General features: G+C 37.8%; 2 protein-coding genes and 1 long non-coding RNA gene across 6 annotated transcripts; all 3 read right to left on the reverse strand.

Annotated features, from left to right (window-relative positions):
- Window positions 1-27,533: 27,533 nt before the first annotated feature.
- LOC122190731 lies at window positions 27,534-36,487 on the reverse strand. Of its 2 annotated transcripts, XR_006182206.1 has the most exons (5): window positions 36,251-36,487; window positions 35,972-36,157; window positions 34,831-34,939; window positions 33,125-33,455; window positions 27,534-29,456 (listed from the first exon to the last, which is right to left on the reverse strand). It is a non-coding gene; the product is annotated as an uncharacterized LOC122190731 (long non-coding RNA). The 2 variants fall into 2 exon arrangements; XR_006182208.1 differs by lacking the exon at window positions 34,831-34,939.
- A 7,933-nt stretch (window positions 36,488-44,420) lies between these two features.
- ALDH8A1 (aldehyde dehydrogenase 8 family member A1) lies at window positions 44,421-54,442 on the reverse strand. Its single transcript, XM_042888841.1, has 7 exons — window positions 54,236-54,442; window positions 49,853-50,000; window positions 49,535-49,690; window positions 47,966-48,115; window positions 47,129-47,385; window positions 46,185-46,346; window positions 44,421-44,908 (listed from the first exon to the last, which is right to left on the reverse strand). Exons 1-7 carry the CDS (start codon window positions 54,371-54,373, stop codon window positions 44,456-44,458), a joined length of 1,464 nt encoding a protein of 487 aa, XP_042744775.1. The 5' UTR covers window positions 54,374-54,442; the 3' UTR covers window positions 44,421-44,455.
- Window positions 54,443-55,779: 1,337 nt separating this feature from the next.
- On the reverse strand, window positions 55,780-120,230 carry HBS1L (HBS1 like translational GTPase). Of its 3 annotated transcripts, XM_042888826.1 has the most exons (19): window positions 120,086-120,230; window positions 117,443-117,508; window positions 116,128-116,265; window positions 112,544-112,738; window positions 111,743-111,916; window positions 83,681-83,789; window positions 74,137-74,393; window positions 73,534-73,699; window positions 70,860-70,977; window positions 68,313-68,459; window positions 67,564-67,638; window positions 66,700-66,817; window positions 66,442-66,510; window positions 63,194-63,298; window positions 60,892-60,982; window positions 59,223-59,331; window positions 58,516-58,616; window positions 57,453-57,597; window positions 55,780-56,441 (listed from the first exon to the last, which is right to left on the reverse strand). In XM_042888826.1, the coding sequence occupies exons 1-19, from the start codon at window positions 120,126-120,128 to the stop codon at window positions 56,430-56,432; spliced, it is 2,238 nt and encodes a 745-aa protein (XP_042744760.1). In that variant the 5' UTR covers window positions 120,129-120,230; the 3' UTR covers window positions 55,780-56,429. The 3 variants fall into 3 exon arrangements, with proteins under 3 accessions (XP_042744760.1, XP_042744743.1, XP_042744750.1); XM_042888809.1 differs by lacking the exon at window positions 111,743-111,916 and having other exon boundaries at window positions 120,086-120,229; XM_042888816.1 differs by lacking the exons at window positions 111,743-111,916; window positions 112,544-112,738; window positions 116,128-116,265; window positions 117,443-117,508; window positions 120,086-120,230 and adding an exon at window positions 87,828-87,857.
- Between the last annotated feature and the right edge of the window lie 12,732 nt (window positions 120,231-132,962).

A 132,962-nucleotide genomic window follows, 5' to 3' on the forward strand; every position in this document is an offset into this window, starting at 1 on the left:
GTTGGTGGGCTATAGGATAGTTAATGTCTAGATAATGTCTGAGCAACAATGAAGGAAAAGGCATGTGATAAGGACAGTCCCTGTTTCTTTAATGATTATATGTCAGTTGGGGAGTCCAAATACTCTATTTCCCTTTTTCGTCTCCAGCAAAATAAAAAGGAACTTCAGGCCGCAGAGAATAATGTCTAAAGAATTTCATTCCTGAATTTCTAATGCCTGGGAAATGTTTTGAAACCCCACTGCCTAAGGAGAATGCTATTTTCTACCAAATGTACACTGCTGCTGATGATGGCAAAGCACTGAGTATTCAACCTTCGCTTTTATCCAATTCCCTTCTGTAATCTCCTGGATAAGAGCAAGCAAAGCTTTTAGTTTTAGACCCTTCATATTCTTCCAGGAAATTAAAAGATACAAAAATCCACCAGGGGATGCTCTGGGGTTTAAAGGAGAAATAATGAACACTTGTTAGTGAGAAAGGAAGAAAAGCCTGAAGAACCTGAGGACAGAACTGTAAGGAAAGACAGCAATGAATTTTGAGACCAAGATATTGGCTAACATCAGTTAATAGATCATTATACCTATGGCCTTGAGGGATTCCACACTAAGAAGACAGTGGAGGAAGTTTCTGCAAAACAGGAGGGAGACATGAAGATTTTGATCTATTTCTTCCTCTCATGAGGAAAGAAAAGCAACACACAGTAAGGACATCTTCACAGCAAAGGACAGCACTAGCCCATCTGGCCTGCACAAAATCTGGAGAGGATGATCAGAGTTTTCAACTGAACTTAATTTCAAGGCAAGAATTTTTTTTGAAGAGCCACACAAATTTGGCATTTCTTCATTTTTATTGTTGCAAGCTATTTGCAACGGAAATAAAGAACAATGAAAGAGAGGACATAGACGGTTGTTGAAGGAATTCAATATTGGTTATAGCTATGAACACCAATGATTACCAACATGTTTTAAATTTCCTACTCGTGGAAGGCATTTGATGTCTTGTCCTAAATGCTCATGTTGCCTACTGCAGTCCACCTTTGGCCCTGGACTGCTGGGAAGCACAGTGTGACATTTGCCAGTGGCAGACCTGAGCAGCAGGAGCTGTCTGCAGAGGTGAACACCATCAGTGCACCTTGAACTTTTCAGCATTGACATCCTAGTGGGACTGGAGAAGGAGTGAAAAAAAGAGAGGTGTTGGTAAGAGAGGCTGAAGCAGTGTCCAGGGAGAAGCTCAGGTACAGCATATAGGGGAATTGTTCATTTCCTCTCCCTACCACTTGTGATGTCTTCATAAAAAGGTGTTGTGTACAAATTATAGGAACTCAGAAAAAGTGACAATCAATAGCATTTCTAATTTGTGTCCAAAGAGCTAACTTCCGAACATTGAAGAAAATCAGGAGCAAGCTGACTGGTAATGATGAAATCTTTCCAATCAATTTATAACAAAGAAGTAGGAAAGCAAGAAAGCCAGAAATCAAGAAAGTAGAGAAATATTCTCGCATAAGGTGATTCATACCAAAAAAAAAAAAAAAAAAGAAGAAGAAAAAAGAAAAGAAAAGAAAAGAAAAAAAAGGCCAAGAAGAGCTAAATGAGATGCTAGTTGTGAATTAAATTTCACAAAATTTCAGAAAGTACATTAGCTTTGTATGAGTAGTAAAAAAAACAAATTAAGGAGGTAACACACTTAACAACAATTGGAACATTTCAGTCAAAGTTATAGCAGAAATGGAGCAGAAGTTTATTATTAACAATGTAAATAGAGTGCAAAAGGAAGATAAGTTTTACCAAACAAACCTAGTACTGCATTTCAATGAGATTTCACTTTCCTTTGATAACATCACCAACATTGGCATACAGCATTTTGACAATATCAAGAGAAGTATTGATAGCAACTTTTGCTGAAGAAAACATGCCAGTAGCTAGCCAAGCCCATAGGCAATAGCAGGCCTGTCAGGCAGGGAACAGCACGTGTGTTTTTAAACGTGTTGTAGAATTGGGTTACAAATTCAGGCAGGGGCTGAGGATGAGACTTCTGTCACCCTTCATGTTGTGAGAATTACACACTTTCACTTAGGTGTAGAATTAAGGGAATCATGGAGTATGGAAATGGAGCTTTCTGCAAAATCTCATGAGGACACAAGAAGCTTAGCTGAAGCAACTGTAACAATGGCAGGAAAATGAAAAAAGAAAGAAGGAGTGAACGGTGAAATAAGTTGAAACAGCAAATTAACAATTATTTCAAGGAATAGATCAGTCAAAAAGAAGTGAACTGTGTGAAAATTTTATAAATTAACAAATTTATATCAGCTTCATTAGTCTTCTCCATTTCACTAAAAATCTCAGCTAGAGATCTGTAAAAAATCCTAAAGGTCTGTGCCCAGCTGGGAAATGAGAGTTTCATTGCACACACAATCAAAACTCTGCAGGGAATGGTGCCTGAGGGACTTAAACAGGGAAGCAGGGGGACATGTGGGAACTTACAGTGCTCCCTAAGGATGGAAGTCCAAATAACCCAAGCCAAAGCAGATCTGCAGCTGTCAGCTGAACGTGAAAGAGACTTGCTGCAGATAAAATCTGAAGCACTCTCACTTTACCAGGGGAGAGATGGCTGACCTGACTGCAGACCCAGAGGGAGCTGACAACACTTGTGAAGCTGAGTTTATGACTAGGTTCAGATGCAATTGTTAGGCAGCAGCAGTGGGGACTTTCTACACGTCTCCATGGAGAATTTACCTAGATTTTGAGATGTATATTTTTAAGAATGACTAATGCTATTCTGCCTTTACAGCTAACTGTGCCAGGATGTGATTTCTTCCAGCGCTGATTTGTGAAATTTTTATTATACACAGATACACATATAGCCACCAATTACTGGACAAAAAAGTAACCTTACATTTCCACCTACAGTACAAATCTGCCTCTGTAATCAATAAAAGCCTGTTAAATATTAGTGAAGAGAGAACAAATGGGGGAAATAGCACACCGGAAAAATCCTGCTTAGATTTCAATTAGCTGCCAAAAAACTTCTCTTTTTAACCCATGGTTTCCAGGAACACAGCATGCTGCTTGGCACTGCCATTTTTCTCCATTATTTCAACACTGACTTTTTGAATGCTGGCAGCAGGCTTATGGAAAACATTAGTGACAAAAGAGATTTCTGAAAAGACCTTGCCTTGTATGGAAGATACCAATTCAATAAAGCTATGCAGAAAATGTGATTCAAGAGGGCCACATACATGCTTACATTTTTATTTGTAATCACAAGCCCAGCAGGAGAAGAAAAAAAGGTTGTTTTCCAAACAGAATTTTAGTGGAGAAGTGGGGAAAACTGACTGAAACTGGTAAAAACAGTGCTTCTCACCAGTATTGTCTTCTCGTCACCTCGGGTTCCCTCTTCTGCCTCTATTCTTCCATCTGTTATTCCTATATTTAACTCATTCAGACTTCAGAACACTGCCCAGCAGTGAGCATCTCCAGACTGGCTTTAACCAGCACAGGGAGCAGAGCTTAGCCAGGCCCATGCCCCAGCTGTCAGCCCCTGCAGCAGCACAGTCCCTGTGCACAAGACTCCCTAATGGGAGACTGAAACAGTCCACAGTGAGGCCACATTACTGGCAGCCTGCAGGACACAAGTCCTGTACCTTTGTCTCTTCAGCAAAGCAGACTGTGTCACAGCCCTCCCAAAATTTCAAAGAGCTGAACCAGTTGCTCTGTTATGCCTCCTTTCTCACCCAATTCCTCTAGTGAACTGTTCACAGAGGTGCAGCCTGTTTACAGAGGTGTAAGAAGGGTTTTTGAAAGGAAATATTCTCCATCCAGTGGATCTCTATGGTGTAACTATTAATGTGAGATAGAGATTAAACCCCAGAGGGTGGTGCAGCCACATACCATTGCTCATTAACTACCCACAGCAACACAGGAAGCAAACCAAGATTTTTTTAATCTGGATAATTTGGCATTTAATGGCTAGGAAATGCCCTCTCAAGAAAAGGAATTTTGCTAGTCACTGTGTTCATATTTTAGAAATCGATGCAGTACTCCTGAATTTAGCAGAGCTCTACCAGTCTGCATATACTTAGGCTCTGTCTGCCAGGGCTAGATGTGCCCAACTCCCACATCAAACAAGTGAGCCACATTGCCCGCTCCCTAAGTCCTCATGTTGTCTTGCAGGTGTTCAACCTATATATTCCTGCACAGCTTTCTGTGGCATGAATGTTGAAACGAAACTGCACTCACTGCTGATAAAGGAGCGTAACCTCATTTTTGTACAGAACTGGTGCCATGGTGCTGCTTGGTAAGTGGGGAAGTGAGGTGTGCTTCAAAGAAAGGAAAACACAAGCAGCAAATTACAGACACTAAAAGCCTCCTTAAAGAGTCACCTGAGCTGATTTTGTGAGCCACTGTGTTTGCCTGACACCCGGTACACACTGAAAAGCTCAGCTGATTAGAAAAAGGACCGGATCTGATAATTCCACGTGATGAAGAAACACATGTTCTGTGGAGGCCGTCCCTGCTTCAGCACAAGAAAGCTCATTGTGAAATGCCAAGGGGTGAGTGGGAGAACAAAATTCCAGAACCGTTCACAGAATGCAGCTGCATATCGATCTCTCCCCGACAGGACTGCACAAGTACTGAGTGTGCAGGTTTCTCAAAGGAGACAGCAAGCAGAAAATTAAGTTCTGCAACACAAAAATTGCTCTTCTGAATGGTCAGTTTTCTACTGCATGAGGTTGCCCACTGCAGCTACAGTTGCTTAATTTCTTCAAAAATTATTCAAATTCCTGGGCTTTAAAACTATGGAAACAGTGAAAATTTCCAAATCAACTGTTAAACTGTACTACATTTACTTTAGCTCATGTGCTTATAATAATGGAGATTCTTTTGTTTTTCTAAAGCACTGTGCAGGCTTTTAGTTACATAACACCAATCTCGGAAAGATTTGACCTTGTTCTGTGCAACAAAAACATACGGTAGGGAGCCATCTCTTAGACCCGTGGCCCATAGTTTAAGCCTTGCATGAGATTCAGCTGTAAAAACAATGTTCATGCTCCTCTGAAGAGTTACTGAGTGAGTTTAGCAGTAGGCTTTCTCAAGAGGATTTGCTTTCATGGCCCACAGCGTCCACAGCCATATACTGGCTAACACAGGGGAGAAACCTGCAGTGTACTCTGTTAAAAGGCTATCACATACTTGGTTAGAGCAGATAGGAGCAGATCCAAATGCAGATATAAAGTTTCTGCTCCTTGGACTTAAACTTGGGCTACTCACTGCTGCAGCAAAGCAGAACAACTGGTGAAGGATCATTCAGAGCACAAAATAATGCATCAGCAGACAATGCAGACCAAAATGCAGCCTCTGCTAACCTCACACCCAACCTACACAAAGAACAGTCAGAAATACTATTCTTCAGCTACTATCTGGATCAAGCAGACAAACATGAAGCAAAGTACAGCCATTTCACCTTGAAAAGAGAATTCTAAAAAACAACTATTCTAAAACAAAGGAGATGATGTTTCATATCAGTGTAACAGTAAGTACACTGACACATTTTGTAAGGATGGCAAATTAAGATTTGTGATAGCCCATTTGTACTAAGCAATAGGAAAACAGCAGACATTTTGGCTGACATTAGGCAGTAGAAGCCTATGAAAATTATCAGATGCCTTTTAGCATCAGAATCTGGGTGCCTGTATTAGAGCATATTAGTTTAGCTGTTCAGATTTTGGGCACTAGGCTGTGGTAATGTGATTTCAAATCTAAAGGTAAATGAACTCTCCACACCTCAGAATGTACACCAATCTTACTGTGTTCACTCTGTAAAACTATCACAAAAATATAAGTAATGCTGTTAGGAGAGGCAGTATGTGATTTAAATCAGGCAATATACCTAGGAGACAAAAGAGCAGATGACCTTTCAGGCACACAAAATTTTGAGTGGAAAGGAAATTCACAAATTTTTCCTGATGTTGAGCACTTGCATCCTGAGCCACATCACAGGGCTGAGTACTGGTCTACAGCATGGCTATGTGGCAGCTTCTGATGCCCTTTTGATAAACAGAATCATTGTCTATTAACCACCCTTCTTTGCTTTAATCACTGAATTGTGCTTTCTGTTCTGGAACAGCTTGATGAAGAGTGGGAGAGCTGTAACACAAACACCAAATGGTGGGACACCAGCTCTAATAGCTCTTTTCCAACAGATAAAGTGGTGATGAATTGACCCAGAGGAAAAAATGCACAGAAATATAAATGTCCATATCTGCTAGAGCAGTGCGGAGAAAATTGGAGGCAATCAGGGTTATGTGTGCTCAGAATGTAGCCACACCAGACGCAAAGGCACACAGATAGGGCAGGGAAAACTTTTACTGATGCTGTGAGCATTTCAAATGTTAACACATACTGTGATCCCCTCAAGTACTTCTGATGACGAGTACTGAAAATTTCTATGGTCCAAACTTAATTACTAAGTGTTTTTTTAATGGTCAAAAGAAGTCCTCTCCTATTTGATTCTAAAGTCTCCTAAATTGTTCCACTACTAATTTCAGAATGGATCAATGAAATACAGAAGATCCTATCATCCTGTGCAATTGGACCACATACACAGTGCTTATTACATTAAAGGCTTTTCATCCAAGCACTAAAACCAGTTACAGAAGCCATAACGTGTCCTAGAGCTCTACGGGCTTGGCAGGGATAGAAATTGCTAGGCAATTCCAGCCAGTACCCTGGCTGCTCAGGGAAGCAAGAAGTATTGTTCACAGCTAGAAATATGCAGAGGAGGAAGCAGTTCTTTGCTGTCAAAGATCTCCTTATTTTTGGCTTTCACTGGAAAGCAGCAAGCTGTAAAATGTGCAGTCAAGTGATTCTTCCTTCATATATAATAAACATAAATGCTTTCTTGCAGAAATCAGTAACTCAGGGAAAGGTTTATTTGTTCTCCAAGTAATTTGGGAAGCCAGAGAAGAATGCTGTTGGGGAGTTCTTGGCATGAGTTTGCAGTGTGAAGACAACAGCATGCAATGGAAGTTGGGAAATATTTAGAAAATCTGAAAACAGATTGCCCTACATTGTTCCTGCCTAAAATGATCATCTCTCATCAGGAGGGTACACAGCCAAGGAAGGAGGCGCTGGGATTCACAAGCTCCAGCTACACTGGCCTTTGATTTGTTGTGGTACAGGGGTAGGAGAGAGGGCAAGGAAAGGATACTGCTGCCTGCCTCTATAGCCCCAAAAATATAGTAGTTTTAACTACTACAGTAGTTTTAACAGGAATATTTTTTGTTGTATAATACTTTAGTCATTACTGCTGCTCATGGGCAGCAGGGGAGGTATTTTTGTCCTGATGCTAAGCTGTACAGGAAAGAACATATTTAGAGACAGCCAAATTTTTTACTTTATTGAATTTTGCCCTTTTGGCAGAACAGAAGTGGTCACTCACTATTTTGACAGGAAGGAGGGAGGAGGGTGGAGTAGGGAAAAATGTAAAAGAGAGAGGAAGAGAAAGTGCATGAGAACAGACTCATGCAATCCTTCCCAAACAGTTCCAATTTTGATGAAATGTGACACATTCACACAACTCAGTTTGGTGAACATCTTTGAAAAAGCTTGGTTTTCTCTCAGCAAGAAATAAAAGAATGTTTCAGAACCTTACCAGCTGCCGCAAAAGGGGACATCTACTTTCCAAGAAGATCTAAGTAGGTTTCTCTTGGTATGTATCAAGCAGGGCTTGAATGTGAGTAAGCTGTCGACTTACAACCTGGTTTATATCCACATGGAATCCTAAGCCATTATCATTCACATGGAGGACTCATAGACAGTGTATTTGCCTGCACCTTCATGGGCAACTATCTGAACGCAAAGAAATTATTCCAAACCAATTTCTTTAATTTAGTGTCCTAAACCTACTATTTGGAGGCATTGTAGTAAGCCACCATTTTGCTTTCCTGAAAGGCACTTGAGCCGCGGAGGCAACTAAAAAAGCCCACTGGGGTTAGAACTGAAAAAGAGAAGCAAAAGACCACCAAGTTCAGAGCTTCATAAAAACAACTGAAAGAAACTTTCCACCAGTGAATATTGTGTCAGTCTTTTGACTGCCCAGGATACTGGCTCTGGGTGCAGTGGGTCATTTTCCATGTTAGTTCCATGCCTTTAAAGAATTTGATCACCTGTCTGCCTGAGTTTGTGACTGACGATGGTGCAGCAAGAGCAAGGGCCGAGATCATAATCAAGTGTGATATTCACAAGTCCTAACGAAGCAGAAGAACAGCCCAACTTATTCCTGCAGATTTACTTCCCTATTACAAACCATACAAGAAGACAGTAAAAATGATTTCTGACTGAGATCAATTTCTACTTTAATTTTAAAAATAACAATAAATCCCTAACCTTGCAGCATCATACATTTTATTTGACTAGAAATTTGTATTATGTTGAACACTTTTACCTCCATTTCTTAAAATGCAATGGAAATCCTAGAAAATCCAGAACTTCGGTTCAAAAAGCTTTTTTTTCTCTACATACACTGGTAATATCCTTGAAAATACATTGATGATTTTTTCAATTCCATTTCCATGCACTTAAAAGAAAAAATACACATAAGAATAAGAAGGACATCTTTGTTTCTGTTAGGGCTGCTCAGCAGATTAGCCAAAGCAACAAGTTCACAGTGACTACCAGTAAGTCACCACAGGATGATGCAACATCACAAGAGGCCATTTTCCACACAATTGTTTGCCTTCTGTAACAACTATGAGCAAAGTTACCTTAATTCTATCAATTTACCCTGTCAATATCAACCGTAAAGCAGATCAAGGTCTTCAAAAAAGTCAAAGGTCAATTGACTTTTTAAAGCAGAAATTCCGTATTTTGGGATTGTCTCAGTTACGTCATCCATGGCGGCTCAGTTCAGAGCACAATGTGATGACAGTAGTTGTGGAAAGGAGTCTCATTTCCACCCTCCTTACCCTATTTCTCACACTATACATTCAAACCAGGATGCCACTGACCTGCTTGGCTACCTGGGCACACTGCTGGCTATGTTCACTGCTACATAAACCTGCATCCCATAGGCTGGATGGGAGCAGAGCTATGCATAACTTATGCATGTTCAAGTGCTCATTATGTTCTGCACAACAGAGGGGCTCTGTGCTCAAGATGGATCACTGCACCTTCCAGCAGCCTATTTCACTCCAATTGTATGTGGGAGCCATGAGCAGTACATTTGCACAAGCCAATCTGTAAAAGAAAGCCAACCAATGCTTATCTGCTGGGAACTGGGAAGCCCTGTGAGCTTGCGGGCACGAGGACACCTTTGATCTCAAAATGGGTACTGTTAGCAGCAAGGTGGATCAGGCCAATGACCTTAAGCGCCTGTCTGCATCCTGATCAGACTAGAATGGGAAGTTTTGCTAAATCTTTTCTACAGTTATGTTAGGTAGATCTGCTATTATGCCCAAAAAGAGCTGTGCAAATGCTAGGGTAAAAATTTTGAGTGTCCTTTAAAAAATGACAAGGGACATTCTCTTCAGCTATGTTCCCACTTTCTCATTCTTGAAAACTTTCAGTTGCCTGCTTGATTAGGTCAAAAAACCTATAGAAGATGGGGTTTATGCTTACACATTCAAGAACTTCATGTTCTACCTCACTATGTTTTCACAGTAGAGATTTGGCTATAATTATATTCCTCTATGTGAGAGCAAAGGAACAGTATGTCTTATCTGATCCAAACTTTAAACCCTGAGCTACAGAGCTTGCATTTTGCATTCTCAGCCCTGAAAATGTAGGGTCAATCAAAGTTAGGAACAAGTTGGTGAAGTCATTTTGATTGATGATTTTGAGTTCATTTGCAGTTTGTTGCCTCACTGAGCACATGAACTATCAGTGAGAGGTATTTCTACAGGTATGAGTCAGTGCCTGCAGCTGGAACTGGATGCCTACCATCAATTTAATACAAAATTTGGTAGAAAGGGATCGCCAATCATACTTTCAACAGTAAAATCCGTCCACAGATATCTTAGCACTATTCTTGCCACATATTCCACAGAAATACTTACCCTGGCTAGCAGCGTGTTTCAAAGGAACTTTCTGGGAATCAGGGATCCCAGATATTGAATAACACTGTATGTATGGGATTTTATGAGGAACTCAATGGCAATCAGAAATACCAGATATTTATTTGGGGATTGGAATTATAGAGTTCAACTCCAGCATTTTCTGACATTAACAGAACCACACAGAGTGCATCAGCCACCTTGAACTTTTCCCTTGCAAGCTGACCCACTGACACTATTAGTACTCTTTGAGATGCATCCGACAACAAAAAGTGACATAAACTTGCATCATCACAAGAAATTAGATGGCTAGGTGTCCATGATGTTCTGATCTAAGTGGGTTTGTAAGCCCCTATACAACAAATAGTAAGTTTCCGCTCAAAAGCTGTACTTCCTGGAAAGATTGTTAAAGCAAAATGATCCATTGTAATGCCTATGCTTCCTTACAGCTTTTGCTTTCTAATGACCTGTATTTTTGGCACAATTTTCTTGGCAAAATTCAATGTTTTCAAATACTTAGAGAGGCAAGTAGTCACAATTTCCATCATATTTGGATACAGATCCCTTTCATTTTCTCTTGATGGTAGATTGTGGTGATATCTTAATTTATGATTCAAAATTTAAAGGACAGTCATCCACAACATTTGCCTAAAGGGACTCCTCAGCTAAATAAATACAAATCTTTGAATGAAGCATTGGCCATAATCATATGTTTTATTGGTAAATGCCTGCTCAGGACTTCCACACTCAGCATGGAATATCCAGTGGTCCATTTACTCCAATCCAGTTTAGCAAGTAATTTTGCAGGAAGAAACCTATCCCCTTTATGTTAAAGACTAAGTGATTCACATTGGTTAGACAACTCCTGAAGCATCCAGCTTGAGAATATACTTGTCTTTCCAGGTTCTGAGCTGGCATAGTCAGATTAAACAACAGTACATATCACATCAGCTCTACAGCACAGCAGTTCTTTCAGCCGAAATATGATAACAAAAAGACTCATCTGCGGAATCTAGAATTCCATCTGGAATGACGTATCAAAAAAAAAGAAAAAAGAAAAAGCCCATCTGAAATGATATATCACCAGTTCTAGTCTGCCACCACACATCCCTATGAAATGTATGCATCAACCATCCTTTGGATTTACTGAAAGTGGATTTACCACAGTTTATTTATTGTATTTGTTATAAACAAAAGTCCATTCATTAAAGAAGAGCCTTAACTCATTTCACCCTCTTTCATGCCCTGTCACGTTACAGATATTCCTGTTTCACAATCCAAACAAGCAAAACAGAATACTCCACCCTTTGGTCCACCAAAACATTCGCAGAGCTGATGATAAATATCCTTCATGGAAGAAATAAGAGCTTTCACATGGTGCCTTAAAAAGAAATGTTTGAATGGAGTCAAGTTCATAAATAATTTAAGTTATTTTGGACAAGTATTTGTGCTCATCGGGAAAAAAAAACACCCATTTTATTACTCTGCAACACAAAAGAAGAGCTGGTGGGAACTTAAAAACAGCATCAACTCCCTTCTTTCTCCTGATGTTTGTAAATCATCTGGAGCAAGTCCCCCATGTACACTGAGACAAAATGCTAATTGCTGCCAAAACCAAGACAAGCTGCACTTCTGAGAAAAGCTTAGACTGAATAGAAGACTGACACCTTCTGTATCTGCTGAAAGAGGACTGTTTCTGATTCCTTAAGAGGCAGAATGGGGCGTAAGAACGACTTTTTCTGATTCCTGGGGCAAAAGGTTTTCAGCATAGTTTGTATGCATATCACAGAACAAATAGAGTGTGACACACTTGTCACTCCTCACTGCTTGCAGATCCATGCAGCAGATTCGCATCTCCTCACGTCCAGCGACTCATAAATGCAAGATAACAAATTTTTACAGAATACTTTTGGCAGACAAAGATGCTTTTAGAGTCTTTCAAAGAAATCTCTCCTCATACATACTCCTTACCATTTCTAATTTCTAGACTGAATGTTCCCTAATAACAGCTTCGGGGCTTGACTTACTAATCATCACTCAGGGTGTTTTAAGGTGGTCTCAGTTTCTGGCTCAGTTCATACAGGCTCAGAGGGAAATGACTTCTAGAACTTTGTTGTGTCAGAGCAGCACTAATGACCCACTAATGAGGTGGGAAGCATAAGGCCACACAGAGCCTAGGTCTGTTATGGGATGCAAGAGGAAGGAAGGAAGAAAAATTCATGGGAGTTTGAATGAAGGATTTGCAGTAACAGCATCACTCCTCAATTTGCAATTCCCCTGCTCTCCCCTCCTTGCTATCAGATCTCTCAGAGGTGATGACAGAGCAAAGCCTGTACTGAAGCTGCCAGCAATGAAGTAGGAAGAAAAATGCAGTTATGTAACTTTATGAACATTTTGCTTACACAGGAAATTTAATCAGTAAAGACATCATGTACTTTAGCACTTCCTAAATAAGCAATATTATCTTTAAAAGGAATGAATGGTAATACATTAATTCCCCTTCTGAAGGTAGAAGTACGTTTCATGTCCTTTGCTTCCTCAGCACGCTTATAAACACTGCAGTACTTAAGGATAATGAGCTCCTGGGCTACTGGACAGTGAATATTTTGTTTGGGTAGCTCTTAACCTTTTAAGCTCTGCTGAGCACCATATGTTGAAAGACTCAAGAGGTGAGTTTTAAAATCTCCTTGACAAGGGCAGGTTCTTTAGTACCAGTGGCTTTTCAAAAGGTATCAGTTGTGCCGTAGTTGTGGTAACACAGTTGCTGCTTTGTTTTCTGACTCTTGGAAAGTCGTTTGGCATCTGTAATACCCTAGAATCTGCTCAATTCCAGAGCTGTACTACTGAAAAATCACATTGCAGATCTGAAATAACAGTCTTCTGCTTTAAATTGCAGCATCTCCAAACATTGTGCCCACACTCCATTTGCTGCAGAGGAGGGAAGATGCAAAGCTGTGACCATCTGCTCCTTGGAAAGATTAGGTCTAGTCACGGTTTGAGCTCATGCTTCTTTTTCAGTCTCCTATTCACCCAGGGGAGTCATCAGGAAAAGAAAAAAAAAAAAAAAAAAGGAAAAAAAAAAAAAAAAAAAAAAAAAGGAAAAACCCCATCCACCCTAAAGCAAAAGAGCTGTAATAAGCCAGTTTCTTCAGTGTTAGATTCTTCTCTGATGTTTTTACATAGCCAATTTACTGGAAGGTTCCTTAGGCAGCTCCAGGCTTCTGCCAGGCAGGACTCAAGGAGCTTCTTAGCACATCTTAATAGGACTCTGCAAATCCCAGGTGACTTACTATGAAAATTAAGATCATATGGGAAAGAAAGTTTATGTCATCCAATATCTAAGCATCATTTTAATAGGGGAGAATGAACCTGATTATTAAATTAATCTCTAACAGTCTCTGCCAATAATACTTGCGTCTGAAGGTGAACTTTTGCTACGTAAAGACACATCCAGGATTATATGGTTATAAGGATATGTATGGGTACATATGGGTACATATGCCAAATGCCACTTCAGTTAAAAAATAGGCTCTATAGTGGCATTATAGCACTCTTCCACTACTGCCTGTTCTAGAGAGAACAAATAGAAGATGCTCTGATTCCAATAAGTAACAGTTAAAATGAAGGATACAACAGTGTCACAGGAGACTAGGAGTTCAATCAATGACCAAAAAGAAAAGCAGAGGAACTTATGGGTAAAACCCATTGCAGCTTCATTTAAGTCTCTGTAATTTAAAACAGAGAGAAAGCAACAGAAAAGAAAAAGACATTTGAGCAGGTTCATTCAGAGATACATTCATGGGAGTCATCAACTCGAGTAATTTTCACTCTTCAGGATGTACATCAAATGAATGGCAGAGTTCAATATAGCCTTTTCTAGACATTATCTGTACTTTTACCCTTTTCAGGAACTTGTTCATATGTTACCATGCCAATAATTCCACTGGACTTCATTAGGAAATTCACAATAAAACAGATTTTCATTGGTAACTACTAACTAGTCAAAACCAAGATTTTTGAGCTAACCTGTACTGAAAAGCAGCCATTTCTCAGAAACTTCACTGCTGTCCCGCCACTCCTCCTACTGGGTGTCTAAGGACGTCAAGGGTTCCAGCTTCTCAGCTTCTGGGGCATTTTACTACAATAAACACCAACTCACTCACCAGATCTCAAGTTCTCAGTTTCCTTGCCATCACTTTGGAAGCCTAAGCTCCCAGTTGCCTATCAGTTTCTCCTTCTTGGTCTATTTCTCCATACAGTCCTATTTAAAGATAGCCCAGATGACCAGCTCAGCTTATTTTATGTTTCATACCACTTTCCAGGTCTGCTTTTTAATTTTTAAGAGCAAAGTACTGTGCTGAAAATGAGAGACATCACTGTATGCATCAAGTAGAAAGCATTCTACTTGGGAGCAAGTTACCTCCCAACAGAATGCAGCTTAAGCACTGAGCACATTTCTCATTTTGCCTCATACCACTGTAATCCTTGTTACAAAGATCTGCAAAGACAAGTTCCGCTCCTCCAGATGGAAATTAAAATGCAATGGGCAATATGCAAGGTGAAATAAAACCACACAGTCATGTCATACACTATTAAGGCAAACAAGCTCTGTTTGTCTGTAGACATGCTGTTGAAAGAACCAGAAAAATAATTAGTTAGAGGTGTTTGAAGACATCACCTCAGGATTAAAAAGAACAATTTAAATTGAATTTGACTTGTGCCATGAAAAATACGCTACCCAGTGCCCAACCAGCAGAGAGCCACTAAATGCAAGCAATGCTTGGGCACAACAGATGAAGCAAAGCAAGCATAGAGTATATAAATGCTGTCCATGCAATTGATCATTAATTGAAAAGAGAAAAGTAATATTTCTCATCCATCTCCTTCAACATACGACATTAACATAAATCAACACTCTCACAAGCTTGACATCTCTGGAGATGAAAATATTCTGTTTTTAATAGAGTAATCTCACAGATTCCAATCCCACATGTGCTAATGAATGACAGAGAATAAACAAGACTTTGAGGCCTTAAGAATTAGAATAAGTTACAAGGAAGAGCACTAGAACAAGCATTCAGCATTCTATAATGATTTTCAGATTATATCAGGGGAAAAAAGTGAAGTCCATATTTTGATCTTAATCAAAGTTTGTCAATTTTACAAACTACATACTTTGCGTTTTTAATATTACCTTAATTCTCCTTCTTAAGTACTGATGCAAAGCTGAAAAGAAAATCATTGTAACCAGGAACCAAGATGGGATTTGAACTACACTTTACTATATAAACAGATATGACACAAAAATCAGATGCTTAATAACAGCATCACTCTATAAAACAAAACGACCACTGTCTACTCCGTAAGCTTTCTGTGAACAGTAACAGTTCTCCTCACATCACTTGTTAGGATGAGAAACTGAAAGACAGAAACCAAAGCGCTTAAGCCAGCTCCCACCGATTTATCAGATGGCATTAAGTAAACAATGAGCACTGCAGGTGAACATTCCGTGCTGGAAAGGAATATCAGTGTGGACAAAAAAAAAAAAAAAAAAAAAAAAAAAGCACCAAGGAATTTTTTAAAAGCTGGCTAATTCATCCTACTTTTTGTCCCACAAAGAAAGAGGGAAACCTGAATTTTATAAATCCAATATCTAAATATGATTTTGCCATTAAACAACAACAACAAAAAAAAAAAGAATAAAGAATGAAAACAAAAGTTATTTTAGCTAAATATAAATGCTTCTGTTACAAGAACTGCAAAACAAAAATGATTTGGGTCTTTTCAGCTATGAAGAGATAGATGCTGCTTTCAGTACAGCATGAATATTGCATTGCTTAAGCCAGGTTTTGTACTGCCAAGCCTTTATTGATCTGAACTTCTTACAAAGCCCCCATCACACACCTCTGAGCACTGTACAATCTTTTAATCTATTAATAATCCTTGCAGCACCCTGCATGTCAGTCCAGCACTGTTATCACCATCTGCCAGGTGAGCTGATGTAGAGTGGTTGGGCCCTCACTCTCCTGCGCATTCTGCAGAGGTACTCCTTCATCCTAAGGAAAGGCTCAAGATGGCTGCTCAGCAGCCACATAAACCCATATCTGCCTTGATTATCAGTAATGTTCACTCAAGATCTAATTATACCAGGGGGCCGTGGAATTCTGAGGATACTCTCAAGGCACCATTCATGCTCTGGCAGTTCCTGGCAATTACACCAGAGCTAAGCCCTAACCAACCAATAATCCAAGAGGCACCTGCCCCAATAAAGGGGTTGGGAAGAATCATGCATGGCTATGGTTTCTCCCTGGGATGAGAAAACCTTCTAGTCTTTGTTCTCAGTTAAGTGGAGGAAAGCAATGAATCCCTCCCTCCAGCACATTGGACGTTTTCAGTTCAGCTACCCACAAATCTGTTTCAATTCCCCACCTTTGCATTTGAGAAATTAAACCCTTTCAGAGGAAAGCGTCCACAGATAACAATCCTATGAAGTACATCAGACTCACCTCTAGGCTGGTGCTTAAAATTTCTCTGTATATTTCCTCATGGCTGCCTCTCTGGAGATGGCTGCTTCTGCACATACCTTTGGAGACCCACGCTTTCCCTGGAGCAACCATGCAGGAGCCAGATCTTACAGTGCTGAAGAGAAAATCTGGGTACGAGAACTTTTGAGTGCCTTATCCTAAGTAGCTTTCCAACAGTAGTGGAGTAAAGGTGAAAGAATGTGAAGCAGGGACAGAAATTTAGACATTCATGCCTTTATTAGTACATTCCAGCTGCTGGACTACCCTACTGCTGGGCTTTATATATTTCTGAAAGGAAGTAAGAAGTATTCCTGTCCTGACCAACCAAGACTGCTTTTATCGAGCAATACGATCAAAATCTCTTTTCTCAGCCATCTGGCAAGAAGGCAAGCACACACAGGGTGGGAATGTTAATCTATGACATGAGCTTCCTTCATCATGAGATTCCTTCCATCATCCAACTGATCCAACTGATATAACCTCAGTATGCAAAATGAGAGATTGATTTATGCAGAAAGATTAAAATCATTAAATGTATTTAGCTTGGCCAAACTGGATCTAAAGTAGGAGGTGACTGCAAGAGTTATATAATTTGGAAGGCATTAAAATTGAGTAAGGAAATTAAATGGTTAGGTTAATCTGAAGGAGTAGAAATTGTCACAGGCCATGGTTAGGTGCCAAGAATTTTTATCCTGGACCAACAGAGAGATTAAAAATTGCAAAAGGCCTTGTTTTCTATTAAGCAACTCTGAGACACGTATCATTAAAGAAAGATAATATTACTCTCTGTTGCAGTGTCAGACTCACAAAGAGTGTGGCAGAAAGGCAGGGAAAGATTCCACTTCTGAACTCAATCAAAATGTATTTATATCATTTAAGGCCTTTAATCAACAGTGAAGCCTAAAATAAAGTAAATCCAGCATGTATCCTGGGAGGTAAGACAGTCATAACAATAATTTGCAGTACAGATGTTCTTAGAGAGTTCAGTGCTCCACAAAGAGCAACTGACTGTCCAGCTCAAGCAAACTTAAATATTGTGTCATCTAAGTTAGACTTCCTTTATGTTCAGTTTATAAAGATACAATGCGTGATAAGGAGGCCTTCCCCTACCTTTCTGAACATCAACTGAGATCTTATGCAATCTTAATGGATTGGATCCAGACCTCTCTCTTCCAAAGACACATCAGTGTAAATAGATAATATTGACAAAGATGGAAAGGCAAGAGCAGGAAAAAAATGTGTCTCCCACCTTCCCAAAGGACAAAGCTCTGAGGAGAGGTGAGATTCATTTAGCTCACCTTGGTCAACACTTACATGACTCCAACTGCCTGGATCATCCAACTTTATCTTTTAAAATGCTTCTTCCTCTTTCTTTCATGCCCGCTGAATACGCTACCAGTGGGAAAAACAAGTACGTACCTTTAAAATGTGCCTATAAATAAGGTACTGACACATCCTCATTATAAAAAGTTCTGTGAACACATACTGATAGAGCTTTTACAAAGATTGATCCGAAAAATCGTGTTTCCTTGCTATCTGAGCATGCTTTACCAGTATGCCTGAAAGCCTTTCCAGTCAATCTTATCCTACAACAGGCCACAGGTTTCCACGAGTTTTCTGCATGTTTCACGCTGCTTTGTTTATGAAGGATTGACTTATCAGGGAAGCATGCCTCTTGAATATTAGAAGCACATTAGCAGTTTTATCTGTGAGGGTAGGCAATGGCTATAAAGAGCATACTAACATAACAGAATCGACAACGATCAATTTATTACTCAAATTTTCAACAACTGTTTAATTGACCCATTCTAAGCATACTCAAATTAGTTTCAGTAAGTTATATGAACAATTTCCAGCTACTTGGGATCTGTCAGAAATGCCATTCTTCAAATATTTCAGAAAGAAAAGGAAATATTGCTATACTACAAAAACAAGAAAGTAGCTATCATAAAGATAGCTGTTGATGCTGACAGAAAATGATCATTTCAAGCATATCTGTAAATGATTAAATTGTCTTCAGTGAAATTTCTTTTGTACTCGCAGTTAATTTGAAGCAAAAGTGAATGCTTCATGTTCAAAATTGATAAGAAGCATGTAAACAGGAGGGAGAAAGATTGCTTACGAGGGTGAACAGTGATAGCACAAGAGGGAATAGTCTTAAACTGAGATAGGGGATGTTTAGGTTAGATATTAGGAGGAAGTTTTTCACACAGAAGGTGGTTACACACTAGAACTGGTCACCCAAGGAGGTTATAGATGCTCTATCCCTGGAGGCATTTAAGGCCAGGCTGAATGCAGCTCTGGGCAGCCTGGTCTGGTGGTTGGCCACCCTGCAAATAGCAGGAGGGTTGAAACTAGATGATCATTGTGGTCCGTTTCAACCCAGGCCATTCTACGATTCTTTCATAATATAGGGAGCAAAACATTACAGACACAATAATACCATGGATGACCAGTTCACATTCTTGCATCTTATGTACAGACCTTCCTCTCCCAACTCCACGCTCACGACATATACCTGTCACACCTAAAAACTCAGTCCTTCTGTTTTCACGACAGTCCCACAAGTCCTACATCAAGATCAGAGATTCCTGACTTCAAGGCATACAGAAATCTCTTCCAGGTGAATTTGCATGGCGGGTGGCCGTCCCCATTTTGTCAGATAGGAAATGAGGGGGAAGAAACAGGAGTGAGGGAGCGAGTTGTGGCTTAAAATGTATGTGTAGAAGCAAGGTGTATAATCAATGAATATTAAGATGTTACAACTACAAAATACACAAGAGAGTTAGGTAAAGCAGATTATAATAACAGAAAGAGACTAGATAAAAAAAGCTTACCCATACCCTAGTCTCGCTTATGAAACTCCAGCAGACTAGATCTCCAGGGGAGATCCTTCCCTGCTGGTAGTCAGCTCTTAAGTGGGTCTAGGAGAGGTGGAGCCATGCTCCACACCTTCCGGCAGCACAGATGAATTGCCTTCAGCTGTGCTCCTGTGGCTGACTCATTGCTTGCCTCAGGTGATCAATCAGAGGTTCAGGCCATGATTCAGCAGTTCCCAAGCACAAAGAAACTAAGGTTAGAAAGGGAAGGTGGGTGGATTGGAGTGCTGGTTTAGAAAGTAAGGAGGGGGCTGCATCCTGTCCTGAAAGCTAGCAACTGCTGATGTGCCTGAAGTGTTAGAACCCTGGAAACCCCATCTGCATCAAGTTCAGAGTAGAAAATGAATTTCAGAAAAAGTGTATTACAGCTGACAGCTCCCTATCCACTCTTCCTCCTACTACTCTCCTCCCAAATTTTTTTTTTTTTTTTTTAAATCAAGAATCAAGAAAAGGGTTCAGCTTTGGAAATGTGGTTCTGCTCTCAAACTATTTAACGTCACATCTAACACCCTAAAGTGCACCCATGGGACAGTGGGAGCCAGAGCAGCTGAAAGAAGAGAGTATCCCATCCTTCACCTTGGGTATGTTACTTGATGCTTTTACCTCAAAACTGGACTGCCAAGAGAGTACTGTGAGGTAGCTTCAAGCTCTGTAAATGCAAAGCTATCATTTGCAGTAGAAAGGAAAATTAAAACACAACAAAATTGTATACAGGCAACGATACCAAGGAATAGCACTTGTCAAAAATATACATATTTTTTCCGTTGACATCTAATGGGCAGGAAAAAAAAATCCAGTAACATACTACAGATTCTTATCAATCAAACTACATCCTACAGATTTGATTCAACAGTAGCCTACTAGAGTTTTTCCCTCGTAACAAGAAGCACTTTTTTTTTTTTTTTTCCCCTAACACATACATACCAAGGCATTTCACCAAGGTGAAGGTACATGTCCCATCAGAAACTTGTAAAAGATGGAAAGACAAAACCAAATCTGGATAAAGTGCAACTTTCATTTGGCAAGTGCAAACCAGACTAGACATTTTTTTTTTCTCTAAATGTGAGATAACACAGCATTGAAGAGAGATTTGAACTAGAAAATCTTCAGAGGTTCCTTCCCACTGCAGCAACTGATTCTGTGTAAATACATTGGATCTACTTTAGCAAAGTGTGTGATACAGTGCTGTCCAGAAAATCAGTGGTTTGACTGGGGAAGAGGAGAATTGCTACATTGATAAGGAGAATTACTGCATTAATGAGGAGCTTGCATGCGCCTACAGCCAACACAGGGCAGACAAGTTGAGTCAGAGAAGAGTTAATAATTTGGTCACTGGTCTTTGATTAATATTTCCTCAATGTTTTTATCAGTGATTTTGATATCAAAAAATAATAATGAAATTTACTGCTGACAAAGCTGGGAGATGTCATTAATGAAGAGGAAGACCAGAACATCATCATAGAGAAACTGAGTGCCCTTGAATTCCAGAGAAAGAAGTTGGGTAAACAACTTGACAAATATAAATTAGTTAATAAAATAATGATAGCCTTCCACCAAATTGGAGAAACAATATTTGGAAACTACCAATAGAACAGAAGTCTTGGATGTCTCAGTTAATCACATAAAACCTATGTGTTAGAAAAGAACTCTGAATAAATTTAAACTGGAAAACAAGTTTGTCTAACCAGCAGAACAGAGAAGTCCTGGAAAATTCAAATAACTCTGGAGAAACTAAGGAGAAGAAATTCAGATAAGTTTAAGACAAAGCCTGAGCAATCTGTGAAAAAGTCTATGACATGGTGGTCTGGAAGAGAAAAGGAAGAGAACTTTGCAGCCTAATCTGAAAATACTGATATTGATCTCTTCACTTGCTGCTTGTTCTTTCACATTTTCCATCACCTGCAAGGATACAATTTGATTTATCTCAAACTTACACAGACTGTGTGACTGTGACACCTGCTGAAGAAAATCAAAATCCATTTCTTCATTTGCACACCTACATTCTTAAAAAACAGACGTGCTGAGTTTGGAATAGTCAAGAGGGCTAAAGCAATACAACCCTTGTGTTTTGGATTGACTTAGTGCCTCTCCAAAATCAGCTAATGTGCATCTCATTTTTGGTACCCAAAGAGAAAATATGCATAGGAAATCATGGTTGTTAGCCATCCTTAAATTAAAGAGTAACTATTATCAGTGCATAGTGCTGAAGAACACGCAAGCATGTATGACTCAAATTTAAGATCACCAGTGAGTTTAGAGGCTCAAGAGAGAAGGGTTTGGTTTTTTCGTGGCTTTTTTTTTTTTTTTTTCTCTTTTCTCTAACAGGTTAAAAAAACAGCATGAAGAACATCCTGAGGGCACATAACCTAACAACTGTGTCATGACATGTATTTTAGAAAGAAAAAAAAAAAGATTAACTGCCATGGTGAGCTAAATGATTCATTAGACAATGTTGCAGACAAAGGAACAAGTTCCTTGCTGTGTTTGTAATGACTTGAGAACAAAACAGTCTAGCTAAGATACCAGAAGTGTTTGACCCCAAAACATGAGGTCACTAGGTTGTGCTCACATTACTGGTCTGGTTCAGAGCAGCAGCACAGTGTTGTCCTGCGTGTTTCATTTTACCACCCAGCAGTACGGTTTGGAGAGTAGCCTTAGCACATTCAAACCAGACTCTTTATGCAAAGTTCCTTCCTCTACACAGCTCACCCCAGTCCATAGTGGAGAGAGAAAAGGACTGAACTGGTGAGTGGTCCTTCAAGACAATGTATGAGATGTCAGGGAAACAGATTAAGTCTAATCCAAAATAAAATACCAAAACCATCAATAACGTTGATACATCAGGTGGTGATTCATCTGCTTCAGCCCACTGATCTGCTGATGTCACATGGAGTTGTGCACCTACATAATCAAGTACACAGAGACAGAAACATTGTATCTCCAAGTGAAGATTGTGTGTTAATAGCTACAGCAGGTCTGTGATTACCATTGGTTAGCAATTTTTTGTTTTGTTTTTCAAGGATGAATAGAATTCAGCTGTACCTCAACAAAGTGATGATTAACGTCTCCTTTTTGTAGCAGATGTATATGTCACCAAGATTCCATATACGTGCTCTCCAGTTGGTACAAGTTACCCTTGAAGAGACAAACACTGACTGAGAACACAACAAGACTTCATCCAGCAATTGAAATGGTTGTTCTGGAGAATTTTTTTTGCATTTTATGATCCTATTGCATGATAAATGTTATTCAGAAAACATAATACCTTGTGTCACAGATCAGCAGAGAAGGAAGATTACTCCATTCCAACTGCTCAATGATCCATACAGCTGTAGGAATGAGAAGATCCTGTAATAAGACTTACAGGCACCAGATATTAGGTTTACAGTCCCCCACCTCAATTCCCACAGGCAGATATTCAGAAACATAAGTTGCACTTTGACCTTTAATATTGTCCTTAGCGTCCTTGAGTTACAAAACCCTAATGCACACTTCAATTTCATCTGTCTAGCATTATTATAATTTATGGCTAAACATCTCTGGGTTTTCTCCCTCAATACCAGTCTAGAATTACTCTCACAACATTGCTAAGTTTGGTCAGTTCCAATTCTTGTTTCGTTTTGTCCATTACATCATTGGATCACGTTAACTTCGAACCACATAGCTGCTTATACACAAGGAAGATAAGTGTCTTCACAAGCTATATAACATGGAATCCAATTGAGATCATCTAATATGACTGCACCAAGATATCTTAACCCCTCCTTCACATACTGCTACCCTGAGTTTCTACTCACCATGTGTTCTATAACCAAACTCACTGAAAATGAGCTTATTTTCCAACTGAGCAGAACCAGTATTCATTCTGCCTGCATCTAGCCCAGCTCAGAATATGACATCTACTCTTTCCTTCTAGTGTTTTCCTCAGGCCACCTTAGTCCAGACTGTCTTGTTTGTGAGTCTGGAGCATAGTTCTATACAAGTTCTGCATTGACAAGGAAAATGAACTGCATTAATTACATGGACTTGAAATATGGGTCTGTGCAAGACTAGATAGACTTCACTAAAAGTCATTGCAGATGCAAGAGATGCTCAAGGTTTAGAGACTACCAAGTCACTTTCTTCACAGCACATTTTCTGCAGCATTCTGCAGCCTAGGAGGCATTATGTATAGGGGTTTCAGGTGAGAATAACATTAGGCATTGTACAGGGCCTACTTCCATGTCTGCTTTCACATAGCTACTGTATGCACAGCTGCACCAGTGCTTGACTCATTTACAATTGCTATGGAGAGAATGAAGCCTGAAGAATTACTACATCCTCCAGTTGCAGCAAGATCTCACAGAACTGAATATCCTTTTGTGAACTTAAGAGGGAAATACAGCAACTATAGAAATCCGTGCCTAGTGACTGGTAGAAAACATGAAATATCTGTTAGAGTTCAGGTATCAACCTTCATTGTCTTAGGCTGATAAGTATAACCCCCTTCATAATGAACCTCCTTAACTGAAGAGAGGAAATTGCATCCCTCTCCTTTCAAGCCGTTCAATTTTAAAACTCACATACTTTTTTTTTTAAATGGTGTTTGCAATCCAAAAATGGACTTAAATAGCATTAAGCCACAAATCACATTTTTTGAGCAACATTGTTTTGCACAAATTTATATAAATTGGTCTGCCCCCCAACAGTGGAACTTTTGCCTTTGGTAATTGTTCTGCATTTAAGTCAGCTACTAATCAAAACAACACAGTAGTGAGGAATTCTCTGACACTGTGAAGAAGAGCTCAAACACCCACTTCTTCCACGTACTTCTGCTTGGCAACACTTCTTGCAGAAAGAAGCAGTAGTATATGAAGATTTGTGAAGCCAATAGGAAATGACCAAAAGCTTTTCATTCAGGCTTCAGCCCAAGGTAAACAATTAATTTTTAGTCCTTAACATTTTTAGTCCTTTTTTCTCATCACTTTATTCTCTTTTTCTGCCAAATTATGGATCTGTGGATCCTAATATGGTATAGAAACTTTTAACTGCCCCAAGCAACTCTCTCATCATGAGACTTTCATCCCAGAGCTGTAGGATTGGTGGCTGAAGTTGATTTTGGTCAAGCACTTTTTAAAGATATTTCTATTAAAATATTTACAGCAAGGATTTCTTGAAACTACAACTTGGTGAACAACGTTATGTGCTCATGTCATTGGATAGCTGTGTTTTAGCCATTTATGTGCATGTAGTCAAACATACACACTTACTATTTTGATTTGTTTTCCAAACTTGCAAGGCAACATCCACCTCTGAGAAAGTTTAGTCTTGCGCTAAACTTGCAGTCCCACTTTTCTCTATGCCTTCCAAGCCTGCTGCATGGGCAGTAACAGGAAGAGAGAAGCACACTGCAAGAACAAAGTAGAAAATCATGTAATATAAAGTGTATTACTCTAACTAGAGATTCCCTTGGGCAAATGATTCAGGGCTCCTGAAGCTGGAATGGGAAACTGTACTAAAGCACATTTTATTAATGAATACCCAATTCCCCCTCCTCCCGTTGGTAAAGACTGAACGCAGACAGATGAAAATAAAGACAAAGGCAATGATGCCTTTCACCTACCCTAGAAGCAGAGGTGGCTTGTCCAGCAGGAACACAGTGCCATCTAGTGAGCCTTCCCCGAAGGAGGAAAAAAACACAGCAGGAAATCATACCTCGAGATAAGAAAACCCTATATTATATCTTGGGATAGTGGGGAAAGTCTGGCAGGCAGCCTGTTCCCATTGCGGGCTATGGGTCTTAGCAGGCAGCAACCACCAGGAGTTTTGGGATGAAAGCCATCACCCCTCTACTACCCACTGCGGAGGGGGTATCAAGGAAGAACATCAGGCCTCAGTGCCTGGCCCGGGCAAGCTGGAGGGGAGCAAAACTTATCATCAGCTTGCCAGCTTCTGGCAAGACAGCAGGTAAGGACACTTATATGGCCTTGGGGACCCTTAAAAAATAAGGGAGGGGAGGGGAGAGGAGGGATGAGGGGAGGAGAAGGCCGAGGCGGGGGGCGGGGGGGCCGGCAAAGGGAAACAAAATAAAGCAGTGCAGCTTCACAAATGTAGCTGAGGTTCACTTTTCCAGCACTTTGCTTCCCAGGGTTTAATTAGCTGCTGCAGCACTAAATAACATCTCCCAGGAGGCTGCAGTACATCAGAGCTGCTGCATGAGTGAATGTGGAGGAAAGCTGCAGCTCAGCACCAGAACCAGTATTGCCATCCCAAAACAATCAGTGGGACCCTTGTCCCTCACCACTTCTCCCCTGCTGCCTCTGGGCTGCCAGCTGGGGTGGAAGGCATGAATTTTTTCAGCAAGTGGCAACTCAGTTCTTACCCTTTACCTCCTAGACCTTGGTGCTCATTTCATTTGTGGACTCAGAATTTTTTCTGACCAGTCATGAAAAAAATTTTTAAAATTTAAAAAAATACCAACAAAAAAGCAGCAGCGACTCAGAAGTTACTGGATGATCCTAAAGTCCTAGAGAATAATAACAAATATTGCCGATTATCCTCGTGTTTGTCATCAGCTTTACAATACTGAAGCATACCTGCCTCAACTAATTATAAGAGGTATTGTATTCCAAAATATCTGTTCTACAAATGTAGAAAACTCCAAAATGGGAAGAAATTCTCTTTTTTTAATGTAAAGTAAAAGCAGAATTATTCAGCATAGATGACTTTATGAAAAAACTGATCTTTTGGTGCTGATGGTAACTCAAAAGCTGATTTTCATCTGTCCTTACAGGTGAAACTGTACAACACATACAGTTCAGCACATGGCCAACCCATTTTGTCAGCAGATGTTGGTGGGGACTACAACTCTCCCCTCATCAGTAAATTGTTATTACCAACCGAGAAGAAGATGAGTAAGGTTTGACAATACCAAATCTGGGATTGCCACCATAGTCTGCATTGAATCTATGTTTCCCTTGGCACTGGAGCACTGCACAGGTTTCACATATGAATGCACTCCTTGGCCGATCCAGTTCCTGCTCCAAGGTACAACCCAGAGGAAGTAAGTCATACTCTTTCTTTTCCCTTGTTCCCCGTTCTTTCACAAAGATAGTCCATGGCTCCTTAGAAGGACAAGAACAGGATGTTCAAGGATGCAAGTATCCCTATAGCACAGCAGACAAGGTTTGTTTTGCGTGTGTATGTGACAGTGAGTTTTGGTTTGTTTTGTCTGGGTTAAAGCGCATTAATCTTGAAATTGAAGTAAGTAACCTTCCACAAATACTGTGAGGACTATCAGCAAAGAAAGTAGACAAATTCCAAGGTTGAAGTTTCTAACATAGACTTCAGCTTTGCATGCATGCTTTGATATCTTTTATCTCAAGGCAAGTCTGTCTTGATATTGTCATCCTTTACAGGCAGGAAAAATGAGGACCAGAATGAAGAAACAGCCAGCCAAGGGAATAAGATAACCAAATAGCAACCAAGGCACCGAAGTCCTAATCTGGTTCGAAGGCTAAAAGACAGCTGTACTTGCCATGGCAAATAAGTTGTTCCACCAGCAAAGCAGGAGTAGTTACCTGATACTTATACAGATAATCTGATATACTGTATACATCTAATATATATAAAATAACAGCTTGAGTGAAAAACATGCCTTTAACCAGGGTGTTCCTACCTACTTGAAATTCAAGAAATATGTAACTAGATCTTCCCTGTGGGTTTCCTGTGAATAACAGAGGATGCTGAGAGCTGGTCCTACCAGTCACTGAATCCCACAAAGATGTACTTAGCATGCAACCTGCACTTGAAGGGAAGTACTGCCAGCCCTATAGAATCAGAGACTGCAGCAGGTTCGGATGCAATCAGGATCAGAACAGGATTGTTTATTTTTGCTCAGTTGTTCTGAATGTACCATTTGAAATTGCAATGATAAAGTCATAAGTTCAAAAATAGCACCATAAAACCAAAATGGGTAACAGAAATACCCTGATAACAGAACAGAAACTGAAAATCAATGTATAAAGTGTATATAATATCCATATTCTTCACGATTCACATCAGAAAGAGTTCGTTTTTATGTTTGGAGATAAAAATTAATGGGAGAGCACTAAAATACTCAATACTGGAGAAAATGTAATACCTCTCAAAACTATTGAGGACATTCCAGAAAACTAGCAGTACCTTTCTTTATCACCTTAATAGCCATGTTTCAAATTAAAAGTCAAAGCATTGAAGTTAAGCATTACTAAGACATGCTAATACAGCACCATTGTAAATGAAAGAGGAAAGATTCCCTATAAACTTAAAAGCTAGATCCTCAGACTTTTCTCAAAGCCCAGGGAAATATTCCAGGAAGGTTAATGCTTTTTTATTTTTTTTGTCTGAATGAGGATTCCAGGATTAACCCCACAGCATGGATGAGAGGAGAATCTCCAGGGAAACAGGGAAATTCTCATTGTAAAGGGAGTGCTGGTAAGGAAGGAATGTATTTTTGAAAGGATTAGCAGTAACTGTTATCCCACATTATTTTAGCGAGAAATGAAAACATCTCAGGACAAATAAAATTGCTAATGCATAACCAGGTAGGAACTAGCACACATTTGTGTTTGATCTCATTTTTACTCACTGATGCAACATTAATTTTATCCCATTACTAAACATTTTTCCATTGAACTGCAAATTCTTTCTGGAAAACTATAGTTTGTATACTGGGCCTTAATAACTGCATGGTCACAAGGTATCTAGAAGATCTTTTGAGAACAAGGGGGAAAAGGCTTCTCAAACAACAAAAAAATGGACCCTAAAGGCTGAAATATTTCAGATCAAATCTTTATTCAGCATTGTCATGTAATCATCATAAAGAAAAATATCATACCAAGTAACTACAGACTGGATTACATGAGCTACACAAAGTCATCCTTTGCCCTATTCTATTCTGGTAAGCTCCCACTTGGATGGTGGCAGCCAGGATTATGTGTAACCTTCATGAAGGGTGTGAAAAATTGCAGCTGAAAGCTGCATACATGGAATCAAATTACAAGTACAGCCCAACTTCACACACACTAGTATAAATCAGGAGGTACTAGGCTAAAGGCAGTGGAATTATGCTGCTGTAAAGACCATGAAAATGATGTGCAAGATCCTTAATCTAATCAATTTTAATGTAACACATGGTAATGTCAAGATTTATTTTGAGCACATTAGTTTTTTTGTTCTGTTCTCTTCAGGATTTTGTAACGAAAACAGTATCACCACTTCATTATTTTGGCACCTGAGAAGTGTAAGAGGATGGAAAATAATATTAGCCACAAGGAAAAGAAGTTGATTTGATGCCCCTAAATCGTTATTTATGCTCAGAGGTGAAAGGTTTGGAGATCTATATAATTGCTTAATAAAATAGTTTCTCTGACTTCTGCAGCTAACAGTTCTACATCATTTTCTTTTTTTAACTGGCTAATTTTGTACATGGTAAGTGTATTAATTATGAACAGAACTAAAGGGCTAATCTAAATCTTTGATCTTTTCTGTGCCCCAGTTTCCCATTTGTAACACAGAGATCACATTTTTCTCACCCCAGAAGTCTGCTGGGTGATTAGTTCATTAACATTTGTAGGGTGCTTTGCATATCCTCAAGTTATTAAATTAGATCATAGCTGATACTCCAATCCTTATTTTAGAAATTAATTTCCACATATTGGACTTCTGATAGGAAAAAAAATTACTCAGAAAACAGGGTTTTATTTCTAGATAAGCATATTCATCCAGCACAACTGTCCGTACTGAAATCCAGCAATATTTCTCCCAGAAGTCTCAGCAGGAACAGGATCAGCTCCCACTTTCTCTCCTTGTCTCTGGGTTGCCTAACTCTTACCAACACAACAGACACCTTCCAATACGTACCTTTATTGCTGCACTTGCATCCTATCTTGAGGGAAATTGCTCACCCAACACTTTCCAAAAAGCCAGGCTGCCCGTTTGTACATCTCTTGACATCTTTTTTTCCGTACAGGAGCATTTAGACATTTCTAAGGCGGGCAGTAGACCAGCTTTAAGTCAATTTACATATTGAGAAGGACCTTCTATTGCCCTCTACCCAAGGGAAAATGAAAATGCACAGGCTACCACTCTGCGTAAGTGTTACAGAGTACTACACTTGGAAGTGCCTACATTTAACACTTTTAGAAGAAACAGTGGTATTTTCCTGTTCAATCCACTTTTGAAGAAAAACGTTGGATCCAGGTGAACAGAGCAGGAAAAAGATAAGCCAGGAACTAATAAAGAAATGCTTATTCAGCTCAGCATGAAGACAAGGCCAAGATGAACTGAGACTTCTGAAGTAATAGACAATGAAATCCTAGGCTCAAATAATGAACAAATTAACTGGTAATATTTGCTTGTATGTAAGTACCCTGTGTACTAGGAAAAAGGTATTTGAAAATGTGAGGCAATGACCACTAATTCATCAAGGCCATCTGGGCAGGGTTTCATCATTTTCAAACTATCAATGGCTTAAAGCCAGGACAACATTACTTATCATGATTACATTATTCATATGCCCAAAGTTGATAAGGACGAACAAAGAAGACTTTTCTATGAAAACAACTGTTATGCTCTTTCTTGAATTGTGCAATATTTCACTATTTTTCATATAATGTATGGCAACTGTGGCTTTACATTTGTATTCTAGCACGTCTCCTGATATCCTACTGTTTCTATATGCAATACCAAAAGAAGCAATCATTAACTTCAGGATATTATTTTATATGCCAGATTATGACTGTCATTCTTTATTGGCACAGACTATTGAAGAGGCACCTCAACTCAGTGAAATTGAAGATTTTGTCTTAAGGCATAATAGTATCTCTGAGACTTCACTGTTTGACTCCAATGAGATATTTAGGCACATACTTGAATTAAAACATTCAAACTTTCCTCTGAGGTCAGTCAGAATATTGTTCAGAAATAAATTTGTGGTTAACTCAGTATACAAACTTATTTTCCTAATACAATATAGCTGCTATGGCAACAATCAGTAGCGCAGTGCTCCTGGTGAAAGGCAGTGTGCTTTGATTGTTAAATGAAGACTCAAAGCTTCAGAATTAAGTTGTTTTAGTAAGAGCTAATGCTCCTTCTGTTTGCTCAGCAAACTGCACCGAGTCTTTATTAGCTCTGATAAGCAGCACAAAAGCAGTGAGTCTACAGCATGCTCTAACAAACAGCTTAGCACTGCAGAATAAACAAGAGATTGCCTTCCTGTACACTAGCCCAAAGATGACACAATGGGGCAGATACTTATGATACAAATCTACCATCTTTACCTTGGTAAGGAAATCTCATCCCCTTTGAAACTTAACACCTAATAGACTGTATTGTGCAAATGTTAATGACAATCAGGTTATCTAATTCATCCTTATAAGCCTATAGTTTACTGCATGTGCACAACATGAATTCAGTTTCTATCAGAGCCCTGTGGAACAAAAATAGCATCATCTTGTCCAATGAAACCAGAGAAGTAACCTCAGCTAGCCAGAAGAAAAAAAAAAAAATAGGTATGTGGGAAAGAATAAATGAAAAATACTGTTGAATAGGAGAGAAGAAGTTATTGTCTGGCTTGAATGTCACTGGCAAGCTTACATCATACAAAGATTATTTCACTGTATTCAGAAATCTCAGCCTTTCTAAATTGCTTCCTTCAGAAATGCTCAAATTCCAGAAATGCTACATTTTTCTGGAATTTGGAAGGAAAACTCTTCCTCAGTAGAGTGTCTCTATTACTGAGCTGGAGTGTGTTTGGGCTTTTGCACTTTCCAACTATCTCATCCCTTTCAGTGACCATGCCTGGTAGAAGAGTATCAGATGTCTTTCCTTGACACCCAACAGCAAGAAATATACCAAGAGTATAGCTGGAAAAAATAGTATGCACTGTAAAGAGTCTTTTCCTAGGTGGATCAGTATTTTCTTCAGTGATTTCCATGTAGAAGAAAATATCCTTTTTAATAATATAAAATAAATAAGTAAAAAGACTGAACCATTTTAATAACTCTACTTCACAGTGGTTCCAAAACACCAGTTTAACTCTTCTGAACTAAGCTATCTTTGAAAGCCTTCAAATGGGCACACATGAGTGGAAAACTGTTTTAGCTCTGCTAACGAAACATACTCTTTTAAATCAATTTTAACTTGTAGTCTTCCTCTGTTTTCAGCAGATAAAATGTCTACTGCTTTTTCCCTACATTCCTCTTTCATACTGCTGTGCTTCTTTTACTTACAGTATATAAGCTTGCCTTTCTCCAGCCAATCTGTAAGCCTGATAGTCCAGAGTCCAATTCTATACTAGTGAAGTCTTATATGACTGTATCATATATCTTCCCCTGAAATGACACTAGTTTAATTCTCATCTCATCCAGGGGAGGCTGGGGTAAAAAAAAAAAAAAAAAAAAAAAAAAAGCCACCACATAATAAAATTATGATTTTTCACTTAGAGGTTACAGGCAATTTTCCGAAACTATGGTGTTTCAAATTATATCACATCTGGATCTGTTCTAAAACCAAACTAAAACTTCAGGGACATGGTCCCCCATGGAAGCAACTTTCCTGCTAGAGTTTCAGTACTTCTATTTCAAATTTGCAGAGGCAAATTAAAGGGTACAGGAATAACGTGATAAAAATCTAAGAAGAAAAGTTTTGGACACTAGAATATGGTTGAAGAAATTGTTGAGTTTTAGGTAACTATTTTAAATTTCTAATTATTTATGATTTTAAAACATTGTCTTTCACTGTCTTTAGCAGAGGACACTGATTCCAGTGGTCTGATGAAGATCAGTGGGATACGAGATGGAAACATGTATCTTCTCTTTATCCAGATAAAAATCAGAGAATTCTTTGCTTGGAAAACACCTTTGGTAGCAGCACAGGAAAGACTCAGAACATAATTTTTCATAGATCATGGGTTAAAGTTAAGGGGGCTCTCCAGCCATACACTTAGCACAGTTTAAATGGGCATATACAACCACAATGAAAACTTAGTGTTCCCTTTTGTTTTAACATTAACCATTAACATCAATCAACTTCTACAGAAGTAGCAGAACTGTTTCATCCCTTCTTTTTTTTTTTTTTTTGTATAAACACTATATTTATACACATGTAAATTTGAACAAAGAAAATTGAATAAGAACAACATATAACTTAATACAAGACTGAAAGAAAATGATATCTTCCCTCTCCCAATAAGTTTTACTTAACTATCAACACATTTTGTTCAAGAAGTTTTCTCTTTGCAGTTCAACACTACCAAAATATCCCATAATCTTAGGTCTCCCCTCTCACTTACTTACTGCCAAAGAAGCTTATAAATATCAGAATATATGCTTGCTCAAGCAATAATCTGTAACACGCACAACACTGCAAATGCTTTTACAGGTAAAAATTTTTGTGGTGCTTGAGTGGTACCAAATGGTCTTAATTCTGCAAACTAAGGAAAAGTATTCCTTGAATAAACATCAATCAGGCAGAAAGAAAAATTCATTGCTGGTTCACAAATCTGTGAAAGTTGGGATGCAGAGGAGATCTCTGCTGGGGAGCTCCCCCTGCCTCCTCCCATCCCACACAAATCAGTCAGCTCTACGTGTCCTTCATGGCTGAATTTATATTTAGAAGTTAATAAAGAATAAAAAATAGCAAATCATACACTCACTCTGTTTTAGGGAAACCAATGTGCTAGTCAACGGAAGATATAAATAATCCAGTGACACAACAAAATGCCTCATCCGGTGGCTGCAGTACAAACTGCTGTCCAGTGGCCAGCAGATCTGCTGAATGTACTTCATTAATCTCTTTTCCAAAGCAATGGATTCTTTTTCTGGGAGCTAGCCCAGTTCACTGAGGAGTCATTTTTTCCCCCATCAGCTGAGATCAGTCACCAGCAAGTCATTGCTTTCAGTCTGGCCTGTATTCTTCACTTGTGGCTGAGGCTTTCTAATAGCGATGCTGTAGCTGGCCTGCAGGAAACACCTCCTATTCATAGTCTGGGCAGGGCAGAGGAAGAAGAGAGCAGGCAATCAGATACACAGTGATCGGAAAAGTGTGATCTTCCCTTCCCTTGATAATAACACCATTTTCTCCTTTCAGCTTTAACATTTCAAAAACCATTCAAGAAGTCACGCAAAGACCTACAGTCCTGCACTGTGGAAGCATGGTAACTCCCTGCTCCCAGATGCCTACTCCCTAAGCAAAACCTGTGGTCCTGAGTATACATTAATAGTCTAGAGAAACTGAACAAAACTACTCAGCACAGGAGAAGAGCCGGTCTGGATTCCTACTCTGACAACTGCAGAGATTTCTGTTAAAAAGTGCATTTATGTCCAGTTAGATATGTGCAGTCCTAGGAGCAAGAAAATCAGAGTTCTGTGCACTGAGCTCTACTGCTCTGTCACAGTTTACCTTTAGGAAACACGAGTAAATTAAAATTTTATCAGGGACATTCATACATTTTTTGTATAATTTTCTTTTAAGATATAAGTATAAAGTAGCAGTACTTCTAGGCACGCAAAGAAGGTTTGAGGGACCTGGAATACTTCGATGTTAAATGCAGAGAGGACAGTGAGCCTTTGGAGACTACAGGTTTACATGGTAGCTAAGCAGGTATTTGCAAAAGGTGATGTAAGAAGCTGCTAGAATTAACATCTTGCCTTGTCCATCTAAAGCCTTTGATGAGTATGAACCTGTGAGTCCATTCAGCTTCAAAAGTGCCAGCAGGCACAAAAGTCTAAGTCAGGGCATTAAAAGGAGTGCTTGCATCCTGGTTGGACCCTTTCTGTTCTACCCCAAAGAACATAGATGAGCCAGCATGGCAGCGTAAGCTAAGGAAACTCTGCCAAAAGGTACCATCTGTGGTTCAAACTCCTACCACCCCATACATGACTGAAGGTGGATGGGGACACAGTAAAATATGATGGGCTTGTAGGAAAGCAATATTCATATTTACTGGGTTTTATTACTGGATTATAGGATAAATGTGCTTATTATGAGACAGGCTTGTGTTCCCAGGGAGCCTCTCAATAGGGTAGAAAAAAATCAGGGATTTTGTTTACTTACAAGCTGCTACCTCTGAACTCTCAGAGGAGCTAAAGCAGCATGAAATGAGGCCCAGAGTATTCTGGAAAATTGCCAGATAGTGGGATTTGAGGAAAAGTACAAGTGTTTATACGCACACTTCAGTGGTTAACCACCATCACAAGTTCTAGCAAAAGATACAGTGTTTCAGGTGTTAAAGCAGTTTCCTTTTCAAAAAGTAGACTGCAAAGACCCTAGTACAATCATGCTGTATAGAATGATTGCCTGTGTGCCCATGTAATTCCTATCACAGTGACAAAAGAGATTTTCTTTTGCCTTCCCAAGTACCTCAGAGCTAGTCACAGGCTGCAGAGCCTTCTGTTGGCCATGCTACTGAAGCAGGCGTGGACCACAGCAGCGTCGTAAGCCAAAAACTGATGCTGTCTGGTGTCTTTCTCTAGAGTAAAACAAAGTGGATAAGGTAGACAACTGGTTCTTGGCAACAACACAACTGCTGGTGCTTTTCCTGGCAGTTTCTGTCCACACTGAGAATGAATTTCTTCTCTCCAGCCCTAGCATGGCAGAGAGGAGGCCCTGCAGTTGAAGTCATGGCCTGATCTGCCTCCATTTGCAGGAGAGCACATTCAGATCCCCCAGGATGTTAGCTTTGCCAGCATTTCTTTGTAACCACTCCACATCTTACTCAGAATTATGGGTGGAGGAAACATTTTACAATAGAAAGTACCACCCTAAAAATAGCATAGAGCAATACATCTTGAATTACACAGAACAAGAGCAGTGCCCCTTTGGAAACTGTAATTTCAAGGTAATCAGGGTGTTGTTGAGGAAGGAGTCTATGACCCTACTCACATTTCTTCTCAAGAACAGATGGGAACATATCACGAATAAGTTGCCACCAAGTAGAGCCACTCCTCATTCCCGTACTGCCACCTCTGCCTTACAACAATGGGACAAAGAGCAGTTGCGGCCACAGCCACCCAGTTTAAGGAGCTGACAGCCCTTTTATCACTGTGAACCTGTGACAGGGGGACAGTGGTGCCAAGAGGCAGAAATAGAACATTCCTTTTATCACACAAAGCAGAATGGGCTTTGTGCTGCACAATGAGGTGCCAAAAGGTCCACCAGCAGGATGGGGAGATTCCCCTCACCTCTTGCAAAGCTCATCACTTAGTTTTGACGTTTACAAGAAGTGCAGGGAAAGGTTTCTCATTTCCATGTTTGGCAATGTGACCCCCACCTCCCAGTTCAGGACACAGTATTTAGAAAGATTACCCTGCACTGAATATATCCTGAGGAAAGGCTGAAGAGCTGTGCTTTCTGGCCGTTGCCTGAAAACATGAACTGCATTAACCTTGTGGAAGCAAAGGGGAAAATGAGGCAGACATTGATCTTGCAAATACTGCCACCTTTAAGCAATACTTTGGTCACAACATCTAATGACTGTCTTTATACTTTTGTCCCCACTCACCTGCAGTGGAGAATTATCACTCAGTGAAGAGCTAAAAGCTGGAGCTGCAGATTTAATTTGTGCTCAGCCAAACTTCGTATAGTGATGATCGAAGGAAAAGTAATGAGAATAGGCTGAGTGCCTCCAGTTCTGTGGGGTCAGTCTGAGTTATGGGATTCTGTTCCTTCAATCATAGCAGCACTGTCCCTAGCAGTAGAGAGACATCCATTAATGTTGGAGGAAGACAAGACTGCAAAGTCCTCCCTAGAACTGGAGAATACTTTCCTCCTTTACACTTACCCATTAAAAATGTATAAATACAGATCAGTCTCCCATACATAGAAATAAGAGTTACTCTCATTCTTATCATTTCAAATGGAGGTCTTTTCCATTCTGTATGGTCTGCAGGCTCAGAAATGAAACCTCTATGTGTCAGGTAATCATGTGTGTAGCCAAGTCTCAGTGATCCATGTGGGCTGCTTCTGACGAGATATTGTGATTCTATCCTACTTTCAAAATATTACAAACTGCTCAGTGCCACCTACAAAAAGAAAACAGATTTCACACAAGGTCTGTGAAACACTGAGCAACTTCCAGGCCAGATAAGAGAGCACGATCCTGATTTGGCATGCCTAAATCTCCTGCTGTTCTAACCAGGAAGGGATTAGTCCACGCACAGTCACTGCTTTGAGGACAATCTCATTTCTTAAATTTAACCAGGAGAACAACTAAGTAGTGTAATACTATGAATTAGTCACCAAAATTATCTGACTTAGATTCAAGGAAAAGAGCTTTTTCAAAAGCAATCAAAATCTGACAGTATCCCTATGGCAGTTCTGTGAAGTATAAATCCAGCCCTTAGTGGCTGCTTCCTTAAGCAAAATAAACAGCACCACTAAAGGCATTGAAGTTCAACTGAAAATTCAATACACCTCAGAATATTGCTATGTTGCTGTGGATTTCAGAGATTTTTCTGTCCCAGGCCTGGAAGTAAGTCAGCTGTTACTTTTTCTCTGTATTCAGGTAATACTTTACTGTTGATTTGAACACTTTCAAAGGCAAAAATTACCAAAACCTGCAAAACCTTTATTTCCTTTTTTTTTTTTTTTTTTTTTTTTGTAATTTTTCTTCTGAGTTTCCTCACAGTCTAACTCTCACTACTCACTTAAATTCTGTCTTCTTTACATCTATGAATGCGCATAAATACTGTTACCTGTGCTTTATGGTTTTGAGGTACAAATAGACCTACAAGAACCACCTGTAGCAAAAAAAGAGCTACCCAGATAGAGCCTAAATTAAAGAAGTTTGTCCTCCCAATAATACACACCGAAAGCTTTCACTCTTGCTTTTCATATCTCAGCTCCACTTCAACTCATACATATCAGAGGCACAGCAACCAAGGTAACAACTCAGCCCTGAGTTCCAGCAGTGAGCATTTTCCAGGGTGCTTGGTGTCACATAAATCACATTACAACCAAAGGAAGAAATGAGCAGGATTACCTAAGATGGAATTCTTCAGCCTCCCCCTCCAAAGAGATCGTCTTCTCTGATGAGGCTACCCAAGCCCTTCAGGATAGGGCTGCACAAGGCAAAAAACCAGCCTTGCTAGCCTTTGAAGAGTATGTCTTGCAGGTATTAAATTATATTCTGTCTGTAAATTGCTTTGGCAGCAAACTGAAAAGTGCTTCACACTTCTAGATGTAAAATGTGCAAAGAGGCTTAATTAGCTAAATTTGATATACTGCTTTGAAGACGGGAAGTCCTCTGAATGAAGTTCAAAAAGCAGATAACCAGTATTCATCTTTTCTGGTATAAAAGCAGGTAGATGTTACAGAGAAAAAGTATGCCAGAAAAAAATATATAGTCCAATCATAGGATTATTCATCAAAGTTTTACTTGAAACCTCGGGGATTCTTTAGAAGCTGGTATTTCTGAGCTGTATCTCAGTTGGAGATGAGATTTCACTATGTATCGTTGACAGGCAATTCAAATGGGACATTAGAGTAAATACTGCTAGAACACAATGACATTTTCTTCCACATTCCAGTCTTACAATTTTGGTGTTTAAATATAGAATATTTCCAACTGCTTCCTCAGAAAGTGATCCTTTTTTCTGTCCAAGAGTATAAAAGCCCAGCTAAAAATGCTGTTTCTGAAGCACGACTATACTCATTAAATAATTTATATCAGTAACTAACACTAGTGAGAAATCATACCTTGTAGCAAAACAGCAAGAGAATTTAAATGCACTGCTCATTACCAAATATTAAGAGGAAGAGAAAGATTAAGTACAGGTTAAAAATAGACAGAAATGCACCCTCTTGCTGATTTTTTTTTAATATTGTATGGAACATTCTAACCTTCATGTCCAAACTCCATAAACTGCAGTAATTTAGCCAAACCTCACAAAGAGCTAGTGGAGATGTACTTTTCTGCTCAGTGATCAGAAACCATGTCCCTCAGGCAAAGTACAAGATATAATGATTAGCAAAGCATGTGCCTACCTTCCCTACCTCTTATTCCTACTGACCTGGTTCTGATCCCACCAGGGACAGAGATATTGATTAGGCCCTGGAAGGAAAAGAAAAGGGAATCATAGGGAGGAGGACTGAAGAACAGGACTGAAACATTAACTGATCACAAGTGAACATCAGTGTATGTCAGCTGAGAGGAATGTGACCTCCTCTGGCCCTTATTCTTAAAATAAGGGAAATGAATTATTTAGATGAGCTTTCAGTACTAAGCACTACAAATAAACAACACGTTGTGCTCTAAAGAGCTCACAAATCAAAACTATTTCTTTCGGGTTGTTCATGGAAAGAACTTGATCAGGAAGGCAAAGTCTCAGACCAGGGCAAGATTATCTTTAGAAGCACATGAATCAATCTACTCACCCTTCTTACCAAAGCACTACTGTACAAATGCTACATATCTAGAGGCTCATGCATACATACACATTTATTGTTTAAAAGCAAAGCAAAGGTTTCAAAGCATTTGAAAGAAAGCCATCTGAAGCTTCCCACAGGAATTAAGTGATTGAGAAGAATTACAGAGTACCAATAGAACAAATTCCTGTTAGAACAGTCGAAAAATGTGTGCATATGGCTGTTGCAGGATACTGTTTTTCACTCATGACATATGATTCAAGTCACAAATAAGTGGAAAAGACACACATGATGCTCAAAAGAAATCTGCACTGTGCATGTGAAGAAGCAGAGCTGACATCTGAGTACTGAGTTCCCATCTGGAGTACTGCATCCAAGTCTCGTGTCCCCAATACAAGAAAGGGAGCTGTTGGAGAGGGTCCATAAAAGGGCCACAGAGATGATTACAGGGCTGGAGCACCTCCCCTACAAAGACAGGCTGAGGGAGCTGGGCTTGTTCAGCCTGAAGAAAAGAAGGCTGGCTATGGGGTGACCTGATAGCAGCCTTTCAGTACCTAAAGGGAGCTTAAAACAGGAGGAGAGTCAACTCTTTGAAAGGGTAGATAATGGCAGGACAAGGGGAAATGGTTTTAAGTTGAGAAAGGGAAGATTTAGGTTGAATATTGGGGAGAAGTTCTTTACTACGAGAGTGATGAGGTGCTGGAACAGGCTGCACAAAGAGGTTGTGGATGCCCTGTCCTTGGAGGTGTTCAAGGTCAGGTTGGATGGGGCCCTGGGCAGCCTGGTCTAGAATTAAATACGGAGATTGGAGGCCCTGCCTGTGGTTGGGGGGTTGGAGCTTCATGATCCTTGAGGTCCGTTCCAACACAAGCATTCTATGATTCCATGATCTGAAAAAAATATTGTTAGCTTACTGAAGGAATATACTTATGGGCTACAAAACTATCCCTTCTCCTCCTCTCAGAGGTCTTGCAATTCTGGTAAGAAAACAGCACAGGAAGGAGACAACTTCCTAATCAAATTTCCACTACTATCTTATCATAGTTACTCAGTGTCCTCTACATGGCTCCAGTATCTCTGTGTAAAAAGGTTACTGAATACAGCCATTAAGAAGGACTGAAGTTATCTACCCTCAACTAACAAGTAGTCATGTGAAAACATGGATATTTCAGCACAAGAATCCCAAACAGAATCCAAGGTTTACATTCAGCTGTTTCTATCAACAAATATTTTGGCATTCCTCCTGAGTACAAAAGCTTGCGTTTTCAGCAGGTAAACACAATCACTCACTCAAGCCAAGTCACTACAGAGAAGTTCATTTTTAAAATTTAAGGCCAGATTAGGAAATGTTTTTTTTTTTAATTTCCGTTTTATTAAATAAACACTTGAAAATGTTATTTTGCAGCTGCAGAAAATGCTACTTCTGCCTGACTTTTGCATGGAGAGAGCCAAAACTGAAGAAAAAAACCAAATCTCTCTGTAGCAGAGGGTAGGCTGGCACTGTAATATGCAGTGTTCCCAAAGGAGAAGAAAATTCAATTACTAAAATGGCAGTATAATTTTTATGTTATTATTTTAGGAACTTGGAGTTAATTGAACAAGTTGAGCACTTTGTGAATGAATGTGCCCTTACTTCTCCATAGTAAATGGTCCGTAATTGCTTTCATTTCTCTGAAACCAGGAGATAGCTCTTCTTAGCCTTATTCTGATAGACGCCTTTTGCTCCCACGGGGACTTGCATAGGCCGCATCATTATAGTAATTGAGTGCTTCACAGTGCCTCTCATACACAGAGAAATGTTCTTCTTTCAACTTGCACATAACTTTGAAGAGCTCCACACGCCTACACATCTGCAGTGATGTTGCACAAGTACTTACATCTTATGCAGTTTAGCATCTCTCCATCTCTCTAAACAACATGCTCCTAAGAGGTCATAGCACATTCAAAGCTTAGGCAGCCTTGTGCTTCCTTCCATGGAAGCATTTATGCATTCTTGGAAATGATTAAGCCACCGCGTGCCAGAAAGAGACATCATTAGCCAGACTCTGCTCTGGTGAATTCACTTGCTGAAGAGAGAGGAAGTCTGCAAGATGTGCTCCATCACCTCGCCTGTTTTAGAAGAGAAAACTTGCTCTTTGAAATACCAGCCCAGCATTGTTGTAGCAGAACTGTTTCAACTGAGTTGCTGTTCTCATACAAACTGATGTCCTCTCATGATCTCCAAACCCTTTTCAACTTCTTTTCAGGAGACAGCACTGTCCACACACAGTTCCTGGTTCCATTGCTTTACTTTCAGCAGCAGTAATATGCACCCAGTTAACTCAGTTATCCAGTAATATTGCAGAACTTCCTTCTTTTCTCACTATTCACCACTCTCAACCTAATCTGTTGCCAGTGGGAATTTTACGCATTCTAGATCAACAAAGCCAGTGCACCAAGCACAAGCATCACTATTGTATTGCAAAACAAATGTTTGAAATGGAAGGAAAGAGAATTCAACCAAGGAGATCACCCAGCCACCAGGACTTTCTAGGACTATTGTGAGCCCCACTTAGTCCTTACATTCAGCTTTCTATAGCATGCTTAACTACTAATTAGAGAATGGGACTCACTTCTTTCCACAGCCCAGGAAAATTACACTTGTTTTTAATTTTTCACTGTCTTGCCACACAGAAAAATCCATAGGCTTCACAAGAAACTTGAAATCAAGTATTCAGACACTTCAGATTACATCCCTCGTAGAGCTGAGACCAGTGCTGAGCAAACATGCTGCAACACAGGGCAAAATGCCTGAGCCGTGGAAACAAGCTTGGCAGGAAAGTACTCAGGATCTCTCTGTACCTTTTCTTCCCCCCAGTCTTTTTTTTTTTCTGCAGTTGGAGAAAGAATGTTTTAGAGATAAGAGATGCCGGTATACCTGTTTAGCTGAATCTTAAGATATATATTTTTTTTAAGTACGGAAATTCAAAGGTAAGATTTTACAACTAGCCTAGTTTACATTTGAGTTCCACATGTTTTACCTAAGTCAGTTATGAAACTTCTTTTGACCCAATAAGGCAAGAGTCTGAATTCCATTTTCATCGCTGGGAGTTAGGCAAAACAAGAAGTATTTGTAAAAATTACAAACACTGTGGGAACAGGGACTTAATTTCATTTAAATATAAACATTAGAACTGATCTGCCTCCTCTCCAGAACACACCCAAGGTCTCCACTTAAGCGAAGCTGCTTTCAAGCATTGTACAACAGCATGTTTCAGGCTAAGAAAAAGACAAAAAAACACACCACATTATGCTAATTCAGAGAAGCAAACTTTGGGTAAAGTCTGACTATCTACCCATGCAAATCATCTCACGCTAGTGAGATAATCCAGTACAAAACAGAACTGTACTCACTCCATTTGTAAGAATTAACAGATGGAGGAACTGTTCAGGCTTTACGTAACAGTAATTAAACAAATCCTCACAATGGCCACGTGATTCCACACACAAGCCAGGGCAGTGCGTCAAAAAAAAAGAAAAAAAAAAAAAAAAAAAAAAAAGCAGCTTTATTGCTGGGTTGGAAAATTCCAGGTCAGGCAGCACGGCCAGCTCCACAAGCCTGTCAGACGTGTGTTTGGGATGCGCCTGCCTTGTCCTTTGGGATATTCTTCCCACTGCCCTCTGGGACTGAAAGTACAAACCCTGAAGCAGAGCAGCTGCAGATGTGGCTTTCATCATCTGCAAGACAAAATTCTTCGGCAACTTTGTAGGACAGAAGAGAGGCAGGCACACAGCTTGCTATGCTAGAAATCAGTCTGAATAAAGAAAATATAGGAAAGTTCTTAAAATTTAGCATGTAAGCACCAGCACCAGCAGGCCTGCCTTACCACTCTGTGTTGTTGGCCATAGGGATGATCAAATGGGGCACTCCAAGAGTTCACCGCAGGGAACCCACACAGTTATGCTGAACACAAAGCCACCACTCCCACATTCACTGTTAGCGTATATTTCACCTCACTGTAAGACATCTTGAGCCAGAAACACACAAATGATACACAAGTTTTTATCTCCTGTATATTAAATATATACATGGAAATCTCCTATTTTATCTAACTCCAAGCCAAAATTAACTCCTGAGTGAAAAAATCAGCTCATTAAAACTGACCCCAGACCACATTTAGGTGGGGGAAAGAATCCACCCAGACTTACAAATTGTTTAAAACCGATCTGCTCTTGCTGAAAATTCCTGCCCCCCAAACTGATGAAGCATTTCAAAGTTTCTTTTGCTCTTTCAAAAGGATTTGTAAATAAAACAAAAGCAGAGTAACGCATGCACTAATACAGTGGATCATCCACAGCCTAGCAAAATGTGTGACTGAGGGTTTAAAAAACAAAGCAGGTGTTCTACTGCCATCACATGGTCATGAAAATGCCTAAACAGAGCTGTGAAATGAAACCTTAGTGCTTCTTCAGAATACTAAGCCTATCATTCCAACTGCTAGTTCTCTTAAAAGTCACTTCCAGCCCCTCCTAATGAAGAATAATCTCTGTTCTGGACAAGTGTTCAAGAATGTGAAAAACATAATCACTGAGTCCTAGAAGTGACAAAAGGCTGTAATTTCAGAACAGTTAGGGAACGAGTGTCAGGATGTTTCAGCGACATAAAGTAAACCATGCAATAATTAAAATGCTTATTGCCTCTATATATCATGAGAATCTCATGACCCCCTAGTTCACTTAAGAGATAAAAGGTACTGCCTCAGGCATGTAGTGTGCTATAGCAACAGTCCTTGGCTGACATCGACGAAGCATAAAACGAATTGGTACATAGAACTTAATGGAATACTTATAATGGAAATAGGCTGATTCTCATTACTATATCAACTTCTCAATGTACTTCTATCTTGTCCCTCACAGTGACTCAGCAACTACATGTACAGTTGTACATCATTTTTTCTCCAGTCTTTCTCCATAAAGCAGATTTTTGAGACCAGAATACTCTAAAAAAAATCATGCATGACGGTAAGATACACAAGCAATCTGATTTAGAATAGGTTAATTGTGGAGATCACACCAATCATCTCATGTAATGAAAGGCTACATTCAATATTAACATCTGGAGTGTGTGCTTACAGCTGTCATTGACGTTTCTTGACAGACAGACATCCAAGGAAAAGATGGACTCAAATCAGTCTGTATCCCAGAAAGCCATTTAATTTAAGGTAACTGTATAACCAAGATGTTATAATCACAATATAATTGTGTATAATCAATAGATATCAAGATGTTATAATCGCAATATAATCAAGAGAGTAAGGCAAAGCAGACAACAATAACAAAAAGAGAATAAGTGGAAGAGCTTACCCTTGGGTTGAGCTCACCAGAAGACACCAAAAGAGGGAATCTCCAGAAGAGATCCTTCCCCTGTGGTAGCCAGCTCTTAAATAGGTCTAGGAGGGGTGGAGCCTGGCTCCACCCCTTCCGGCAGCACAGGTGAATTGCCTTCACCTGTGCTCCTCTGGCTGACTCATTGCTTGCCTCAGGTGATTAATCAGAGTTTCAGGCTGTGACTCAGCAGTTCCCATACAGGTAACACAAATTAGTAATTTATTTTACCCTGACATTTTTCAATTTATTTATTTCAGTGCTTTATTGTGATGGTTTTGACTTCAGTAAAGAACTCATAAGAATCCTTTGCTCCCTCCCTTCCTATACCTGAGGCTTTCACTCCACCAAATGGCAGGTTCAGATCTCTAACAAGCCAGCAGTTGGTCCACACCATGCCAGACTGCAGCCTTCGTGACACTCGATGAACGCGTCCCACGTTGCTGGACCACACAGTGGCTGCAAGGCCATATTTCACACCATTGGCTCTTTCGATCACTTCATCTTCTGTATCAAATGCTACCACACATGTCACAGGACCAAAAATCTCTTCTTGCATGCAGCAAGATTCATCTTTGATTTCAGCAATAATGGTGGGCAACATGAAATAGCCTTTCTGGTTGCCAGCTGGAAGAGCCAAGGAATCCACTCCCTCTCCACACAGGATTCTGGCTCCTTCAGCCTTTGCTTTCTTCACATAGCTTCTCACCTGAGGAAAAAGCAGCAAAATATCATTTCTAAAGGACAACATTCAGAGAGCTCACTTCTCCAGTCTGGATAAATCCTCAGGAGTCCAGGAATACCTCCAACAGCATCACACTGCTCTTACTTCCCTTCTAATGGCAGAAGGGTATTCCCCAGCTTTTGATCCATTTCTATAAAAAGCCTAGCAGGCTTCACTATTGACCCTTGCTAGTAATCAATCTCAAAATAGCAGGACCCGTGGTAAAATCACAAGTGGTCCAAAAGCATTCCTCCCTTTTTCCAGTAGCTTGGTCAATTTGACATATCTTCCATGCCATGGTTCACTCATTACTTCAGGGGATCAGTAACATTTTCCTGCCCCATGGGCAGGCTTGGTGAATGTTTACATGGCACTAGGATGATGAAGCCATGAAGACTATAGGAAATCTCATCAATAAGTAATTAAAACTGCTCCCATGGCTTCTGCTATCATATGCTATACATAGAACATGCTGTTGGAACTTCTGCTGGTCCAGAATCTTTGTTCTGTTTCTCTTTCTATAGAAATACCACAGAGATAGTACTGTGCTTCTTTCTCACTGTTTTTTTAAGCACTTTTGTATTCTAGATACAGAAGTGCTCTATCGTGCCCAAGATGACCTCAAGCAGCAGGTGTTTCTACCACTCTACAATAGGAACAGGCTCAAGAACTTGCTGAGGCCTCAAGAAGCATGACAGAGGGTTGGCTTTCTCCCTCAGTTTGTGGTTTTCCGGTTGCTTCTTGTTTACACTGATTGTATCAGTTTTGGGGTCCAAGCGTCTGCCCTCTTGAACTGTGGCTGAGACCACAAAAAGTCATTGAAGCAGACGTCACTGTGCATTGTCTCAGCTGTAACCTACACTCATGCCATTTCAAATTCCTGCTAGCAGAGTATGCTAAGAGAGATATAAAAATAAGATTTTTACCTCAGTTGATTTTCTTAATAGGCAAATAAATGATCTCAGCAAACGCAATACTAACATAAGTGAAAATGTTGTTGAGCTGTAAGATTAGTCAGCATAAATTCAGGATTTTGAATTTTTCCACTTCAAATGAGAAAAAATAGCTTTTTAAATTATTTCCTGCATGGAGTTGATTCTTCCAGAGAAATCATGTGATCCCAAGCCACAGGCAACAGAAACTTTACCTAATGAGAACCTTATAATGGCTTTGAATCTTAATCCCACCCAGCATATATATGTAAAAACATTTTTTGTAACTCAACAAAAGATAAGATCAGATAAACCTCATGTAATACTACCTTTTCTAGATGTTCTTTACTTATTAGTGCTCCCATGTCGACAGAAGGATCTGAGGGGTTCCCAACCTTCCACTTCTTAGTCTCCGCTACAAACCTCTTCACAAACTCACTGTATATCCCCCTCTGAACAAAGATCCTGGAGGTGCAAAGGCAGATCTCACCCTACCAAAACAAAAAAAAAATAAGTTCATGTTACATTGTATTACTCACCAGCATTAGGACCTGCTTCCCAGGATGAGAGTTGTGCCCCTGCATCCTGGGGAGTGGAAACAACATTCACCTACACAGCAAAGCAGGATTTTTCCCAGATCAAAAGGAAGAGAGAAGACAATACAGTAACAACAGTGTTGAACAGTCATTCACTAATGTAAGCAAATTTGGGGTTTTTTCATTAATAACACTCTACCTTCTCCAACATTTTTCATAGGAAATAAGATTTCCATTTTGGACTGATGCCTCTCCTCATTTCCTTAAAATGCCATGCTGATGCCATGCTATTTTTCTGAACCCTTGTCCTGATATAGTTTCATGGCTTTGGCAATCTCTCCTAAGGATGGGAACAGTAACACTGATAGAATTTACAGGGAATTTTCTAATTTATTTTCAGCAAATCAAGTTTTCCACTTAATTGCAAGGAGGAATTTAAAGCAATTGCTTCCTGGAGAAATAAAGGATACATTTATTGTAAGAGGGATAAGGACACTTTTTTTTTTCCTAACATCTGATGGAGAGCTATAGAAAGAGCACTTTCTTATTTTACTTCCCTGACTCTGGAATAACGTGCATATTCTCATATTTTTTCTACTTGTAGTTCGTTCACTACACAGAGCCTAAAAACAGACCTTGTCAGTTTAGGATTTGGAATCAAAGGTACGGACATGTGTGCCTTCACTAACATATGCACACCTCCTGCTGCAAGCACACAGTACAGAGGCAAGAGGCACCTGGTTGGCAAAGCTGGACCGCAGAGTTGTTGGGATGCATTGGCTCAAGTCGGCATCATCGAAGATGATTGCAGGGTTTTTGCCTCCCAGCTCCAGAGAAAGCTTTTTGCAGTGCGGAGCGCTCTTCTCCGTGATCCGCTGGGCTGTGAGTGTGCTTCCCGTGAAGGAGATGAGGGGCACGTCAGGATGGCAGACGAGGGCTTCTCCTGTCTTGGTGCCTGTCCCAAACACCACATTCACCACCCCGTGTGGCATCCCTCATGGAAAGAGAGGCACAAAGTGAGCACACCCTCCTCTTGCTCTGCAGGTTTCAGTTATCAATGTTTTATCTCTGGGCTTAGAAAATCACTAGAGACAAAGAGGGACCCTCAACTTAGGTAGCACGGTCACAGGTTAAACAATAAAACCAACTCTACCCATCCGTCAATCTTGCCCAACATCCACCATCAGTGATCCAGTTTTCAGTCATTCAGTAACAGGGAAAAAACAGTTATCTTCTCATTTTCCAAATGGAACAAGAACTGGATCTCACTCTTTTACGCTTTCATGATTCCTTTGCTGGCATTGTGGACATAGGAAACCCCCACAGGGAGGGCAGGAATGGGGAGAGAAATACAGGAAGACTTTTCATAAGGAGACAGTGAAAAAAAATCAAACAGGGAAATAGCTGAAGTTAGGGAGATGGAATAGTATGGTCACAAGGAGAGCTTTTCACTCTCTAGTAAATTCATTTACAATAAACATCTCACCCAAGTTTTTTGAGCATTCTGATTTCTGCAATGAAAATGTTGCAGCAAGTCCACCCCATTCATCCTCCTAATACACTCAGGGATTTACCTGCTTTCTCCAAGAGTTTGCACATCATCCATGTTGTGACAGATGTCATCTCACTTGGCTTGGCAACTACGGTATTTCCACATGCAATGGCAGGAGCTATTTTCCAGGTCAACAAATAAAGTGGCAAATTCCAAGGACTGATTAAACCAGCTGCAAGAGAAAACCACAAAAGACAGGAGCACAGTTCACTGGGATACAAAACTCAATCCTCTCTTCAGCATTTACATATCAGTTCAGATTTTGGAAGGGAATTTGGCTATGGTTTGTATTTCTAGACAACTGAACAAGAATTTGCAGCTAGAAGTCTTCAAAGGCAGATCATTTTAAAATATCTGCACAAACAATGCTAAAGCTGACCTGCTGGACACTGAGTTTCACAGATTCTCTGGAGCAAAAGCTTATATTCACAGCATGCTTTTCATGGTTTTCTAGGAACACTGAGGCAAGGCTAGCCATAAAAACCGTTCACATCAACTGCTCTGTGGTAATTTTCTGTGTCAGCAATCCAAAGTAACCTCAGTTAGCCCAGATCACTTGCTTTATGATACTGTCTAGAGATTTCTTCCCAATTTTAGTATTAAAAAGAGCATGCATAGCACACAATGCATATTTTTCTGTTTCCACAAAAAAAAAAAAAAAAAAAAAAAAAAAGCTGCTATTTTGACAAATTGCTGAATTACTAGTTGTTTGTTTGGGTTGTTTTGTTTTGTTTTGTTTTCAGTAACTGTTTTTTAATAATGCTTTTCCTTTACATATTGATTGCAAACGGCAAAAAGAAATCTGTAATTGTTAGATGTAACTGTTTCAAAAGGCACAGAATTTCTTGCTGCTTGATGCATCACATGTAGGAATGGAGCTTTGGACCTTGAAGAACTTCTGTCAGTAATTTTATCAGAAGTACTCATGATCTCCATTGGTCATTAAAACTTTTAAAAAGGCCCACTAACCCAATTTTATCTTTTTTAGTAATTCAGGCTTGAATTCGAAGCATTTATGCATAATGGTATGAACTATATAATAGTTGCATCCTTACGACTCCATCTCTCATAAATTCAGCACAGTTGTTTTATATCTGAACCGAGAGCAGCATCTAGTGGCACAGTTCAGCAATTCCCCTGCTAAAATGCAGCTGGGTGCTTCAGCCAAAATGCTGATCTGTGAGCTGCTGCTGCTTGGTCTTAGGTAAATTGATGCCTGGTGTCAGGGAAAAGTTCTTCACCAGAGGGCGGTGGTGAGCATGCAACAGGCTGCCCAGGGCATTGGCCATGGTCCCATGCTGCTGGAGTTCAAAGGAGCATTTGGACGGTGCTCTCAGAATAGGGTTTGAATTTGGGGCGGTCCTATGTGGACTCTGTGTTGGACTAAATTATTCTTCTGCGATTCTAGGCACATTTTAAGGCATCATATAAATGTTCTTTCTAAGGAAAAACAGCGTAAGTGAATTCACGTGAAGTTTATCGTGATTTAGCAAACCATGTAGTACATGACATGACCAAGGAAAAATAAATGCTAGGTTTGGAAAAACTCCTCAGGCACTGCCCAGTTTTCCATGCTCCAGGAACACTGTACCAACTCCCACAGGTGTCCGTGAGGTGTAATGCACACAGCCGATGCTTGCCATCTCGGTGCATTCTGTCGTGTGATGAAGGATGGAAGAGGCAAAGAATCGGAAGTTGTATACTACCCGAGGGATGTCCACAGTTCTAGCAAACGTAATCGTTTTGCCTGAAACAAAATCAAACAAACTGCTGTGATATCAGGGGCAGAAAATAGCTCATCTAAACACCACTGCGCCAAAAGCTCACATATACCAAATATCTTGATCGTATCTTCCATTCGAATACACATCAAGACACCATATTTGACATCAATAGTTTAGATTTTTACCCTGATCCTTTGACTCTGCTTGGGCAAATGCTTCCAGGTCATGTTCAATCAGGTCTGCCAATTTGTTCAAGATCTGAGATCTTTCCGCTGGGCTTTTTGAGGACCAAATTGGGAATGCGTCTTTGGCTGCTCTGACTGCAGCTTCCACCTAAAAAATGCAAAAGATCAATGGTAAACATTAATGAAACACCTCAGAAAGGATGTCAAATGATCAGCAGACCTGCTTACATTTGAGAGATAATAATTCAAATCACGTTTTTGGAATCACTGAATCTCTCCAGAGATATGACTTCTTCATTTTCATCTTCTCAAGACACCATCCTTTAATTCAAGAAATACTATTGATAGTTTCTGTACTTGATATGGAATTTCACTGTACCTCTTGCATTTCTTCTCAATGGGTGGGCAACGCTCCAGGCCTGGAGGAAATGCTAGACAAATCAATCAGTGCTAGCAAATGCCACTGGTCCAGCCCATGCAGAAACTTGTTTCTCATGAGGAGAAGTGCAAGTGCAAAAATCTCCCAGAACAAATGCAGTTCAGCCTAATGCCTACAGTTTGGTCATGCCAGAAAGGGCATCAGTGATTAAAATAATGGGTCTGGGAAGGAATAGACTGCGTGGTCCACTAACCTTTGACTTCCTCTCTCATCTCCCCCAGTTCATTCAAGCAAGGATTGAGAATATGTATACAAAAGAGCTGCTCAGAGGAAAAAAAATAAGTCTTACTAGATTGCAGCTACCTAACCAAGTCCACAGATATTAAAAAATCATTATACGTGTTTATATTGATGCATACCTGTTTCACCAGCATTTTGCCTGAGACGCACATAACTTCTGCATGGTCCTTCAGCCTGACTTTTCTGAACACTTGCAGAATACGAGCACTTTTCTAAAAGCAGACTAAGCTTCAAAGGATTAAAATAGAAGGATCTCTTCTCCATCAATCTCTTCCTCCAGACACCTGAAGGAAAATTACCTGGGTCTATTGATTGATAACCAGTTCCTTCTGGATGCTGTTCACCAGTCTCTCAAGATTACTAGGGTGGTTAGCAACACGTTTCTATATTTTAGTTAACAGCATTATTTCTCATTTTTTCTTCTTATGTATCATTTAATTGGTTGTATTGTCTAACCTGTGCACCAAGGTGGGCTTTTAGCCAAAGCCATCTTGGTTGTCTTCCCATTATTTTTGCTCAAAAATTTCTTCAGCTCTGGGAAATGTACCCAAGTCAATAACTAGAAAAATGTTGATGGAACATAAAGCAAATGATTCCAGCTCTACTTGTGCTGTCACAGCGCTGGCTCCTGTGCAATCACTGAGGATTTCTTTCTATCAATTCCACATAATTGATTTTCAAATTCGCTCCTTGAGATAATGATGGGTGTTACAAAAAGCATAAAGTAATTTATCAACACTCCAATGATGTTTTTACAAAAGAGCATACAGAAGTTCAAACGCAGGGAAATCCTGTTTCCTTCTTATTCCTTCCCCCTCCCGCCCCTGCATTCACAAGAGAATTTACAGTCTCCTGAAATGAGGGTCAGAGCTTGAAGGACAGGGTGATAGTGGTATGGAGGCCAGTGGAAAATAAACCAGCTCACAAAGTCACACTTAGACTCTGGCCTTTTGGCAGAGTTCAACAACCAAACAGCTGGAGGAAGGCCAAAGCAGGTATGGGAAAGGGGAACTGCAGCTTCTTGAGTGAGCTGGGGGAGGAGGGCACCTACCCTGAAAAGATTCATCCCCTATGAAACAAAACCACCTCCATTAAGTTACTTGTTCTTCCACCCTCTCGTCATTAGGTGCCATTGTGGTGCTGCTTCTCATCTGTTCCCGCTTTTGTTGCCTGTACCCCTTGGTGCTGCTGTGCCCTAGGAAGGCTGATATGAAGTTCAAGTCATCTGCATTTTTAACCCTTCAGCAAGTTTAGAAGGAAGAGGAGGTTGCATCTTCATGGACAAGCAGAAAATTGGCAAAGGAAGGAATGAAGTGTCAGTGGACTGGTTTAAAAAAGCAAGAGGAAAACAAACAAGATGATCATAGAATCATTTGAGTTGGAAGTGTCCCTTAATGACCATCTGATCCAGTTTCCCTGGAAAAAACACCGACAAGTAGATTTAAATTGCTCAGAGCCCCCTCCTGCCTCACTCTGAATGTCTCCAGGGATGGGGCTTCACCACCTCACCAGGCAACCCGTGCCAGCATCTCACCACCCTTGCTGTAATTTTTTTTTCCTTATACCCAGTCTAAATCTCTCCTCTTTCAGTTTGAAACCATTTCCTCTTGACTTATCACAAGAGACTCTGCTAAAGAGTCTGTTCCCTTTCTTATAGCCCCCCTTTAGATACTGAAAGGCTGCTCTGAGGTCTCCCTAATACAGAATAAATACAGAAGTAGTAAAAGGGAACAAGGGTTAAAACAGTTTAACTAGCAAAAACAAGTTGAGCCATGAAGAAGACATGCATAAAAATTCAACTATGAATTTGTGTCTGAAACACTTCCTTCTGCTTTCCTCTTCTGCACAAGAATCACACAAAGAATACACAATCCAGAGCTATCATAAAAGATTGATACCAAAACATGTAAAATAGCCCTTGTGACACAACACCTGCATTCCTAGTGGATGATGGAAAAGATGAAGATTCTTTTAAGAGAGATTTCTTTTTTTTAAGAAGAGATTTTTGCCAGGTCCTATTAGCTCCCACCATCTTGTCTTTTGGGGATATAGGGCACCTGCTCAAGCCTGCGCTGCATTTTTTGATAAAAATTGGCTGAAAAGGTCCTTGCAGTCAGCTTGGTGTTGAGTTCCAATATCAGAAACAGGTTTGCCTTTTGTTTCCACTGTTTTAAGTTTCCAATGAAACCAACCAAAAACACCAAGACGTTGAGCCTTGTTAGAAAACAGCATCAAGCTCTTCACTGAACCTGGACCTTGATGCTTATTTTGCAGTCTCCAGATAACCTCTAAGTTGTTTGACTTCACTTTCTCCTGCAGCATATTCCACTAGTCATCAGTGGATGCCAGCTTTGCAAAGCCCAGTCTTTGATATAGCTGACTAAAGGCAGGAGCAAAGGACTTGTCAACTCCATACAACCCAAGCATTATGCACAGCATGACCCTAAAGCTGAGAAGAGAGAAGCCATTGTTCCTCACACGTATCTGAACTCTTCTCCCATATCTACATCATGGTCAATAGCCTAATTTTGTTAAGTTGTTCAGGCATTCTCACGTCTCTCTCAATTTTATGATTCTGCAAGTGGATTAACAGGAAGATTTGCACCTGCACATCAAAGAGAAGTCTTTCCAGGCACAGTTTGGGCTGGCTGGAGCAAACTTACACAGATGTATTCTAGCAGACTGAACCTGTTACACTTTAACCCTTGGTCATGGGCATCTAGCAAATATTTACCCAATTGAAATTACAGTGCAAAGGTTTCTGATGAAAGAAGCAAAGAAATGTCTGCAGGACTGAAATGCAAATAAACAGATACATAAAAATAGCACTTCATTTAGAAAAAAAAAAAATCATTTGGAAAAATGAAGTTACTGTACACTACTTGTTGAAGTTACTGTACACTACTTGTTGATGTTTTCCAAGTCTTTTACATCATCTAACATTTTCTAGTTGCTTTTCTCCCTGCCAAAACTGAAGCAGTATGCTAAGCACTTCTAGGCCCTTTATAAAGTGGCATCAGTGAAGCTGCAGCACCCCAATGAACATTACGTTGACATACAAGGGATGTTCATCCCACCAGAGAGCACAGGAGTAGGAAACATTACACTGATGCAAAAGACAGACTGCTTCATGAAAAAATGTATGCTCAGTGCAGCCACCTCACCATCTTTATTTCATACCCAGCTGCTAATATCCAAGCCAGAAAGGTCTGAAGCTTTTTACCATATCACAGGGAAAGGGCCAGAATGCCCAATCCTTTTAAATGACAACTGTAAATGATCAAGACAAAAGGGCATAACATATTTACCTGTGCACAGTGCCACTAAGTTTATTCTATAAGAGGTCAATAACTCTTTTCTCTCTCTTCCAGTGTTTACACTTAGTGCCAGTCTGAGCGTTACTGTTAACTTACGTGCAAGACACCCCTTGAAACAGCTCTACTGAAGGAACTGAATCTTGTTTGATTTACGCTGGTTTATAACTCAGTCTATAAGTTTCTAATTGCAAAATGTAAAAATAAATAATAAAAATAACTATTTGCTGCAGCAGCAATCAATTACACAATGCTACAACACAATCAAGATCTTACTCATTTAAATCTTAAAAGTCTTTATCATTTTTCCAATCTCCTGCTTTCCAACCTCTCCCACTCACAACATGCATTTCACATTTTAATCTCGTTGTGCACTAGGACAGTACTCACCTCTTCTATGCCACTGTTTGGCACCCTGCAATAGACATCTCCTGTGGATGGGTTATAGGAATCTATGTAGGAGGAACAAGGAACAAATTTGCCAGCTATAAAGTTTTCCAGCACTAGCAGACCCTCTGAGTGAGCCATTGCTAGCAGCTTGCTTCACCAGTGATTTTTTTCCTAAGAGGTGCCAGTTCAGATTCATAGTTCAGCGCGTATTTGTACTGCAAGTCTGAACTCCTCCCCTCTCTCTCTGCCCTCCCTGCATTGCTCAATTGCAAGTCAGAGGGAACTACTGCAACAGCAGCAGGAACAAAGAGGAAAGGGTGGAAAAATGACCATTTCTGTGACTTACTTTCCCCTTGCTGCAAGAGTTAAAGCAGGGAGGCAGAATCAGCTAATATCTACGAGGAGAGTTCATTTATCTCTTTAGGAAATAAATTGCTGAAGAAAAATTTTCCCTCTATCAGTTTTTCAGGCTTCAGTCTGCAGAAATTCCTTTTGCAACAACTGCACAAAACAATTCCAGACCTAATTACCTCACCAGGGACCTGCTCCTTACTACCGATAAGCAAAAAGGCTTGGACTAATTTGTCTGCAGCTCGCTTGCTTCATCATCAGTATCTGCCCTTGTAACCTCCAAAACAATGGCTCTCCCATGGTTTTTATACTCAAGAAACTTATCTTTTTTCTACCAATATCCTCAAACCAAGCAATACAAATGAGAGGCCCTTTAGTTAAAAAAAGAACTACAAACATTGAGAAGCATGATCCTGCCCAGTGCAGGCACTCTGTGGCATGTTGTCAGAAATTCACTTTTTTTAGACAGGCAACAAGACACCTACTTTCATGTTTTCTTTCTTAAATATTCCAGTGGAAATATTTTACTACAGACAAACCTGTTACATATAATTAAGCTTTGCCTTAACTTCCCAGTAACAACTGTTTAAAATACATCTTTCTTTGAGAGAACACTTAGACTACCAAATGGTTCTGAGACCACATGCCATCTCCTTGCTCTCTGCCTTTAACCAAACTGCTACATCTGTGCTAAAGAGCATTATATTATCACCAGGAGACTGTCAAAATCTCAATTTAGAGAGCTAGAAAAGAGCTAGTTTCAAAAACCTAGAAAGCTTTTGAACATTAGACTACTGCTAAGCCTTAAAATTTCTTGTAAACCAAGGTACAAACAAATTTTGATTGAATAAAGTTGATATGGCTTTGTTGTCCAATATAGGCCATTTATTCATCAACCAGCTGGAGCCTCTGGTCAGCTACAGGCTTCAGTAAACAAAACAATCTGGTTTCATCAACATCCCAAGATTAAACACCACAGAAAAACACCGCATCTGGGTGAAAGAGATCCATGTGCACAGTAGCTCCACCAAAGAGCAACATATGAGAGAAAATTATTTTCACAGAATGGAGAAGTCACGTGTCCGTTTTGCATTTTAAGTTTGCAAGTTCAAACTTATGAATCACAGAAAGCAAGGAAAAATTCATAATAACTTAGAAGTGTTTAAATAAAATAAAGATCAAAGAGTCAAAAATTATGCTCTAAGTTATTTTATTTTCTTACATTTTAAAAAATAAAATTAGCCAGAGTTGGCACAACTTCTACGACACAGCAAAAGAAACTTCTTTTTTCTTTTAAATAAATTTAGGGACAGGAAAAAAAATCCTGGTACAACACTACATGCCATTCTCTTGAACCCAAAGTAAATAGTTCGTTTTACCCTGAATATGCGTTCAACTCAAACCTCAAAATATATTAGACCAATAAAGTTACTTTACTGAATTAATGTGCAGCAAAAAAAAGCAGATCAAAGAAAATATGTAAACAATTTATGTCTAGAAAAAGTTTGTGTCATGATGATTCATCATTTTTTTCCCCCCCCCAGTTCAACTTTCTAATATTTTTCCATCAGGCAACGGGTAAATTCCACATGGAGCAATACTTGGACTCTTCTGATCAGTGAGTGCAACATCAGCAATTTCTTGTCAGTTGGCATCTTGTTATGCAGTGGGAAAGACTGATGAAAGGTTCCCTCAGGAGTCTAATTCAAACTAACTTTCGTGACCATCTTCTTCCCCCCAGTAAATTGCACTTGTTCCTTCAGCTGAAGTAACTGGATTCTTAAACAGAAGTCTGGATATCTGATTGCATTTTGGTTGGATTGTGGAAGTCCAGGCACCTTTGTCATTCTTTAATCTAAAAATCAAATAGAAAAAAATGGTGAAAAATGAAGTACTAACTGTAAAATGATCACTGCTTTTTCCAATGTGATTACTCATGGGGAAAAAAAAAAAGAAAAAAAATTCCTTTTGCTCTGAAATTCTCTGGAAAAAGATTACGAGGACTAAAACAGTAATACTCAAAGAACAAAGAGTTTAGTAGTTCCCAATTCTAGAAATACTGGACATCATAGGTCTAAACAACTTCACTTAATTCAAGTTACATTTAAGCAAAAAGATCAAAGCCCTAAATCTGGATCCAATTTACAACCATATACCACTAAAGCATCATAATTCACAGAGCCTTTGGTAGATCAGAGAGAAGCCAGAAATTTTCAAGCTCTAATAACAAGTTTTTACATTAAGCCACTCAGCTTCACATCTCAGTACCATAACTTTGTTAATATTTCTTAATTTCTCTCCCTCAGGTCTAGAATTAGGAGCTTAAATTCTAAGTCAAAGATCACAGCAATACTTTTAAAATGTCAGATAAAGGTCATTTGTATTTTTCTGCTCTTAATAGAAAGTAAAGCATTTATATTTAACCCCGTGCCTTCACTTACACTTGATTGGAAAAAGTCTGTAGGCATTGATAAGAATAACAACATACAACTACCTTCAGTGCTAACAGACTAAGATAGGAGACACAAACTTGCCATAGTAAAAATGGCCAATAGTTCTTATTTAAAAATCTATTATTCTTATTTTAAAATAAAATCTATTTCCAGTATATTTATACAGTCAATTAAGTTTCAGAAAGACTGATACTAAAAACAGTGTTATTTTTAACTGGTGAGAGGGGACAAAAAGTATAAATTTCAGAAGTTAGCATTTTCCTTGCAGCTTGCTAAAGCATTGTCTCTTTTTCAGCGAAATAAATTCCATTTTTAGGCTAAAAGGCATAAAATCAAACATAAAAACTAAATGCTATATGAAAGTAAACACCATTCCTTTACATTATAGAAATTCCACTGTAACAACACCATACCTCTGTGATAACTCCTGCAGCAATAGTGGAACCACCGTAGCGTAACATAAACCTCCCAAGCTCTTTAAAATCTTTATACAACTCTACAGCAACTGGCCTTTGAGTTTCTAGTTCTATTAAAGCATTCTGTCCTTTAGAAAGGAACCTGAAAGTAAACGAGCAGAAAAATATTACAAATGTATACCTATACAAATGAAGAAGAGAACAGTGAGTAATTGGAAAAAAATAAACTTATAAAGCTCAAAATATGATGATCAAGCTTGATTTAAAGTATAATCCAGGGCACCAGACTGAAAACTCACTTGCCTGGAGCACAGCTTTCTAAAAGGCATCTGACCTTTCTCTAAAAACTTCTACAGAATGTCACCCACCACAGTACCCAGCAAATTGTTTACAAATGAATTATCCCATTAACTCCCAGCTTTCACATCTAACAGAAATCAGCCTTGTTTCAAACCCAAGTCCCCCCAACTTAGGAGCCAATCCATTACTCTATAGACACCTTTCCCTAACCCTAACCCTATCCTATTATCTTTCAGTAAATCTCAGTCATGCCATTTCTGGAAAATGATTATTTTAATTATTTGTTTGCCAATAACATCTCTATCCAAATACAGCTTTCAAATAACAAAAGGGACATTCCTACAGGTTAACTTGTATGAGGTGGTTCTGTTTGATTCTGACTGACTATGTAGCAGAATTCACAGTAACCCATTTCCACTATTACACCAATTTCATAAGAAGAAATGAGATAATGTAAAAAATAGGTATATCTTTTAAGCACAGGGCTAGTGATTTGGGATTCGTTCTCAGTTCTGCAACTGATCTTATGGAAGTCATTTTATTTCTCAGGTCCTCACTCCTCACTAAGTGGAAACAATTTTTTAATTCATAAAGCACTCTGAAATCTAAGCATGAAACCAGCTAAAATAATGGAAGCATTTTTTTTAATGTCCTTATAAACATATTATTGCTTCATAATAGAACTTGCTTGATACAACACACTTTAATTTAAACTCAGCCCATTTTTTCAATATAATCATTAAGTATTCAGAAGACTTACTTAGGTTTTTTCTTTGTCACTTCACCAGTGCTTTTGTGCAGGACGCTCAACAATCTTCTAATAGTAGCAGGTTCACTTACTGTTTGATAGTGTAACAGCACCTAAAATACAGTTTTCTTTTATTAAATCTTACAAAATAATCAGAAATTCTAGGTGTTAGTACTCAAAAACACATAGCTCTTTTAAGATTGATTTTTTTAAACAAATGCTTCTAAAACTTCTCCCTTAAGAGTCCCCACTTCACATTCAGTAACTGTTTTTATTTCCTAAGCTTTGTGATCTCTGCCAATATAACAAAAAGTTCATGTATTATTTAATTACAAATACATTTTTCACTCTTAAGCGTTTAGTTTGTGCCATGTCTATGTACTTCTGTAGTATTAACCACGTTTTGTTGTTGTTTTCAAGGTATCTTATAACTCAGTGCATCATTATATTCCTAACAGGGTATGGGCTTTCAAAAGAACAGCCTAGCCTGACACCATGCATTCTCCAAAACGGCCTAGCTAGGCATCAGAAGCAAGATGCATGAGCAACCACAGCAGCATCTTACATCCTCTTCAAGTTGCAGCAGAATTAGTTTTCCTTGGAGGGAGGGAAAAACGTCTGGATACTAAATGACTCTTTACATTAGACATGTGGGAAAGCATATGGAAAGGAAAAACCCTGAGCAACTTGAAATGAAAATAACTTTCAGAGAGACTTACAGGGAATCCTTTGGTGACTGGAATCTCAATATTGAAGATGAGAATCCGAGCTCTGAATCGAGTGCAAACTTTAACAGGTTCCTTGGGATCACAAAATACACAGCCAACACTACAGAAAAGGAGAACAAAAGTTCTTACTTTAACACATATGCGTAATATGATATGTCATATATACGATATAAAAAGTTTAATTGGCATTCTAAAAAAAAACACCATGTTTAAGACACGTAAAGCAAAGACAATAACATTTAATAACAGCCAGGAAAAAAAAAAATCAGGAATATCTTATTAAAACCTAAAACCCAAGTAATTTCTATACGATGCCTACGCTGCTTAATGGATATGCATGACGAGATCTGTCTAGTTCAATGAACAATTACATCCACTGCTAATCAGTTTCTAAAAATGTCATCGTTTCCTGTGTGTAGGTACTTTGAAGAATTAGACTTTCATTCAGAGATCGTTCCAAATCAACAGCACAAAATACTACAGGGAATCCAAAACGGCAGTGCCACTGTAATTTAACTAGTTTGTGGACAGATTAACATAGTGATCAGGAGTCTCAAAACTCTCTCAGGAACATTTACATCCAAAAAGCTCTACTTAAACTGAGTCACAAGAAAGCCGATGCTCATTACAAGTCATTAAGGTAGACCAGACAGCTTTCTCAACCAGCTGTCGTCAGACAGCTAAAATGAAAGTTAATCCCTTCCCCATCCAAAAAAAGACCAGAAAGAGTGAGCTGTGTGATTAACCCTACACATAAGAAGTAATCAAATTTCACCAAAATCAAGAAGACTTAAAACCCGCACCCCTTCTTGACAAATCTAGTACATCTTCAGAAGAGAAATGACATCAAAGTGATGAACTGCATCAAGCCTTCATTCAATAAGTAAATTTTATTCTCCATTTAATAACTACATACCCCAGAGAAATGTGTTTTTTTCTTTAGAAACAAAGCCTAAATTTGCAAAACTATCCAGGCATTTTCCAAGCAGTAGTTTGGAAAGTTCACACCTTTTCAATGTAATAGAGCAGTACAGATTACAGACCCAATTATCTAGCTTGAATAACAATTGTTACTTCCCTAAAAACTTGAGGCTAATGCTCAGCACAAAACCTACATACTAAAATATAAACAAAGCCATTTACTCTGTCTCCTCGAATACATCAAAAGAAAAAAATATACAGGGTCAGCAAAGCATTTGCCATGAGATAAAGTGACTGAACATGTTGAACAAGAAGTTCAACATCAATTTCGCTTATCCAGCTTTACTTATTGGCATGCAATGGCAGTTGTTTGGATGCATTTTGTTAGAGAAATTTTGACAAGCTCTTCAAAAACATCTTTTTCATTTAGCAGAAAGAATTCACTCAATTCAGTAATTAAGATATCTAAGGAGAAGTCTTCAGGAAAAAAGCTTAGAAGTTTGCTAGTGTCAGCATGAAGCACAACAGCTAACAGCATTCTTCTGAGGCTGCCGTTGCACTTAAAGCAGATGTTTCCAACGTTTGTTCGTGCAAGCCAGGTGATAGGCATCACTTCGGTTTTAAATATCCTGGTAGCCACATCATTCTTCAAGTAAACCGCTGATTGTTAAGTGTAATAGTTATAAAGCTTTTCATTAAAAACAAACCGTTACTTAGACTGAAACTTAGTTCTGCTCACTTGATTTTGATGATATCCATGCCGGTCAAAGTGAGACTAACGTGATCTCCTGCTGCAGCCCAATCAACCGGTTCATCGTGAAGTGTGATTCCTGGAAATGAGTAAGAACAGAACCGCACAGTGAAGTACCTAGGTTCTGAGTTACAAACAAACACCTCTGTTTGGGCCATTTGTGCTTCATCAACCATTACTCATCAATTTTCAGTATGAATGGGTTGAGAGTAAAAGCTTTTTAACTGAGAACACTGAGGAAGCTTTTTTTTTTTTTTTTTTTTTATTTCTTGCTAAGGACTCACTATTCTCTAACCCCACCCTGCACAATAACATGGCTTTATATAAGCTGTAAGAGAGGCCCTGGCACTTGTCACATAGCGCAGATGACGCAGTCCTGAAAATGCCGTAGTACAGAAAATCTCCGTGTCTGCCCCACCCATCCTTTGAGGCACATGCACACCCCAGACCGCATCTTTCATGTACTTTAATGGTACTAGGTCAACTTTCATTTACCTTAAGTGGGTTTGCTAACTCTTTCATAAAAAAAGCGTAACAGATTGCCTTCCATTCATGACATCGCATCTATTAGAAAGCACCATTTGAAGTAATTTTATTCCTATCTTCATGTATTCTAAATGCTTTAAAAGTTATCCTGCTAAGTAGGTGAGTATAAGACTAATTTTTCCCCTACTTAAAATTCTGAACTTTCCAGTGGACACCAAGAATTATATTGCTCAGAAAAAAACTTTTAACAATTACTGCATACATCCATAGGATCTACTTCTATTTCACTTCAGACTGTGTTTATATATTTGCAAATCTGTTCCCAAACCTTTTGTCAAAGCCATGTCAGGAAGTATCATTCAGCTACAAGCATGTTAAGTACTGCTTTCTAAATAGTTCTGTAATTGTTACCTATGTATGTGCCATTCTCACAAAATGATTAAATCAAGTTCAGCCTCTCAAAAATGAAAAACTCATTCTATTGTGCACACTATATATAGTTAACGTATTATAGCGAATTACATAATCTTTTCTTCACATTAAATGTAAATAATACATTCAGATTAGATGTTAGGAAAATATTCTTTACTCAGAGGGTGGCGAGGCACTGGCATTGCTGCCCAGAGAAGGTGTGGGCTTCTCCATCCTTGGAGATGCTCAAGATCAGGTCAGATGGAGCCCTGGGCAGCCTGAACTGGTGGTAGCAGCCCACAGCAGAAGGTTGGAACTGGGTGGTCTCTAAGGACCCTTTGAACCCAAGCCATTCTCTGATTCCATGATTAATGAACTAATACTCTCAATTTTTACTCAGTGTTTCAGACATATGAGAGACAGTACACAAGGGAACCATAGTATTGTACATAGAGTAGGGTATTCTCAAACTGAATGTGACAACAAAAGACATCTTTTTCCCTGCCTCTTCCCTCACTCTCAAAACAAAGGATTGACTACAGCAGTTCATCATCATAATTTGTGTGTCATCCATGTTACTGTAATGTTCTTGTGCATTGCTAACAATGTGTGTACAATAGTACAAACATGCACACTGAAGAGCCTATCAAAGTAAAACCAAGAAAGTTAGTTTTGGAACAGAGCACAACAGTCGTACTGACATGTTGCTGAATTCAGACTAAATAGTTAGACACTGAAGCCTACGCATTTATTTCAAGGTCATATTTTTTAACTCATTGGTGTATGCTCAACAATCCTGTTTCAGGAACAGAAAACTAAAACAGCTTAATAACCAATGTCTTGACTGAGCAATTCCTCCTTTCAGAGATGAAATGTATTCAAGATTAAATCCAATTTTCTTGTATTTTGTTGGTGCTCAGGACATTTACATCCTGAAAGTTTGTATATTAATGAAAGGATCAGTGACAAATCTCATGAAAAAGCAGCACAGACGTAACTCTCAAGTTCTTTCACATCTTAATAATTCCTAACAGTTACACTGCACAGTAAACCTGAATATTAATGATTCTTGTACTGCGTTTTTAAATAGATATATATGTATTGTTGCAATTCAGAAGATTCTTTTTTAATAGTTCATAAAACAAAGTCAGGAGGCCATAACACTTGGAATATCTGATAAAGCAAAAAAAGGTTAAAAAAAAAAAAAAGTAAGATTTCACATACTCTTCACAGACATATTTATACAGATACAGTCACATCTAAAGAAATTCGTTTTATGCTTTCACATTTTATGTTTGACAGTTAGTATCAGTTTGACAGTCTGTTACCATTTCAGTAACTGCTTCTAAGCCCAGTATTGACCTGAAAGTAAACACACTTCTGAAGACTGTACCTTTTGCAGTGCAAGTTTCATTGGGAGGCATTGCCAGAAGCCGTTCTCCAACTTGAATATACCCAGCTTCTATTTTTCCAGTCACACAGAATCCTGATCCTTGGTCTGCAATAAACACAGTAACAATTTGAAGCAATTTCTTAAGGTCAATTTCCCATCACAAGTTACCCCTTCGGAAACACACGGATAAGTCTGTAATATCATAAAGACTTTTTCCCTATTAGAGAGTTCAGTACTTGCAAGACAGCCAGCTGTGCATCATTGTGAAAATGAAACGTTCAATTCAAAACCTCCAGATCTTAAGCTTTTCAGAACTAAGGAGAAATATCCTTCTTTAAACAACTGTAGGAGCATGAAAAAATACTTTTTAGTTTTGCAGTATTAGATTAAGCCCCTTCATTTCTAGGGATTTTATTTAATTCATGATTTTCTAATTACAGATAAAAAATATACTACAGTCATAACAATTTTCATACACACAGGTGCAACTTCCTATGCCATTTACTGTTCAACTGAGTCAGAGCTCTACATGCTCTGTTTGCATATTTCATTTACTCCTAGAAAAATCAATAAATGATTTGGTCCTATTTAACATGAGGAGTTCTTATAACTGCATATGACTTAACTATTTCTGAGTAGAAGATATGCAATTTATTTTAATTCTTGAATGCCCACATCCCTAACTGATACCTTGCTCACTACTTGAACAATTCATTTTTAAAAGAGGTGCCACACACGCACATGTACAAATATACACCTTAAGAAATGCCTCTCTCCCACAGCAAATGCTTATGGATATATTTCAAAAGAATCATCTGAAGTGATTCTACATAGACAACACAAACAACAAATATATATATTTTGGTGAATATTAGAAGGCAGTAATCAGCAAACATATTAATATTTTTTCTACCACGTTAGTCTTGAGTCTTACACCTCCAATACTTCATTTTGCATTCATAACTGTTATTGATGAATGTTTCCATCCAGCTAGCTGGAAAACTATTACCAGTATGTCTGTGAGCTGATCTCCCTTCTACTCATTCTGGCAAACAAGATGGACACAGTCAGTTAACAGATGACATAGGATGTCAAAAGAATAGAAACTTGGAGAAGTAGATAGCTGTTAGAAAAGCATCCACATATTATGGTACAGAAGCTATCTCAACACTGTGCCAAAAAGAACCTAAAGCTAGCTCAGTAAGCACATGCAGACAATCACAATCATGAACTGGTTCCTGGTTCCCAGCTATCTCCAAGCAGAATCAAAAAACAACTCTCTCATTACATCACCTGCTCTGCCTTGGTAGGCCAGTATGCTGTTTGAAGCCTCGTGCATGCTGACTTCTTTTTGAAAAGTGCCCAATTCCTTCACTTCCCCATGAGATCAGTGCAAGTACAAAAATGCATAGTAGCGGACAGAATTGGGCCATAAAAAAGGGCTTGATTTCTGCACATCATGCTAGTTAGGTTCTGCCATTCAAAGGATTAGGCCTCTTGGCAATCAACGCTTTTCTCAAGTCAGATCAAGTCATACCCTATAATGAGCTCAGTGAGGACTGATGTTGCAGTGAAGGCAAATGTGTTTTCAGACAGCTCTTGTCAGGAGATAGCTTGCCTGGAGAAAACATTAGGAGGTCTATGGAGGTCAGTAAAACCAGGCTGAGGTAGATGAAACACACGCATTACAGCCTCAATAAAGAAAGGGGATTTCCAAGCTGCAGAAGAGTGAACTCAGCGCTCTCACTTCTTACACAGTTCTGCTCAGTTCAAAGTGCAGGAGAAGCAGGACTGCTTCTCCTGCATATGCATGCACGTTGGAATAGAGCTGAGAATAACTGTTGCTTCTGCAGTGGTGTCTGCAGTTACTTCCTCTAATGGCATCCAAGTTAATTAAGTTCTGATATCACATGTTTAAAAAAAAGAAAAAACCCACAACCTAAAAAGCACCTAAAAGGCCACGTTCATAAATGAACCCTGTATTTGTAAATTGAGTTTATTTCCAAAACCATTGCTGGTTTGCTTACTTTAACAAAAATAAATCTCTCTTCCAGAGAGCAGATTTAATCTAAATTGTTCATTTAGTGAAACATCACTCAACACAAAAATGATTATTGCAACAAAATATATTATTTTGAAAGATCTCAATCAAAAATTCCAAAAAACTTTCCACAGCTCACAAATTGAATGTAACTATATTGAAAACCTTAAATATAAAATCTGTGGTAAGGCACCAGGGCAAATTCTCATGCAGTGTTTCAATATTTAGTATTACGGCTTCAGCATGCTAAGTAGGCTATCCCAGGGCATTCGTAACAAGTAGTATTTTCTCAAAGACCTAAATCAGAACGCCTCAGAGTAGGTTTTTCCAATTACAGCCAGTATTTCAACCTGGTTTGTTCATATTTCCCCTACAAACAACCTATACCTAAATTCAAATTTCTTTTAAAATACTGAACTAAATAATATGTGATTTAAAAGATTTTTTCATGCTGCCATTTGGTTTGCAACATTTCTGAAGGAACCTGCTCAGAGTTTCAAATTAGATATGTTATATATCTTATTTTTAATACATTTTCTAAATTATTTCTAAATGTAAATATATTTAACTCTGAAAAAATTAAGTTTATCACAAAAATCTTAGCTGCTCAGAGCATTCCATTTTCTTCAGGCCATGGCAACAAAAACTGGTTATAGTTACTGGCTGTCCATATTTATTGTAGTGCTAATGAGCAGCTTGGAGCCTCTCAGTTTATCCTTGGCTGGCTACAAAGCTTCACCAAGCCACCCCTTTCTTCTACTCCCTCCCCAGGCTTTATATAAAATAAAAAAAAATTAACATAAAAGAAACAAGTCACACTTTTTTTTATTTTTTTAAATTTAAATTAAATCTAGGACTGAAAAATAAAAGGCTTAGAAATTGTACTTGCAAAGACAGAGAAGCAGTACTCTAGGGAACAAAACTCTGTTTGGAAAAGAAAGGCTCCCAGATACTGTCACACAGAACCATCAACTCATTACATAACTAGTTAGGAAGTCACCTAGATTCTTCCTCAATTTTTTTCCAATAGGTTTCTCCTTCAGTGATGATGAAAATTCCAAAAAGAACAGTACTTACATTACTATTCCTGTTCAAATCCACTGATAGACATAAAGCTCCTATTTTAACACCTACTTTTACATCTCTTTTCAACACTAGTTTTAAATAATGGTGTCATTCTGGTGAAAACATTAGAAAAATAACCAACCTTTAAAAACATCAGCAACACACAATCTGAACGGTTTGTCCACTGATCTTTGCGGTGGCTTGAAAGAATCTGCAAAAAAATTGGTAAGACCTTTTAGAATATCTGTATTTAAAAAACTCTCTCAACAACTTCTCACTTGGAAATTAATCAACCATATTGTATTCCAAAGACTTTGTCTCACATCTTCCCCAAAATAAATATTTTGACAAGCACATGACTAAGCCATATTTGTTTCTAAATGAGAAAAACTGCACTCACCAATTTGCTCTAACAAACACTTCCCTTGATACCATTTTGTGAGGTCACTTGACTGACTTCTCGTGACTAAATTTTCACCACCAAGACCACTTGTTGGAATATAAGCCACATCACATTCCTGATTATGAAAATAAACAGTAGTTAATCAGACATTGTTAAAAGCCCCTTCTAGCAAAAGCAAAGGATGCATTTTTCAATATTATACCTCTAAGCTTTACTTTGTATATCCCATAAAGACAGGTTACTTGGTGAATCCATTTCCTTTCTGTTTATCTTTCCTAGTCACAGTGCTCCAGCAAGGAGTTAAGATAACATTAACAACTAGAAACTGATTTCAGATAACAAACTCCAACTTCATATCAGACAGGCATGCTTTAGTCTGAGCTGCTGTTCTACGCATAACGATTTCAGGAAGGCTGCAACCAGTTCAAATAGATAGCAGTTTGAACTGAGGAAATGGTAGAAATAGAATTGAAAATGGCAAATAGAGTGTTCTTTTAGTTCATAATCCTTGCCAAGACCTGCTCCAATACAAAATCATCTACTGTAATTCATATAACACTGAACATTTCAGCAATCCCTCATCTACTCTGCTTTTAGAAAACAATTCCAAGAGACTACAATGCGAGTGCCCCCAAAGATTCAACAGACCTAAGAAAAGATGATGACAGAAAGAGTATTAAAAAAAACTGATTAACCTTACAAAAGGGTCAGAGAACACTCTAGTAGTAAGAAAAGGAATGTGCAATAATACATGCACATATGACCAGCAAAAAAGTGATACAAAATAACCTGACCACAACAACCACTCATCCTACCCAAACGCCTGAACAAAGCAATGAAGATCTCAGAAGTCTATGTTACCTTAAAGCCAGCTTGTTTAAGAAACTGGCCAAGCTTACTGGTAATTTCCTGGAATCTTTCTTGTTGCCAATTGACCTAAAATAGAAACAGATTGTGATAGTAAATTGTAGATTTCTAACACCTTAAACAACAGTTGCATGTCGTTAAGTCTGTAGTACCAATTGGGCTTCTCACACAGCACTTGCAGATGCTGTAAATACAAAATTTCCAGGCGGGTTAATAGTTGAATACGTAAGAGCAAACAAACACATTAACAAATAGTGACAACAGTCAACACAAATTTGCATGCGGTTCTAGTTTGATTAGTCCTTGAACAGCATCTAATTCTTCCTTTTTCTGCTTTCCTTTTTTTTTCAAATGTTCACACAAAATTTAGATTCATGAAGATCATATATCACAGCAACAATCTAAAAAACACAGCAAGTAACACACTTTACAGATTTAAATAAAGCTCTTGGACTTGACTTGACTGACCACCAAGGTGCCCTTACAGATGCCACTGGATTAGCACCTTAGTCCAAATTTTCACACCTCTATTCATTTTAAATTTAAATACTATCTTTCTAGTGTGCTTTGAAAATATACTCAAACAGAAAATTGGTGTATAGCCTAAATAAAAGACTAAGGGCTGAAAATCAAAGAAAGAAAACAGCAATTTCATTATTAGTTTCATAATATTGATCCCTAAATTCATGATCCACAGTCCTAGGTGAAACCCCTTCATTTAACTGAGAAAGTTAAGCAAGTACCTGGTCCATTTTATTGACTGCAACAGCTAGCTGCGTGACTCCAAGAGAGCGCACTAATAATCCATGTTCTCGAGTTTGTCCACCTGTCTCAAATCCTGCTTCAAATTCTCCTCTGCTGGCATCCACAACCAAAATAGCCACATCGGCCTGGATTATAAAAACAAAAGCAAAAAATATCCCAAACAATTGAAACTGTTTATGAGATAGTAATAATCTGACTAAACACTTTCATCAGCAACAGCCCACACAATTGCACTTTACAGAGAAGGAATGTGCTTCAAATGCAACTGGAACTGTTTATTTTATCTGCTTCATGCCCATTTCACTGACATACCATGGCATTGCTTCACCTCATGTCATTCACTGTTGTTTTATGTTAAACACAAGCCAACACTTGCCTGAGGAACCTGTCTTCTTCAAAGCACCCACTTTGTTGAATGGACCTCAACTAATGAAAGTATTATTCAACCAGAGACAACTGCTGCATGTTGCATGTTGATGTTTCACAATCTATTCAGCACAAAGGAGCATGCCAGACTCAGAAACTGGAAGACCAAGTAATCCACCACATATTTTATTATCTAGGCAAACGCTCTGCCATGACATTAAAGACAAATAGTTACTGCAGCCTACAGCACTGTAGAAAAAACAGCACACAAGGAGAAAGGACAGATTTAGCTGTCAACCTTACATGTTGCTATATAACATGCCTATTAAAAAAATCAGATAATGAAAGCAATCAAAAAACAACTTTCTCTTCTTTTGGAAGTAACAGCCAGTTAGAGTTATGGAAAGAGAGAAAAGACGTGCTTTCTCATATTCTTTACATATGTAAGCTTCAGGATAGCGGGAGAGAAAACAAAGCCCTTGTCCAAAATACCTCTCCCACTGATCCAGATGCAAATTCCCCACATCTCACATAGGGAGGCTTGTGCATGCATGAGTATGACAAAAGGGAGAGGGGGATGAATTTCCCCATTGCTTGGAGCCCCAGAAGTGTATTGTGGTAGATGTCTCCCTACAGAAAAATGTTTGTTTGTTTTAAAGTTACACAGAAAAAAAATGGCCTGAGAACTTAAGTGAATTAACTATGTATTTAAGGCCAGATCCTGGCTCTGATAAGGCTCATTTGCATTTTGTGCAACAGCAGTTGGAGATTCCCACTAACAAAATTTCCCCTGATGTGAAGGCATCAGGGCCATACTTGCTTTCTTCAACCCATTTCTTCTCTGCTAAGGCTACCTGGGCATCAAAAGCTTGTAGTTTCAGTGATTTCCTGATAGGCTTCAGAATACAATTGCCCTGAGGGAGGTCCTGAGTGAGTCCTGAGGGAACACAGAAGCGCATCAAGCCTTAGTTGGCAAGCCTTGTCTTCTGCTCAACTAAGGCAACCCCTGGTAGGTCTGCAAGTTGTATCCTAACACTTTGTGTTTGCATTACTTTTTTTCAAAGATGACAAAGCACTTTAAATCAAAATTGGAAAGAAAATAGTGTGGTTGAGTCAACATTTTCTAATGATCTAAAACTAAAGAACTAATTCTGGTTTCAAAAATCCTGATCTTTCTGCAGTGTACTTCTCGCGGTATAAGTAACTACACATGCCCTACACCACACTTTGAGAACTTTGCCTGTCCTGTAACCTAACCACTGAGTCACAATCCCCGAATTCTTACCCAGCCTCTGCTACAGAGCTAGAACATGATTTGGAACAGCTTTCCTACAGCAGTTATTCTCTCTATAAAACCATAGTAACAGTACCTTTCCTTACTGAGATAATAAAATAAAACTCATATTTCAGGTCGTAATAATGCAATACACAAAACACAAACCTCTACACAGTATGTGTCACAACACTTAAACTCTTGTAATTCAAGGAATCAGTCCTACAATTAAAAAAACTTGCATTTTCAAGTGGGAAAAAAAATCACATATTTTATTGCATTTAACAACGTACCATTCTCCCCTATTTAACTATCATAAATTAACCAACTAGCCTCCGTGAGAATCGGAGGTATAATACCAAATTCAGTGATAGCACCCACTGCTTTTGGATTTGACCTACTGCTCCCAAAACCACAGTCACGCAGTCTACACAAAGCTTCCACTGAATAAAACAGACATGCTGCACATGAACTCTTATCTGTGCTTAATCGTACATTATGAAATGTATTAAACACATGAATGCCTTTTGCTGGCCTAAACTTCTTCTTTAAGCTCAAAACCACTTAAAAATCTTTACCTACAAAACTACGTTCACAGAGATTCTTGAGTAGATAAATGACACATTTGAAAAACTGATTCCATCTAACTGCAGCTCAGTATTCAATCTACTTCCCTAATAACACACTTCCAAAAAGTTAATTACAAAAAAAAAAAGCTGCCTTTAACATTAAAACAAATATATTCCATCTAAAGTCTAGAAAACTTGTAAGCTATTTTAGCACCATCAATGATTCCGTTTCATGTTAGTTTTTATAAGAAGAAAGCGAATTTAATTTTAAAGTTATAAATAATGCTATTGGAAAAGACATTTTAAACCATCTCTACCTGTGCAGCTCCTGTGATCATATTTGGAATAAAGTCTTTGTGGCCTGGAGCATCCATCAGAGTAATTACTTTAGTCTTCGTCTCAAACTTGGTCATACCCACATCCATTGTTACTCCCCTTAAACGAGACGTATGTGGAACAGATTGTTAAAACTGTTTGGAAAGCTTCGCACAGTATAAAGTAAGCTATTATAAGCACAATCATGAAATTATACAAGTAATAAATTTCATTTGATTCACTCTGCATCAAAAAATTGAAAGAAATTTGCTTGCTGGAAAAGCAGACTCTAGAGCTATCTTTATGTAAGTCTAATCATTAAGAAACAAAAATCAAGCAAAAATACCAGTTTAGAGACATTTTCCCTTAATAATGACAATTTATCTTCTGAAGAAATGTCTGGTACCTATGTGAATAAAAGTTAGAAAGTGGAAAAAATAAAATAAAAAAAAAAAAACAGAACCAGGGATGCAAGTTTAGGGCTCATAACGATTTTTTTCCTTGAGAGTTTAATTGCTGTTAACATCTTACATTTCATAGGTAATAAATACCTGACCATATTTCTAGTTTATCATCTTAACCACACTGCACCACAAGTAGCTTATATTCATACTATAGCTAACTTGCTAATTTTTCTTTTACAAAGCAGTGAAAATAATTACTGTTCTAATCCAGTTACATCTACAAGCATTAAAATTTTCTCCCCATCAGCTTTTCCTCTTTTACATACTTTGACGAATATTACAACAACACTACCAATACTATACAGATTAGAAACCCAAACATCAGGCTTCTTCTGAAAATCATGTTCAGTTGCTACTGGATATTCTCCCCCAGTTCCCTGTTCCCACTCCTACTCAGGTTTCTACGTTCATTTCATAACTGAAAGGAGATGCATATGCAAAAGTTTAGTTATATACAGAGTGGCTGCAGATGTGTATCTGCCTTTAAAACAAAGGTAAACACACTACAGCCACCAGTCTAACTGATGTTCTACAGCAGCAGTTTATTCTGTTACATTTATCTTTGCAACCAGAGGAAGTTATATGCTGTAGAACAATGAATGAATGATTAAAAGGAAAACATGAGGGTTGTTCCAAAAGTAATGCCTCCTATGTTATTCCACTGATCCACAAAGTCAGAGACAGATGTTGGCAGCATGGCAGTAAAACACTGTACCTTCCCACCAACAATCCATTACATGTTGTTGCTGTGTGACACACGGCAGCAAAGGAGCAGTATGACAGAATGGCATCTGACATGGAAGTGCATATGAAGCAAAGGGGTGTCCCTGAATTCCTCCAGAGAGAAAAAATGGCACTGACATTCATTGATGCTTGCTGAACACCGAAAGAAAAGAAAGAGTGGATGTGAGCACAGTGAGGTGGCAGAGGCAGCAACAACAGTGTGAAAGACAAACCATATCCTATGTGTGATAGTCATGCGCAGCTGTCACACCACAAAATGAAGAGTGACTCAATCAGCTCATCCAGAACAGATGACAACCAGAGGACTGTGTACAGAGCTGAAAAGAACTGAGTATCAGTTTCAGTGCTTTGGAAATGACGGTGCTGACACTGAAAAGTCATAAAGCTTGTGTCAGATGGGTGCCATGAATGTGTGCATGGAAACAAAGAACACCATATGCAAGTTTGTCAGTACCTACAACAAACACCAGGCTCAAGGTGAAAACTTTCTGAATCACACCATTGCAAGTGGCAAGACACACTGTCCCTACTACAAGCTACAGTCAAAATAGCAGTCCAGAGAGTAGTAATGTGAATTACTCAATCAAAGAAAGGGTGAAATAGTGGGCCACCTCCACTGGTGTAGATCTTTACAAGCGCAGCACACGGGCTCTTGTTCATCACTGGCAAAAAAGTATAGCTAATGGTGGTTACTATGTTGAAAAACTGTTTTGTAGCTGAAAATCTGTTCTATTAAATTTGCATCTGCAATCATTTACATGGAAATAAATGAGGCATTACTTTGGGAGCAACCTACGTATCTATAGCTAGATTGATAGATAGATATAGACACACACACAGGAAAGTTCTTTATTTTTTTGAACATAATATATCATGTCACTTTCTATTCAGTTTTCTTGAAGGTCATATATATATGTTTTAATTAGCTTCACTGCTTCCCCATTACATACTTTTTTAATATGGTAGAATTTAATTTTAAATTTCTGTAAAGTAAACATATATATTTTTTAGGATCACCTTGATAGTCAATGTAATGTAAGTCAGGTGTGAACCAACATTTTAGTGCTTAGTTTACTGTTCTGATTCCCTTTCATACAAACAATTTAACCTAGAGTTTTCCCACACAACAATAACCAAGTTGAGAGAAAATTTGCAGTAATAAACCAGAAAGACAGCTTTAAAGAAAACTGGCTTTCAGCATTGTACATTTTGGTCCCACTCTACAATCCTTCGCATAGATAGATGTGAAGAAACACTGAACTTCTCGTTCACATTTTTGAAATCAAACCAGTATATTAATTCTCTCTTGATATGTACTTCAACAAAGCAAAATATTTACTTATAAGCGCTGAGGAAATACCTGTAAGCATTTAGAATGCTTCTATTAAAGCCTTATTAGTAGATCTCCTAACAAACGTTGCACTTTCAGAAAAATGTTATTAATTTCCCATTAAATTGATATCTCTACCTTTCTCTTTCTTCCCCAGTTTCATCCAAGACCCACGCATATGCAAATGAAGCTTTGCCAGCCTTCTTAGACTCCTGTTCATATTTGTGCATAGTTCTTTTGTTCACATTTCCCAAGAGGTAGAGTAGGTGACCCATTAAAGTACTTTTACCTGCATCAACATGTCCTATGGAAGAAAAACACAGCAGTTTTACTGATTTACAAATTTTAAACATAGTACAACATGAAACAGACAAAAATATATGAAAATCACATACACTAACGTTCATGCAATCCACAGGATTTTAGCAGTACTGGCAGACACTATACTGAAACCAGTACTTTACGTTGACAGCCAACTAGTATTTCCATATTAGTACTAAAAAGAAAACACTACCAAGAACAAAACAAAAGTAGATCTTACTAGTCTGTCAAATGCAAGTTAACTCAACCTCATGGTTTAGCCAAGGAAGTCTGAATGTACTTTCGCCCAATGGCAGTGGTCAAGCAGATACAACTGAAAACAGCGTATGATGATAAAGAGATGACAATTTCATTTTTTATCACTTCCCGATTCAACCAACAGAGTTTTTAACCTCTATACCTTTAACGTAACATTATTACCTATTACCACCAAATTAAGCAGTTGTTTTCCTCCTTGTCTCTTCTCCAATTCCGCTTTCACATCTATTTGTGGTTTTGTCTTGCTTGTTTTTTTTACTGGAGTAGGCATGGTATTCTGCTCTTCTGAAACCTGCACTACTTGGGGTGAAAGAGCAGGTTTTGATACTGCCTCAAGAACCCCAGGAGTTACACTGGCTTCTTCAACTGGCAGTCCTTTCTGAGGTGTGTTAACATGGCCATTTTCTTCAGTAATCATACTATATGAGGAAAAAAAAAAAAGAAAACACAGGGAATGCAAATGTCCAAGAAATTAAAGAAATATAGGAGAAAAATAATCTTCCCTTCCTTATATAAGTCTCAGAAAAATACTATATAGTAAGTCGCAACAAGTCCATTAAGGTGGAAGTAATAAGCAACTGGATACAAACTTCACAATACCAGCTCTTCACATCTCTTCAGATAAGTACTATACACAAAAGCAAAATAAATAATCTTGCAAAACTCATGAAACTCTGATAAACAAAAGCTTCTCACAGCCACTTCTTTTAACATGGAGGGAAAGGACTACAACAGAGACTGTCCTTCTCTGCAGTGAGACTGCTACCTAAATGAGCTTTGAGACATCCTAAAATAGCTTTCACTTACAGTAACGAGTACAGCTGAATGGAGTGATATTCCATTGTGAGAAGATTAGCAAAATATAGAAAGACTAGAAATAAAGCATATCTGAGCTGCAATTTAAGGTGCAACGTTTCCACAAAATCACAACAGGTAAGTCAGCATCTTTTTTTTAATACCCTTATCACTGACCTGATGAAGGGTAGAGTCCACCCTCAGCAAGTTTGCTGATGATACAAAGCTGAGAGGAATGACTGACACACCAGAAGGCTGTACAACCATTCAACAAGACCTGGACAGACTGGAGTGTTGGGCAGGAAAGAACCTGATGAGGTTTAACAAGTGCAAGTATGGAGTCTTGCATTTGGCAAAGAATAACCGCATGCATCAGCCTGGGTTAGGAGATAACGTGCCAGAGAGGAGCTCTGCAGAGAAGGATGTGGGTGTTCTGGTGAACAACAGGTTGCCAATGAGCCAGTAGTGTTCTCTTGTTGCCAAGAAGGCCAATGGTATCACAGGGTGCATTAAAGAGCACACAGTAGCTTGAGGGAGGTTATCGTCCCTTCTACTCTGCCCTGGTGAGGCCACATTTAGAATACTGTGCCCAGATCTGGGCTCCCCAGTTCAAAAAAGACAGCTATCTTCTAGAAGGAATCCAGCAGAGGACCACAAATGTAATAAAGGGCCTGGAACACCTCCTGTATGAGGAAAGGCTGAGTAACCTGGGTATGTTCAGCCTGGGGAAAAGATGACTGAGGGGGTATCCGATTAACGTTGATTAAGTATCTAAAGGGAGGTGGGAGGCAAATGGACGAGGCCAGGCTCTTCTCGGTGGTGTACACTGATAGGACAAGGAGCAATGGCTTAAAACTTGAACACAGAAAATTCCACACAAAAATGCAGAAGAACTTCACAGTAAGGGTGATGGAGCACTGGGACACATTGTCCAGAGTGCTTGCGGAGACTCCTTTTATGGAGATATTCATCCTGGATGCCCACTTGCATGACCTACTGTACAGAACCTGTTTTAGAGGGGTGTTGGACTTGATCTTTTGAGGTCTTTTCCAACTCCTGAAATTCTGTGAAGTCACATTGATCAATATTGAAAAAGTTTGGTTTTTGTTTGTTCCTACAAGGAAAAAGGGCTTCTTCACCTGGAAAACTGGAAATCAGTGCAGTTCTACTGTGGTGCAGGCTACTTTCTGTAGAACCGATTCTAGCAGGTTTTCAGAAGCACTACCAAAAGCTAATACAACTATCATCATTTCCAGAGTGAATATTTCCAGAGTCTCCATATCTCATTTATATACCAGCAAGAAGGAAACTTCAGTTTTCCTCTTTTCAATGTTTATAATTCAAATTATTTTGGTATCGTACTTCAGAATCCCATGTCACAGTACCTCTTTTTTTTTTTTTTTTTTTTTTTTTTATAATTCAGAGCAACGTTACTTCTCATTTTCTGTCTGTATCAGCACTCACAGGAGTATTTGCATTGTATTAGTTCCTTTCCATTTCCTCTCAGGAAACAACATAGTCCAACCAAGCTAGTCTACTTGACAAAGCAATTCAAGCATTACAGTCTAAACTGTTAAGCCTAGTAAACGTTCACAATGAATGGAAATTTAGCCTCTAATTATAGCCATAGCTACGACGGCCATTTTATACCCCTCCCTTTTTTAAGTCAGAGTCTAGCTACAAGGACTATATCAGAATGATTTATTTTGACACCTTTTTTTATAACGGCCAAAGCCAAGTTCTTGCTCTTTATTGTGAGGATCCCAAAGCAGAAATATGCATACTTGTTTCTTGGCTACTAATCCAAAACTTAAAGCTGGGATGGTGCATCAAGACTTGATACACAGTTATCATTTTCTCCAACAAGCTAAGTACCACACGTGGTTTATGTCATGGAGGTAGCAGGAGTTGGACAGTATCTATGCTGCTGCAAAATAGATACACAACTCTCTGGAAAGTCTATTTACATGAAGTTATCCTATTAAAATTTTGTGAACTATTTAAAGGAAAACAATATCAGTTTACTGCCCTTGGTCACACATTCATGACATTTTTTATTTTGATTTGTTATCAAGGATTGGTGTTACTTAAAATCTTTATAGGGGACATGCACAGTGGGGTCGAGGGCATCGTCTGCATGCTTGCTGAGAACACCAAGCTCAGTGATGCAGCTGACACACTGAAGGGAAGGCATGCCATGCAGAAGGACCTGGACAGGCTTGAGAGGTGTGCCCAGGCCAACCTCATGAAGTTAAACAAGGCCAAGTACAAGGTTCTGCTACTGGGCCAGGGCAATCCCAAGCACAAATATGGGTGGGTGGAGAATGGAGAACGGCTTGAGAGCAGCCCTAAAGAGAAGAATTTAAGGGTGTCAGCTGACAGAAGACTCAGCATGAGCTGGCAATGTGTGTTTGCAAACCAGGCAGCTAATAGTATCCTGGGTAGCATCAAGAGAAGCATGACCAGCAAGTTGAGGGAGGTGATTTTGTCCTCTGTTCTTGTGAGACCCCACCGGGAGTACTACATACAGTTCTGGAGCCCCCAACAGAAGAAGGACATGCAGCAGTTGGAGCAAGTCCAGAGGAAGACCAGAAAGATGATCAGAGGGGTGGAGCATCTTCCCTAAAGGGACAGGCTGGGAGGGCTAGGGCTCTTCAGCCAGGAGAAGAGAAGGCACCAGGGGGACCTTATAGCTGTTTTCCAGTACCCGAAGGGGCCCTACAGGAAAGCTGGGGAGAGACTTTTTATAAGAGCATGAAGCAACAGGATGAGGGGAAGCGGCTTTAAACTGGAAGAGGGTAGATTTAGACTAGATATCAGGAAGAAATTTTTTTTAATGTGAGGGTGATGAGACACTGGAACAGGTTGATCAAAGAGGTCCCTGTAAGTATTCAAGGCCAGGCTGGATGGGACTCTGAGCAACCTGGTCTAGAGGGAGGTGTCACTGCCTATAGCAGGAGGGTTGGAACTAGATAATCTTAAAGATCTCTTCCAACCCAAACAATTCTATGATCCTTTGATCTTATGATATCTGGAAACTAGCCATAATATGTCATCAACTATGGGCTTAGATGAGCTCCAATATGTAACACCGTATAGTGATAAGCCAAATATTCTTTATAAAAAGAAGCATTTAATTTCCTAAACTCTAAAAACTAATGTCTCATCAGTTATAGAAAAGGGAGTGAGCTATTGCGTAAAAAAAAGAAGGCACTAGAGTTATTTGTGCTTTGTTTTGCTGGTAAAAGAAAAATGCATTTCTATCAGTCTGAACAAAATGCTTGTTTATTTGTTTTTGCTTTTTTTTTTTTTTTTTTTTTTTTTTAATTCCTTAATAGGACATTAAGTTTGAACTGAAAAATCTACTTCGGAATGGCACAATTATTTTCTCTAATTTCTCTTCAGAGATAATTTCTTAAAACTGACTGAAAAACAATCATGTTGATAGAAAGAAAAAATTCATAGGACTGCAGAATTGCAAGACAAAGTTTTCTACACATTCTAACAACGTATTTAAAAACACCTTAATTATACGAAGCACACCAGACCAGTTTGGCCTGAATCATATATTAACCTATTTAAAACTTATTTGTGTTAGGTGCCTTCCAGCAAGATTACCATTCTTATCTTTTTTCCCCCCCCATGATGAAGTTCAATTCAGTGTGAGCTCAACATCTATCACTTTCACACGAAGCATTATGATGGTTGCTAATACGATGTTATAGTACAACACAAATACGGTATTTCACATTGGTGTCATTATTTTTTCTTAGCATCCTAACACTTGAATTTCTAGAAAGAAGCAGCAGACAAACACAGCCTTTGCATTCAGCAATCCAGTATTCTTTGCAGTCTGCATTACTTCCAAAACCAATTTTTCAAAAATGAAAAACATTGAAAAGAAAACATTTAGATGAAACTTGAAGTAACGTGATCAAAAAACATGCTATCCTATAGCTTTCAAAAGCTTTTTAAAAAACAAAAACATATTTTGAAAGACAATTTATTAGTACATTTCTAAATTCTACTTACTTAATTAAGTAATAATTTTATTTTCTAGTCTCAGAAGCTCAGATTTTCCCTTAAGCCAAAGACAATGTCAGTACGAGTTCCAAAAATATGATGAATGTGGAATGGCAGAATTCAAACCACTTACAGCTCCTCAAAGAATCAAGACAAGATTAAACAATTATTCTCTCATGATTAAGTACATTCTGGTGTGACTACCACTACTCTTGGATGCCAAAACGAGTATGTATTTGGGTGGTTCAAGAAAAGGCACTAGATAATATACTAGTGAAATAATGAGTAAAACATGACTCTAGCCACTAGCCTTGCTATTATTTCAGGGGTAAAGTATTTGAAAATTTGAAACTGTTAGTAGACTACTCCAGTTAGATTTCTAAAGGTTTCAGATACTACCACATTCTGGAAATCTGAAAACATCTATGATAACAGAAGATCTGCCATTTCTATTTGGAGGAAGAGCAATTCCTAACCATTTGCTTGCACTATGCATAAGAATTTGTTAAATACAGGCTTGATCTCCATCAGTTCAGCCACAGGTGTCCAAAGCTCTCACCACAGCTTTTTCTTAGCAATCAGAAGACAAATGCCTGGCAAAGTTCAACATTTAGTAGAAACCAGAGGCGAGACACTTCCTATGTTATCTTTGCCAACACAGACCATAAGATTAAATTGAGTAAAATGTTATGGTTACATCACTGTTTTCTGGGAACAAGAAATTCTGAAATACAACATATGCTGTTATAAAACATGCTAAAAGACACTCATCTTCACACAACTGTGTTTATTGAGGTTCACACTACCGACATTCAGAGAAGAACCTGAAAGTTTACCTGCTGAAGATTTAGCTTTTAAGTATTATTTTCTTCAAGTCTGGATGCTTCATGAACTATTTTTATACAACCGACTCTTTCGGAGTACACAGAGTCATTACAGGAATGTCTACATTTATTTCCCCTTTCAAAATTATTAATTACAAAATATTGGTCAGGCTGGTTAAAATAATCACCCTTTTTTGCTCACAATTTTTTCTGCTTTCCTTCACAATTTGACAAGAGAAAGCCCAGTAATTAATCTCGCTAAAGCACCAGAAAAACAGCTTGTCAGAAGTGAGCAAACTCCATTTTCCAGAGACAGTTTCTAAAGCAATCAATGCTCAGAGTAATTCATGCCTTCTAAGACTCCATTCACACTTTAATGGTTTATTATTCATTCATTTATTATTACGAGGTCATGCATCATAACAAAATTGGTATCATAAAGACTGAGTAGCTATTCAAATAGTCAGTTTTGTTAATGCTAGACCACTGTTTTTAAAAACGTGGCCCATGAATTATCTTTAAAATTCCATAAAAGTTGACAACAAAAACTAACATACCGTAGAATCACCTTGGAATGATGCCTGCACCAACAGCATACAAACATTTAGCAATGAGAGCATGAAGTGCAAATTCCAAAGGCTAACATCACACGTGGTTTAGAATTCAAGTTTATCAAAACTCCCATGAACAATTTCTAATAGAGTGCTTTCAGTCAGAGATACAAACTACGCACTTAGAAAAACGCATTATTATAAGCCCTCTGCAGTACATTTATTAGTGCATAAGTAACAAAGAGAATCTGAAAAATAATTTTAAAATCCTTCTTAAGCATTAATAAGCATAAATCTATTGCTTTCCCCAAGAATTTATCTTTAAATAAATTATCAAAAAACCAGGAGATAAATGTGTAAGAAAAAAAAACTCTCATACTTAAGGAGTTGAGACAGGGAAAAGGGTTTGCTTTTCAAGTTTAGAAGTGGACACATAAAAGCTACAAAGTCGTTACAAGCTTGCAAGGCAACACTAGTGCTTCAGGTAACTTCAATATATTTAGCATAGACCTTACACAGAAACTATAGGAAAATGGAAATGAGGCTCCATATGTTAGGAATCAGGCAGAATAAGCTACACTGTCCTAAGTAGAGAAGAAAGCATATGGTCAAGGCCACCTCCCTCAGTTCTGCATGTCTCTCTGCTCCAGTGGTCCATAGACAACAAAGAAGGTCATCACAGGTTCCTACAAGCGTGATTCCTAAAACATGCAGACAACATTGCAATTTCTGTCAGACTTTATGCCATATTTGTTGATTGGTTCTTCTCAAAATCTCTTTCTATTCTTCAATAAACCACTCCATTCCTATTTATACTAGCATAAAGGTAAATGTCTAACATCCATATGATTTCTATAGGAATGGTTAGAATGGCTACAGAATGGTTAGAGTTGAAAGAGACCTTAAAGCCCACCCAGTTCCAACCCTTCTGCCACAGGCAGGGCTGCCAACCATCAGATTAGACTTTCCGGGGCCCCATCCAACCTGTCTTTGAATCTCTGCAGAGAAGGGGTACCCACAGCTCCTCCAAGCAGCCTGTACCTACCACCCTCTGAAAAGGGTGGGGAAAAAGACGCTTGTTCTTATTTAGCAGCATTGCTGAAATGCTGATCAAGTGAAGTGAAGTAAATAAACATCTTCACAGTACCAAAGATTTAAACCTGAAGATATCAGTAGTAGATTAGGTTTTATTTTCTGTCACAAAAAAAGTATATCACCATAATGGAAGGAAGCATAATACAAACTGTCAGAGTCCCTAAAGAGAAGCAGAGCAGCTGAGAACCACGCAGAGACAACTATTTTTCCTCTGAGACTGAGTCACCCCATTAGCCTATCCAAGAATTTCTCCAGGGGGGTTGGAACTACATGATCCTTGGGGTCCCTTCCAACCCGGGTGATTCTGTGCTTCAGCCTACACATGAGCCTACACGTTCCTACTTCATCCTTCCCTACAAAGCAGACACATGCAGAAGGTGGGGCAGTCATTAAATAAGAGACACTAAATTCTGTATTTATTCTTATTAATAAACACTTCATATAGCCATTATCTTATGACAGCTAAAAATGCAATCACTACTATCCCCATCGAGCCACTGAAAGATTAAGTGGCAGATCTTTTTCACTCCTTTATGATTACTATTCATTAAGTTATTTTACTATTATGAAGAACTATTTAAGCAGTGAAATAGGAACACCAAAGATGAAGATTCCATTAAGTTAATACAAATCAGTCATTACTGTCATGGTTTCATGATTTTTGGTTTTCAGTATTCCACATCATAACATCATGTAGTGCACTGGGAGTTTAACTGTTAACGTTCAAGTTCTGGGTACCTGTCCAGAAGAGAACTACATTCCCCAGAGGACTCTGTGGTCACAGTGAGTAGATAGAACTCCTGGCAAGGTCACCTGATGGGTTTTTTTTTCATCCACTTTTCTTCGTTGGCTCTCCTCCCATCTCCCTGCTGCTCAACTGGACTGCACATCTCACCTCTGTGTTGCAGTGAGGCCTATCCACCTTTCGGACATTCTCTCTCTCATTATATTTGATTTATTAGCTTCAATTCTAATTACATTGTATTATAGTGTGTTATCTTGCATTCCGATACTGTATTTACTGTATTTACTGTATTTAGTAAATTAGTTTGTTTCTCCTCAGATCGTTGCCACTGTTTTTAATTACTCTAGGGTCCCCTGTTCCCTTTTCCGGAGGCACAGATTTTGCAAAATCCCTCCTCCCTGCTAGTCACAGAAAGGTGCTGAACCAGCCCGTAAACCGTTGACAATTACAGTCACTAATCAGCAAAGGTGAGAGGAAGAAAAATGTTTCCTCTGATGTATTGCAAATCTCAAACAACACAGAAAGAGGATTTTGAAATCCCAGAAATTTTTAATTTACATTTTATTGTATCTAAGTAGCTGAAATACATCAACTTCATTCAGCAAAGGCAATTAACAGTTTTAAGAATATAGTGATATCAGCCTTACACCCGTGTATTAAATGCACTTAGGAAACTAGGTAAAACCATTACTTTCTACACAGTTACACCAAACATGCTCAAGGTACTATAAAATAAATACCACGTTATCTTCTTGCTCCTCAAAATGCTTTCCAGATCAGAACTGCAAATACTGCAGCTGAGGTGGGGATGTTGGCATTGTTTATGCTTGTGAACTATTTTCCTGAGGATAACCATGCTATTCCTTGGCACAAAATATGTGACTATAATAAGATTGAATTCAAAATCACAATAAGCATATCCAAACACAAAAACTGCATTAAATATTGTTACTAGAAACCAGGCCAATCCAAAAGGAAAAATCAGGTGATGGAGGAGCCACAGAATGCTACATGGAGTGACATTTCATAGAACATATTCGTAACATGCTTGACCTGTCCTGGCTACTGTTGTAGGGAGGTGGACTCTGATTCAGCATGTTTTTGCACTCTTAACGAGACATCTCCCCAGCAGTTCCAAGTTAAGGTAAAATTAGAATTACTACTCAAAATTATTTCAGCATAAGGAGGACTGACTTCTCTACAACAGTTATACCCTGAACACCTGTTAAAGTTAATAAAAGCTGCAGAGGAAGACAATTTAGTCTTAAGTGATTATTTTCCCCATAAATTATTCTTAAATGTATTACTTCCTTTGAAGAACAAGCAATTACAGTTAAGATTTATCGATTTCATAATTCCACTTAGCAAACTAAATTTAAAATAAACGAACCCTAAGAATGTTCAGTATTCTATGAAGCGGATGTTTAAATAATCCGAATAGCTGATATCTCTCTACACTATTCATAGTGAAAGGATTTGTTGAACTCAAAACGTGAGGTACCATCTTCTGAAAGTAATTGTGAGTCAAACAAGAAGCTGAAATGGTTTGTTCTGGAGAGTGACACTAAAACTGCTGTAAAAATAGAAATAAAAGAAGAAGAAAGCTTGCTACAGGTGCATCAGTCTGAAAGAAGAGCTACTGATGCACCTTGATATAAGTGGGCTCAGCTTACCATGGAACTTCAAATCCCATCGACTGTTTCTTTCCAGACACTGTCATTTTGGTAATTTTTGGTACAATTTCAGATTCCATTCTGGCTGATCGGGAATCCCTTGATTTTCCTAGTAATAGACAAAAAGTATGTTTGAACTTCAAGCCATAACTAACAAGTGTTACATACAAAGTTTAACAGGTTACATTCCTTCTCTCTCACCCAAAATTACCAGTCCATGATAATTATGGCATTTCACATTTCAATTTGAATAGATATGTCATATATATAAGTAAGAAACTGATCTACAAACATTTCTATTTTGAATATCTAATCTGCATCTCCAAACACTGACATGACAGCCACACTGTTCAAGAGCATTGCTATTTTGGCAGTAGTTCTGCAGAATGACAGAGGTATATCAGAAAACATGAGGATGAAGAAAATACTTTATAACTGCTCATTAATCGATCAGGTTAATACTTTCTTGCAATTTCCCTTTCGTCTCAATACTGCTGAACCTTTACGTACAAGGTGGGGAAAAAAAAGTAGTCAGATACTGCTAACAGCAGCAGAAAATACAGATGGGTTACTTGGCCTTCCCACAAACCTGTAAAGATTGCAGACTCAAACTAAGCTACATCAAAGAAGCCAAGCAACACTTAAGCTAGCTAACTTAAAAGTAATTATGGAATGAAAACCAGAACTGAACAACCTACTCCCTTTTAAAGGTATTAATTTTTTTACCATAATTTACATGAAAACACAGATACAGTAAGATTGATTTTGAACTTTGTGAAACTATATTCAACAGACCTAAAAGCACAGTTCCTTGGAATCTGTTGAAGAAGTTATTTACCTGATGAGCAGCATAAATAAAAATAGTAAACTAGTTCTTTTCTTTCCACAACTCTGTTTAACTTGCTAAGTAACTCCTTCCTCCCTCTTTTAAGAGAAAAGACTTCCAGCTTTACAATATGAGTGACTATGACTACATCTCTTCAAAGATGTTATACACACAAGACAGAAAAACAATAACCTGAATTCAGAATTAAACTGAACATTTTATACGATCTTTACCTACAGAAGCATTTGAACACTGGAAAAATGCTATTAGTCTTCAAATAATACTCAACATCTGACAGTCACAATCAAGTGAACACTCTGAATAAGAAGTTAATTTTTAAGTATTTTAGGTTACTATTGTAAGATGAACTACTGGAGCCACTTGGTCCTGTTCATTCAGATTAATTCTTTACTGCATCCTAAAGTACGACAGCTACACATCTAAAACCACACGATCATAGCTCTGTACAAGTTGTATGTAAAGTTGTGGTCAAGCCTGTTGAAGGTTTGTTTCAGGTACGGAAAAGGAATACCACAGACACGTCTGTAATAGCACACCATAAAAGCTGTTGTGCAACTTTTCAGAATTTTTTTTTTTAAAGCAAAAAAACAACTGTTGATTGAGGAATTCTTATGTAACTTCATCTTCCTCATTTACCTTATCTGTTGATACTTATTTTTGTTATATGTAGCCTGGAGATCTCTGGAAGAATTAGCCTGCATGCGTATCACTACTAATTGCAAACCAATTGCACCAAATAAGGAAAAACGGTATCAAGAGAAATAAAGGCAACAGCACAGTTCACAAAAAGTTTAAATTTTAAAACGGACAAATAGTAAAGAGCCAGGGAAAAGGTTCTCATAAATAATTGGCAAGGACTAATAGATAAACGCGAAGATTTTCTTTCATGTTCAAGTACCTACCTAAACAGGTCCCTTACACCATTTTATTTTTAATGAGAACTTAATTATTTGAGTAAAAATTTTTCAGAGAAGTTATGTTTTTTTTTTTTTCTCATTTCAACTGAAACTATTTTCAGTCAGACATCGCCTTCAACTTCTGGTTAGACATGAATGTTTTACAGGTCACTTGAAAGATGAATTACAGTTAATTCTCAGGAAACATCATGTTTGAAATCAGGCTGCTAGGAACTAAGAATTACTATAACAACAATGAAAAAGTTGAAAGAAATCAATGAAAGAAAATATTTGTTACTGTGTACCTTGCATCTCACTTACAATCCATTAGCAATAGTTGTTAAATTTGATCCAATATCAAAAGTCACCAGATTTTTAAAAAAGTTATGTTCTCTAACCAATTTATCAGTTAAACTTCAATCTGTACAGCTGTTGGAGTGTTTTAGATTGATCCAAAGTTAATGGTACCAGGAGATGAAATATATTCCACGAATCTAGAATTTAACATTAATTTCAAGAAAGTTAAATAATTACCTTCAAAAGTACTATGCTACTCACTCTCTAGACAAAGTTTAAAAGGCGAAAAAAATTCACTAGAACTACCTTACACACACAACTTAAAATATTTACTGCAAACTGAAGCATTAAATTATGCACCTAGAAGAAACATGTCACACCAAGTAAGTGATTGTGTTAGGAGAAAAGGTTCCATATGCAGAACACTTAGCGTTGAAAACAGGGCTGAACAAAAAGAATTAAAGCCTGAAGCATTCACACAATGCAACAAACAAACACTGAAACCTAAAGCCAGAAATTAAAAACATTAAAAGGTGAATAAAGATTAAAAAAGTAAAATTACAAAGAGCAAGAGAAAGTAAAATAATTGTTCACTGGTAGCAGACAGGTTCTGTTGTCACTAACAAAAAAAAAAAAAAAAAAAAAAAAAAAAGCACTCATTTCCACATGGCTGGAGTAAGGAAGGAGACCAGGATCACATACAAAGCCAAACCAAACCATAGAGGACTACCCTGTAAAGGCAGCATTCAAACAGATGTAATAATCACACAGTAATTATTAGTAATACCACTGGTAGAAATGTCAAACACAATTTTTTCACTCCACTGTTTTCACAACTAAGTACAATAAAATCAAATAGCTCATTTAAGATAAGGATCAAGCCTGATTTTGTGCATTGCAGGTGCCATTACAGATTAATAGATACAGACTTCAGTACGAAGGACAGAAGCCTAGGAACAGAGCATATACTTTACTATCTAATCTATGGAGTATTACAGAGAACTGCACCATAAACCCTTATCCACTTCAGCAGACAAAGCAAAAGCTATTCAGCACTTAACAGATAAATACAAATCCTTAAATTGAACCTTGGAACTAAAAGGAAGTCAGTGCGCAATGCTGATATAATTCCCAAAAGAAACAGTTCTGAATCAACAAGCTAAGTATCCTAAGGCAAGTGAATGTGCTACAACCCTGGAAAAAGTGTAGGTGCAGTAATCCCAATCTGATTAGGATAAAAGCAGATGCAAGAAAATTGACCTCCAAAGGAAAAAGAGATAAACTTCTTGCCAAGAAAAGCTTGATAAACATTCTTCTAACCATATGCCATTTAGACATTCTTAAATGCAAACCCAGGCAACTCAGTGACAATGTTTCTCCTAACACCAAGAGTGTATATGAAATAGAGATTAATAATGACTCTTAATTGAAGTCCTAAAGTAGCTCCAATATTTCACTTACTCTAGCTATACAAAAAGCAAAAATGAGAGGGTCGTTCATGAATTAGAAAAATATAAAGGCTTGCCAATATGATAGTCATCACAAGAATGTTTTAAAATATTAAAATAGTTTCATTTTTTTTAAGTAAAGTAGTTTTCAGATACTAACTACGCTGATGTCACTGAACCTGTATTACAAGTAAACTGTAACTATGGGTCAAACAGTATTACATGCTAAAACAGGCACTGATGCACCTTGCTTCAGTTTTACATTAGGACGAGCCCAATACCAAAGGGAACAGAGAGACCTGCACTGACATTACTCAAGTACAACTGTGATAGCGTTTGATGAAACTAACAAACATTTATGCTCCTCTCTGCTTTTCCATATCCTGTGACTGCCCTATAGTCTTCCAGCTGAAGAGCCTTTTGATTTGGTCAAGAAGTCTTACCAGAGACACCTGCTGCAACTTGAAAATTATTAGTAGTACAACCCCTGAAATCTGATGGCATAGTGGAGTACTCGCAGACTAAAAAACAGGAGACAGATATACACATACAGCAACCAATTAAAACATCAGAGCAGTTTTTAAAACTGAAAACAGCCTCTCAGGGTGTTCATGGTGGAACAGCAGAAGTGCACAGACAAGTCAACCATCTTCCTTTACCATAATCAACTTCACAGATTTGGGTTTCCACTGTAAAAATGGCTCAAAGGATTACCTGCAAAAGATTTAAACAAAGAAAGCAAAAAGATTATTTTACCTTCTTTACCAAATAAAAAAGATTTGAGAATTTATTTTTTTAGTGTATTTACCATTCTGTTAGTTTCAATGAAAGTAAAAATTGATCTTCAATTCTGTTGGAGGCATGGAAGAGTTATTTTTTTAGCACTTGGAACAGTCAAATGTCAGTCTGCTCTGTTCCCAGGTAGATTAGAGGCACATATAAACAACATAAGTCTGCTAAACATATGCTATCTCAAGAAACATAAGTAAGAAGTGAAATAGGGAGGAAAAAGTGTTCACATTGATACTGTAGAAATGAGCACTAGCACTAGTAGTGCTCCTATGATCCAGATGTCTGGATCTTTTTAACAGTAGAAACAAAATGTCACCTTTTTCAAATCCTATGCACACAGATTGCTCCTCCCAATTTGCTTCCCTTCATTAAATTGGGTAACTGCCCAGAAACTTTACACTAAACTGTATCACTACACTGTGAATCCTGCTTCTGAGAAAGATGAACTTCAATCTTTACGACGCCTGAACTAAAATAAAAAAAGAAAAATAAGAAGATAGGAAATATATCAAGGTGTCAAGCATGTCTTGCATCCATGCCTCTCAGATGGTAACTTTATTTAAATAAATCCAGGCTTACTCAACCACCTGCAGATTAAAAAAAACATATTTTGTGCCTTTTGTTTATTTTGCTTTGGGGCTTATTTTTGTTTTTATAGCTCCAAGAGACAGGAACCTTTGAACTTTACTTTGCCAGGAAAAACAAAATTAATTTATTTAAGAACGTCCTCCCTTAGTCATCCAACTTTATGAGCATAAGTGGTACACATTTATATGAAGGTCATTCTAAAAGTGCAGATCTAGCTTATTCACATAATAAATGCAGCATCCACGCAATCCTCTTCACAGAATCACAGAATTGTAGGGGTTGGAAGGGACCTCCAGAGATCATCGAGTCCAACCCCCCTGCCAAAGCAGGTTCCCTACAGCAGGTCGCACAGGTAGGCATCCAGGCAGGTCTTGAACATCTCCAGAGAAGGAGACTCCACCACCTCCCTGTGCAGCCTGTTCCAGTGCTCCGTCACCTCACTGTAAAGAAGTTCTTGTGCACATTCATGCAAAACTTCCTATGCTGCAGTTTCCAGACGTTTCCCCTTGTCCTGTCTCCACTCATCACTGAAAAGAGACTGGCCTCACCACTATGGCCCCCACACTCAAATATTTATAAACCTGGATCAGGTCCCCTCTCAGTCATCTCTTCTTTTACTGATAGCCTGTTTTTTTTTTTCCATGAACAACAAGGGTCTAAAACTCAGGTTTTTGTATGCCTCATGAAATTACTAAAACTACTGATCCTGATATACACTTCTACATTAAAGCTGAGCGCTTCCTATACTGAACACTACATGTTCTTAAGAATCCCAGTAAATCCACATGTATTTTTTTGTCACAAAAAAAAGAATATTTCTTATACTAAAGAATATCCACTTTTTATATTTCTGTGCAGTATCAGTTCATTGTCAGAATTGGAAAACGATTTTTCAGTACGAAGGTATTTCGGAACATTTTTTCCTAGTATTATATATATTAAAAAAGTGTATTAAATTCTAGTATTTATCCTCAAACTAGAGATTCTACTTGCCAACTTCCCAATAAACCACAGTAACCTGCATTATTTCTACTCCAGATAAACACACAAAGCAAAAAAACACAGAAACATAAAGCAGTAGTGGGGGAAGGGGTTAAGTACTGCGTAAACCAGCAGTAGCATGGAAAAACGTATATGTAACCATGTCTTCTGATCTAAGGAGATATGGTTTGCATCCCTCCCTCTGCCACAGACTTTCTATATAACCACAAGCAAGTCACTTAAACCTTCACCTACCAATTATATAGCAACATTCACCAATTGCATAAAGGAGAAAAGACAGGGCACTGGCACTGTGCTTTGTACCATCACATCAAGCGATTGCTCCAAGTGTTTCATGACTCCATTTATTTTTCAAGTGCTCTACTGGTGGTGCACCTGAGTCTATCAGCAGTAACGTCAGTACAGACAGGACACAGTTCTGTCTGAAAAACAGATTAAGTAACTGAGGCCTGCATCACAATAATACTTTCCTTCCTATACGCTGCAATTTAAAACTAAATTTAAGGCCCTAAGATTGAAAAAAAAAATAAAATTCCAATCATGGGTTTTCCATGAGACAGCTGATGAAGAGATGCCAGCATGATTACATATAATCTCCTGCTCTGAAGAATCTATCATCCATTTGCCCACATGTATGCAGACTTACATGAACATTTAATACATACAAACATCACTGTAATAATCTATTTCAAAATACTGATTACAACATGCTTCAAATTTTTTCTATTCCTTCATGGACACCATAAAACCTCAACAGCTGCTAGCCTTTAAGTTTCCCTTAAAAACAGAATAACCGTATTTTTCTCCATTCAAATTCCACAGCACACAAGAATAACATGAGAAAAATTTTTTTTAAATGTCATTAGAGAGCTACACAGTACTGAAAGTAATTTTCTTTTTTTTTTTTTTTTTTTTTTGGTATAATTAGCTGAACTATTTGAAACTCATAAATTCTATAAAATGACCTAGAATTTGCAGCATAGTACAGCTTGCCAAAGCACACACTGGATCTTTGGTGGTGGTGGTACAGAGAATTATCAACATATCATAGCACTGGGAACAGTACCAGAACTCCAGGACTCTGACCATGTCCTACTACTTACGCAAGCAAGCATCTGAAGCAACAAAGGGTAATAAAGAAAGGAAAAAAAACAAATGTAATGATTTAAGAAACTCTCTTCCATTCCTCTATTATTCAGTTGCCTTTAAGGAACAGTCTGAGCGACTGAGACTGAAATAAAACTGTCATTTGTCAAAACTCAAGATAAAATGTCACTCCACTGTATTTAAATTATACCAGTTCAGAATACTTAGTTTAGGGAAAAGTATGACGTTATACTATTATAAACTGCAATGAACAATAGATGTTAACAATCTCACTCTCATGAAAATAATACAATCTACAAGAATAAAAAAGTCAATAAGCTAAGTTACCTTCTACAGTACTTAAACACATCCATTCTGAAGCCATTACTGAAAACAATTCCTCAAACAAGAGCATTTAACATTTTCTCTTTAAAAGAAAGGTTATTTCGTAATAGAAACCACAGTCAGGATTTCCAGGTAACTTTGTCTTCCTTTTATAAGTACTGCCTTCTTTGTAAAGTTTCAGATGGTGAATATGACTTTTTTCATGAAAATGGGAGTAGGAATTTTCACTGAAAAATGTTGAAAGTAAAAATATTTACTTATGTCTGACCAGAACAATTGCTTCATTTTTAAGGTTTGATAGTGTGTGGGGAGGGGGAGGACATACTCAGGAATATCAAATAGCTTGCTCTACCTCCAACATGGGCCAATTCTTTGCAGCTCTAACAAAACAGACCTGCTACAATTTACTAGCCCAACCCTGAAGGTGCAGAAACAGTTTGCCTTGCTACAGCCAGTTACCACTTCTGCATATGCATCAGGCACTATCAGAGGGGCTAGCAGTTTCTCTTGCAACAGTTAGCTGGCACTGGACATTGCTCAAGGCTTGCTTTCAAAGCTAACAGCTTCTGGCTAATTGAACAAATATGTTTTTGCAATTATGAGTTCAAATGAAGTGTCTTCCTGAGGTCAATTCCCCCCCCCCCCCCCCTTCCAGATACAGGTAGAACGAGGAAACTGGAAAAGAGCAGGCAAAAGTTTACTTTCAAAAAGAGCAGCAAAAAAATATAATTTGCCTAAGTTAAACCATTCAAAAGATCTTTTTACTTCCTGAAAAACAAGGAATAAAAGACTCAAACATTAATACAACAGAGGAGAGCAACAGTGAAAAAGAAGAATTTGAGATTATTTAAAAACCTAAATTGTGGAAAACTTGTAGTGAAAGCAGAGAATGCAAGAGGACACATACTGAGTGACAGATCACATACAGAAACTAAGCATGAACAGCAGGAGCAGAAGAAGATCAGAACAGAAAAGTGATGCAAGCTACGAGTGGAAAAAAGTGAATGTGGGGGAAAAAAAAAAATCACGGCCAATGACTGGAAAAATAGGGAGAGTAGGAACAGCCAGATAGAGATTGTAGTGATCACAAAATCATAGAATGGCCTGGATTGAAAAGGACCTCAAAGATCATCTTGTTCCAACCTCCCTGCTGTGGACAGGGTCGCCAGGCACTAGACCAGGCTGCCCAGAACCACATCTAGACTGGCCTTGAATGCATCCAGGGTTGGGGCATCCACAACCTCTCTGGACAACTGGTTCCAACGCATCACCACCCTCTGTGTGATGAAGTATAAAAAATGGAAACAAGATGAAAAACTCAAGAGTAACATGAGGAAATGTGTTTAGAACAGAAATAGGAATTACATGAAAAATTTTGAATATGACTTAACAAATTAGAGAATGACATACACACTGAAATTAGGTCAAGTTGAAATGGATGGAGTGGAATGGTTTCTAACTAGGCAATAACACATTATCCTTCCTGTCTGGACCTTAGCCGGAATTTCTGGAGTGTCACTGTAGCCTTGCCATCAACATTTTCTCTCTAACTGAACCCAAATGATGAAGAATATAGCAGTCAGTTACTGATACTCTCTTGCTCTTCTTACCAGAAAGAAGTACCTTCTAGTGGAACTTTACTGTGAATTTCATATTCAAATTGTGTGCATTCAAATACTCAAATATTGCTAAATTGACAAAAAAAAAAAAAAAAAATTTGTTATTTTTTTCTGTTGGTACCCATTGCCACTGTACCTGCAGGCTTCACAAGCAACTTCCTTTCACCATTTTAGTATGTTTTTTTATTCACAATGTCATTATTCCACTTGAGAAAATAACTTGGAATATATGATGTCCCTGAAAAACCTAGTATTTCAGAGAATGCTATAATGTATTTTATATGTCAAATTTCTTACTGACCTCTATCGCAGCTGTGAATATTCAGAGCTTTAGTAGATTAAACTCTTCCCTGTTTCCAGATGTTTAATGTGACACTCCAATCAGCAATCACCCTGAAGTAGTGTTAAAGCAATACAGTTCAACAAAGGAACCCATAGTTCAGTTCTATATGCAGACCACTGATTAAGTCTTTTCATAGACATGGCTATTTAGTCTGCAAACTGTGAATATAAACCAGACTAGATGAAAGAAAAACATCGTCACTGGAGTAAAACTCTCATTTCAAGATTTCCAGTTTCATTAAGCCAGCACCTCCGGAGTAAAAGGAGCAGAGGTCTACTGTACGGAAAAGCAGACCTGTGGGGGGACGTCTGCCTTCTAGAGATTACACAAAAATCAGCTGTCTCCTTTTGATGTTTTCAACACGTAAACATTTAAAGGTCCAATAGAAAATCACAACTATTAAAACAGTGACTTACTCATCCGTCAAGTTCTAGATAGCAATCCCTGCAGTATTTCTCGTGCCTACTGTGCCTATTACTTATAGCTAAATGGGCTAAAACTCAATCCTTCACATAATTGTAACTCATTGCAACTCATCCTGTAACTACTGAAACCGTATTTTTGGTAGGTGTATTTCTTGCACTACTCTCGAGTAATGCCAATGACATCCCTTCTCAATCCGTAACCAAAGCTACAATTTGCTGTAAAAATCATTTACTTATTAGACATTTGCAGTTGTTCTGTACCAGCGCCTATCCTCTCCCACACAAACAACTGAATCGTTGGTGGTGTTTTCTAATTCAACGAATTTTTCTTAAATGACTGTGAATTGTCTTTCACTGTGATTTAGAAAACGCTCAGATCGATATTTCTGAAGTGCAACTTCCTACCATAAATGGTCATGTAAAGAACAGTCAGCACCATATGTAGGATAACCCTAAAAAGATATTATCTATTGCTACTCAGTTAATTGAGTAGAATACACATAGGCCATGCAAATGAACACAATTTCTGTTAAAAACTTGGCCCAAAATGAGTATGTAAAACTGAAAGTACAATATGTACATTCTATTAAAATTGTAATTCCCCAAAATAACAAACAGCAACATCAAGGTTTAATTCTTAATTAATATTATAATGCCAGAGGATGGTGCTATTTGCTTGCACATCCTCCAATTAATTCAGAAAAAAAACGTCATGCCTTTTACACACACGGACATTCCTGATGATTGTATTACAGGACTGTCAAGATTTTACTAAAGAAAACTTTCCCAATCCACAACTTCTACTTATGCACTAAAACATCTTCAGTAAGAAGCAGAAGTTAACTATAAGGAGAATAATAACAAGAGAACAACAGACAGTACACAAAAAGTAGAATCATCTTGTATTTGTTCACTCTTCCACAACTTCTCTACAAACTTTCCCCAGAAGGTTAATAATGCGTTCTCTCAAAGCATCAGAAGAGACTAAAAAAATCTAAATGTTCAATATATAAAGGTGAAACAGTTCAACTACTAAAAAGCATATATCTAAACATATACAGTGTCCACAGCAAACTGACTCACAAATGCATTTAATTACACAAAGTCACTGCATACAAGAGTGATAACTCACTGACAATGCCTTTTGTATTTGTGCTTGCAAGGCTATGCTAATTTATCAGTAAATCCTCAGAAATGTACCATTTTTTAATTCGTATTTTTAAAGGCAAAAGATGGAGGTACTTTACTTACATATTTTACAAAATGTCAGCAACAGACTCCAATTTTTAAAGCTTTACCTATAATGAAGATGAAAGGAAATTACAGAATTTATTCGAATTTCACTAAAGGTCAACTCAGAGATAGTAGGAATGGTGATATGGGCTTGTCAATAGGAATGGAGCTAAGAAGATGGGAGAACATTGTGTGGAATAAAGATATTTCAACAGTTTTTGTGTTGTGACAAAATTGATTTCTTGAATATCCTCATCATGCTACCACTACTCCACAGACAGAATGAAAGATCTTCCCAAACCTGTAAATTGGGCATATCTCTGGAATTGGGTAAAACTAGGCACGAAGTCAGCAGTTAGTAATTGATAGAAACTTCTTACATACCATACCATCAACAACATAGTATGTGTTCAGAACACTGACTCACTTCTTTATCCCTTCACTTTGGCAAGCTACAATCTTCAAATTTATAAATTATTCTACTATAAACTCCTAAACAGATTTGGACATAAGCCTCAATGGAAAAGAAGACTATCTTTGTGGGAGAAGCTCAGTATTTATTTATATTTGTAACTCACCTCGAATTTTTGGTACAAATATTTAAAAGCTAATTAAATTAATTTTTTTTTGCTGTGCAACAGATGGCAGCAGAGGGGCAGTCAGACACAATGACATCTGACACAGAAGTGTGTGTGAGGCAAATGTGTGGAACTGTATTACTCTGTGTGGCAGAAGGCGGCGATGATTGCCTTCTGCTGAGATATAAACGTTATGGAGCAATATAAGATGACAAGAAGGAGCACTATCTCACCCCTTCCATTGACCAGTGATGGCTCAAGAGAAGCACAGTCTCCATCAGGAAAGATATTGCTTCCACAGCTGCTAACCCTTAAATGAGGGTGAGGAGAGGCAGACACAGGGTCCATCCCTTCCAGTCACTCAGGTGCACAGCTTGCACCTGAGCTCACTGGGTTAGCCATGTCTTCTCATCTGGTGCTCAATCACTGGTTCAGGCTGTGACGTGGCAATTCCACTGCATCTTCTACGTGGAAAAAATTGCACGTATTGACAGTGATTAACATTTGCTAAGCACTGATGAAGACTAAACAGTGGATGCAAGCACAGTAAGGCGGTGGGTGGTGCATTTCAGCCGTGACAACAGAGACACTGGGTCACCTCCGCTGGTACAGATTTTTATGAGCACAGCACGCAGGCTCTTGTTCATCATTAGCAAAACGCATAGCTCATGGTGGCTGTGCCGAGTGTTTTGTAGCTGAGAATTTGCTTTAACAAATAGTGTTATTGTGCTCTTTGTATCTCTTGTAGTTTCCATGGAAATAAATAGGAAACAATGCTTTTGGAGCAACCTACATACACAAACATTAAATATTTTCACCAAGCAGTAAAGCAACTCTCTATTATGAAAACTACAACCAGACAAGAGAACGTAAACAAGAATAGTTAATGGGAACAAAAAAGAAAAACATGAACAATGGCATGGTGGAAGCTACTGTGCTATCATAAGACCCAAAATAAAGATCAGTAAAAGACATCATTGGGACCGAATAAATTAGACACGGTCATTTTCCCAATTATTGCAAAACAGAAGCTGGAACAAAAGGTATGCTTAGTGCGTGCATTTCTTTACTACTTTAATAAATTGAGGAAACTGACACAGAAGAAGCTGACAGCATCTACAACAGTGACAACCAGGATGCAGGAAGACACGGCCACGTGAAGATGAAAGCAGTAAAAGGTAAAACTGGACTTCTAAAAATCTGCCTGTTTTGAGAAAGTAAGTTCTATGCAAGGCCTTCAGCTCAGTGAGTAAGATATGCCTGCTAATCTGGATGGAAAAAAGCTCCCAAAGGCATGAAAAAAATGAAAAGGGAAACAGGAGACATCATGCTACCACTCATGGCAGGTGCTCTGATGTTAAGGCAATCTTGCAGAGTAGCATCTTCCTATGAGAATCTAAGGTGGTGGTCATTTCTTTCAGAACAAGTATTATCTCTGGATGCCACTTACAGTAAATAGAATTTTTAGAGAAAAAAAGATATGCTTACGTGAAATAATGATACTGCTGATGAAATGATGCATATAGATGAATAATGCATAAGGGTCTTCACAGGTGATTATCTCAAGCCACACAACTTCCAGATCTAACAATGATAAGCCCCTGATGATGAAAGAACCATACTGAAAGAATAAGGATTGAATGGAAGTACTTCATACATGCTATTTTACAGGATTTTACAAAAGAGCACAGCTCAAAGATGGAATTGTAACTTGAAATCCTGCCTCTTCTGTAATTGCAACCACTTTCTTATACCTCAAACTTAAGATGATACAGGAAATGTACAACCTTATCAGAAGTTAAGTGATGTACTAAGTTGATTGTAAAAAGCAGTGAATGGAACAGTTTAATATACACATTTAGAAGTTACTTTAAAGCAATTATTCTGAAGTGAAAAATGTTTAACATGCTCAAATTTTTATCATTCTTTATATAACAAAGAATAAAAGAAAGAATGAGTGGGAAACAAAAGACATTAAAAATGCATTGTTCTCCTTTGCACGTGCAAATTAGGTAAATTTAAACATTTCACACAAAATCTGTTCAAATGAAATTTGCTGAGTGAACATACACCTCTTAGAGTACTCACTTTACTCGGACTAAATGTAAAAGAATGATGCAAAACTCATGCTTTTTAAAATCAAGTAATTAACAAGGTGTTTTCTATGGTTGTTTGTTTGTTTTTTAACTCCAAATTAGATGCTGATATTAATGAAGTACCTACTCTTTCCATCCCTTCATTAGTCCACAATTTTAGGTTAAGGGGAGGTGGTTTATGCCATTATTCCTTAACTGCAAAATATTAAGCAGTTTTAAATAAAAAAAATAAAACTGCATTACAATTCCTAAGTTGAAATTCATAAACAATGCTTTAATGATCCTTCTATTACTTTACACTATTATTTTATTATTCAACTTAGAACAATTTAAAAAGAATTTTAGGTTTGTAAAAAGTTTTTTTTAGGTAGATGGAACAGTTTAAGTATTCTGTGAAGACATCCAACATCAATTTTAAAAATGTAACACCACGAGAAAACACTTAAGGTTTCCTCATACTAACTGAATTTTGTTATGCCATATGACAAATAAAACAAGGGCCATATGTGTGTGAAACAAGAAGTTTCTATAATACGTTCATGCCCATCAATTTAGTTCTATAGATTACATTTATCAATTGATGACTAATATTAGGGATTAACAGGGATGCACTCTCCCCATATTTATATTAAGTAACACTAAGCCAGAACATCATTCTATTATTACCCAGAGTCTCATTCCTTTCCTTAAAGCTTAAATTTTCTAACCATGTTGGAAAAGCAAAAAAAGTCAAAAGGAAAAAGCCTAAAATAGTCTGGTGATGTGAGGCACTGCTAAGGATGTCAAGAAAAGCCGTGGATGCCCCACACCTGAAAGTGTTGAAGCCAGACTGAATGGAAGCCCATGGCAGGTGGGCTGCAATTAGATAATCTTTAAGGGCCCTTCCAGCCTGATTCTTACCCATTCTTTATTTGGTAGAACAAACTATCAATGAGGATACAAAAGCGTTACTCCACTTCCATTTCTTCTGTAGGAAGACTCCTCAGCTGTCTTAACTATACTAGCAGATTTGCATTTCTATTCTTTATACTGGGGTTTAAAGCTCAAGACACAACTCATCTCTATAGGTTCATCACCACCAGTTCTCTTCTGGTACATTTTCCAGATACTTTAGTGCTGTAAAGAACCTTGTTCATACATGTACTTCCTAAACCCTAGCAACTTCATTTGGGAAAAAAAGTACAATCTCAATTTTGTCCTTGGAAGTACAGAGATGAAAGTTCAATACACTGCACACATACCTACTAAACAGCAACTGTCTAACAAAGACGAATAAAACAGTTAGTAAGAACATTCCTATTGAAGGCCAATTACACTTTCTCTAAGCATGAAATGAGAAGCAAGCTGATATTACTGATTTATATTTTACTAAGGAGTTCTTCTGGGTTTTGATAATTTTTCTGTTGCCTCAACCGTCAAGTCAGCAGGCTTCAACATCTACTCACTCCTGTTGCTTCCTTTAATTCTAACTTAGTACATTCCCAAAGCAAACACAATTAGTTTGCCACAGTGCTGTCTTGCCTTCTTCATATAGGGTAAAAATTTGAGGCAGGTCAAAACACAAAGGATGCAATGGTTATTAAAAAAGACAAAGAGTACTGAAAAGTAAAAGCTTTAGTATTCTTTACTACATAAATGTGTTAGAGGCAACACATTTACAGAGAAAGTATCTTTGAAAGCTAGGTGTAAAACTGCTAAAGATCTCAGAATTTAACTTGCAAAACAAACACAGGCTCCATCAAAGAAGCTGGCTGATCAAGCACACTGAATTTATCTGACGTCAAGAACCTCCCACAGTGTCATAGCAAGTATTAGAAAAAAGAACTGACAGAAGTTAAAAAACAAAACAAAACAAAACAAACACATTCACACATCTATCTCTGCAACTTTAGAGACAAATCTCAAGCCATTATCCACCACACTGTACAAATGTTGCTACAATATACACATAATGAAGATGTAATTTCATGAGGAATACATTGTGGATGCTATCAGTGGGTATTTATTAGGAAGTCAGTGAACCTAACACGAGAATATAAAGCTGACAGTAGGGCTTTCACTAGCTAACTGAAAAAATCCTGGTATTAGGTAGTAACGTTATTTATCAAGGGAACTGTTGCAAGAAGAAGAGGTCCAGGTCATGCAAAATCAAACAAAATGAAAGCAAGCAAGGCAAAATCTACATGACACATATAGTAACATAGATCTAAGCAGCAAAAGATACATTAAAATCTGTTCTGCATTAAAATTTAGGAAAATATTATAAAAACTGTCCTACTTTCAGTGTAACAAACTTCCTAATTTACATAAAGATTTCCCTTTGTAATTGAAGCCTGTTTTACATTATCTACATTACGTTTGCACAATTTACGTACATTATCCCTCTGAGAATTTAACTATTCTCCAGTTTCCTAAGAACTCTTCTGCCCCAAGCCAAATGTATCAAGATCCTATAGTTATCAAAGATAAACTTGATTAAGTCTAGAAAAAAAAAGGGAGACTGAACATTACCATACTCTGAATAACGGAGATTATCTAGAAAACATCCTGCGTATAGATGGGATATGAAGCACAGCATAGGAGGCTCTATTGTTCATTAATTCTATTGTTCACTGAAACTATTCAGGAGATCAAACCTGGTTTATAAAGAGCTGTGTACCCTAGTCTAGAATAAAACCTGAATACAGTACAACACAACGTGGTTTCAAGTAAGTTTGCAAGATTTATCAGATGTAGTATATGAATGATAATGAATACCAGAAAGAGAAAAGTTCATTTGCCAGTCTGAAGAAGTGCATTTCATTCTACCCGGACTTCAGAGAAAAACCTGTGCAGTCTGAAGTTCTTTTTTTCCACGTTTTCCTCTTCCTTGTTGCAGTGAAAGAAGTTAAGACATATACAGCAGTAATTGCATGCACACAGATCACAACCACAACCTTACAAGTTTCTCAGAATACATATATCAGAAAACACAATTAAAATCATACAATAAATCACATTTTTGCCTTGAAAAGCATTTACTTAAGATCTTTAAGAGGCAATTTTCCTCTTTTTTTTTGACTTGGGCATCGAGTTGTTCTTTGCATATACCCACTTTCACCCCCTTACTTAGCTGGCAAGCAAAGTTAGTCATTTTCCTAAGTATGTAAGCCTGCAATAGGGAAGAGGAAAACATTAAAAATAGGAAAATGTGATTCTAAAACCACAAAAAGGTGGTAACAAGGACTCAAGGAGTACTCAAAACAACTTCAACTTATATTTTGGAATTAATTAGATATAAAGTTTCCATTTAACCTGGATTTTTAAATGCAGTAAAAACACGGAAGAGTAACTGAAGCAACAAGACCAGTCACAGTTCCTCCCTGTTTGTCAGCCAGGCATTACATATTCCACAGACATGGCTTTCCTCCATACTGAAGTTACTAGCAACATTATTTTTCAAAGGCTTTGGCTTTTTATGTATGAATTTCTACAGTAATTCTGTAGAGTTTTGACAGTAACTTCAAGATTTTAAGCTTCATGGCACAGGTCTAACAGAAGACAGGAGGAATCTGGTACTCAAGCTACTTGTAATTGTCAACTCTAAACACTAAAACATCACTTATCATGAAAGGAAATTCAAGGGAGTTGAGATGATTAAAAAAATGGATAATATTTTGTCAACAAAGGACAAAACATTTTGGTACAGAGGCATACAAGTAGCGAGTGGGCAACATTTCTGTTGGCATATCTATGACATAACAGTACAGCACACAACTGACAAGTCTTGTAACAATACTGAACCACATGGAATAAAAAAATGTATGATACTACAAAAGCACATTCAGAAGACAGGACAGAGATAAGGTAGGAACCGATAACACAAATTTTACCAGAAATAAAATTATCTGCAGTTTAAGTTACCTAGAATAAAAAAAGACAGTATAAAGTAATTTTGTATTTTCTTGTTGTATTTTAACATCACCTTGGCTTTTGCCTTTTAACTTCATTCCTGAATTTCTACATGTTCTTCTGCAGCTCAAGTTAACTTTTCCTTGGTAACAGATATATTTTAAATTAGTTTGTTGCTGTTGTTTAACTCCCACAATTTTGAATTCGATATACCCACACTTCTAACATTCAGGTGACACACTAATTTCTGAAGCTGAAATGCATTGGTTTACAAGTGTGAAATACCACTGTCTTAAGTCTAATCAACAGCTTCGCTTTGAGTACTCAAATGTAAACATCAGGGAGAAGTTACAGCTTCTGGATTGATAATACAGAAGCTACAGCAGCAATTATTTATCCGTAAAATTGCTAAATAATACATGCTGCAAAGAGCAGATTGCCTCTGAAAAAACACAGTATTTATCCTCAGAAAACAGAGATAAAATGCTAACAGCCAGCATTAAAGTGCTTCTAAATTAAAAGACCACTAATGCAAACGTAATTGCATTTTGCTTCCTATTGCAGGGAAAGTGCTGGCTGGGAATGGTAAAGTGATCACTATTACTGAAGAGCTCAGACTATCAACTCAGTAACTCAGAAAACAAGTCTTTTCCCATAGACAACACAAACAAAAACGTGAGACAGATGACTTGATAAAAACTTGTAAAATAGCCTTACTGTAGTCTTAGTTACAGAAAGAATACCTCATTCAATTATGTTTTCAAATAAGATACTCTTCCTTTATTTACAAGTTTATTTTACAAGGTCACAAACAATTCTAGAACAATTTTTCAGAGCTTTGAAATTCTATCATAAAAATAACTTTTTCATGACTTCTCTAACATTTTACATCTTACAACCATTACAACATGCATTTCTCCTACCAATCTGCCTGATGATTTTGATTCAGAATGCTCATGCTGAACTAGTATTAAGACTCCTGTTCTCAGCACCATATTTATCCAAACCTGAGTGTGACATACTGATAAAGGACATTCAACATTGACTATTAAGTGTTAATCAAGCAACTTTAAACACTTGGTCCACACAGAAAATGTAATATAAGGAGGAAAAAAAAAAAAACAGATGTACTGTGCCATTTTTCCTATACTGACTTGCAAATGACAATCTTAAGGGAAGAAAACTGTCATTCAGTACTAGTAGTAAATCTACAGATAGATAATTCTCATGCTAGCAAAGAAAAATCACATAAGAATCTGCCACACAAAACAGAAAAATATATGTTTTACCAAAACTGGCAGTGGAGAATGGATTACCAAACAAATTTCCAATTTAAGATTTTTGAAAACTATGACTTCTCAACCAAACCTTCCCAGCACTCCAGCAATCACATCTGAGATTTCTGAAAATTTTTCACATTACCTTTTAAGGACACAAAGAAAAGGAAACAATGGCCATCTTTACCATGACCTGGAAAGGACTGATATACAACATCACTGAACAAGCAGAGCTACTGTTTCCCCAAGATCACTGCTTTTTTTCTGGAATCTTAAGCTTCTAAAATAATAATAACCATTTTTAGTTTTATCTAAGATCTCTGAGTTTCCAAGCAAAACACTCAACTTTCACACACAATGCAGCAACTATGAAAATGATTGACCTTGTATCGGATTATATGTTGTGTGAAAAAGGCAAATCATACTAGTGTTAACTATAAAAAAAACTCTATAAAACTATAAAAGAAAACTCTAAAAACACTTGGAGTGTCACTTTTTCCATTGTAGGTGTATAGTATGTATAAGGAGAAGCTCAAAGAGATATCTCAAAGGATTTTAAGAAGCTTTTCAATACTGATGACACATTTTTCCCTGAAATAACCCACTTCCTTTCTAAAACCCACACAGTACCTTAGTGTCAAGACTGAATTGCTTCTCCTGAAATACGTGAATACATTTTTCTTACCTAAAACACTGAAGTCTTACATTATCAGTCGTATCTTAAATCATGGAAAGTAGCATTGCTAGTCATGTCAGATTTCACACGTTTCCATTCAGTAAAGAACACATTCCCCTTGCCACAGGCTGAATATGTGTTGTACCAAAGTATCACTAGGTGTAAAGGGCTCTTATCGGGCATTTGAGAACTTCCATTACTGGATAATGAGAAAAGCCAATGGAAGTTGGGAAAAATATTTCTTTTCAGTATCTAGGTATAAATTACCAATTTTGTAATGGGCAAAATCAAGGGATTACAGCTAAGTATGGTAAGTGGAAATAAAAACTTTTTGGCTAATGACAGCATATTGGACATCACAATCAAACTTCACCATGTTTTTTTCTCCAAGATTTCTTTGGAGTTCTCCCTAAGATATCAGTTCATGATTTTATTTTTAGTTAAGACTTCCAAGATCACCTAATCACAATAACAGAGCAGAAATGGCCAAAGCTACTTGTCAATATTGGTGCCCAGTTGCAGCATATGAACTCAGTAAAAAAAAAAAAAAAAAAAAAAATCATATGTGCTTGGACTGAAAAAGCACCATTAAGAATCAAAAATAAGCCTTGCTGCATTCAAATGAGTGATAAGAAAAAGCTATTTACATTAACTCACTTTGTGGTAATGCTTGTGAGATTTCCATTTTCTTCTGGCGTAAGGCAAAATTGAAAGAAGATATTTACACAGAAGAGTCAAAGAATGAATTCTAGAAAACTGTTAAGACAAATAATGTTAAGTAAATGCAAGCTAAGCATCTACTTGTTTTGCTTGTGGGTCATATTCTTGAAAATGTCCTGACTTCATATCAACAACCTGAATACCTGCATTATTAATAAAAATCAGAAATCAACAACAAATGTCAGTGAATAAGTGCTTGCTAAAACGTAGTATATAATAATACCTAAATAATAAAAATACTTGCTATAATATGGTATGATAAATATACTATTAACAGACAAAAGAGAAGCAATACAGTTCAACATGTAGAAAAATAGACCTACACTCTATTCCTAGATTATCTGGCACATCATAAGTAAGGCTTTTCAGCTTCCTGTGCTTCACTTCCTATTTAGCCTTTTTACTGTATTCCACCAAATATTTATACATATAACACTATGAAGGCCCTGTTCTACCATGATACAAAATAGCCAGTCCCCCACACAGATAGTTCAACTATGACAATGGCACTCATTTGAAAAAGATTCTTCCTTTCTACCCCAACGCCAAGCCAAACATGCTCAGTTCACAGTATTTTTTTTTATTTCCTGCAAGGAGTGCACATTTACAGAGATTTGACCTCCTTCTCGCTCACACATCACTAAAACCAAAATATCTTAGTGTCATAAAGTGGTTAACAATTCCGTTAACAGTGCCTGAAATGGAATAGAATCTTGCTCGCTCACCAGTATCTGTATTTGTTCTGTAACTCTAACGAGGGTAACAAGAGATGAAAATGTAGTTTAGACAGAAAAAGCAAACAGAAATGAAATGAGTATGTACAGAATGCACATCTTTTTTGACTAAGGCACCATTTTTACATAAATATTTTTGAGAAATTTGAACTTCTAGAGAAGCCACTCTGAGAGCAACCATATTGCAACAGTGCACTTTCACAGTGTAATCTGAGCAGCACTAACAGCCACTGCTTAGAAAAAAATGGACACCTGAGCAGTGCTACAAATATGACAAACTTCATTGCTTTAAGAAAATATATTAAGATTTCATTCTTTGATTTCATAGACCCAGAAACTCAATATAGCCAAATTAAATACTAAGATCCATCTTCATCTACTACTAGCTTGACAATGAATAAATACTTCACTAGTAAAACTCTTCTCCAGAACATCCATATTCCTACTGCAGATTCACTAATCTGAAATTCTTGAACTGCTCATGAAGCATGAATTCTCATTAAAAACACGTCATTTTAATCTTTGCAATCCACAATTTTACAGGTTCTAGCCACTTTCTAGTCACTTTACCACCAGAAAGTTGTAGAGAAGGACAATGAGTTATTCTGTAAAGGAATAATGATGCCAACAGAACTACAGACATACCTAAGAAGTCATAGAGGCTTAATTTTAACAGGCCATTTTTAAGTACGCAATGTAATGTTTCCACAAACTAAATAATGTATATTTCTCTAATGACAGACACCAGAAACTTATAAAGAACTTCACAAGAATCATTAATTTCAACAATCACCTAAAATCACACAAACTGAGTTAGCTTTGACTTCTGGCAAAGGAAAAAAAAAAAGAAAAAGTACTTTAAACTGTGTAGATAAAAGAATAATTTGGTTGTACAGCATAGTAATATTAAAATACAGACCCCATTCCCTCTGAACTGCCCCATTAAGATAGCAATTTGTGAAGCAGAAGAAAGCTCCCTGAAAATAAATAACACATTCATTGGCTTTGGATTTTATTTCATCTCTGTTTTCTAGTACAGAGTAAATACATCTGTTTCACACGAAAAATGATTCTGTTAACCTCCCTACTGAAAATGCTGTAAGGTCAAAACCATTAGGACACACAGAAGTATATACAAGTTAAAGAAGTGACATTTCCTCATCATCTGAACATACGACTGAACTTCATGAACTGAACATAAAATCTACTTCAGAGCTTGCCAGCTGTCTGTATTTCTTGTAAATAGTTTTTATTGGTAACTCTTATCTCAGTTTTCAAAGAAAAAAAAAAAAAAAGCAGCAAACCCTCACCTTTTCAGTACTTTGTAATTCACAGAGTAAAAATAAAATTCTTAAAGCGATGAGATTGGGTGGGTTTGTTGCGGCTTTTTTCCCCCTCCCTACCACAACTCAATGTTTAATACAAAGACTGTTTTTACAACAATTTTAGAAAATTGGGCACTTTAGATTTCAGACCTGACTGTGTATAGAACTAAACTGCTGTCTATATATAACATACTGTGATAAACTGTACATACTCCATAAAAAGAATTCATATCCTATCATCTTAGAACTATTTTGAACAGCTAGTCATTTCTGCAGAAACTGCTCTGAAACTTTCTGCATAAGTGCTGATTTTTAGAAATCGCTGATTAATGAAAAATGAATTTGAATCACATGACTGGAGGAAAACGTCAGAACAAAAACAGCAAACTCCACCCCTCTGCACCAACTGGTCTCTTCAAAATATTATTGTACAGCAGTTCCAGAAACTGAAGTACCTTGCTGCTTTTTAGGATCCCAAGAATTGTCTGAACAATTCGATTAGAAATTACTCAAATCGCAATTTCTGAACTAAAAACAACAAATAACAGTCATGTGAAGTTTTTGATCTCATTGTTCTAAAATTGGAATTTTCTGCTCCTAACATCCTACAAGCTGGGAGGGAAAAAAAGCACCGAATTCTCTGTTGTGATTTAAAAAAAAACAGGTAACTATTACTACATTAAAAAGTACGCAAAAGCAATCATTTTTGAAATCCTACTGGGGGTTATTTTCGTACTCTTCTCTTATTTTATTTTTACTTTTCATTTGCCCTGATTTTCCAAAATAGGTTCTAATAGAAATCAAAGTCAATTCACACTCGTTTTCCAAAGCATGTTCTGGTAAAAATCAGCTAGAAAAAGAAACCCAGAAGAGGTAAATGGAAGAGATACTCAGAAACTTTATTTAGTAGTCTATGTAGTACCTTCTACCATAACAAAGATCTAGAAAGCTAGTACTATTTTGTGCCTTTTTCTTCTTTCACTGATATCCCTTCATTTTTAAGACCCTAATACGGTTTTAAAATGCTATCAAAATTATCAACATAACTTCAAACACCCGTTTCGAACAAAAGCAAATTGGAGCCTGAATATAGTATCTGAAGCTGTATTAGCATGTGTCAGTTTCTGCCCTATTTTCTCCAAGGCAATCTTTCATTGAAAAAATGATGCCTGTGCATATTTAGGCACATTATGTATGTGCAATATGTGCATATTTCAGTGTTCCCACAACAGAAGCAATTACAGAACATTTAATCACCACTGTAATTTTATGAAGAAATTAACAAGAAACTGTAATTAAGACTGCATTTTCAAATATGCATTTTATTTAAGCATATAAAGCAATATCCAAAACATAATTTCATATAAAAAAATCAGTATCCACTTAATTAAGAATAACGTGCAAGATAAATTTAATGTATGCAACACCTTTGAAATATACAGTCCAAATACCAGAAGCCATATGTCTACGTAGCTTGACATTATCTTTCACATGTTCATATGTCAACACAGACACAAGTACTTTACAATGTTAATGTGTATTCCAAAACAAATACAACTAACCCATATTAGACAAAAATACACAGTAGCTGCAATTTGAAGGGAAAAATTATATATACACACCAGTAAAATAAGATTATTTTAAGCATAACACAGGCAGAAACAGAGTTGTTATACACAAATGCCATATACCATTATATTTATGGAGTATTTTAAGAATATTAAATCCATTACTGATGAAAGAAACCTGGTTCTCATTAACAAGATTAAAGAAATTAAGGAGTAACAACAAAGCATACACAGTAACACCTTTGGTTTAAAAAAAAAAAAAAAAAAAGTAAATTTTTGCAAGTGTTGAAATTGCCTCTGCTGAAAATTAATTGGAAATCAGATTTATTCTTCATTTAGGCATCCTTTTAGTGCCCAGCCTACAAATTTGTATTAATTTAAGCCTCGTTTCAGGATTCAGAATTACAGGCTGAAGAAAAATTCCTCCCCCACTCCTTATACACAGAAAAGCATGCATTGTTTCTTCAAGATCACTGGCAATACTGAGATACATGCAAACAAAAAAATATTTATACATGAAAATTTAGCTACCAAACAAGATCCAAAGGTTTTTTTTATTAAGATATCAATTCTATAGTAAGAACCCCAATAAACATATGATACTGGCCTTGGGCTTCAGTCACTTATTCAAAGTTTCATCTGCATGAAACCCATGGCAAAACTGTTCTAAGTACTACACATTGCCACCTACTTCTTGCACATGCTTTCCAAATGCATCCACAGTTATATACTTCCATGTATGTCCCAGTACTCAGCTCTAAGTTTATTACAAATGCTAAGAAATTTCAGGCAAAGAACAGTGGACAAGAGATTGAAAAAGTAGACCAAAAACAATGAAAAGTTCAACACAACAAAGATTTAGAGGGAAAAAAAATCTTACAAGAAAAATTTAGAAATGTACACATTAGAAATCTCTACCTAGCCCCAAGAGTACATGGAACATAAGAAAACAAGGAGATCTCCAATATATAGCCAGGCATGCCTTCAGCAAGCTTTCCACTATTACTTCACATACAGAAATTAAAATTTATCTACTAGAAGAATATAAACCATCAAAAAAACTCGCTAATTTTAGCAATAAATTCTCCAAATAGGACATTTTGCCTCAGTGGGAAAAATACATCTGAACTTTGTAGAAGTGAGAAGCTAATACTAACTACAGAGAAACAGACAGCTATAAAAGTACAATTTGCTATTAAAACTGATCAGTGAAGTAGTGTACAATCTACCTAGTTCCATCAAGAATATGAATCTAAGAGGGATCAAGAAACTACACGGATGTTAATTTATGGAAGAAAGGTAGATCCTCGACCTAAAGGCAAAGGAAATACAACAATTCTGTTCCTGCTCATGAACTTACGAGAACACAGGGTGAATGCTGGATTATATTGCTTATACTTCAATGCTTTAAGGCACTTGAAACAAGTAAGGATACAGACGATTGAATCTAAAATGTAATCTAGAACATAAACACGTCAGCACTGTTATTAAATATAACTTTTATTAGTAAGAATTAGAAATATGAATGTCATTTGAGAGGTCAGAGGTCAGATTGCTGACAGTCCTACAAAACAACAGCTAGCATCAACCAGACAAACAAGTAAATATACAGAACGTGAAATTTATACCTGAGCACACTGGAACTCATCCTGTTTTTATTTAGAAACAAAATTACAGTGCAACCTGAAGTCAGGAATCAACTTAAGTTTTTGTCCTATCTTTTGATACAACACACTAAATGAAAACCAGATTAAAACCGTATCTACTCTTCTATACTAGCTGCCAAGTTTGTTACAAATAAACATATTACAGTACCCGAACAAATGTATTTTTTTAGTTGCAGCAGTACCTCTATTGCACATTTTGCTGATAGGAATCTAAAACACTGACACTGGAAGTATACCAAAGAATTAATGTATACTAATGTATACCAATGTAAAGATACACACGTCTCTAACTTGACTAACAAGGGCACCAGAATCTGGTCATCAGCTAAAAAAGTCAGTTCTAGATGTCCCAATTCCAATCTTCAGTGTAAAGCTTTGAAACAACAGTGATGGTGGCAATAGTAGAAAACAATATGTGTACACCACTATGGAAGCTTTCTTCAAAACGGACAAGAGGCAGATATAAACAGCACCTATGCTTTTTGTCTGAAACATTTTCTTCCACTAAGAAAATACACCCATGCTAAAGTTAGAAGCTAGTCCAATGCTCTTCTAAAGGACTTGAAAACAAATGATAGAATTCCACTAAAACTTCCCGTGAAACATGTGCCACATATTTATCTACAAAACAGCTACAGTAAAATCCTGAAACCCATATTCTGACAGATGACTGGAGAATGGAAGAAAGGGAATGCAATTTCAAATGTAAGCACTTGCTCCCCAACAAATTTGGTCCTATTGAAAACTATACACGTCCTATTACAACTTTCAATCAAAACCTGAGGTTAGTGAGGCTTTTTAAAAATGAAGAATTTTTTCAGTATAATAAAGAGAATAGTGATTAACAGCATACCTTACCAGAAGATTAAGCTTTAAGAGCATTTAATAAAACAGTTGCAATCTAAACTGAAGTTTCCACACTCCAAACTACACACTACATAGCAAAACTGAGTTATTTCAAAAAAATAATACTTCAGTGTTCTTCCCCATGAAACATATATACAAATACCCCTGGACAGGTGTTCCAACAAGTCCAACGAGGTTTATAAGATATTGTATATGCCATATCAACATACTAAAGTTTGAGACTTCACAAAAGTTAAAAAAGTTGTAAGAGAAAATTAAGCAAAAATAAAGATATTCAGTGCAACAGTTAAAAAGTTCACATACAAATTTGTTACCAATCTTACAGTGAGAATCGTCACATCAATTAAAAAAATTTAAAAACTCAATTCTGGACTGTAAATAGGTCCTATGTATTTCTTTTTACAACGTACCAAGATAAAAACATTGATTCTTTTCTTTTTCCTTGTGCTACTTTCTTGTAAAAGCTTTTTGTTGATTAGCTTTTACAATATCATCAGGAGATGCTGTTTTGAAGTCAAATGGCGTTATGGCTGTTTTAGGAGCAATTTCCTTAGGTTTTACATCTTGTACTTGTCTACTGTACAGGAAAGCTTTATGCATACCAACTGTGTGTCGCTTATAACCTTTTGGAGGATAAGGAAGACATAAAGTTAAAGCAAATGCTGAAGGTCTTGCACGCAGAGCCTTCATCCATGAAAGGGACAAGTCCTGCCTCTTGGAAGTAAGCCCTCTTCTGGTCTTACTTGTTTTACCTAAGACAGAACATTTTCCCTGCTTTGCCTTTAAAAGTTTTGTTTCGGGAATTAAGACATTTGACTGTTCTATCACATTCTGCTCTGCAGGTGCATTCGCATTTTTTAAAAGGACACTTAAATCAATGTTTGTTCTTTTAGAGGGCCTCAATTCAGTTACATTGAGTACAGAAAAGTCTGCTTTCTGTTGAGTATCACCTACTTCAATAGCCTCTGCTATTAAATCAGAGAGTGTTAAGTTCTCAACCTCCTTTAGTGGAGAAACTGAAGAGAGGGCTAGAGAAGACAAAGATCCCGTTAACTCTGGCATCCCACTTGCAGTCTGTGGTTGACTTACTAGTTGTGATAGCGATGAGGTTCCCAAATTCTCATCTGAGATACTTGCTGTTGCCTGGGTATAAAGATCAGCCAAAGAATAACAGTGGCTTGCACCGCTTTCCTGGTGCTCCTGAAGTAAGTCAGCCAATGATGTATTTCCAGACCTTAAAACTGGCAACGCAGCCATTTCTGAAGAGGGGTTTTCTTGCGTTCTACTTTGCACAAGTGAAGAAAAATTTTCAAGTTCCTTCTTTCTATGTGCAGTATGGCTGACTTCATTATCAAGAGCCAATTCTCCTAAAGCGCACGTTACGCAAGGACTGCAAAAATTTTCATTACTACTGCCAGCAAAAGTTTCTGAGGAAATAGATGGAATACTGTCTTTAAGACTCAGAGAATCATAAGCCACATTCTGCATCAGCAAGGATTTCAAGTCCTGTGCTTCCTTGCATTTCAACTTCTTAAATGAAGAATTTCCAGATGGGTTACTTCCTATCCTACAGCAAGCATCTTCACTGTCAGAAATTGAACCTACTACACTTGCACTTTCTGATAGCTGATTCTCTGTCTCATTCATAGGCTCATAAAATGATTCTTTACAGGTACCATCACTGGAAGAAGACGGAACGAGTGAAGAGGATTTTGATCCTTTCTTTTCAGATGAGTATATACCAGTTTTTTCAACATTAGGGAGCATTTTGTCACTTGCAATTAAGGAATAACAAGCCGACCCAGTTTTGGCTGTCAAATTTCCAACCTCTGGTTTGTTGGAGCTGTCAACATTTTCTACTGCACAAGTGAAACAGTTTTTATTAGTAAGTAATTCTGGAAAACAAAGTAAGTCTCCTTACCTTACAATAGCCAAAAATTTTCAGATGGAAGTACAGCCACAACGAAGAAAGTAGAGAGCAGCATCAAAAAAAAAAAAAAAAAAAAAAATCAAGAAGAAACATGAAAAGGCATTTAATTACAAAGTGTTATTCAAAGATATCTGCTGTTCTACAACTAAATTATTGTTATCTACTGAAATACCTACACAACTTCACAAATCAGCAAAGCAATGCCAGTAAGGACTATAAAGATTCAAGTAGAAATCAAAACAAGAAAGTTACTGTACAAATTACACACACACACACACACAAAAGGTATCACTGTGGAATGTCAGTTTACTGAACAAAGATTGAAAGTACAAGTTAGGACATATTTTTATTAATTAAGTCATACATGAAAATTCAGAAATTTACTATGAAATGCAGATGGTTGCTTACATTCTGAATTTAAGCTGACAGTTACACCAGTGAAACACACTGCTTCCTTTAAACATTTTCAGAACAAAGAAATAGCAGTTGGCATCTTTAAGATTTCCAATAAATTGCTAACGCAACAATAATCATCCTCACAGCCTGTAAAGCCAAAATTAACTATATATACAAATGAAACATCTTGAATCCAAACAATTACATAATAGCATACCTTTTGTCGTCTTTCTTACAATCACAGCATCCTCATCCTTGGTCTTCACGTTTTGCTTACTGTCTTGTGAAAGCACAAGATCCAAAGCCTTCTGTACATCAAATTTACTAGCCAGTACTGCTTGCTCCATTGCTTGGTCTGGTACAGACTCCGCCAAAACTTCTCTCATTTGATCAAGGCATGAACTAAGACGAGCTATAAAAAACAAATTACTGTTACAAACTGACACAAAACAAAGTTCTAACAAATCAGCCTCACTACAAACACCACACATCTGATTAACAAAAACAGTAATAGAAAAAAACAGAGAGAAATACCACAGTAAGAGATAAACCCTTCATAAATTAATCTCTTTTCTTTTCACAGTAAAATTTTATCCCTGGAACCCTGGAGAATATTTGATTCATTTCAAATATTGTAATAAGGAACACATCACTGACTACTATGTTTTTATTAGTCTATGATAAAGTCTCAACATCGTAATACTTTGATGTTATAAAACTAACTGCAGAGTAGAAATACAGGTGATCACCTTAAAATTACTCAAAATCGTTTAGTAAGTTAAAACATGCTGTTAAATGGGTTTCTGTGTTAAGTGTTTACAGGAGCTACAACTTGTATCAAAATTAAAGCAGCGTTTTTGGTACACTCAGGCCCTAAAAATTGAAAAAGTTTAAATACTAGCAAATCCAGATGAATGCAGCAGCTTTCAAACTGCCTCTCCTAGAATCAAAAAATATTTTTTGGTTCATAAAATCCATTTTATTTATATTGTATTCCTACACTCCTGAGAAAAACACTACAAAACATACAGGGAAATGAAAAGTTACAAAATTAAATCCTAAAGTTAAAAAATATAAAGAAGTTATTTTCACTTTCCAGGATTTGAGCACAGTTCAAAATGAAAGAAAAGTTACACTAAAGATATACTCACAATAGTTCAGAAAAAGAAGTGTTTTTTCCTCAGACATCTTTCACTTTTCAATTTAAGTCTAATGACACTGTTATCATCACTCTCACCAGTCTTTTTTTTTAATAAATATTTTTGTAATTTAGTAAGCAAACTTCCTCAAATTAGAGTAGCCGATAAAGCTGACCACAATACAAATTCTGATTAAGATAAGTTTCCTAAGTTCTGACATCCCACATAGCTAGAGACAAAAAATTTAACAGGATGTCACCTCAATGGAAGTAATGTGCTGATCTCAAAGATAAAAACCTAACAGAAGAGTATCTTGAACATCACTGTTACTGCCAGTTTCAGGAAGACCATTAAAACAACAGTAAGAAAACTGCAAATTCCTTATTTGAACAACCCCTCGAAGATGGCAACACTGAAAGAACTCTGCTAAGCAAATCCAATACTACAGAACACCACATGGTTACTTATATCAGCTGTTTTGATGCAGAACAAGTACTGGTAGAGCCCTGGACAATGTCTCAGTTGAACATTTTATTACCTGTCAATTAGGATGAATAATCTCCAATTCCCTACCTTGATTACAATCAGTACTCTTGTATTAATGGCCAACTTGTCACACTTTTCCAAGTGCTCTATGATAATACTGAAATAGAACAGATCTTATGAAAAAACACTGCTGAATTCACAATGGAAATGGTTATTGGTAGTTTTCCCTTCCATCTTTTTCCTTTATGTCCAAAATGAGTTTTCTCATTCACATATCACTTCTTAATAACTGACGGACCTTGTCAAAAGTATTATGAAAACTCAGTTTACAGCACTGTCTAGATCACAGAATGGCCTGGGTTGAAAAGGACCACGATGTCAACCCCCTGCTTTGTGCAGGGTCACCAACCACCAGACCAGGCTGCCCAGAGCCACATCCAGCCTGGCCTTGAATGCCTCCAGGGATGGGGCATCCACAACCTCCTTGGGCAACCTGTTCCACTGCATCACCATCCTCAGAGTGAAAAACTTCCTCCTAATATCTAACCTAAACCTCCACTGTCTCAGTTTAAGACCATTCCCCCTTGTCCTATCACTACCCACCCTCTTGAACAGTTATTCCCCCTCCTGTTTATACACTCCCTTCAAATATTGGAAGGCCACAATGAGGTCAGCCTTCTCTTCTCCAAGCTAAAGAAACCCACTTTCCTCAACCCTTCCTCATAGAAAAGGTGCGCCAGTCCTCAGATAACTGCATCTAGACTGGCTCTTTCCAATTACCTTCTACAGCATCACTTCCTGCTACAAAGCATATTACACCCCCAATTTATCATTTACCCATGTATATACATTATCACTGATTCTACAAATTCAACTGATATTAAATTTAGATTTATCAGTTGCTCCAGAATTTTCGACAATGTATGTTTTAAGTACCAAATTTCATTTATGCATTTTCTATTCATTCAACAATAAAATTTTGTGCTTACTAACATAAAAATAACTCTCAAAATTCCAAATAAGTTAAAAACAAAAAGTTAGCTATTAATATTTAGGAAAGAGACTTGTGAATCCTTTTCAGAGAACATTTAAGATATTAGGTAGCAAGTTTGAAAAACAAAAGCAATTATTCTTTACCCCACCTCTCAGTACATGGAACTGGGCTTTTAATATTGAACTTACAGCTACAGCATCAAGTGGAATCGACAATGGATCAATAAATCAATGACTAATGGATTCAGGACAGCATCAGATAAAACTGTAAAGGATATGGGTAGCTAATGACATCGTTTCAAGGAAACGCATCACTTCACACATACCAAATACTACTACCTACCATTTTTGGAATGCAATGTAAGTAAAAGACCATTCTATATACAAATACTCTTTCTCCCCTCATTCCATTTGTGGAGTAAAGATATTAAGCTACACAGATGTTTGGTCTAAAACAGTACAGTAGTTCTGTTGTTTATATTTCATATCAAATCTAAATATTTCCAGGAAGAAAGCTTTCCTGGTTATAACACTATTCCATATCATGACATCATACAATAGGCTGTTGAATGAAGAGGCACAGTGCACTGCAGAGCTGTACTTCCTTTTGTCTAGCAGTCTCACGTGAGTTCTGACTCCCCAGGAGGAAGATCACTGAGATGTACTGCATTTCCCTAGAGCCTTAATATGATCTCCAATTCCAGGTGACATGGATGAGGGCTTCTTCTGGGAGCCAGCAGCACAGAGAGCAGCAATGCACTTCTGGCCTTCCTCTCTCTCCCATTTGAGTTACTAACTGTAACTCCCTTTTCTTATTATTATCTTACATTCTTCTACTATTGGTAGTGAATTTGTTATCTCTCCCTACCTTAATTGGGTCATTTTTCTCTCCTCCACAACAAAAGAGGAGAAAGGAGTCCCCCTACCCTGTCACGCTTGAAACTGCTACAAAAGTAAAAGTATATTTCAATGTAAGCAAGCGAGATACAAGTATTATACAAAAGGCAGTTACGAGCCTGAAGAATCACCATGGATGCTACTGCCCATGAAGCACGTAGTTCTAACATAAGATTTCAGAATATCAAAAGGTAAGTTGGTTGTGTAAGATTGAGTTCAGACTATTTGGTCTACTACTTTGAATCACATCAGATAGGTCCGAGTAGTATTATTTTTCTGTCATTACCTCTATCAACTTCAGTCAACTGATGATTGGGCATAAAATAACCAGCAGTATCTTCCGTATCCTCATAGCCATATTCCTCTTCCAGTGGCTCAGCAAACGTTGCTGGTTTGTCTCGTCTTGAGTAGATAAACTGAGCTGCTACATTAGGTAAAAATTCAAGTATTAAAAAAACAAAAACAAGTATTACTTCCTCCTTTAAAAACAAAAATGACAAGAAAAAAAAGTTAGGATGCTAAACTGTTTTCACCACAGCGAAAAGACAGATTGGGAAATATCTTTGTATCTGTCCACATCACCTAAGTAATTAACAAGTTCAATACTCAAACAGAAAAAAATATTTCAGGTCTGAAAAATAGTTACTTTCTACACTGAATTGCCTCCTATGGCCTGATGTCTTCATAATATTATTCCAAAATTTTTTTTTTTTTAAACTTCAGTGACAAGTAAAAAAGTTAGCATGCAAATAAATACTGCACTTACAGTATTGTACTGTCACACTATTAACTATTTTTCAAGTACACACAAGCTTCATCACTGAATGAAAAAATACCCTATTCCTTAGAAAACATCAAGAGAAGACTAGCAATTAAACTTAGAAACTCAAAATGTTAACATTTAAATCAGGGAATGGGACTACAATTAGTAAAATTATATACCCAGATTAGCTTATCTAAAAAGGATGACAGAGAAACAGACTTTTAAGGATCCAATTAACTCAATTACCCATGGCCAGATGCCACATCACAGATGCTGTGGATTTAGAACCAAACAAGTCATCCACAGAACAACATCAGCTATACTATTTTTAGGGTCTACCTGACTCTACACCGCCACCAAACCCAGGCAAACCCTGAATCTTCTTTCAGAAATGAATACAATCTAGTAGTATTACAGCTAAGTTGAATTCAGCTAGGCCAAGCCACTCCAATCCCATCTTACCTGAGCACATAGCATCACTATTTTTGCACCTATTTTGCCATGTTCCAAATAATCAGAAGCTTATTAACTTCACATCAACTTGCATGAGAATAGCTGCAAGCAAAGGCCAGTGGTGCATCCCACAAAGACTCTTTACCCCATGTACCTTCAAAGTTTTGTAAAAGATGTCAAATACCAGACACTGAATCACAACTGTTGCACAGAGATGGATCCTACAAATACTTTTTTAAAGATAGCCAACATTTCAACACCATCAACGTATATCCATAAATCAGATATTCATATGAAGCACATTCTGACCATCCGTTCCCCAAAGTAATGTAGTTGACATGACTGAACACGTTAACCATTTTTATACGTAATTATTTGAACTAACCTGTAGAAGGAGAAATGCAATAATCATCTTCTACTGACTGGCCATACACATCATCATCTTCAAAATCTATCAAGTAAAATAAATAAATAAATAAATAAATAAAGGTTAGTTTGCACAATTTTTTAAATAGAATCATAAAATCATTCAAAGGACCGTGGTTTTTTTGTTCTTCTTTGTAGGGTATTAAGATCTTCTACATCTCCAGAATACCAGAAGTACAATAAGTTGCTGTTCATTTACCTAGGTAAGACGCTCTACTATTAGATGTTAAAATAATACAGTACTTTATTTCTCAGCAGAAAAATTTCAGGAGTTGCAATTCTTCACCATCTCCTCTGGAATGCTGCCCTCATCATCTAACTTCCTTCAGTTCTACCAACTTCTATTCCTAGTGCTTCTCTTGATATTTCTGCCTGACTCTTGATAGCCTTAACAAAAGACTGTTCTATTACAATCATCACTCCTGTAGCTCAGATTGGGATTTCTACTCTATACTTACCTATTTCTCAGCTTTCTTTTCACTGACCTATCCTCGTTTATCCACCCACCTTCCAAAACTCAAAGTTCAGCAAGGCAAAAGCATAATTCTAAATTTCTTCCCACTGTAGTTTCAAGCGGTTTCAGCCAAAAAACAAGAATCCTATACAGTTACTCAGAAACACCCATAGACCTTAACAATTCAAATTTTAAAAAAACAAATCAAGAATCAATCATCAGGAAACAATTAGAAAGTAAATTATTCCCAATTAAAAATAAACACATACCCTGGCATTACATATATCTTGAAAATAAACTTGCACTTTTCACCAAGGATAATGAAATACATAATAGAATAATGAAATACTTTTAAAGATATTGTTGCATCTGCTTAACAAATTCACAAATATTGTTTGCTTCTTTTTCCAAGAGCAAGAGGAAAAAGTAGCTGGCAGCTACACAGAAATCTGGTACTCAGATACCATCTTAAAGGCCGCAGAACTAGAAAATTACAAACAATGTATCCATCCAAAAAACAAACAGAATTATTGGAGATGTGAAAGGTTAATTTTACTCTCAACACAAAACAGGAAAAAAAAAAAAATCAATGTCAACTTAACTTGCATTTACCATAGACTATTTTTTAAAAACTAATAGAAAACAGTTTAGAGACCAGAGATACGTTCCACAGCATCAACGGCTATTTTGCAAAAATACTCTCTGCAGGAATTCAGCAGATTTCAGTTCAGAACTCATTCAGCTCTGAATACACCACCTCAAAAAGAGCTCAAAACAGAATACAGTTACATGAAGGCTGAAAATCCTTCCTCAGGCCTCAGAAGAAGCCTTCCTATGAAAAGAGACCAAAAATACTGCAGATATTTACTTTAGAAAACCAATTGGGCTTAACAAAGCAATATACATACATGTATTCTGAGTAATGTAGCAAGATCGCACGTGACTGCAAAAGTAATATATGGCGGAAGTATATAGACCACACGTATACATACCTATAATTAAACCTGATGTGTAATGCAGCAGTAGAATTTCAGAGTAGCAACAGTAACATAGGCCTCATATGGTTACATCAATTTACAGTGCATCTCAGTAAACTCAGTTAAAAGAACTCCTCATCTAAGTACAAGCACTAAAGTGAGTTATAAAGTTCTATTCGCACAGAGGACAGAGGTCCAGTCAAGACCAACATCTTTGACGACGTAACTACCTATAGAGGCTGAAAAAATTCAGCTCAAAAATTCATGAACTTTGTTCACTCAAGAGGAACAGCAGACAGGCAGAAATATTTCCTGCATTTTTTGTATGCGACAAAAAGTTAGGCAACAAAATAGCTGCTTCCACGCTTAAGTGTTATCTAAAACACCAGTATAAAGTGGAAGTGTGCCCATTTTTTTCACAAGGCAAGCCAACACAAATAAAACCCTTGAGCAAAAAGGCACAAAGGACAGTTTGCCTGTATTAATAGGACAGGACAAAAAAACGCCACTTTACTGTAAGCTCGAGCCAAATTCTTACATGAGATCTCATTCACTACATGCAAACTTCAGTGCAATACAGCAGAAATATCTGATTCTTCCTTAGACACTCAACTCTATCCTCTAGAACTACGGCTCTCCTACACAGAAGTGCTGCCGCTGTACAGATGTTGTCGCTTATCCACATTATACCATCTGGCTGCACTGAGACTGGGCCCACAAACTTCCAAAAGATTCAAGGGAGGCTCAGTCACACCGATACTGGCTTTAAGCGACTCCCACGCCTCCAAAAGGCGCTCAGCCTTGGCAGCCCCGGGCCGGGCAGCTCAGCTTGCCAGGGCCGCGTTCCCACGCTGACCACGAGGCAGCACGTCGGCGGCGGGCGGCAGCGCGGCCACGGGCGGGAAGCGGCGGGGGGGCCCGAGGGGGAGCGGGGCGAGGCCTCCCACGGCGCCTCGTCCAACCCCCGCGGAGGGGAGGGGAAGGGAGCGAGCTGCATTTCCCCTCCCACCGGCCCGACGATCCCCCACGCCCTCACTTCGAGCCGGGCGGTCTCCTCAGGGACCCGCCGGGAAAGGGCTGACGGGTCGGGGTTGCGCGAAGGGAGGGGCTGTCGGCAGGCCCGAAGCGGGAACGGCGTCGGACACGGCCACCAACTCCTGCTCACCACTACCTTCGTCGTAGTTGTAGCCTCGGACGTTCCTGTGCCGGGACATGATGGCAGCAGCCGCGTCGCTCTCCCGCTGACGGTGGGACGGTGGGCCTAGGACGCCATGTTGGTCTCCGTCAAGTCGCGCAGAAGCCCTCTGCGCAAGCGCACCGAGCGCACTTCCGGCCGCGCCGCGGCTTCGCGCACGCGCAGTGCTGTCCGGGAGATGCGGCGCGTGCTGATCGGCGGTCGTGGCGCAGCGCGGGGTGGTGGCGAATCCACTCTCGCAGCAGGAGGAGCTCAGCCGGGCGGGACGGGTGCTGGGCGGCCCGTCTGGCTTGAGGTGTGCTCATGGCACTTGAATTGTAATCGTGTGTATATCAGCCATTGAGCGCAGCCCAAAATGAATAAACTGCTACAACCATGTTCGCATGTATAAACATATGTATTTAACCTGACTGAGTCTCAGAGCGGTCACATCTGTTAAGACAGCATAGCGTTCTGAGTTGGCCTAAGTTTGCTGAAATGAACACTGACCCGAAAATGTTTTCTGTATTTGTGCAGTATGACAGTGGTAGTGTCAGAAAGGCATTTGAAGCACCCTGCAAACTTGCAGCAATGGGTCTGTATCAGCTCAGTGTGACCTGGCTGCTGGTGACCCATAGCCATTGCGGGCTGGTGGCTGATAAATGGGCTGTACTGATTAGCATGGCTGTTGGTGGTGGTAAATGCTCAAGCTTTGAGTTATTAGGCTTCATGGAGGTCTTGCTTTCACTTACATGCCATCCTATGGTGAGAACCACCTAAAAGCCAGGTCATGAAGAAATATGCCTGCAGCTCATACTTGTGCTGGGTCAGGGAGTAAGGCAAGCTGGAAAGCTGCAGCAGCAGAGAGAAGTGTGACATCCCTGTTCATAGGCCCACTGGTGCTCCAGGGCCTCAGTGCCACAGGTTTCCCTGCGCTGGAGTTCAGCTCAAAAGACTCAGTTATTTCCCAGACATTTGCAGTTGTTCAGGGACTGCTAGGCAGGTGGCCCCTCCAGTATTTCTCAAGTCAGATGTCTCTATCTTCCATTCAAGACATTTAATAGTTTGTTTACCTTCTTTGTGTCCTGTCCAGACACAGCTGCAAATCCAGCTTCCTCCAGCAACCTGCATAGCCTATTTGTCCTCAGTTCACTTCCAGCCACGCATCCCAACAAGCATACAGAGCCTGGTTGTCCAAAAGGTGCTTAGCTATTGTCTTGTCCCGACTGGTAAAGCAAAAGCTATCTCTATCTGCAACTCCATATCCTTCCTGACTACTGCCAGAGGCAAGTTGTGTTAAACATAAGCCAAAGTTTGTGTTCATGTACAAATTGTACGCAAATGTGCAGATTGTTTCCTTGTGTTATTTGCATATTTCTAATCAGTTTGTACAGAATGGCACACTCAGCTGCACAAACTTATGATCTATATGGTGTCTTTCATATGGTGCTAGGATTAAATTACAACTGGAAACAAAAATATCTGATTAATGTTGATGTACTGTTGACCTTCAGTGACAGAAATAAATGTTCTCCGCCGCAGAGTTTGACAGAAATTGTATTGATCACTATCTGTCCCAGTCTCTTGATATGGGTCAAAGATGCAGAACTGCTGTCATACTTTATGATTTAAAGTATCATAAGCAAGCTTTGCTGATGCTTGCTAAATGTTAAGTGCCACATGGCATGAAACAGTCTTTAGAAGCTCTTGAATGTCTTCAAGTGCAGTTTTTGAAGGATTATGACAAATACGTACTCAAACCATTTGTAACAGTAGTGATTCCCTGCAGAAATGTATGAAATTTCTAAACTACTGATTCCCATTGCTTCTAGCAGAAGTCAGACTGATACATTCAAAATAAGTTTGCAGTGGGAGTGCTTGTAGAAAACTCCTAAATGCAGGGCCAAACAGGTCGTGCTTTAAAGTTGTGTAACATCATGTAGAGCTGAGGTGGTATCTTTTGTCGGGTGATACAATTCTAAATTAAAAACTGATTGTAGCATGTGCAATCTGGTCCTCTAGTGAAGTAAATTAGCACTGTAAGTTAGAACCCTTTACCACTACAACCGTCATAACACTCTGCCAGTTTGCCTCCAACAGCTTTAACTTGGAAACTGCACTTTTTTCAACCTCGAGAATTACTCCCATTTTTGAAATGTTAAAATGTGCAGTGAGTATTAATCATGTAAATTTAACATATTTTCCTTTTTCAAATAGTGACATTTCTCTTTTCAAACCAGATCATGGAATTGCAAAGATGCTTCTTTTAGTCTTCCTCATCATGCTTTTTACACAAATTGCCAGCTGCTTATCAAATAATTATTTTTCATTTTTGAATTTTATGTTCATGTTCATTATGTTATCAGTTTGGATTTTCAGCTACTGTGACCTCTGCAGATATGACCTACATTTCATTTGCTTGATATTCAAATGTAACATTGTTCACAGTAGTTCAAAAATAATATTTAAAAGAAGGAAAAAAAGATAACAGCATTAAAAATTACAAAGATTATCTAATATTGCACATAATATGCTGTATAACCTTTCCACAGCATTAACATTAAAGTTGGAAGTTTAGTAATATAATATAAAGACCTACAAAAATACCCCACTCCCCCCCCCCCCCCCCCCCCCCCCCCCCCCCCCCAAAAAAAACAAAAACAAACGCAAAAAAAAACAAAAAAACAGCCAGGAACAATAATTTGATACAGAAATGCACTTGTTTTATATTATAGCGCTGTCTCTTAGAAGTCATAAACACATTATGATCATTTCTTCCATTTCTAATTTTAGGGAAACTGACCAACTGTTTAAGTGTTTGAGAAAAAATAAGCTTTAGTTCTCAATTCCCACCTCTAACAGCTACTGCTATTTGGAAGTGAATACAAGGTTCATGAAAGGTATTCACCCAATAGCAAAGCAGTCTGACTACACAGTACTCCTTCAGCAGCAATTACTTCTCTAGCAGGGAATCATATCAGTCTGCCTCCAGTAATTCTGATAGAGAAATGACTAACCAGGTCACTTCTGGTAAGCACTATGAGTGTTTATTTCCTTCCTGCCCACTGAAACTGTGTGAACGTCAGAGGTGGATATTCATGCTATTCCATAATAAAATAACTTTAATCATGTACTTTTACTTAGCAGAAAATCTTGTGAATGGTGTTATTTCTTCTTAATGTGAAGTAATCCAGATTTCTAGTAGTTGCAGTGCTTTTAGTTAAAAGAAATATATTTTGTCTATTTCAATATTGCTTTTTTTTTTCAACCAAAGTTAAGCAATCCATGGCTTGGAAAAGAGCAGCTTAATTCCAGATATCATGCCATACTATGCAGTAGATGGGTAAGTTTTAAAATAGAGATATTATCAATATCACTGTGTACTTTTCCAGCTGATAAATGATTTGACTAAAGCAAAAGAACTGCTAACAAAAAATAAGTCTAATTTTTGAAATGATGCTATCTAGATCAGGAGGTGACTAAGAATGCAATGAGTATTAATAAAAGATCATTTTGTATATATGGTAAATAGCAAGTATCTCCACTTTTCCACAGTATAATGAACTTGTTAAATATATTATTTTTTTTAGAATTTATCAATGTGTGGAACAGCAAGTTTTGCATGTGAGATGATATGGTATACATTAGTCTAGATGTTATTCAACAGGATCTAGCAAAATTAGACAAGTAAGCTATGTAATGTCAATCTGATGTGAAAATGTTGCCTGTTCAAATGGGTTAACAAAAAACAAACAAACAAAAAACCCCCAACATTTTGTGTTCTTCACAAATACATAAAGTTAGTTTTGTAGGAAGGAATAAATGATGAATGCCCCATCCCTGGAGGCATTCAAGGCCAAACTGGATGTCATTCTGGTAAACCTGCTCTAGTGCTTGGCGACCCTGCACATAGCAGGGTGGTTGGAACTAGATGATCACTGTGATCCTTTTCAATCCAGGCCATTCTATGATTCTATGATTCTGTTATTTATGTGACTTTAGCTATGTCTGTATTTCTCTAAGGATTTTGGGCTCAATCCTAAATTTCCTTATAATCATTTGCCACTCTTCTGGTTCTCATGTAGAATGAGTCCAACAATGTCCCAGAAAGGGAAGTTCAGCCTCTCAAGAAGGGGGCTGTTGTTGAACCATACAGCTACAAAGGCAGGAGTTTGAATTCAAGCACAGTTGCTGCAAACATAGTAAATGTAGGCACTGTGAAGCACTCACTGAAAATCTCAGCTTAATTGTTTTTACCATAGAATGCAAATAAAAATATGACATGATTGCAACAGAGAGTTGTATTCATTTCTTTACGAATTTTACAAAGTGCACTGTCCTTACAGAGTGAGGTAGGTGATGAAAATCATCAGGCACACAGGCAAATTCTTACATGAAGATTAAAAGGATTAAGACTTTCTCTTACGGAGAAGATGCATGAAATGGGACATGAGCAAAATATATAATAGGCAGTGGCTTAGAATAGCCATTGTTTTTGTTTTGTTTTCCACTCACAGTAAAAGAAGGAATTCTTGGAGCTTAAAGGAGGCAAAATTTGAACTTATAAAAGCAAACAATTTTCATTCACCACAGAACCAGGCTGTAAAATTCACTTCCAGAAGAAATGTTCAAGACCAAAAAGTTATCAATTCAAAAAGTTTAGATAATTATGTAGATTATGGAAATATTTAGTCATGTTCACAGGAAATATTTAAAACCTATATAAAAGTTCTGGAAGGAATGGAAATCTTCATGCTAATGATTCAGTCCACTTTTAATTGTGAGAGGGAACTGACAGGATAAATTAATGAGAGCTACAGACATACGGAAGAGATGAAACAGAAGGCTGTCATGACTCAAAGTTAAATAAGATGCACGTCTGTGATAAGGCATATTATAATGATTCACACAAATATGTAGTAGCAGCATTCTCTTGTATGTGACTGCATACACTAATTTAGTATGCACTTTAAAAAGTTTGTTGTGGGTCTTGGTTGCTATTATAAATAGTATGTCTTCACCAATACATATGTGGTGCAATATATTTCTTAAATGTAGGGATGCAGTCTAAATTCCAGTAAAACCAGTGGAATCTTATTCTGTTGCCTCAATAGAATAAGGAAATTAGATAAAGTAGCAGAGTTGTAAAATGAAAGTAGGATGAGTACAGTTTGAAAAGTACCTCACTTTTCTTGATAGAGCCATTGATCATACAAATCTTACCAGGACGTTCCACTGCTGATCTCTTCATATAGACATATAGACATAAAATTGAAAAGAAATGTTGACACTTGTGTGCTTGTGAGAGGCATAATTATAGCTGGATTGTTGGGAGGACGGCCTGTCATTCCAGAGTATTATCTTATAATCACTCTACATTTGTTTTTGTGTTTATGTGTTTTTTGCGCACTTCTGAATTTTCGGGACCTGCCTTTGGAAAACACAACTATATAAACCCAACCAGCAGAGATTGATTGTGTTGTTGAGGAAAGTCCATAGAACAATCTCTCATAGTCTTAATTTTTGTCCTTTTTTGCTATTGTCTTGTTACTGTATCGAAAAGAAAAAGCTGACTGAGAAGGGAAAAAATATTGGCTAACACATGGAAAATGTAACAAAGACTTCCAGCAGAAGAATAAATTCAAACTTCCAGAAGATATACAGAAGAATTACCATTTGATAGTCATAGATTAACTGTGGCTCTGGCAAAGTCATTGAGTATGCATCAGTTTTATTTGAAGTGCAGACTCACACAAGGGCTCTAGGCAAGTCATAGGGTATCCTGAAAGTGAAACCCCAGCTACACAATGTCGTTAGGCTCATTTCAAGTACGAGCAGTGTGGGGTGGCAAGTACAGCAGAGCCTGCACGGTCTGCTAGCCTCTGTACCACGAAGTATTGGCATGTGTCCATGTTGTTAAATCTGTATAATTTGGGTATGTCAGGCTGAAAAGAGTTACATGGTGTTATGCATTGTGAGGGAGCATCACTAGACAAGCAAGTCATTCAAACTGATAATATGCTCTAGTCTTTGACTAAAGTCTTGATTTTTCTGCCCCCAAAAGACTTCATTTTAAAGTAGTTCTGTATGAAATTGCCTTTTTCTCTCTCTGTTAATTCTCATGTCTAAAGTATCCTACAGCACATATTGCAAACTCATCACACACTCAAAGAAAATATTGTACTTCAGCTGTTCTTTTATTTTACTTTTCTTGTTTGGTCATGTGGTTACCACCCTAGGATATTTTGTTCATCCTGGAATGTAAAGCAGTGACATTGGTGGGGAATGGAAACTTGTCCTGATCTTGCACAATAATGTCCTTTTCGTTCAGCTCTAGTTACTGTATCTGATAAACAGGAACTACTTAACATGATGCTAATTTACTATCAAGTTTGCTTCACATGTTTAAAATATAAAATTCTGTCGCTCGCTGTTGCAACAAATGTCCTATCTTCCATGCACTAATCTTGTATGGCAGATGCAGACTCTCAAATACATAAATCTACTTGAAAACCAATCTGATAAAATGTTATGCCTGCAAAATGATGATTCACTTATATCAATGTACTTGTCACTCAGACCTTTAAAAAAATTACATATAATACCACAGAGTTGGGTGGGTGCTGAAAATATGCAAGACCTTGATAATAGGAAAACATTAGCCACAAAGTGTAAAGGAGAAACACTAATTGAAAACAACTGCACCAGTCCGAAGTTCTCTAGTCTGTGCATTGTATATTACAAAAAGGAACACATAAACCTTTGGTCTTACAGTGTGACAGCAACTATTTCATGTGCAATGGCAGTTTAACTGGAGGTATCTTACTCATCTCTCCAGTTTTATACCCACACTGTTTATAAAAACAGACATGGTTTAGGCTTTATGAATCAATATTTTAATGCTGGTGTCAAAACTTTAACTGATGCATCTTGCTCTACCTCCAAAGTATTCTGTTCTGAAAAGGTTGTTTTCTCACTTTCTAAGCTATTGCTGGGCATAGATTAACTACATGTAAGTTTTACTTAATATAATTTGCTTTATGTGATTTTGTTGCTGATTAAAGATGTGAACTTCCACCACTGCATTGAAGTCCTCATATTTTTAATGTTTGTATTCATACAGTGAATGTATGAAAGCTGTATATGTATAAGCTGAAAGACACAACAATGTTGTAGTGTAAGCTAAATTCCTCTAAAAGTTGAAGTCATCTTCTCAAAAAATGCATTGACATGATGGAATGAAATAGTTCTTTATATCTCTCTTTTGTAGATAAAATAATTCCCCACTAGACTTCATGCTGAATCAAGCATACCTTGCACCAGGTGTTCTTGCAGACAGCCCCTGAAGGGACTAACACTTCGATATCACTGTCACCTTTGAACACAGCTGATCCATGAAGCAGCAAAGTCTCTTTGCTCTTCACTCTTGGCAGTCAAGAATTAAGTTCATTAAGTTCTGCACCAGTAGTCTGGGTGGGATGTTTTTGTTTTTTGTTTGTTTGTTTTTCACAACCTTAGGAAGATTTATCAAAAAAGAGCTATCATATATTCCTCCCATCTTCGTGAAATTCTGTGGCAAGATACAAGAGAAAGACACAAATTAGTGCTTACTCAAACACACAGAAAATAATACAAAATTGAATTGTTACCTATGCTATACCTGCAAAGTTTCAAGTTAGCAGCATTTTGAGTCTTATGATAGTGTTATAGAGATACAAAGACTGCCACAGTTATGGCTGTGAAGGGCAGCAGGGTTACAACATACACAGTGCAGAAGAATCTGGGTTTCGTCACTTCTCTGTTTGTTGAATACTTGTCTCATTTGGCAGAAACTGTTCCTGGAGTGAGAAGTATTTAATATAAATAGTCACTGTCTATCCACATTACCTAAGTTGATGGTAGGATATTCAGGAAATAATGAAATTACCTCTATTCAATGTTTAATAGTTAGCAGTATGAAAAGTGGAGGAATTGAAGCAGGGTAATTTATTTGGCAAGGCGGGCAGAAGTGTCTTCAATAAAAGTCAACCAGGTACAAATTTAATGCTGTAGCAATAAATTTTAGTACCTACTTGCCGTTCAGAAACCTAATTCTGCTGAAACATTAGAGAGATGCATCAGTGTTTTGCTGGACTACAAGACATAATTTTGATATCATAGTTCATAGCTGGGATGCAATGCCAGCATTCTGTATTCATCGCTTAACTTTGTTAAAGTTTAGAATGATCTGCAATGTTACAAGGAGGATCAGATCAGTACAAGCATTATTAGCAAAAGAAACAAAGAAGATTCCTACTTCATTTTAATTCAGCTATGCTTATGTGGAAATGTAAATTTTGTTCTCAATAAATGTCACAGCAGAATTCTACTAATACTCTCCAACTAAAAGAATTTGTTCATCTTTTTATAGAAATGCGTTTGGGGCCTGGTCCAAACCTCATGAAAGTCAACTGAGATAATTGCAATGGCTTTCGTGAATTATTTTGACACTAAAAGACCAATAAAACATATAAAGGAAAGGATTTTGGTAGAATAAAACTGCAAAATTGTACGTCGAGTTCCAGTGGAGTACATTGTTTTAGAGAGGCCCCTATTACTGCTAAGGGAACCATGAGCTGAGCAACAAAAGATAATAATAGGTATAGAAAATTTCTTATCTGTGTTCTCAGGCAGTGAGAAAATGTCAATGGATGTTATCTGTGAAAACACAAGATTGAGTGAAAAAAAAAAAAAGGAAAAAGTAGAAGATAGCAAAGGGGAGGCAAACAACAGAGGCTGTCCCTATGAGTTGGAGAAGAATGGTAAAGGAGCTCTGGAATCAGCCAGTCCTGAGAGACACAAGGAAAGGCATAAAATGGGTCCTGACAAGACCCAAGAAACCTGGCTGGATTCGATGACTGCTGGTCAGGAGGCCCTTTGGGTGTAGTTTTAGTCAGGGGAAATAACCTTGTGTTGTACTGCTTGATAAAGTTTGCATTTCAGATAATAAACTGTGCCTGAGGAAAGGGCTGAAAAGAGGTTTGGGTGTGGTGTTGGATTTTTACCTGGCTGATGAGGCAGCCTGCCAGTTTATAAAAATGTAGGAGCTTAGCACACACTGTGTGCTTGTACAGGACTTCCTTTACCCTGGAATAAAGACATGATGCTTTTCAGTATTTTAAAGCAGACTTGCAAATTACCTTTGAGTGCATACCATGAAAAATTATTGCTACTCCAAGTGAAGAAAAAGATTGTTTATGATCCATGAGTTTGAATTTTTTTTTTTTTTAAGAGTGTTTTGTATGTTGGCAGGTAACAATTCCAAGAGTATCTATGTGTGAAGTGGTAGAAAAGCACATTGCTCACCAATGTAAGTTAAAGAAGCCTTAAATACAGTGGACTTATGAGCTATGCCAAGGTACAAAATGAAGCCTTAGATTTTCTTGGGGATAAACGGGGAAATAAACAAATGAGAATGGAAAGCAAAACTGTAGCCACAAAATAGACGTGTATATCAAGAGAAGAAAATAATAATTGAGGGAAGTCAAAATGTTTGCATTTTATTTATATTTATATATTATTTATTTACTCCAGAAAAGGAAAAATATGGAAAACCAAGTCAGTGCAAGTTTTACCCAAATTGCCAGTCTTTATGCTATCCTATCTCTCTGGAAGCTAAACATATCTTTGTATTAGTAGCAAAAAGTAGAACACAGACAGACTTTTTAATAGAGTTTAAATTTGAACTCAACATCGGCAAGGTTAAGAGAAAATTACTCTGTTTTGGCTGATGAATGGAGGAAAGTGTTGCTTTGATGTAATGAGATTTATTCCTATGAGAATGCTCAAACAAACAGTCTGTTCAAGGTATAAACAAATGTGATTATTTATAGACTAAGCCTGATACAGACCTAATACTCCTGACTGCGTGAACAGTACTCTGTGATGTTATGCGAAAAAAATGCTGTTTGCAGGCACTGACACACGGTGTACAGTATTTTCTAAGAATGATAATGCAACATGTTCTCCAGATCCTCACAGGATATGTATTGTTATTTCAGGATCCCTTCCAAATCTATTTGATCTTATTGTAAGACTCACTTCAATGGATTTTGGTCCTTAGCTTGTCATGTAAAATACAGGCTCAATACAGAGTTTATATTCAGAGAAGTGAAATAGAACCTTCCTATTCCCACACCCTAAATAAGCACTTTCACCCCGTTGAAGATCCTTCCAAAAATAACAGGAAGCAGGCAGGTAATAATAACTATCTGGCCTAACATTATAATTGCAGCCCCAGGGAAGGAGGGAATAATGGATGCTTCTATATTCATTTTCCCCATGATGAAATCTCCAAGGAAAAAGGACATTTGTATTAACAAAGATTTCAAATCTTTAAATAATTCCTTTTAAAAAACAACTGATTAAATCATTACCAAAAAATCAATATTTTCTACCAGTCCTCTGCGGTGCGTATGTAGCCAGTGCTCTTTCACTGTTTATTCTTGACTTGAGAAGAGGGATAAATGTCCAATGTAAAACTATGGACATTTATACAACCATAGCTCAGCAGATGAGTGGAGAATATATTTCTAAATATAGACCTCTATTGTCAGTGTGTGCAAGTATTAGCTTGTAATTACTCCCTATTAGGCTTTCTGCTGGTCAGAGTCGGATGTCTTCAGCAGGGAGAAGGTTCATATTTTGCTAGGGCAGCAAGGAGAGCACTGTGCAGACTGCACACGTAGGATCCATCTCCTGTGAGTGTATATAGCTGCAGGTACATTCCCATGTGTTGAACAGGTCTTCTGTCAATACCATTAGCTCTCTCAGCTGGTGATTTCCTCCTGTTTCTTGGTGACCTTATCTTCACCCTTAGCAACTGTGGTGAGCTCCAACTCAACATTACCTGTGTGTAGCAGCTCAGCAGCTTCTCGTGAACTAAACTTAGCCCGGAAAACCAGGAAGTGAAGCCATCACAGAACTTTTCAAGTGGTAAAGTGGTTCGAGGTAGAACAAAACTGTTCTGTGACTCACCTATGGGAGAGTCAAAGAGGTATCAGTAGTAGAAGTTAAGGTCAGATGCTGGCTTTAGTGGGTGTAAGGTGACCTGGAGACAGCAATCATGACTCTTGGCATTCCCTTCGAAAGGAATTGCAATTAAGCCACCATCGATTAAAAAAAGCTACATATATAGCTATATATAATAAGCATTTTTTAGCTGTTTGATTCATGAATGTGAGAATTCACACAACAATATTTTCTTAAAGAGATTCCCCATTCATTAGTGTAAATTTGTTCTCAACACTGAATGGTTAGTTATGCAATTTGAGTGTGCTCAATCATCACACTCAATGAGCACACTCAAATGATAGTATAAAAAGTATGTGTGCACATACTCATCAACATACTCTATACTCATCAGATCCCTGGCCTGCAGATGGTCAGAGAAAATTTTTCAACCCTCACCTCACATTAACTTGCTAAGCTCATCTGGGCTGAGAAAACTTGTGTTTACTGTTCCCTGTGGGCCTCTCAATAAGAAATAGAAATGAGATTATTTCAGTATTTCCATCTCTGCTCTCTCATCCCACCTGATTCTGCAAAATCAAAAGGTCTCCTCTCAAAAAAATCCAAAAAGGAAACACTGATCTCTGTAAAAGCAAGAAAACTTCTACATAATAATTAATTAAATTTCTGGTTTACGTACAAAAGACAGAAGGCAATATATTAAGAATAATATGTGCAATATGTTTTACTAGAAATATTGCACTTTGTTTCATTCAACAGCCAGAGAAGACAATGATATTTTCCTGGTAACATCAACAAGAGCTAGAAGACAATATTTGATGCTTGTGTTATGTTTTATGACCCATGGATAAGTTTTTGTTGATATTCTACTCAGCTCTCACATTCAGCAATATTAGAACTATCTTTAAACTTGAGGCAACTGTCATCTTCATGTTAATGAAATCTACACATACATGTTATCTCTGCAAGTTTATTACTTCTTTCTGACAAATTTTCCTGTCTCATCCAGGAATACTGATCATTTTGCAGATTATAAATCAGGAAGAGTCTGCTGTTATCACATAATTTGACCTTCTACATAAACTATTTAAATGAGCTCTTACATGAATTGATGCATACCATTTAGACTGGAATTTTTTTTATCCTAATCTCATGAATAAATAGTTCAAAGTCAGAAAAAATCTTAAGGCCTGTACCAAAAAATCCCTGGCCACTCTGTTCTTCCTCCTTTTCAAGATATGTCTTCTTGTGTTAGGACAACGGGAAATGGTTTCAAACTGAGAGAGAAGAGATTTAGATTGGATATAAGTTTTTGTTTGTTTGTTTGTTAGTTTTTTACAATAGGGGTAGTAAGGCACTGAAATAGATTGCCCAGAGAGATAGTAAAAGCCCCATCCCTGGAGATATTCAAGGTCAGACAGGAGAGGCTTTCAGCAACCTGATCTAACTGTAGGTGTCCCTGTTCATTACAGGGGAGTTGGGCTGGATGACCCATAAGAACTGTTCCAACTCAAATGATTTATGATTCTTTGATTCTAATTTTATTTTCAAGGTCCTACATTGGACCTCTGGAACTTATACAGTAACACATGATTCACATTACTTTTGAGTCTGCTTCAAACATAGATGCAGGTGGCATCACAACAGTGGTGGATATCACCCTCTGCAAGATGTGCCTTTCTGTAAACCACAGACTGCCTCTGTAGTTGTTGTTTTAGAGGAAGCCCTTCAGCTGGTGTTATCACATGATGACACAAAGTGTGGGAAATGAGACATTCGACAGGTGCTAAGAGAACTTGAAGACTAGAAACAAGAAAAAAAGAAAAGAAAAGAAAAGAAAAGAAAAGAAAAGAAAAGAAAAGAA

This window comes from Lagopus leucura, unplaced genomic scaffold (assembly GCF_019238085.1).
Source record: "Lagopus leucura isolate 7727_CA_CO unplaced genomic scaffold, USGS_WTPT01 Super-Scaffold_73, whole genome shotgun sequence".
Classification (NCBI taxonomy): domain Eukaryota; kingdom Metazoa; phylum Chordata; class Aves; order Galliformes; family Phasianidae; genus Lagopus; species Lagopus leucura.

Excerpts from the sequence above, each read along its gene's own strand:
- ALDH8A1 (XM_042888841.1), bottom strand. The coding sequence starts at position 54,373 with ATGGCTCACTCAGAGGGTCTGCTAGTGCTGGAAAACTTTATAGCTGGC. Across the intron at positions 50,001-54,235 it reads CAAACAGTGGCATAGAAGAG|GTGGAAGCTGCAGTCAGAGC; the intron begins GTGAGTACTGTC and ends TGCATTTTTTAG. Across the intron at positions 49,691-49,852 it reads AGCAGAGTCAAAGGATCAGG|GCAAAACGATTACGTTTGCT; the intron begins GTAAAAATCTAA and ends ATTTTGTTTCAG.
- HBS1L (XM_042888826.1), bottom strand. The coding sequence starts at position 120,128 with ATGTCCCGGCACAGGAACGTCCGAGGCTACAACTACGACGAAG. Across the intron at positions 116,266-117,442 it reads TTGCATTTCTCCTTCTACAG|CAGCTCAGTTTATCTACTCA; the intron begins GTTAGTTCAAAT and ends TACCTAATGTAG. Across the intron at positions 60,983-63,193 it reads TGAAACTTGCACTGCAAAAG|GAATCACACTTCACGATGAA; the intron begins GTACAGTCTTCA and ends ACTCATTTCCAG.